The sequence below is a fragment of the Fistularia commersonii genome, chromosome 2 (genome assembly GCF_037954325.1).
Source record: "Fistularia commersonii isolate RoL2024-O1a breed Wild chromosome 2, RoL_Fcom_v1.0, whole genome shotgun sequence".
NCBI classification, from domain to species: Eukaryota; Metazoa; Chordata; class Actinopteri; order Syngnathiformes; family Fistulariidae; genus Fistularia; species Fistularia commersonii.
The window spans coordinates 4,097,024-4,241,202 of NC_141285.1; the positions used below are offsets into that span (position 1 = coordinate 4,097,024).

The 144,179-nt window shown below is 42.5% G+C and overlaps 2 protein-coding genes across 5 annotated transcripts; both read left to right on the plus strand.

Annotated features, from left to right (window-relative positions):
• The first annotated feature begins 3,729 nt into the window (after positions 1 to 3,729).
• On the plus strand, positions 3,730 to 106,646 carry thada (THADA armadillo repeat containing). 3 transcript variants are annotated; one of them, XM_086164790.1, is made up of 38 exons: positions 3,730 to 3,768; positions 4,029 to 4,154; positions 4,246 to 4,355; positions 4,475 to 4,605; positions 5,334 to 5,482; positions 5,616 to 5,648; positions 5,719 to 5,767; positions 6,785 to 6,966; positions 7,198 to 7,292; positions 7,577 to 7,800; positions 7,906 to 8,621; positions 8,926 to 9,080; positions 9,363 to 9,518; positions 10,342 to 10,449; positions 10,550 to 10,673; positions 11,495 to 11,640; positions 11,939 to 12,167; positions 12,255 to 12,390; positions 13,335 to 13,471; positions 15,342 to 15,494; positions 15,949 to 16,109; positions 24,915 to 25,024; positions 27,567 to 27,699; positions 33,418 to 33,540; positions 33,948 to 34,070; positions 34,891 to 34,982; positions 41,031 to 41,120; positions 44,239 to 44,370; positions 54,338 to 54,506; positions 68,117 to 68,220; positions 71,404 to 71,486; positions 80,251 to 80,624; positions 84,788 to 84,912; positions 86,775 to 86,847; positions 87,487 to 87,637; positions 87,742 to 87,864; positions 103,870 to 104,045; positions 106,154 to 106,646. In XM_086164790.1, exons 2-38 carry the CDS (start codon positions 4,082 to 4,084, stop codon positions 106,472 to 106,474), a joined length of 5,769 nt encoding a protein of 1,922 aa, XP_086020916.1. In that variant the 5' UTR covers positions 3,730 to 3,768; positions 4,029 to 4,081; the 3' UTR covers positions 106,475 to 106,646. The 3 variants fall into 3 exon arrangements, with proteins under 3 accessions (XP_086020916.1, XP_086020933.1, XP_086020924.1); XM_086164807.1 differs by having other exon boundaries at positions 15,348 to 15,494; XM_086164798.1 differs by having other exon boundaries at positions 3,745 to 3,768; positions 4,049 to 4,154.
• Positions 106,647 to 108,170: 1,524 nt separating this feature from the next.
• Positions 108,171 to 112,878, plus strand: zfp36l2 (ZFP36 like 2 zinc finger CCCH-type). 2 transcript variants are annotated; one of them, XM_086164828.1, is made up of 2 exons: positions 108,171 to 109,386; positions 109,567 to 112,878. In XM_086164828.1, the coding sequence occupies exons 1-2, from the start codon at positions 109,297 to 109,299 to the stop codon at positions 110,902 to 110,904; spliced, it is 1,428 nt and encodes a 475-aa protein (XP_086020954.1). In that variant the 5' UTR covers positions 108,171 to 109,296; the 3' UTR covers positions 110,905 to 112,878. The 2 variants fall into 2 exon arrangements, with proteins under 2 accessions (XP_086020954.1, XP_086020945.1); XM_086164819.1 differs by having other exon boundaries at positions 109,047 to 109,386; positions 109,570 to 112,878.
• The last annotated feature ends 31,301 nt before the right edge of the window (positions 112,879 to 144,179 follow it).

Consider the following 144,179-nt stretch of genomic DNA (forward strand, 5'->3'; position numbering starts at 1 on the left):
ATGTCTTTTTGTCTTCTAAATTAGTACATGGGAGTAAACACCTGAAGTTTGATTTTTTTTTTTTGTACTTATTGTTGCTGTCATTTGGATCACGTTTAAGTGTAAATGTTCAGAAAACCTCCAGTAACGTTTGACCCAGGTTGTTCCATCAGACCACGAACATTGCTATCTAGTGGTCAAGATTGTAACCTGCAGGAGAGTAGAGTCTGACAGAACTACGGATCACTTGGCTTTATTTTTAATCATAATTGAAATAATTGGGAGTTCAAAAAATATATAAAAATTATTTGCGTGATGATCATTCGCCTTCAGTACACAATAGCCGTATCATTTTTTTCATGTTTTACATTACGAACATAATTTTTGATCAAAAGGACCGACAGCCATTAAATGGCATATGTAGACGAGTGATTTTAAACAAGTAAATCCAGCAAATCCACTCCACAATTTCTATTACTTAAATACTTTTCAAAGCTTCAGACATGTTATCATGCCAAGCATCAGATTTCATCTCATCCAGTATTTTTCCATTGCTACGGTACTGCAAATTGTGATCCATAGTGTATTACTGAAATCTCTGAGCAATAATAACACATTCATTTTGCAGGTGGGCAGACACCTGTCCAAGAGCAATGCTGAGTCAAGGCGACAAACAAAAGACCCCCTCTGCAACTTTTTTTGTATAAATTGGAGAAAAACTAAAATAAAAATACAATACATGCAAACTAATTACTAATTTGAGTTGATAGAATAATGTCAAAGAAAATCAAAGAAGGAAGACAGGAGGATTACACAAAATAACTTAAAGGCACACCTCAAATTAAAGCACACATTAGAAACATTCGACATATAGTACTGTCATTAATGTCCTGAAGTCTACATGTGCAAGGTAAGAGGTAAGGAGTGCTGAAAGGTGCCTGACCCTTTACACTCTGAGCCTGTTCTTAGCCTGGATGAGCCTTTCGCTGCTATCATCTATGGGGTCCTTCCTCCTATGGCTCGATATATAAATATTCTCAATATACAGAGATGCCTCTGTAAACTGAGTAAGGACTGACATGACAGTGCTGCCACCTTTTGAGTAGTCCGTCACTCTCCATCGGTTTATCAGCTGAGAGGCATCCGGCCCATAAACAAGGGAGATGACCCTGGTGAAGATCAAGCCATCAAAGTTCACCATGAGGACAGTGTTCCTGGGGTCTGTCTGCAGCGATTCAACAGTTGCCTTCTCGGGATGAAATGGAGTCAGTATATCTAAATCAGGAGTGCGGGAGTGAGCGAAGGGCTTTGCCAAACCTGGCGGGTCTTTAAGCAGATGAGATGGAGCCTTGTTCTCCACCTGCTCTGGCTCGATTACGCCAAACGGCGAGTAGATCTTTTGGTAAGCAAAGCGTCCCGTGAACGGAATGAAGGGGAACGTCTGGGAACCTGAGCGGAGGTTGTGGTACAGGCCCAGGATGGTTTCTTGCAGGGACAAAATGTTGTCTGGGGTGAGAGGGCGGTTTCTCAAGTTAGTCACAAACATGTACAGGAGCAAACAACGTGGGTACTGGTACTGCAGAAATTCTACGTGGAATAGAGAAAACAGAAATATGAGTTGCTGGCTATAATCAAAATAAAGAATTGAAAGAAATGTGCAATTGTCATAATTAAATCAAAAATGTGCATTTATGATTCTTTATCTCTTCAAATTGTCATGATAAAAAAAAAAATTGTATCTCTCAAATGATGTACTGTCAACATTAATTTAGACAATTAAATAGACTATCTACAGTTGTTTTTTGTTACGTAACATATAAAAAGGTTCCATTTTAAAGTTTAGCCACCAGAATTGCTGGTCCTGTGGTGTTGTAATATTACAGGATGTTTAAACCCGCAAGAAGAAGGAATTGTAGCCTCCATTCAGAGGCAGCCATCGCACGATTGACATTATTATTTTATTTTCAAAGTACACAATACATATCAGCTTTGAATGTTTACTTTAGTTGTGCCTTATTATTGGTGGAAAATAACTAAGCAAGAGCTTTTCTTTAGCTATATCTCTTATATTTGCCGGACATGGCTTTTGCATTGGCGACAGTTTTGATAAAAACACCAATGCGTCATTGAATAGTTTAAATATGCAAGCTTTACACTTGCTTCCCTACATTCACCTGATGTTGCCAAACAGCCTGCATTGGTTTACTCAGCTCTTGCTAATACTTTCTTGTATTTTCTTTGGTTTATTATTGCCTCGGACTGAAATTTAATAATGCATCATCTTTTGAACCTGCAGGCAAACTTGTTGATGCAAGCATGAACACGACTGATGAAAGTATATTAGCTGTTACACAATTACCAGCGTGTGCGATAATTTCAGTCAAATGATGTAGCTAGAAAATAGCTCCTTGGTGGCCTGCAACTTACTATACTGCTCATCTAGCAAACACTCCACTCCTACTCCCAGTAGATATTTCTCACGGCGAAGACAGCCAGCCATCTGGTCTGCACATCAACAGTCTTCAGATGACACAGTTATGATCAGACTTTGCACAGTCTACAGATTGCAATTGAAGACTACAACTCTTCTGATGTGGTGCAATAATAAAAATCACTGATTCTGAGATAAAAGGAGAACTGTTGATTGTTCTTTCGTGTTCACAGTTTATCAACTATAATCTTCAGAATTCTGACTATAATGTCATATTCAGACTATCATCGGCAGATGTGCATTAGAATGAAATGAGTAAAAACAAAGAAGTCAGACTGGAAGCCCTTGTGGTGAAGTTTATACATTATAGGTGGCAGTGGCAGTGGGATGATGCAGTAAAACAGAAACATTTGCATGCTTTTTTGAGCAGTGTAGGAATTATTACAGCATTATCGCAAGTAATCATGAGGAGAATCATGTGTAATCATGTGAGAGAGCACATTTTTCATGAGAGTAATATAATTGACAATCTTTAAACACCGTACTGAGGGATATAATAAATGTCTCATTCTGTTTTCATGCAATATATATGGAAAAGGCACAGCTATGTTGAATATGATGGGTGATGGCAAAAATCGAAAGTACAGCTGAGGGCTTGAAATACATTTTGATTTTTTTACATTTTTATCGTGAATATGAAAAGCTGACCTGAAAAAAAAATTCAGAGCAATGGTTGCTGACTGAGAGTAGGAATTACATTTTGTCAAAATGAAACCGGTTAGACAATTAAGGAATCATATCAGTCCAAGTTAACTGAATAGCTTTTTCAATAAACACAGGTCGCAATATAAGTACGTCACATTAGACCTTTCCTCATCAAGATAATTAGTCTGTCAAAACATTCAGTCATGATTTACAATGAATGATCTGTTAATGTAAAGATTTGAGATCTTTTTGCCTTTTTTCAAATCGAAAATCTCCAGAACTTCTAATCACACAATGCAACTCAGCCATGCCGATTTATACTCGTCAATGTATCAGAATAAAACCGGAACATATGGGTGAATTACTTCAATAGGAAATGACGTCAAAAAATCCCGAACTCACAAACACGTATTCGGTAATTATCAAGAAAACATTTTTTCCCCCACACACACATATCAAACTATATATTTTCTATTCTCCAGAGTGGGCACAAAACAGTTACGGATAATTTTTACTGCCCAATTTACTGCCCTTAATGGCAAAATTTGGATTTTATTGTGAAATGTACTTTACCGGAAGTAAAGGCGTGCTATCACTTAGCTTTACTTTAGCCACTAGCCGAAGAAGAGGAAAACGCCACATGCTGTATTAAGGTGTGTGCCACCACTTTATATCTTTAATATAGACGTTAATCTATTTCGAAATGATACCAGACTGTTTAATATTTTGTCAACACAGTGCGTGTGTCTAATTTTAACGTGGTATACCTGTCAAAGTATTTAGATAATGCTAACAGGACATGCAAGGCTCAATCAAGGCAAGATCGGTTGTGGATAAAACATCTGTCTGTGTGTGGTTTGTTTGTTTTTTTTGTTTTATTTTTTGTTTGTTTGTAATGGCTGGCACACTTTAGGTTTTTGTGTACCGGTCTAGATCTGGGTACTCCCCATGCTGAAGAAGTGAGTCATGGTGGTGAAGAAGAGGACAGCTAAAGTTGAGGCTTTGGTTTTGGAAGAGGAGACACTGAACCGGCTGATCGGTAATTTTTACGTCCTGTTGAACAAATGTGACATATGACGTGTCACTGTATTTAGTTTATCAATATACTTTTGTGTTTCTTTTTTTCACAGCATCTCTGTCTGTGGATGAAGAAGAAGACGGAGTCAAGCAAATTGCACAAACCTTGCAGGCATGTTTAGAACTGACCGAGCCAGTGCAGCAGATCCAGCTGGTTAAAAAGGTTGGTTAGATTTTTTTTTAATTGATGAAGAGCAGTTTGTAAACGGACATTGTCACTTATTTATAAATAGAAAGAACAGGCGTCCTCTCTAAAGTGTCTCCATGTCTCTGTTGCATCAGGTGGGGTCCCAGCTGGAGGTGCTGGGTGAGAATCAGGGTTGTGGATCTCTCTTAGAAGCCTGTCTGCACACACTGGCTCTGGTCTATATTTCCCTGCAGGCCAAAAACCCCTTGCGACGGGCTATTGCCAGGTACACAGCTGAAGCCATCCACACATTTCTAACATTTTACATTATAATGCAAATTCTTTTGCATTTAAAGCTTTGTATTCATATTATCACGGTTGGCGGCATGGTAAACTTACTTTAGCTCTCATTGCTTTCATCCCCTCACAATTTACACAGTTCTTCTTATAATTCATAGGTAAATTTGAAATTCAACAAACCAAATGCTCTCATGCAGCAACAAAGAAATGTGGAAATTATGAACAGCAGTCATCTTTCCAGCAAATTCAACTGCATTAATGTTGGATATGAGTTGTGCAAACAATGCAGATTTAAATAGATAATTACTGGAGGTTGTGTCGTGGTGGTCGCTGCATGAAGAAGTTTGCTTTTCTCATTTCGGCTGCTCCCCTCAAGGGTGACCACGGTGAATCGTCTTCTACCATCTAACCCCATCCTCTGTACCCTCTTCTCGCACACCAACTAGCTTCACGTTCTCTTTCACTCCATCCATAAATCTCCTATTCGCTCTTCCTCTAGGCTTCCTGGCAGTTCAAACCTCAGCCTCCCTCTACTTAAGTATTCACTATATCTCCTCTGTACATGTCTGGAACTGTCTCAGTCTGGCCTATCAGGCTTTATTTCCAGATCATGTAACATGCGCTGTCCCTGTGATGGACTCACTACTGATCCTATCCATCTAGTTTATTGTCAATTCAATTGCATATGCTCTATCAATGTGGCCTCTTCCTCAGCGCCCTGGGTTCAGTACCGGCCTGGCTTCAGGAGCGGTGTGTGTCGTGTTGGTGTGGCTGCATCTCTGAATGTTTGTCCAACTCGACTACGGATCAGTACCCACATGTTGTGAACACCGTCACTGCCTGTCTGGACGGATTCCCTCTAGGTAAGTTCGAACTGCCGCTCACATTGCTGGTTTCCACTACTTTAAAACCTAAGAGATAATAGTATATCTTAACTTGTGCTTTTGGCTCTGTACATATGTCTTTATAATCCCAATCTCTTTATAATGCCTGCAGGGGAGAGATGCATTTACAGTCTTCTGCCAGAAGGTATATTTACAACTATCTTGATTTTAAATCCATCATCAATCCATTACTGACTCCTTTCTCATTAATGTAGTGTTGAAGTTCCTTCACAAGGGACTGAATGAATACCTTCGCCAGAACAGGTTGGGCTGACTATTTGTCTGTATTCTCTTCCTCATATTGATTTTACTTTTTTGATTTTTTTTTTTTTTTGAGGTGCAACAGTCCATTAGGGATGGAAAAAATCATGCATCTCACAATGATCAGAAACCCCCTTTTCAATAAACACATCACAATGTCTGCTTATTAGCAGACGTACCTGAGATATAAACTAAGTCTATCCCCCAAAATGCCACTTCCATGTGAATATTCGAGTTAAAATCAAGAAATCTGATGCAGAATCAATGGTCAGATCAGGGAATATACAGTGGAGTAAAAAATTATTTAGTCAGCCACCAATTGTGCAAGTTCTCCCATTTATTAAGATGAGAGAGGCCTGTAATTTTCATCGTAGGTACATTTCAACTACAAGAGACAAAATGAGAAAAAAAAATCCAGAAAATCACTGTTTTAATGATCTTGACGATCGGGCTGATTTTATAAATAATTTTCTTGTGACCATAGTTTACTGATGGGCAAAGTGTTTAATAACCTATTTATCCCAGCTGTTTAACCCAGCTAAGGATTTACTCACATTTCTCACACAGCAGATGTATCCCTATCTTTGGTTTTTACTAAATAAAAATCCAGAATGGGGTATCAATTTATTCATTTTTAATTAATTGATTTATTTTATTGTATTTTTTTGTTGTTCTATTTATTAATTTAGTATTTATTTGTATTTTTATTATTTACTTTTATTATGAGATGAGATGAGAACAACTTTATTAATCCCGAAGGAAATTGTTGTGCCAGAGTTTCAAGTAAAAAACATTACAGTAATAGATAATAGTAGAAAGGAGGAAGAATAAGAAATATAATGAAATATGAATTGTCTTAGCCTTTAGCAGTAACTACAAAGATTGAAGATTCCCTGCGGCTATTATTATGATTATTATATATTTATTTTATTTTAAGTAACATTGACTAATCACTTTTAACATTTTCACTTTTATTTGGTGTTGAATTCTGTCTCTGTCACCTCCTCCCTGTTGTGTAAGATGCCTTGCAGGTCGTCACATTGCACAGGCCCAGCTGATGCACTCCTGCCTGGCTGCGGTGAAGACGTCAATGTTGGTGATCCAGAGGTCGCAGGAGGTCATCGGTGCTGGCCGGGATCTCTGCGACCTGGAAGACACACTGAGCTGTCTGCTGTGCTGCTACATTCAAATTGTCACTGATGGTACGAAAGAGCCTGAAATGCAGCATCGGGATTGAAAGGGCTTTACCGGCCACATTTGATTTTGATGTGAAGGCTGTGATAGAATGAGACGTGCAAATGTTTATTCTGTCTTGTAGATCCTTTGCAAAGCAGTGTTTGACCCTTAATGGTAATTCTTTCATTTATATAACCCTGTAAAACTTACCCCCTCCCAAAACCTTTTCCCTCTCCTGTCAATTTTCCTGCATGTAGAGGAGTTCATACAGGCCGTCCAGAGTACTGCGGGCATGGCTGTGGTCCTACTAATTCGATCGGTCATGGGGCCCAGAGATGAAGTTGCTTCTGTTGTGAGTGAAAACAAAATAAAACAATCATCTGGTATGTCCTCTATTGTAACTCGCTTTGGATAAAAGCGTCTGCCAAATGCAACGTAATGTAATTTAATGTAATGGTTTACCTTGATAATCATTGGTCCTGTTTGATATTATCTAGTTCTCATCTGGTGTGACTGAGTCACACTGTGCAAGTCAAAAACAAAGAAAATGATCAAAATGAAACAAAAAACTTTAAATGCACCCCTGTAGATTTTCTTCTACTTGCTGACTTATAAATATATTGTTTGTTTTTTCAGGTATGCAGTCTGCTCTGCAAGTCGGTGCAGGGTCTGGTCCCAGCCCCTGAGTGGCTCCGGCAGCAATGCGAGGCACTGTGCTCCAGCAGTTGCCCGCAGGGGGTCTCCCTGTATTTGTGTCATGGGGCTCTGGCTATGCTGAGCTGGAAGGGCGCCCTCCCCGGACCTCAGTGGGAAAAGCTGCTGCTGCTGATCCCACACACACTGCTGGATCTAGATGTCAGGCACGTCCGAAGCTTTGACACCTGCGCTGAAATCAATCATTTTGTAACACGGCGTTTAACATGACATGCATTTTTTAAATCTGACTCTTTCGATCTTCATCTTAGTGTAAAGGAATCCAGCACTGCTATGGTGGTGGCGCGGGTGCTGACCCTGTGGAGTGGTGCGGCCCTGGACTGCCTGCAGGGGGAGCAAAACATCTGCCCACCGGGCCTCCGGCGGTCTCTGAGCGGGGGATCGGAACTACAGCGAAACCTCCTTGAGCATATCTACTCCCACTGGGAGCACCCGCTGGACGGGGTTCGCCACCAGATCCGCTCCTTTTTCCGCAACCTCCTCCTCCTCCACCAGCACATTAACCCTGCTATCTCTGACCCGAGCAAGGACCCCTACATAAAAGAGCTCACACAAAGCCTGCTGCAGCTGGAGTGGCACATGAGGGGGAAGTATGGGGCTCTCGGCTGCATCGTTGAGCTGCATGGGGCGGAGTTCCTGCTGGGTATCCAGCCACAGCTGCCCTCGTGCCTGCTAGCCTTGATGGGTGACCAGACCCTGGCTCCGTATGCCAGCGACCTACTGGAGAGGCTGTTTGTCAACCACAAGGCACAGCTGGCCGCTCGGGCCGATCAGGCCACTTCAGAAGACTGGATGCATTGCTGGCACCTCATGTGGGTGAGCCCCCTACTACGGGTGCTGTGCTGTGCCAGACTGGACCAGACCACATATATTCTAGACTACTTCCTGCCCAAACTGTTCCGCTGCAGCCCGTCCAGTCTTGCGCACATGGTACAGGCATTACAGGACACACCATCCTGTAGCAAAGGTAAAGTCATAAGTGCACATTGACATCCAACACATGCCGTTATTCCCTTCTCGTTGCTCACTCGGACTTCTATAGATACCATATAAGGTCCGTTATGATCTCGATTTCTATTATTCTTTTTCTAGGAGTCTATTTATAGCAGGAGCATTTCTAACGCCATTCCTTTTCATGCTCACCACTTTTTGAGCACACTGGAAATTTATTATTTCTTGTTTTTGTTCACATACTTGACCAATAATAGAGATTTAAAAAACAAAACAAAACTGGAGACAATTTTAACTTTACTTTTTTCCATTTTGATTAGGTCCGCCGGGGAGCAGGGGGGCACTAGGGGCGCTGATGACGTGCTTGCGGGCAGCCAGGGCTCAGGGTGTGACGCTGACCCCGGAGGAGGGTCCTTGGGGTGGAATGGTGCCCCTGTGCCTGCTTAAACAAGCGCTGGTGCACAAACATGATCAAGTTAGTGATCTTGTATTCCTTACCAACAGTAAAATTTGGTTTGTGTGCGATTTTTTTTTTTTTTTTTTTTTTTAATGATTTCTTTCATGTTAGATTTTCTCAGAGTTGCTCGAACTAAAGATTTCCCCTGTTGTCAGTCAGTTCAAGCTGGTGAAACACTTTATTGAGACTCTTCAAACGGACAGCGCTGTCAGCCCTTGTTTGCTTGTTAATCTACCAACACATGGAGAGAGAGATAGATATTGATAAACTGGATCGATGCTGGTGTCTCCTGTCTCACAGGTGAGGATGGACGCTCTGGGCTTTGTGTGTGAGAGCCACCGTAGCACTGAGTCCTTGACCCCACAGGAAATGGAGGCCATCCGCCACTTCCTGCCCCCAAATCTCAATAGTCAGTCACCCGGAGTCCGACAGCAGTCAGTCAGCCTGTTAAAGAAGGTCAGTCACTAACATACACTATATGGCCAAAAGTATTCACTCACCAATCCAAATAGTTGGAATCAGGTGTTTTAATCACTTCCATAGCCACAGGTGTATAGAATCAAGCACCTTGACATGTGGACTCTTTTGTCAGTCTGACTGCATTGTGCCAAGTGTGAAGTTTGGTGAAGGGGGTATTATGGTGTGGGTTTTTTTTTCAGGAGCTGGGTTCGAACCCTTAGTTCCAGTGAAAGGAACTCTGAAAACTTCAGCTTACAAAGATATTTTGGACAATTCCAAGCTCCCATGCTTTGTGGGAACCGTTTGTAGCTGGCCCCTTCCTCTTTCAACATGACTGCGCACCAGTGTGCAAAGCAAGGTCCATAAAGACATGGATGACAGAGTCTGGTATGGATGAACTTGATGGGCATGCACAGAATTCCGACCTCAACCCGATAGAACACCTTCGGGATGAATTAGAGGGGAGACTGAGAGCCAGGCTGTCTTGTCCAATATCAGCGTGTGACCTCACCAATGCACTTCTGGAAGAATTGTCAAAAATTCCCATACACACTCCTGAATCTTGTGGACAGCCTTCCCAGAAGAGTTGAAGCTGTTATAGCTGCAAAGGGTGGACCAATGTCATATTGAACCCAGTGGATTAGGGATGGGATGTCACTTAATTTCATATGTGAGTCAAGGCAGGTGAGCAAATACTTTTGGCCATATAGTGTACATTGCGTTTGGTATTTGGAAAAAGTCTCCATGTCTGATTTGATGTGCATAGAGGGGACATCGAGATGTCAGACTGATGAGCTCGTTTTTAATTTGTTCGGCTCAGTTGCTCTGTAGGGTGAAGGACAGCACTCAGCTGCTGCAGAAGAGGCACACCCAGGAGAGAGACTCTGAGCAGCGAGAGCGAGACCAACATACACTGCATCTGTATCAGGTCATAGACGCATACATGCATACATATGCATCATATTTATACAACCTTTCCCCTTCCACTTTGAAATAAATGTGGGGTTTTATACATCTGTGTGCTGTAGGAGTTCCTGCACTGGCTTTGTGTGCAGTTGTTTGAGGTTTTGGTACCTGGAGCATCCTTCTCCAAGTGCCTAATGGCCCTGCACCTTCTGGGTCTGCTGGGCCAACTCTTCACCTTCAGCACTGGTACGTGAACTACTCCGCCTCGCTGCTGAAACAGATCTCTAATTTGAACACCGTCATAGCTGGTTGACAGAATTCTTTCACTGGGTGAAACCTCATTATTTTTGGAACATCATTGTCATTGTTGAAGTAGTTGAATCTAGTTTAATTACAACCTTGATGGAAGATAAACATCAAAAATATGTCTGTGGTCATCCTGTTCACGGTTAATCCTGGTCCAAAGTCTTTTCTTGGCAACTGGACTTGAATTTCTTCCCTTAAAGATGTTTCACCTCTCTCAACTCAAGTGAAATTCAAGTCTAGTTAACATGAAGACTTTTACAAGGATCAAATATATGCTTTCATTTTGAGAAAAGATCGTATAAATTATAGATATTTATCTTAAATCTTGGCACCACTTATATTTTATTATCTTTATTCATTACACTGGTTATATTAAATGATCTTTATTTTTTTTCTGTTCATCCTGATGAACCCATGGTAGAGTCATCTAGAGCAACTTTTCGTCGCCATGCTGTTAGCAGGAGCCGTGAATTGAACCATCAACCTTCTAACTGAGGGGACGCCGTCCCCCAATTTTTTTTATTTTTTATTTTTTTTTGCATAAAACGCCCTCAAATAGATTTTTTGTTTCATTGACATTTTACTAAGGCATTTTCCTAGGCAGGTAAACAGAAGCACAATCATTTTCAGATTGTTTACGCGTGATCGTTCCCCTGTAAATTTCAGTGCGAGACCTTTTCACTTGAACTGTTACTGATTTCTACTTCCTACTCTGGCTCGTTCCATCTCTGTCTTTCTCACTACTTCTGCTTTTCCCACAGGACCCGAGGGGTTTGCCCTAGGCGAAGTTGTGACCCCTGCCCATGCCCAGAATGTTCTCTACTGTGTGGGCAGCAACTTCCTGGAAGTTAAACATCTGGCCACGGCGTTGCTATGGAAGCTCCCCCCATCAGCGGTGGGACTACAGGTGTGCAGGGGGGGTCTTGAAAGTTTTAGGCCCGCTTTTGAAAATGTTTTTCCTTTTATTTGCCATTTTGGTGTGTCTGCAGCTGTAGGTCTAAATTATGTTAAGTATAATACTTACATTGAATTTATTGTTATGCAATTCGTTTGAGGGTCTGATAGTTGTAGATATTCCAAATAGATCAGGCATTTTGTGACTGAGTCAAACAATATGAAAAGAAACATTTTCCATTTACAGCATACTTGTATATCCTGCTGTTGTGTCTCTGTGTACCATGTGATTTCTGTCTTGATGAGGTCAGAGGCCGGAGAGGATGCGCTGTGTCCTTCAGGTCGCTCTGGATCTCAGCACCAGCACCAAACCCTTTGACAGTGTGACGGCAGCCCACCTCCTCGGCCTGCTGCTCGACCAGCCAGAACTGACGCAGGCCCTGTCCTGTTGTGCCAGCGATCAGGGCTTTGACTTCCAGCCCCCTTGTTCTTCACCCCAGACGTCTGAAGCCCTCACAATAGAAGTCAACACTCTGGCCGGTAAAATTGTTCTATGTGCAACGTGTACTGCCCCCCTACCCCACAGCATTTTTTAACACCATCATGCACTTTACTTTCTGTCCTCAGTGATTCAGTTCTTGTTGCGTTGCCTGCAGTCAGAGGTCTCCAGGGCCGAGTCCTGCCTCCTGCAGGCTGCCGCTTCCTTCCCTCTGTACGGCAGAGCCCACTGCATCACTGCCATCCTGCAGCGTCTCAACACAGAGTGAGAATACTTCTAACACAGCCATACTTACTGTAATTTACAGACTATTGAGCGCACCTGAAAAAAAGCCGCACCGGCTCTAGATAACTAAATAACTATAGTTGTGCATTTATTGGCTGCACTTGTCTATAAGCCGCTGTATTAACACAGACATATTTTTTAAAAACCTTTAATTAAATACTGTACATACTGGGAAAAATGCTTTTCCCTAGCAGTGGCTTTATCACGGCTGATGAAAAAGATTAATAATACATAACACAAGGAGAAATCTGTCCATCCATCCATTTTCTATCCTCGCTTTGTTTTTACTCCAGCTGATCGCTATCTTCGTCTTCCTCCTGTGCACTAAAACCATTGAAATTGTCCTCTTCGGTGTTGGAATTGAATGGTCTAAAAATTTCACGGTAATTTCATTGGTTCGATGTGATGAGGTTAAATGCTTTGATAGCCCGTTAGCCCAAAAAAAAAAAATCCATATATTAGCCGCATCGTTATTTAAGCCCCAGTATTCAAAGCGTGCGGGGAAAAAAGTAGCGGCTTATTGTCCGGAAATTACGGTACTACTTTTAAAGCCACCAAAAACTGCACTTTCCAGCATGTGTCCCCTCGGTTTTGCAGTGCTCTCAAGGTTATTGGATACTGCTGTGATTTGAACTTGTCTATCTTGTGCTTTTGTAGTTCTATTTCTTTATTTTATTTCTGTGCACATTTAACAGATTAATTTAATGGTCTCATTTTGATGGAAAGCAAACACTAAGCCTTATATGAAAGGTATCCAGTCGATGAACTTCACCAAAGCACAAACCCTAAATGTTTCCCTGACACCATGATATGTTGGATGCACAGGGTAATAGTGATGTCCAGGATTTTTTCAAGGTTTTATAGGATGGCATCACTTTTCTCACCCATATGTTCCAATCATGAACCCGCTTTCTGTGTGTCAGGAGTTTGTATCACACCGAGCAGTGGAGGCGCCTGGTGACGGAGCTGATCGCCGTGTGCTGCAGGCTGTCCGATGTAGTTTCCCCCGTCGTCCAGAGCTCCTCCCCAGAAGGACTCATCCCTATGGATGCAGACACTGGTGATTTTATATCACAATTACTATTTATTTATTTATTTTTATTATTACTTGGTGTTATACTTGAAAGTCGAGTGAGTTTGTTCATCGCTGAAAAACACGTCTCAAAAATACACCCCTATACCTGACAAGTTTCACACATTAAACAGCTTAGTTTGAACTGTAAACCAGGTTTTCTTGAATAAAACCTACTCTTAGATTAGTGTTTACCAACCACTGTACCGTGAGAGATCATCAGGTGTGCTGTGGTCAAATAGTCACTTTCACCTGATTGGTCCGAAAACTATCTATTCAACGAAAATAACGTGTCTTCGAATGTTTATCTGTGTTGGGAAGCATGCAGTGACAGGCAGAACAATTAAATGTTCTTCCACTAGATGTCAACAGGTGTAGTGAATGAACCTGAGTATCTACCTGCTGCTGCTCAAACAGCTGAACAATTAGTGATGCTTCGAGTGAGAAGGCGGCAGTGATTCATGATGGCTACATATTTTAAAAGCCTCTTTTCCTGAAGAACATTCTGACCCAGATGAAGGCCCAAGTATGAGTAGTGGTCAGAAGAAAGTAGAAAAGGTGAGCTCCAGACAATACAATGGAAGTTAGATAGCATTTCCTCAGTTCCTGCAAGAATATCAGCTTTGTGTTCAACCGAGCAGGGCCAGATTTCACATTTAGTGATTAAATTGAGATCAAAGTTTCATTCTATTTCATTAGAAAAATGTTTTGGACATTTTTATGTGGTAGGCCCTGTGATTTCTCTGATGTAAAATATGTACCGTGGCTCAAAAAAGGTTGGGAAACACTGTCTTAGACGGTCGTCTATTACTGATTTTCCTAGAACTAGCCATGATTTACTTGACTCAAAAGATTCCGCTTTTATTAGCAAATCAAACAGGTGGAAGATGACGTAAGAGTTCCATGGAGCCGCTTCCCCCAGCTTCGTATTTCTCCACACTAACTTCCTGCCGCACAGCCTTGTGACTCATGTTTGCTAACAAAGTTCGACTGTAATGCATTCACTCAGCATGCATCAGGAAATAATCACACAGGGAGTTATTAATGGAAACGTTCTCCTGCAGCTCATTAACGGGAAAGTCATTGTGTGCCATCAGAGCTGCGTGACTGCCAGGCGACGCGGAGATGAGTTATGTAATTGGCAGAAGTGGGACCAAATAATCAATTTGCAAGCCTGAGGGTCTTTTACACTCAAATCCCCAGTTAAGATGGGCAAGTCCCAGGTCTGAAACCGTCTTTACAAATGTGATGTCGCGACTACCGCATACTACATTGACCAAAATCATAGAATGTGTTCAACTTACATTATTTGGTCACTGTAGTTCATATTGTTTCCAATATAATGCCATAAAAAAGCATCAACACGGCTATATCCTGGCAAAGACAGGGAAAATAACCTTTTAAGAGGATGCAAAGATGTCAGGGACTCTTGAAAAACCTCAGAATGCCTCAACTCACATTCAATCGCTTTCTGTTTCCACCTGAAAAAGAAATCCCTACGCCAAATCCTTCGTCAGCATGGGTCGCCCGCGCTTTTTTCCATTTTGTATCACAGCGTGTGATCACCAGGAAAATGATACAAATGCAGTGTAAATGAAGTGTACTCTTATTTCCAACATGAAAGACAGAATGGAAGGTCTTACAGATCATGGAAATTTCAGGCTACAACGGAACAAAGATTTATTTTAAGACACTGAAATAGAGGAAACTAATTGGATTTTTTGTTGGAGTGTGGTGACTTTGCCAAACAAATGACTTGACTGCTTTATGTTTTGTCATCTCATCACAGTGTTATAGGCTAGAGGCTGGTTGATGCAAGAATCTAATGTTTGTGTGTGTGTGTGTGGTTGTATGCAAGATTCAGAAACCTCGGTGGGACTGCAGAGGATCTTGCAGGAGATCCAGCCCAGGGACACCAATGATTTCTTTACCAGCACCCGGGAGCTGGAAACACATGAGAAGGATGATGGAACTTCCACAGAGTCCGCACACGCGTCATCAATAGTGTCAGGTTTGTCACACATCGCCAATGCCATGGCCCCATTCAGCATCTTGTTCCAAAAATCCTTAGAATTGTTGTTGTAAGTGTACATTTGGTGTACAAGATGCATTTTAATTCATAACAAATATTATTTAATGGTGTTAACCGAGACCGCTGTATCGTCATATCTTGAGGCTGCTATATCATGGATCTCCTGACGAGGGCAGTGTTTGACTTTTTTGTACATTATCCTCGCACAACGAATCACATGATAATGAAAATACATTTTACCTGCTCTGCATGGGAGGGATTATTCATTTAATATCTACTGCATATGTGACTCAATCTAAAGAAATCCTAATTCATGTGAATATAAGGCTATTTTTAATCTCGTTTTAACACAATTACATAATTACACCAAATTATTGAACAAAATTATTTGATTCATTTTTTAAAAATGTTCATATTCTCCTTTTTTGTTCAGGAGGTGAGCGTTACAGGGTGACTGCCCAGATGGTGCTGGTGTGTTGCTGGCGGAGTATGAAGGAAGTGTCCATGCTGCTGGGACAGCTGTGCCAGAGCTTGCCTCTGCACTTCGTCAACAGCAAGACACACACACGTCCTGGACTCATCACAGAAGAACAGGTGAGATCCCGAGGTGACATATGCACCACCCTGCACCGTTCCATCTTTTTTTTTTTGCCGTAGTTCTCGCTCTCACCGAAGTTGGCGAGAATGCCGACGCAAATAAGAAGTGACTAGTTTGCGCTCGCATCAGACCTTAGGCCTGTGGAATATGCCTATGTTGACTCATCGTCAATAGGAATCAGTGACGGAATACCTTATTTTTTTGTCGTTACTTACAACAAAAAATGATTGATTTAGAAACAAGCATCATTTCTCCACCTGAAAATGCTTTTTTTTCTTGTTTGAATGACAATTCTTTTTGAGCCTTATCCAATGCCTCAGCTATTCAAGGACATTTGAAAAGTATAGATACATGCATATGTGTGTGTTTGTGTACGTGTGTGTGAGAGGCTAAAATGGAGAACAAAATGAATGCCTTTATTCAGGGACTCATTTTTGACAGATAAGAACCATAATCTGTTATGGCTGGAGAACCATTTGCAAAATACTTAAATATAAATGGATTAAATGAAGATGTCCCTGTTTTTTATTGGATGTATCTTTTACTAATCTCCCAGTCATGTTTTTGGCAGTTTTTACTTCACTGATCTTGTCAAGGAGACTTATTTGTCTTGTTTATTTAATGATATCTCCCCATGCTTTGTTGGATCAGTATCATCCCTACTGACTCCAGATCTGCTTCTCAGTGTTTCTGGGTTTTAATGCCACAAACAGGTGAAGGAAGTCAGAGGGATGGAAGCTCACATTGTTTTGTTCTTTTCATGGGAATAAAACAATAAATGGGGGGAAAAGAATTCAAGCTGCCTAATCCTCTAAAGACTCCCAAAAGCAGGGATAAATGTTTAATGACTATAACACAGCTGTAAATGCTTAATCTTGGCATCCTCGGTCAGAGAAATATCACTGATTTGTGACTTTGTGCCGAAGCTGCCGTACTGGAGCTTTATTACGCCAGTTAGTCACTGACCAGGAGATAATGATGATGATAAAAAAAGACAAAAAAAATCGCAATGCTCAGCAACCTGTTTATTTGCGTTGGCAAGTAATGACTTGAAATTGACAAGGATTTATCTCTAGATAGGCCAAAAAAAAAGTGAAAAAATGAGTTGTTTTTTGTTTTTCAAATCTGCAAATGTTTATCTAGACATCAGCACACAGTTAAAAGAAAATAACCAGTGAAATAGTAGGGAAACAAAAAAGGGAATGCTGAGTCATTTGTACACATTGCAATAATAGTGAAATTAAACTCCTCTCCATTATGCAGGACACACAGTGTTCCCTGAGAAGTTTCCATACTCAAGTAGAATATACTATTGTGTCATATAGTATCCTTTGTCGATCACAAACGCAGTGTTGGTAGATTGAATGGCAACGAAAAAAGCAAAAAGGAAGCAGGAAAAGCTATCATACATCCAGACTATGATGTTTGTCACTTGATAGATTTGATCAATGTTTTTTATATATTTTTTTATTTAGTAATATTTTTTTGACATGGGCGAGCTAGTGAGTCGCCTTGTAAACCAACAATTCATTCTTACTGAACTTCAAAAAGGATGTAGAAATGAGTGGGTGTCCTGGACCAAGTAAGAAGCCAAAAATCTATCACTTCTATATAGAATGGATTGACGACTTTTGCCTCCTCTGTCAATCCGCCATTGCTGTTCTGAAGAAGGGAAATGTGTAACGACATTTTTGGGCCGTTCATACAAATTATGGCTCATGAAGTTACACAAGTTTAATTCGCCTCAAAACATTATGTTTTTGAGAGAGATGTTATTTCACATAACATGCATCAATATATAGTCATTTTATTGTGCTTTATGATCCTACTCTAAGATGTTTAGGTTTTATTTTATCTGTGTGCCCTTTTAAGCATTTTACAGGCGTACAAAAATGCTTTGTGGCAGCATCTTATAGTCTTTCCTTCTGAGCCTGCTGCAGAAAAAGCAACACAAAGATCACTCAGTGCATTTATTAATAAATATGTCTTGCATTTTTATAGTTGGTAGATCATTTTGACTCAGTCATTTGTAAGTAGCTTCCAAGCTAAAATAAAATGGGCACTCCTGCTGTAATGCATGTTGATTTTTTTTTCTTTTTTGCCCAGTAGGAAAACTCAGTCATATTCATTGTTGATGCAAATAAGTGAGTGAATTTCCCATCAGTCATTTGTGAAACACACCAGATCATTTGCATGGATAATTGACTAATGTTTGCTTTCCCCTTCCAGATTAGCTTATATCTGGCTCTATTGAGCCCAAAGGCGTAAGTCATTTTCTATTTCTTTTTTTTTCTTTCTCTTAGCTCTTACCTGTGTATACATAATGTAGCAGAGAATGATGGGAATTTATGTTTGTGCCACGCTGGGAGGCTCTTCAATTAGCATCCGCCCTCGTTAGAGCCGCGCTTTCATTTGAGGCCCGGTCCTGCTGGTTTAACGGTCCCGTTGTCCCTCCCTTTTCCACTGCATTCTTTCCAAATCACTTCCACCACCAGCAGGAAAACACTGAGCACTGCAAACAACACAAACACACACACGTACACACAAAACACGCACAGACAAACTCACACAGGAATAGTCGTCTGAGTGGTTCAGCATGTTAACGTCCATAATAACAAGGGTACCAGACATAGGCTGTGTTTGTCTGCGTAGGGGGTAAATGGTGTGTGTGTGTGTGTGTGTGTGTGTGTGTGTGTGTGTGTGTGTGTAAAATTACATTCTTCTCAGAGTCAGAGGGAAGTGTGATAGCATGAATGTATGCCTCTGTGCACGATGGACACTTTTACCTTCCGGGGGTTTTCACATGGCCTTTTTTGTTGATCATGTTAAAATTACAATCATCTCGAAAGGCCTCAGTATTTTTGAGGATCTTCCCAGATATAAGGAAATAAAAAAAAATGTAGGTTATAAAAAAGGTTAGCCTTTCCTCCATCCTTTATTTAGGATACCCACGCTCTCAAAAATCAGATCTTCTTAATCTTCTCAATTTATAATGCATATTAGTAAATCAACCTTAAAATGACAGGAAATGGTATACGATCAACAAATGCTACTGACTATACATCTGATTGGATTTATTTAATATTTGTTTGTGTTTCATCATACTGACTTGCGGTATGACTAGAAAATAATGTGGATAGCATAATTCTAATGTATAAACACTTGACATAAAATTGACCTTTTCTAAATGTCATGTGACATCATTCCAAGGTTTTTTTTTTTGTTTATGCTCAAAAATGTGATATATGATTCTTTAGTCTCCAACTATATCACTTTCCCTCTAAGCTTATTCAAAAAGCGTGGTTTTCAACAACATACCCTTTCAAAGATCTGAAAATAAGCCATAAATCACCTTAACTCAATGGACAGATCAATGCAAAGCCACTGAGCTATTACTAAAAAACATGTTCAATACATTTTTTGATCAATATCAGAAATAATTGTCCATATTTCTACATTTTTCCATCCTGCCTGTCTCCAACAAAAATAATAATAATCAAATTATTGTCCATTAATAAATACAATAATACACACACACACACTATAGCAATATCTCAGAAGGTTAAACTGAACGGAGTGTCAGCTGGCATGAAACAGCCGGGACTCTTGCCCACCAAAATGGGCTGACGATGTCACCGCCGCTGCGGCATGAGGTCACTGTCGCCGATGTATTGGATACTGCGCCGTCCACTCTGGTAACTATAGTGTCGGGCCCCGTTACATAACAGATGATTTAACAAACTCATGTTAAGGGAGCACATGGACACGGGAGGAAAATCTGAAACCCGCGTCCGCCTGTGACTGGTCCACTCGCTTGTCATCAGTTCTGTGTTTTGTGTCTGTATGTGAAAAAAAAAAAAAAAGGGACGACAGCGCTCGGAAAGTTAGGGCCCGGCCCGAGAAATCCAACCCGGCCCTACTGTCGCCATGACATGGCACGCGCATCTGCGTGTGGGATCAAAACGTATCCCCATCCAGCCGGTGCCGTGTGTTACATCCCCGTTGGCCCAATGATGTCACTCATGTTTCTTTTACCGCGTGCCACCATGGGCACAACAGCGACATGAAGGCTGTTGTCCTCAATTTTGCTTTTTCTCAACTTTATTTGTTGATATTTATTGGTATCAACGGGCGGATGATGCGCGCCGCTATAGCCGTACAACTGGCCAACAAGGCAGCGGGCAACACTTCTACCAGCGTGTGCATGTGTGCGTGTAAAAGACCACCGAGGTCGTTGGTCAGCTGGATTTTGACAGCTCTGGTGTTTATTTGGCATAGCTGTGCCTGGATCAGTCGGAGCCCTGGTTACATGGGGAGACAGACCATTTGTTTGGTCGTGTCGTAGCTAAGAGAGAAACACACCCACATCCACATATCCACACACACACACACTCACACACAAACACAAGCACACATTGCTATTAACACAGCAGGAGCGCTTCATGCTTCCTACTCAGCACACAGTACACAGTACGTCGTTGTTTTTGTTAGGGCTTGCTAGAGAATTAATTATTACCGAATGAATGAATGAATCATGGAGCGTTTCTGAAGACTCTGAAGTTGGCTGTGTGAAAGTAGATGGTTTGTTTCTAGGTGGCAAAACAGGGACACAGACACCATTTCAGACAGCTCTTTAAACTAATACAAACTGTCTCTGACATCCCACAAACTCTGTAACACCTGCATAAACTCTTGACCACTTTTCCAGAAATGGAAAAAAACAAAATATTTGAGGAGCGTGCAAAGTATTTGGGCATATTTATTTAAACTCTTGTTTTTTAAATTTACAAAAAAAAAATCTGAAAATGACTGAAAATTAACCTATTTATTTGGCGGTCTTGTAAAGTTAGTGAGAAATTGCTTTTGGATTAACTAAAAAAAATTAGATCCAACTAATGATAATTAAAAAAAAAAAAAAAAAAAAAAAATGCAGTTTAGTAATAAATGAGGTGGAAACAATTCAGATAGTATTTTGTTCATGTAAATTGCTTGTCCACGACCGGAAAAACTCACAGAAGTGGTATCTGTAGTAAGTAAGTAAATGCAGAAAAAGATAGGTGAACCAAATCCAGAGCAGGAACCTGACCACATAGTGGGAGGTTCTCGTTTCGCTCAGTTCAGGTCTGCTACACACGCTTTTTAGGAGGCGGAGAATTTTCACAGCAGAAGAGAGCGAGGGAAAAAGACCCCCCCCTCCACACAGTTTTCATACAAACACCGGAGGTAATAATCAGTCTCTCCTTATGTGTCTCCCGCCGTGTTTTTTTGCCCAACACTGCCACTTTTACCCCAACCCTCTGTTCAGTGCATCAGCCTAGAGAGGGAAAAGCACAACCTGCCAGCAGCCTTTCACACCGACAGCAGGTTTCAGCAAGCTGCAGCCTGTACTCGGTTTTAAACCATACATGTCAGTCAGATACTGCTTAATGTGGTAACAAATGCGTTAGTGCATCTGTCCTGTAAAGTTCAATCATGACCCTCTGTATCTGTTATTTTGATGTCCCATCCATCATATCACCCTGTGGTCGTCCTAAAATATGTTTTGTGTCTTGCGACGCTATCCTCCTCTTGCATTTTGTAACATCAGTATAATGTAGGCTGGAAAAAAAACATTTTGACACGCAACTTTTTGAATCCGGATACAAATGGAATTCACAATGCTTTCGTTGCGTTTTCAGGAAATTTCTACTCGTGTCAAAAAGGATTCCTGGTTGATATAGATGTTCTTGTCATATCCAGCACAGACTGCAGGGGTTGGGGGTTTGATAGCCGCTTGTGGTTACATTATACTATTCGACCTCTCGAACACAAATAACCGGGAGAAGAGTACAAAAACCGTTAGTGCCCTCATAGAGGAGTCTAAAATTAGGGTGTATGGCTTTCTAATCTCTGTACTCACTCTAAAAACAGGATTTTATAACTCCGCCTGTTGGTTGCAGTTTGCTCGAGCCGCAGCAACAACAAACATTATCAGAGTGCTGTCTAACCCTCCGCTGTCAAGGGAGAAGTTGGCTATTTGGGTCACTGTCACGGCCCCTGAACCATACGTGTAATTAGACTTGGGAAACTTCTCTCTCCACACATGGAAGTTTTTCAGGGAAACGGGCACGCTCGCGAACAGGAAGTTGATGTCTAAATAAAGCCCCTCCCTCCCCTGCCCCGTGCAGGAAGCTTGCTCGGCCCTTTTAAAACCGTTACACAGACGGGAACCTTCGGGGAGGGAGGCTTTAAATAGGCCCAGCAGCGGCCCCAGGCTTGGCCCGGCTCAGCACCCGCAGTGGTCTAGGCCCCGGCAGCCACGGCCATCTCGTAGTCAGTGCCATTTTTACCCCGGTGAGGTCAGGCCTGTCCTGGGAGTCCGCTCGCTCCGGCCGCCGATGTGATAAGTCATCGGGCTCGGTACCGTTGCGGCTTATGCACTCCATATTTTGGTGTTTATGTTAGTCCGCTTTGGGTCGGCAAGGTCAGCTGGATTACCGAGCGGCCATTGAGCCGGGGTAACAGGCCGCCCTACATTTCCTCTCATTAACCTGAAAATGATCTTTCTTTATTAATACAATGCCTCATTTTTTTCAATTTGGATTTCTGCCCATTCGCTCCCAGTGTTCGTAAAAGTAGTTGCTTCACTCCGTTATATTTTGAGCGGCTATGGTGCCTCTGCAGGTCTGTGTAATTTCAAATGTTGTGTCTAACCCGACAACCCCCGAGGGGGCCCTTGAGATTCTCCCCACCCCCCCATTCCCTGTGTTTTTTTTTTTTTTTTTTTTTTTTGTTTGTTTTTTGTTTTTTTATGCAATGGGATTTTGCCACCCCTCCCTGTGCCCTCCATGCCACCCCTGACTAAGTCGGGGCCTGGCCGCCTCAGTGGTGGCGGTGACACCACAGCTGTAATGACAGGGCGCTGGTGCTCTGCGTCCGCCTCGCCCTGCCGCCTCACCTGCAACACACTCACCAGTTTACACAGTGCCACAGAAATGGCGCTCAGCAGTGTGTGTCTGTGTGTGTGTGTGTATAGTTAGAATAATGTTGCTAACACTATTACTAACTGGATGGTTTTACTTACAGTGGCCATTATGTGGATGTCTCAGCATCCTTATTTGAACACACTTGTCACGCCACCGCCATGCCACTCTCATGCCTGACATGCTGAATGCTAGCTGGCCGAAAAACCAAGTGGTGTCTCTAAAACAAGAGCGCAGCCAGTGTTTGAGGGCCTTTTCTCCTGCCAAATGGAGAAAAGGTTAAAATGGGAGCTTTTTTTTTTTTTTAATTTTTTTTTACACAGCCTGTTGTTTTGCCTTCAGTCAGAATTCAATTGAAAACATGTGCTTTTCTGCACTTCATGCGTAGGATTGGACATTAATTTACAGCCGTGGGTTGTGTGGATTGGAATTTTTTCTTTTTTTTTTTTTTATAAAATGTTTATATTGTGTTTACAGGATACATTTTACTAAAGTCACTTGACCTTGAAAAATGACTCACACAAGAACACAATGGCATATGTTCAAAGAGGTGGGTTGATTCAGAATTTAACAATTTCCTTTACTTAATTGCACCCCTGGAGGATCCGCACCAAAAGTCCAACATAAACACAAACACACACAAACATGCACACACACTCAGTGTTCACTTTTCACCATTCAGATATAAATAGGGCTCATTTTCAGTAAATTATTGTGTATCATGATGCTTTGATATCAATAAATAAATACTTCTTTTCTTAATATGTTAATCAATTTGTCACCCCTTTTCTGCTCCTGCCCCTCACAATCAGAACTTCTCCTTCTCCTCTAACTCACATCCCACCAGTGGGGCATCACACCTTCAATTTCCAGTTTCAGACTCATATATCTATCTGACATTCTTTTCACCTCCAGAACATTCCTAACAAAGTCCTCCTATTTCTCTTCTTCAGTACCATGATAGCAGAATGCTGAGGTTTTTTTTGCATATTCGATTTTGGCAGATGTTTTACGCTGGATGTCCTTCCTGACGCAACCCTTTGCATTTATCTGAGCTTGGGACTGGCTTGTGCCCCCCTGAGGATACATTAGGGATTAATTTCTATCCATCTATCTAAAATGAAGTGTGCTAATTCAAATCATACAAAATGAAAAATACCAGATGAGGCTGGCGACATGCACTGAACACGATTTGAATTTTGAACCAACTTTTAGTTAGTATCCCACATTTCTCATTATTGACCACCATAATAATCTCTGTGTAAAAAGTGATGTTCCATAAGACGCCAAATAGTGCGGCATGTCACCAATCTGTTTATAAAGAGCGACAGGCAGTGTTTTAATGATACTTTTACTGTATCTCTCAATCCAACATCCTCACAGTGATGTTTTACCGCTGACATACACCAGATATGTTTATCCTGTTTCCTTTTATAAGGTTTCAATTTGCAAAATCCACCACTTATGGGGGATTATCTTATCATGCAAACCTATAAGGGACATATGACTCCGATCTCTTTATTTAACCTCAGCACTGAGAGGTCCCTCATTCTTGGTGTTTCTCCCGTCAGCAGGCTTGTCCCCTTGCGCGCATAATGATCAGGTGACGTGTTAAACCCCGCGTGTCACTACGCGAACATAATCCTTTTCACTCCAGTTATGTCATTTTGACCCTTTGTAACGGGTCACATTTATGCTGCTGGAGGCTTAAGTGTAAGACTTTTTTGAAGTCAGACGGTATAACTTTCCTGCCCTCATACACACACTGCAATAGAAAGCTGTATTGTCCTTTAGCCGCAGTTCATGTGCAAATTCGGTGTGTGTGTGTGTGTGTTACAGGTGGAGGGGGTCGGACGCTACTTCCGTCATCAGCTCCTGCAGTCCCGTCATCGTGGCGCTTTTGAACTGGCTTATGTGGGCTTTGTGCGCCTCACTGACATGCTGTGCAGGTGCGTTAGCACTCCGGGCAGAAAGCTGAAAGTTAATACTCGTGAATGGCCGCAGGCATCGGCCTGCAACACGGAGATGAATGTCGGGCTTTGTAAAGTGGCAGACGGGCACCTCTCCACACAGCCACTCGGGTGTGAGACGCTATAAATACATGAGGGTTTCATGGTCACAATGGACAGCTGACGGACGCGCATTCGATAAGACAAACTGACATTTTGATAGATTTGCGAAAATATGGATTTAAACGAACACCATTATCAATACAAGCATACGTACAAGCGTCCTTTTTTTTTTAATTCGAGATTTTAGTAGTTGAATAAGAGAAATCAGGACTGTGTCAACAAGAAAAGTGGCAGGGGTAGATCCAATTAACAGATTTCATGTATGGCCTTTTTTTTTTTTAGCAAAGTCAGATTTTATTTACATAGCAGTAAATCACAACACAGATAACTTCATGAAGAGCAGGTCTGGACCACGCTCTTCAACAGGATTTACAGAAACCTAGAATCCTCCCCTCCCGTGAACAAGCACTTTGTGACAGCAGCATAGAAAAAAAAAACACCTTCAACCAGTGCAGAAACCCTGGACAGATCCCAGCTCAACGCGGGGCAGCCTTCTGTCTCAAACGGTTGGCTTAGAAAAAGAGAGAGGACAGAGAGATAGAAAGCCAGTATGATCGAGACAGCAGGGTGTGTGAGCTCTGGGACTGGCAGGAACAAATTATCCGTCCCTAATAATAATAGGACTGCTGACACATTAATAGTAAATATTTGTGAAGAAAATAGAGTGTTTTGCTAATCATCATATTTTAAGAAATCATGTAATCCAATTCATCCTTTGTGGTTAGTTTTCAATTGCTTAACCTCATAAAGAGAGTAAGAATATATTTTCCCCTATTTTATTTAATGTTTTTTTTTGGAGAATGTCAGTTATCACTTTTGTTTTTAAGCATCTTAATGTGAACAGATCATCCTACTGACTAACAGTGCCAGTATGCAAGACAAATGCGGATAAATTTGAAGCAGCATTGTCTTGCGTATTGAATCCGTATTAAAATATTAATAGTTTGCTCAGAGCCGCGTGATGCAGAATCATCATCATCTACTGATTGGTTATTATGATATGTCAATGAATGCAGATGATGTTGACAGATATTGATTTTAGAAAGCGATATCAAAGTCATACTTCCATGTCAAAGTCCGCACTTAATGCAAAATGAGCCCCAGTGGGTAGGAAACACACTCTCACACACACTCCTTTGCCTCTGTGGACCTTTCGCTACCCCTTTCAAAAGTGAACAGTCGCGCTTTGCTGGAATATCGCTCACTTAGTCGTTTTCATCCACGACGGGCGGCAGACGGCCCCCTCAGACAGGCGACAGGTGACGAACCACAAAATAACACAGCGGCGGAGTTGCCGGCATCGAGTCGTAACTCAATGGTTCACTTCTGGAGACTTGAGTTGTCAGAGGAAGGCGAGTGCGTTGTGTAACGGGAGGGCAAAATTCTCGTGGTCGCGAGGAGGAAAACTCTGTGTGTGTGTGTGTGTGTGCGTCTGCTTGTGTGGACACGAGTGTTTTCAGGAGGGGAAGAGCAGTGTGTGCATGGTATGCAGGCCGTGTGCTATGTTATGGGGTGTTGATTGCAGGGTGCTTAACCACGGCCTTTTGATGCTCTGCTGTGTTCCACTTGTGTTTGCGCTCTTTCTCTCCTCTCCCGCTCTCTTCATTCTATTTCTTTTGCTTTACCCCCAATTTTTTTCATTCTGAAACTGCAATTCATACTCCCCTTTTTCTGTTGTATTTTTAGTATGATACTGCTCACCTCTGCACGTGTGTGTCAGTATGGTGTAAGTATACCCCCTTCCCGGAGTCAATTGTTATTATTTTTTTTTTCATACAATGGTGTGCGTACTGCACCCACAGCTCCTCAAAACCGACCGTTGTCATCCGTCCCCTTCTCTCCGCCGCCGCTTGTAGAAACAGATTTCTTGTGGGCGCGGGCTGGTCATGCTGGCCTCTGATCATAGCCTCTGTGTTTGTTTTGTTTTGTTTTTCTCTTAAACATCCCAGATGCCCCACAGAAGATGACAAATGACTTAGAATGTCCGTTTGTGTGGCCAAAGGAAATGGAGACGCAAAACTCCGCAGATCTCGTCCCACACGTATTCAGTTTCCAGCTGCTCGATGGGGCGATAACGCAGTCGATCCTTCCTTTTTTGCCGGAATCTGACAGTCACTATCTTTAGGACCGCTGGCTCCATGTCTCCGAAAAGTATATTGTGGGAGATCCGTGCGTTATCTGACACCCCATAAGAATTCGACTTCACGGTCTCCTTTGGCAGCCACCTCTTTGGCTGCTGTTCACCAAAGAGCATGAAAGTTGATGTAGTGCATCTGCGTGATCCAAGCTTGTTTTTTTTCCCTGCAGATTATTCGAAGTGTGATATATTGTAAAGAGAAAAGCAATTGAAGGCCGAGGATTCTTCACTATGCTGTGTTTTTTTTTTTTTTTTTTTTTTTTTTTTTTTTTTGTGGGTAAGGAGCGGAAGCCTGACCCTGCAGCAGCTCCCGGCCCGCTGGCTCTCCGAGGTCGTGGAAGAGGTCAAATCAAGCGACCCGGCGTCCAAACTGTGTGCCACTCGCCGCAGTGCCGGAATCCCCTTCTACATCCAGGTGCGTAAGGGGCCGCGGATGGGGTTTGGGGGAGGTGGTGACACGTAAGCTGTGAGGGAGGTGCTTGCGATGTTCTTCGGTTCAGCGGTCGCCACAAAGTTACTGCTGATTCGAGACCACAGTCTCATGTTGTGACATCGCTTTACTCGTTGTGTTCGGGCTCCAGGCTATTACTTACTTTGTCTTCCAGGAATCTTCTCTGTCACAAAGGGTGTAGGGTGTAAAACCGAATCCTTAAAAAAAATTAAAAAAAAACCCAAACTGTGGGAAGCGTCTTAAAAGAAAAAAAAATTACGGAACATTTTTAGGTTTTTACTTTGGTGTATAACCCAGTCATAGATACGTATTTAATATTGAAAAAAAAAAGACAAAATCCAAACATCCGTATATAGGTGAATATTTAGTGTATTCAGTTATTCCCCCAACCTGCTATTAGACTCATGAGTACATGTATTTAAAAGAAATCTCTTTTGTATGATTTGAGGTTAACGATTAGGATTTAAGATCTCAGCAAAAGTTGCTCAACCAATGAATCGCAATCTCAAACAGCGGCAACTTTCAGAGTTAGCTGTGACGGTAACAGATCACCACGTGCGATCGTAGACAAAAAGTCCCTCTAATCTGCTGCAAGAGAGCAGGGTGTAAACTTTGATTGAAACTCTGGTTTTGGTATCCGTAGGCTGACATCAATTGTCGCTGGTTCATTGGGACTGGTTTGTATGATGAAAAACTGAACAGATCCATATTTCATGTCTAAAAAATCCCACTGCTTGTATCTTCATCTCAGGTACAAATGTTTTTCAGACTCTCACACTTGGTTTTAGGTGAGTCGGGACATGAGGGTGAGGACGTGTTAAGACTGAATGTGTGATTTAAAATCTGATTATGTTGATGTGTGAACCCCGATCCCACTTTTTAAAAAGTGGGATCACCAAGCTGGTCTACCAGTTCAGCTGCACTGTCCCCAATGTCCAAACAATGCTGCATAGGGGTGTCCCCCTACAACATCCAGAACCTTGAGGAACCCAGGGCGGACCTCATCCACCCCCCGGGTTCCTGCTGCTGAAGAGCTTTTCGACTGCTTCAGCAACTTCAGCCCCAAATATAGGTGTGTCCGCTCCAGAGTCCCCTGGCTCTGCTTACTCATTGGAAGGTATTTTGACGGGATTGAGGAGGTCTCAGAAGTACCCCTTCCACCAATGTACAATGTCTGGAATTGGGGTCAGCAGCCCCCGACTCCCAGTGTACACAGTGTGCACTGCTTCCCTCTCCTGAGCCGCCAGATGGTAGACCAAAATCTCTTTGAAGCCCATCGGAAGTTCTCCTCCAACTCCACCCATTCCCGGGTTTTTATCTCTGTGACCACCGAAGCTGCCTCTGGAGCCACACAGGCCAAAGAAGGACCAATAGGACTCTTCTTTCAGTTTGACTGCATCCCTCACCGCTGGGGTCCACCAGCGGGTTCAAAGTTTGCCACCCCAATAGGTGCCGCCCCCCTTCCGGCCACAGCTCCACTCTGCTGCTTCGACAATGGAAGCATGGAACATGGCCCATTCTGACTCAATGCCCCCATGCTTCCCTAGGGACATGGTCGTAGCTCTGCTGGAGGTGGGAGTTGAAACTCCTTGGGACTCGGGGACAGGGAACAGACGTTCCCGGCAGACCCTCACGTTGCATTTGGGTCTGCCAGGTCTGACTGGCATCCTCCCCCGCCAACGGAGCCAGCTCACCACCAGGTGGTGATCATTTGACAGCTCCGCCCCTCTCTTCACCCAAGTGTCCAGGACATGTGGCTGCACATTCCATGTCCCAAGAACCAGCTTCCGTAGCCGAGGATCGAACCACCAAGGTTCTCTGCTCAGGCCGCCGCCCGGCTCACGCTGCTCCTGACCCCCTTGGTCCTTTCTATGCGTGGTGCGCCCAGGGGAAGAAGGATCCATGTCATCCTTTCGGGCTGGACCTGGCTAAGCTGCATGGGTGCAGGCCTGGCCACCGGGCGCTTGCCACCGAGCCCTGCCCCTGGGCCTTGTTCCAGCGGGGAGCCCTGGTGACCCGTGTCCGGGCAGGGGAAAACTGGGTCCATTAGTCCTCCTCATCATAGCGGGTCTTCTGAGCTGTGCTTTGTCTGGTCCCCCGGCTGGGACTTGTTTGTCTTGGATGACCCTGACAGCATTGCTTATAGGATCACTGGGACGCGCAAACCCCTCCACCACAATAAGATGGCATTCAAGGAGGGGAGGCAGTCATTCAGTCATTCATTGTCTATATATGGCGCTAATCCTGCACTCAGGGTTGCAGTGGGGCTGCAGCCTTTTCCACTTGTCATTGGGAGAGAGGCAGGGTTCCTCTTGGACCGGTCGCCTGTCGATCACAGGGCCGTAAAGACATACAGCCAAATAGTCACTCGTTCATACATCATATAGTGACATACATATATTCACTCTGTCATTCACATCGAGGTGGTTTTGGGGCTCCAAAACAAACTGCGTGTTTTTGGACTGCGGACAGACAACCATGCAGATGAGGGGAGAACATGCAAACTCCACAAAGAAATGGCCCCCTATCAGAACTGAACCAGAGACGTCACACCAAATGTAAATTAAGCTTTTTGATGTTGATTTTTTTTTCTTATTTATTTTTTTTTCCCCCAGCTTCAGATTTCAATATGATTTCGATTTTGAATTTCGATGATAAAATAGCTGACGTTGAATTCATGGTCAGTGGAGCAGTTCATTACAGACTGACGGAAAGTTTTCTTGGATGAAACAGGTTTTTGATTGAGCAAGATTCAAATGTTATTCTTACCAGAGGTTTTTTCACAGAGTTTGTTCTTGGAGCTTAACAAAAAAAAAAAAAGCAAACCAAAAAAATCCCAGTATTGGTCTGGCTTTTCATCCAACCAGAGGTGCGATACGGAATGTGCTGCGGTGTAGGCTGAGGGAAGGAATGTTGCAGAAGTTGGACAAGGTGTATGTGTGTCTGTGTGTGTGTGTGTGTTTGTGTGTTTATTCCAAAACGTAGTGCAATCAGCAGTTCTTGGCATGCCACTGGAGCACTCATGCTGGAAGAACATTGGGTTTTTTTAATCCAGGCCCTTTTTTTTTCTTTTTTTTTCTTCTTCTCACTGACACATTCACATAAACACATACACACATTGTCCTCTGGTTGACCCCTCTTAGTCATCACCAATCCCACACACCTCTAATAATGTGTTGCAATCGCTGACTAACCTACATTAATGTTTTACTGACTCACATTCTGTTTTTCAGACACTCACCTGTGATTACTGATATGAAACCTAGACACGATAGAGTTCATGTTCTATCATAACAGTAATTGCAGGGTGGGCACGCTCTTTCTTGTGGCCGGGGCTATGAGGCGTGCGGCTGTACCTCTGACATCGCCGAGCTTCTGTGGTGTTTATGGTCGGACGCTGCTTTTTTGTCCAGCCGCACGTGAGATCTGGGCAACACAGGGATGGAATATTGTGATTAGGGGACCAGCTTTCCCGCATCTGCTGTGATACACAAAAACACACAAGAAACATACTGAGTTCACCTCCCGCATAATAAGGTGTTTTGTTCTGAATAACGAAAATAAATGTAATTTTTCCGGAATGTTTGCATTGCCAACTCACTCGTTGTATTTTTCTACAATTATGAAATCAATGAAATAACTGAGGAAAAAAATCAGTTATCTAATTATGTTTGATTTAAAAAAAATGCAATTATCATCCAATAAATCCATCCAATTATCTCCAAATTGGATGGCATTTATCATATGCAAATAACATTGACCAGTTCTAGCACAAATGGTTTCTATTTGAAATAGGTGAAATAGGTTTCTCATTCATCCTGAAGTGGGCAGCTGCAGAATAGATATCACGCATAATCCGAATAATCAGCCAGATAAATGCTGTGAGAAGCGCTGATTTGTCTAGTCATTGTAAAAACAGATGTCCAAGCGCTGTAAGGGGAGAGGGAGAAGTGCATCCAGGATCGAAAAAACGGGGGATGGATGAAGGGACACATCGAGCCAGAGAGGATAAGATAAATAAGAGCCCAGAGGAAGTCTGGGCCGAGGCCGAAGGCGACACCTTGGCAGAGTCTTGGCCTGCATTCCCTCACATAGAAAGGCCAGAGTGGAATCCAAGAAAGGCTGCCTCCAGCTCGTCTGAGCCGACCCTGGCCAGAATTCAGCAGGCTCGCCTCCCTTTTCCTCCTCGCTCACAGAAACCAAACTCGCGTCTCTCACCCCCAACCCCCTATCCCTCCTCCTCCTCCTCCTCCTCCTCCTCGCTGCCTTCATCTCTCCATCCCTCGCAGGCCTAACTCTAAACCATAAAGCAGGCCAGACACGCAGCTGGCTCCCATCAGCTCCCACAGAAAGATATCTCACACACAGCAGCTCCTCGCTCCCGCATTCCTCACTCCCTTTTCGTAGGGAAAGGGTGCGCGCGCACACACACAGACACACGATGTCACTGTGTGAAGCCGTTGCTGCAGACAAACTTATGTAATCATATATCCGATAGGAAGTAAATACGTGATGTACCAAGAGCGGGGTAGAACCGTGTGATGTGGCATAGTAACAATTTAAAAGGGTTATTTGTCCAATTAATCACCTGATTGCTAAATTGTAGCTTTGGTTATTTCTTGTTCAATTAATGTGCAAGATAGTAAGCAACAATTTGTATTAACGATAGAATTGACATAAATGGATCAGCTTTTTGCACATATGTATAGAATGTCAACTCAGGGGTCTGTGACTTGATGGACAAAAGACAAATATATCCAAATTTCCAAGGCGTCCAGGATGCATCTGATTAATTGTGTGGACATCCATGTGGAAAAATGTCAAAGTTGTCAGTGGTTGGACACTTAGCAACGTAACTTAAAAAAAATGATAAGTGGCTTCAATGACTTATATAAAATGACTAGTTTTCTGGACAGTTCATTCTATCACTGAAATCCCCTGTGCTACAGTCCCGTATCGTTCACTTTGGCCTCTCCTATAGGGACAGCTTTAAAGTAAGGATACCTTTTATAGGTTATTAAGTTTGCATAGTAGCTAGAATTCACAGGGACAACACCAGCATAGGCTGATTAAAAAAGATCCTTTGCTGATATTTCAAATGCACTTTGTTTCCAAATATTTCAATTGCATCAGATGTATTTAAGGATTTGCTCATTTGGGAACTAGAAAATAAAAAAAAATGTGTTCTGTCTTGGAGCTTTCCAGGGTGCGTGGATTAGTCTGTTCCAGTGCTCCTGCCAGGCACCCATCGTTGTTATTTATTTTATGAATATGCAAGCTATTATTGTATAATGTCAGTGAAAATTATGAAACTGCTACTATTATTATTATTTGTTTGTGATCATTTATCCCTGTCTGCCCCTCCCCTCCCCCCAATTGATACACAGAAGGCCGCCCCACATTGAGCTCCTATCTGTCTGAGGTTTGTGCACCGGTGAAAGGTGGTGCCAAGTACTTGCTCATGGAGGGAATATTGGGTTTCTGTAAACCATTTTTAAAAAGTGTGGTCCAGAGCTGCTCTACGTGTAAAGTGTTACGAGACAACTGTGTTGCGACAGTCTTAAAAATCTGGAATGGAAAAGGCGCGCCAGCACTTTTTCACTGCTGCCTTACGAACTTCTTCATGTTAACGTCTCAATCACCAGTGTTTTTCTTTTTTTTTTTTTTTTTAAACCTCTGTAGGCTCTCCTGTCCTCCGAACCCAAATCGTCCAGTTGCAGCTTGCTGAAGATGACCATGAGAGAGCTGATTGGCTTGGCCATGCCCTCAGCAGACAGAAACACGGAGAACTCCACGGTGCCTCAGGTTCGTCCAGCCAGTCACCTCAAATCCAAATGTAAACCCAAAAATGTTATCGTGAGTGTATTGTTCATAAAATTTAAATTGGACTTAAATTAAGGAGCGGGTTTGACAACGTGTTGATATGCGATTAATAGACTAAGTTGACCACATTTTCTAGTGCTACCTAAGAAAGCCCAATTGTGCTGTTTCGCTTGTGTGCCGTTATTCAGTTCTGACAGTTTTAAGATCTTATCAGGTAGCACTAACCGCTAGTATGGATGGCAGGATGTAGACGAAACCTCGCGGCTCATGTAAAACCTTCTTGTGACTTTAAGAACCAGGGTAATGTTACGGACAAGTCATGGCTGCTCCGGGTGTTGACTACCCCGTATGGGATTCGGCTCAATTGGTCGCTTCAATCTCCCCACCAGGTCCACGCTTTGAACATCCTGAGGGCTCTTTACAGGGACACCCGTCTTGGCGAGAACATTATTCCGTTTGTCTCTGACGGAATGCAGGCTGCTGTGCTTGGCTTCACCTCTCCCGTCTGGGCAGTGAGTTTCCATGTGTTTTTCACCCACTACCTTTGGGTAAAGAGAGAGCGAGAGAGAGAGAGACCGGCAAATATACGCAATTCTTATCTGACATGCATGATACTGTGTGTCCACCGAGACTGAGCCACTCCCTTGTAATCTTGGTGAAAACCATTTTTAACCCACCCACCATTCATTATTGCAAAGGTAAAAGATTCATAATAATTTAAGGTTTTGCAAGCGGACGTGGCAAAGGTCTTCACCAGTTGGTGACTGGGTTTTACTTAATATTTCAGTAGACAGTATACGTATATTTTCACATATAATCAATTTAATACTAAGCTACCCATTTTGGGATGAGACCACTAACTGGAGGCATCTGGTTTCTACAGCATGGGTAACACACACGAGGAGGTCGCAGTATTGCTTACACTTTTTAATGAATTGCCTCATTATCATCACAGGTGCCAAAATCAAGACGCACACATTATTTCTAGGGACAAATAAATGATGAACTTGTCACAAAGTGGGTCAATCCTCTCCGCAATTAATACAGCAATTGTAAGTGATTGTGATTTCACTCGCCCTGCATTATAAATGGACATTACAAAGAAGCACGGCACATTTACTTTGGCACCTTTGAAGGTAGATGTCAAGTTTCGAAACAGTTTAATCACACTTTAAAAGCTCATGACAGTTTATAGGAGTGCTCTGACTTTCGGTGGGTTGAAACTTGCTATTTTGCTTCGTCGATGACCCCTACAATTCTGAGGTTTGCGCGACTCTCAAGTGACACTTACATATTTTGCCAACCCCTCTTCCCCCCTTCCTGTGACTTCAGGTGAGGAACTCTTCGACTCTTCTCTTCAGCACGCTGATTACGAGGATCTTCGGAGTGAAGAAAGGGAAGGACGAGCACTCGAAAAAGAACAGGTTTTCCCCCTCTGTACTCTGGCTTACTCGTGTTTAGCAGCGCGCAAAACGAAATGTTTGTATTGGCATGTCCTTGATCCAAATCACTGGTTGTGAGTCTGAAGCCACCTCGCTCCGAAGGGCTTTCTCTTGTCATCTTTGAAATCTTTTCGAGGATCAGAATTCTGCCAGTTCATAAGAAAACAAACATTTCAGAACAAGACATTTAAGTGTACACAAACTCAGATAAGAGACATACTTGTTGTCCCTTACCACCGGGGGACACTGTTGTAACACAAGCCCGGGCTGCCTGATGAGATAGTGCTTTCCATCGCTGCCACAGCGGTCACAGGGAAATCACCGCCAGAGTCAAAGGAAGGAAAGGCAGCTTCAGATAAAGAAAATAAATTCAAGCAAAAAAAAACAAAAAAAAAAAACGACCTAGCCACTGTACGTCCCCTGCGAGTGGTGCCTATCAGGCCGTGAACCACATGGGGAAGTCTGTCAAAATTGGAAGCGTCATGCAGTCAGAGTCGCAACTGTCTGCGAATATTACGTTTGCAAATGTTTTCCATCGCTGTCACCACACTGATAGAGTGTGTCCTAGGAAACACTCTTTATTTATTTATTTTTTTTTTCCATCAGGGTTCATCCTGAAGCCAGTAATGTTTCAGGGCCTATTCATTATAACTGATGTCAACTCAAGTCAGATTTTATTTATATTGCGGGGCTTTAGCTCACTCGGTAAAGCCCCATGTGGTTCTGGCTCCGCAGTTGTAAGGTTGCCGGTTCGACCCCATGGTCCTTCTGTCTGCATGGTAAAGTGTCCTTGGGCAAAGACACTAAACCCCCCAATGGTACCGCTCGCACCTTGCATGGCAGATTGGTGTGCAAGTGTGTGCGTGAATGGGTGAATGCAATGTGTAAAGCGCATGGTGATGAACCATGTAGTGCCAAATCACAACAGAGTTGTCTCATGGCACTTTACATGCAAAGCAGGTCTTAAACCACATTTTTTTTTTAATATGATTTTCAGAAAGCTGACATTTTCCCCCACGGGCATTAGGAACTTAGGGAAAACGGTGGGAGAATTTTCAATTTTCCCCACCAGAAGCCTTGGGCGGATCTGAGCTCAATGCGGGCGGCCTTCTGTCTCGACCATTTGGGGTCGAAAGAGAGCGAGACAGAAGTACAGATAGAAAGAAATGGTGTAATATGAGTGTCAGGAGGGCCTGGCACAAGTGATCTCTTACGAATAATAACAGTATATATGTTGCTGGTGACACGATACAGTCATGGCTTCATAGAAGAAATAATCGTGAATGTCTGGAAGGACCACTGGAGTAGATCAAGCCATGGCCCCCGAGGACTTTGCAGAAGACATGAGGTTACTATCAAGCACTGACGAAGGGATGTGAGTGCAGACAGGATAGGAAGAGTGGGAGGAATGAGAGAAGTGCCTCGTGGGATATCCCTCGCCAGAGTAAGCCTATTGCAGCATAACTAAGGGCTAGCCTAGCCTTAACTATAAGCTTTCTCCTAAAGAAAGGTTTTAAGGCTATTCTTAAACAAAGAGAGGGTGGCCGCCTCCCGGATCGAAATTACTAGACAGTCCCACAGAAGAGGAGCTTCTATAGTACTCGTTCCAAAATGCATGGTTTTCTGTCCAGTTCGTCCAAGTTAGCGCTACAGATTGTCATCTGGATGTAAAATCAAGACACGCAGCCTGGGATGGTAACCCTATATCTCGTTTTTTTTTTTTTTTTTGGTTCCAGTCAAGGTGCACATGCTCCACAACTCCAGTTGTTTGTGTTTTCTCTTACTTTTCCATCTCAAAACTTTATTTTTCCCTATATAATGAACAATTCAGTGGGTTTGCCCCCCAGGGAAAAACCCCAGTCCTGTCAAGCGCACGACTACATTTTTTTAACTTCCCAGTTTTGCAGTGTTTCAGGGTCACTGCATTTGCTGGAATGAGGTTACATGGTACACTGGAATGTTCCTAATGACCAAAAGCAGTTAAATGATAAACATCAAATACCTCAGTACAAAACAATGAAGAGACACCTGAAATGCTTCCAAGACTCTGCAACACAGAACGAGCAGCCAAATGTCGGTTTTGCTTCAAACGGCGTCACTCTTTCACCCTTTTCGATGATAAAAACACAGAACGAATGAAGTCTAGTGCGATTCTGCCGGCATCACATAATGTTCGCCGTGCATCTCTCTTATAAGGGCAGTTCGCTTAACCTTGACCGTCAATGGGAGCAATGGGAATCCGCTGCAGCTGCGGAGATAAAAGTCTGACGCTCACAATGATAACCATTCACATTTTTGAATGCTAAATGTTTATGGAGTACGTATGGCTGAATAAATAGCAGGGAAAATAAAAATATTGTGTCCATCACTTTAAGTCCCGGCTCTGGTTGGTCATTGTGGAAAGGCTTTGTGCTGCATTAAGTGACAAATGCAGCACCCCCCATTTTATGGCCAACAGATCCATGGGTGCACCCACAAATGCCAAAAGCTCGGATGCTAGCAATAACTTCTGCATTGCTGATCTCTTTGAAAATATTAACTAAGACAATAGCAACAGCTAAATGTAGGATTCCTGAACATTTTGCAACCAGTGAAGTTGGCCGTTATATAAAAGGACCTCCAGCTGTCTTCTCCCGCGTTCCCGGGGGGCGTGGCTCGATCTACCGCAACAGTCCCACCATTATTCCGTTATTTCTTTCACGAATGTTTAAGGTTATTTTTCTATTATTGTCACTAGAACTGCATATCTATTCGCACTGCTGCTGTCTTTAGTATGACATTACCTGTGTCTGTCCCTCCCAACCCTCATACCGCCCCTGTCTCCATCACACTTGCTCTCCGTCTCTGTCCACTGGTCGAGGCAGAAGGCCACGGCATTGATTAATGGGCAGTTTTTCCACTGTTCTCCATTCAGTGTCATGAGACAACTTTGTTGTGATTTGGTGCGATATAAATAAATAAATCTAACTCCGCAGGACACGGAAAGTTAGGATGGAGTAACAGTTGAAATATGGACCGTTGGTTGATTTGAAATAAACACGAAGAATACAGTGCATTCCACTGTTGATTTTTATTTTTTTTTCCAAATGGGGCCCTGATGGGATTTGTCGAGCCGCTGATATGCCGAGCTAGAGTTTCACAGGTCCTCGCTCCGGGAAGCGTACAGTCTACTGTATTTCTTAATAGCTGAGTCGCTCAACGGCCTCAAGACACTCTTAACCAAGCCAAGGCTGCTCCTGTTTATCTTTCAGTCGTACCCCCCTTGTTCCTACTCTGCCTGTCCCTCCCCACGTCGTAGCTCTCACTTATCATCAGTCTCGATTTTTTTTTTTTTAATTTTTTTATTACTACTCGACGGGCCTGTTTTCTTTCTCATGTGGGGGAGAGGGTGTCATAAAGGAGAATGGAACTTTTTGAACTTGTATTTTCATTTTTTTTTTTTTTTTTTTTTCTCAAATCAGCAGTCCGTGTGTTTAATGTTGCAATAAGCCTCTCGTGTCTCCTTGACGTCTTTCAAAAACTGCGGGTGTGTGAGCAACAGCGAAAGCTGCAACTCATTTATAATTGTGTTCCTTTGGATTTTTCCACAGTCTGTTGTGCGTCTGCATCTCCATTATTACCGTGATTTTACGGTCGTTATCTCGGGCTGCAGAAAACGCATTGTGACAGCTTGTCCACTCCGATATTTGGCCGGCGTGTTGTTTGTGAGCGGCCCCTCGGCCCACCGAGTTCACGCACGATTCCCTCTCGTACGAATCCCATTTATTTACAGCGCCACGTGTGTTTTTGAGAGGCTGCGTTCAGAATCCGGGAATTCATATCTGTGCATTTGACACATTTACCGGGGGCGGGGATCGTCGCTCCATGACATCAGGGCCGATGTTGATCCGATACTGTTGTGAAAATACATGGTAGCGTAAACAAAGCTGACGGAGCGAAGATCACCCCTCCATCCTTCCGCGTTCCAGCTCCAACCTGTGTCCGCCCCTCACTTTTTTTAATTTCACGCGTTCTTCTTCACGCAGGCCGTTCTGTCTTCTCGCAAAACGTATCATTCCAGTGCCATTCGCCTCAAAGGCAACAACATGTACGAGCAGCCGCTCACATCTGGGAGCATGTAAACCTTTCCAGCCGTTTCACTTAGACCCCCCCTTTCCCTGTCTCCCCTCTCCTCCTTTGCCCTTTGCGACCCTTACCCCTTTTACCCCGTCTAATCTGTTCTGACGCGACCTCCGACCTTTTCTTGCAGGCAACAGAGTCTTGTCAGACCGAGACGCTCATTAGAGAGAGATGAGGAGGAAGAGGGTGTGTGTGTGTGTGTGCGCGCGCGCGCGCGCGTCCGCGTGTGTGTGTGTGTTGCGCGCATGCGCACAAACACACAACAGATGGACCACATGCACGCTCGTCGAGTGAGGGGTAAATGTTGACCGATACTGCCAGATTTACTTTCAGAATTCTGATAGAGCGGTCGCTTCCTATTTCAGTGAATATTAGATCCGTCACGAGTTTTACCTTCATTTATGGTAATTGTGTGTGTGTGTGTGTGTGTGTGTGTCAAGTGAAAAGAGGTGATGAGCAGGTCATGTCCAGGTTGATAGTGGATTTCGAAGCGTACACTCGTGACTCACTTCCCCCTCCCCCCTCTATGAAAGTGACCATTGATAGCCCGGGTCCAGCGAGGGTTTGTGGTTGTATTTTTTTTTTTCTTCATTCTACGCGTTACAGTCGTGACTGAAGCCGTGTGCAATTTCTCCCCGGTCTTGTGATCATGTGTTTGGCAAACCAGACTCTTCCCTTTAGGAGTGACTTGATTTAGACGGGCAGAGTTAAATAAAAACTTTATTGGCCCAGAGGCTGAATGGCGGTTGGAGCAACGAGACCGCCAGTGTTAAATATAAAGTTTGGCATTTTATTGACATTTGTGTATGTGTGTAAATGACTATATAGGCACATGGCATTACATATATACAAACACATATGTGTGTGCGTGTATACATACATGTGTATATATATACACACATATTTATGTGGATATGTGTGTGTGTGTATATATATATGTAGATATACATATGTATGTGTGTGTATATATATGTATATACATATATACACACACACACATCTGTGTGTGTCTGTCTGTGTATAGGACTGAATTCAAAGCATTTATTTAGCCATGCAGAATAAGCAAACAAAGCTTCAATTTGTTTTTGTGAGGCGTATTTCGACCAGAGACCTTCTATACTTGTGAAAGGAAAAAGAGGAGGATTTTTTGTTCAATTTTTTTTTTTCTAAATATCCAAGATGTTGAAGGTACAGTTAAATCAAAGTGATGGCTGGTATTTAAAGTTACCATATTACATGGTTATTTATGTACAGCTTTACTGCAAGAAGCCTCTTTGTTCTGGGGCTTGAGAGGCTTCATAGCAACTTGCAATTTGATATTAAGAAAAATAATAATGCTTATATAATGTATGTACTGGTCCTGTTTGTAAAAAAAATCAACTCTTATTTTATCACCGTCACAACACTGCCTGACTCGCTCAGTCACATAGCGTCCAAGAGGCACCGCTTATTTCGTCTTCTATATCCCAACAGACAATCATTTCAACACAGACTGTCCCTTTTGAGACACGCTCATTTTTAGTTTCAGTCATTTTAAGTAAATGTCATGTATTAGTTTAGCTTCCATTCCCGAAAATAGTCGCCCTTATTTTCAACCACAGGATCTGAATACGTGAAAAGCCCCAAACGCCAACCCTAACTGAGTCGGTGCGATTGCCACATAAGTTGCAACATTACATGCGCACGCGTACATTGGCACCGGCTGCAGGTAAACTTTAGCTCAAGGAGATGCCTCACAAGGGGATAAACATAATGTTTCAGACTAAACATAATGTAAAATCAATTAATAATGGCAGATTAATCTGCAATGTAAATACACGTGTCGCAATAGCTTGTCAGCCGGCAATGTGGAAGATGATGTGATTGACCGTGACCTTCTCACCCCGTGTTTTCGCTTTCCTTCTCTCTTAGAATGACGGGCAGGGAGTTTTTCACCCGTTTCCCAGCTCTCTACCCCTTCCTCCTTGATCAGCTCAGGGAAACCGCTGCCACAGTGGAAAGGTAGGTAGGGGGGTTCGCCTTTTTTTTTTTTTTTTTTTTTTTTTAAAGCTTTTTTTTGTCGGACAGTCCGATAGTGATGAAGGTGTTCTGTTGGTTTTCCTAAAGTGACTAAAAAGTGGAAGGAGGAAAGACGTTCTTAACATTATGTTCCAGAAAGCCAAATCTCCTTTGTGAAACTGTTTCGTTCAACCCCCCCCCCCCCCCACCGTCCTCCCGCGTGACTCCCGATCGCAGCTTTTCCCAAAAGTATCGCTTTCAATAAAATTTGGCAGGCCATTTGCTTGGAGATTTTTACAATGAATAAAGTAGATCCCTTGTCAAGATTGTGTTTATTTGAAATGTTCTTTTTTTTTTTTCCAGTGGGGAGTTTTACTCCGTCGAGGTTCATCTGCCATATCTTTGTCAGCTTAGCCCAAACACCCTGTTTTAAAAGCATTTGAGTCATCCGGCCGTCCCACAGGCCCAACTTATCTTAATATGGATCCAATTAATTGAATGAATTTGCAGATAAGATCACCCCCCCCCCCCCCCCCCCGCCTCCTCCATGCTCCCTTTTAAAACAATTGTAGATTTCCCACGGAACCAGATCTCCCTCCGCTGCTGGACTTTCCACATCCTCACCGAAGCTTGAACCGGCTAGACTGTACCAAACTGTTGTGAAACAAGACGAGACAGCCGAGCTCAAGACAAAAAAATATTTTACAGTTGCAAAAAAAAAAAAAAACAAACAAACAAAAAAAGGACAATTTTCTGTTTATTTATGATATATTATTACAGCAAACATCCAGTATTAAAGTGTCTCACCAGTCCATTTTAAACTGCAGTGTCATTTTCTGTTTGATAGCGGTGTAAAAACGCAGAACATAAACAAACAGCAGGTAGCACCAATTAGTATTTTACAGCCATTGATTTAACAAACTATAAATAACTGAAATATTGGAGAGTCATTCATTCTGAAAAAAAACTGTGAAAGTCCAATTAAATTAAAAAGGACTTAAAAAAAACAAACATTCGAACTGATACAACTTCCTGTTTTGCATTTAGCTCCCCGTAACTAAAACCTTCTCTTCCTATATCAACACATTTTCTAGTGATCATTGATATTTCAAAACCCTCCAAAAATGTTCAATACTAAAATATTGCCTTGTTTTGGCTCTAAGTATATATTCATTCCCCGCGATAATGATGTAGTAATTCAGATCCTTTCATTGTGCAACGTGTCCTAAATCTTCAAACATTGCGGTCAGCGGACAACTTTAAACACAACCATTGTAAACTGCAAACCCATCTTTAACTTTAATCCAAAATAATGCGACTTCCTTGCAGTGCCGCAGCAAATGCATGTCGGCCTCCTTTTTTCTCGCATGCGCTTCGTAAATCCAACCCCCCGCCCCGCGACTCGAAAAGTACATGCAAATCAGATAACACCACGTGATATACAGCGATTTCTGCAGATAACAAGCAGATGTTTTGTTCAGGTTGGCCAAAATTTGTGTTCGCCTTCTTCCGACAATCTCAGTGCTTCTATCTTGACTCACTGACTTCCACTTGATGTATAACCTTTTTTTTTTCCACTTTGATTGTTGCCATAGCCTTTTCTCGTTCTGGTTATACGCATGCTGCGGGCAGGCCGTTATGTACCCAAACCAAAAACGCACAATGCTCGAGGCCTAAACAGAAGCTTGGCATGCACACAGGGGAACTGTCTCTACTGGTAACACAGTGTTTTGTGTGTTTTTTTTCAATGGCTTTTTCCTATAGTCGGACCCCTCCGTGTCGCTGACTCGAAGCAGTGCTAGCAGATTCATTCCAGGCTATTTTATGATGATATTAATTTAATCAAGTCCCGAGGTGATCTATCCCAGTTTTCCATCATGACATTTTACCCTTCTGCAGTTTTGTTGGTTTCGTAGCGTGTCTAAATAAGGACTAACAATAACAAAAGCACCCAATGTTTGATACAAAAATATCCCCACCAACAACTCAACTAATGCAGATCATTCAAGGGAAGCACAAAGGGAATTCACCCAAAGACCCTGGTATTGAATTGGAAAAGCACCATCAAGAGTCTCTGCCCCATCCGGTCAAGTGCTCCAGCCTCCAGCTGCATCCTCAGAACCCCCCCTTTACATCACATCCTGCTGCTGTGCTTGTCTAGGCCGCACTAAATACATTAGACCACCTAGTAATTGGTCCATTATTGCATTTCCCATCTTGTCCATCTAGGGCCGTCCCAGCGGGCGGCGGTGCACGCTTTCGGTCGAAAATAGTAATGAAAAGCACAAGTTGTTTTTTTTTTTTTTTTTTGCTCATACTGTAACATTATAAATTGAGTAGCCGGGTGCAGGACTGTGGGTGATGGTATTTCCTTCATGCCCAAAAGAGATCCGGGCACCTGAAAAAAAAAGTACAATCATAGAAACATGCCTTCCAGAAATGGGATGGAGGAAGACTTTGTCCATTAGAGCACAAGTCAAGGTGGACAAAAAGGCCATATTCTGATATTCATTTTATGGCGTGTTCCCTCATCTGCTTCCCCATCCTCCCCTCCCCCTTTTTAAGCATGTCGGAGTGGAACTGTGAAACTGCTGGCAGAAAGAGATGGTTTTCCATTGTGAGTCAGTTGGCAACGGTGGGATTTTGGATGAAGTAAAAAGGGGAGGTGAAGAGCTCGGCTCAAGGACAGATGAGGAGATGACGGGCGGGTTTGCGTGGGTGTTTTTTTTTTTTTTTTTTCTTTTTTGGAAATGCAGTTTGTCTTAACTAGCGAATAAAACATAGCACCGTTACTTCCTGCATGGGAATTATTCACAACCCTCCCACAGCATGTCGACACCGACTTTCATTTTTCTAATATATTTGAAAATTGTTGGATTAAAATGTTAATCTGTTGTTTATTATGAAGTGATACCTGTTGCTAATAAGCCATTTTTCCGTTTTACCAGGACAGCAGATTGAATACATTTTATGAGAAACAGTGTTTTAATCCTCAATAGCCATTTAACATTACAAGGTTTTTCCTCTCCTTTCACCAATGAAATGCTTTATTGTGCGTACGTTACATCTAATGATGTATGTTTGTGTGTGTGTTTGCGCTCGCATATGCGTGCACCCACAGTGACAGCGGTCAGGTGAAGCTTCACCCCAGTCTCTTCTTGTTGCTGCTGGTGCTCAGCCGACTTTACCCGTCTCCGATGGATGGGTCCTCCTCACCTCTGGGACTCGCCCCTTTCATGCCGTTCATCATCAGGTCGGTGTGAAGCGCAAACACATACACACACACACACTCACACACATTCACACGAGGGAGTCCCCTCAGCAACCCTTCTTGTGGAACTGCATGGTTGTTTGCAGATGTCATTAAAAGAGATTTTTGTCCTCACTGGTTAACACAACTTTGATAATGTGTTTTGATGTCAATTCATGTATTTATGTTGTTTGTTCTTTTTTTACATACGTTTTGGGCAATGGTGTCATCCTGAGGCGTTTCCTCCTTTGTGAGGGGACTGCCCCTGTGATTTCAACTGCCTTTAATTAGATTGGACTTGATTAGATAATTTTAGTGCAAGATAAAATAATAATTTATTGATTCCCGTAGGGGAAATTTCGAAGTTGTCGTTACACATATACTAGTACAGGGCAACAAAATGCAATTTAGCATCTAGCCAGAAGTGCAAAACTGCAGCACCTGTAGATATAATAAATAAATATGTACATCGTATTTTCTGTACATAATTACGTAATAAATAGTTAAGTTATTTACAGATTGGGTACTGTGAACATATCATACAGATGGTTATGTACATTTAATGTAGTAGGTCATAAACGAGATAGGAACTATGGACAAGATTTACAAGTATATATGTACAGGTGATAAGGTATGCAATGCAAAAATACAGTTAAAATGGATGGTAAATAGTACATAAGTAAATATGGACAGTAGCTGCAAAGGAAAACTCAACTGCACATTTTCCCCATGTTCACATCTGTATGAATGACAGAGTGAATGGTTGTGTGTCTCTGTGGCCCTATGATTGTCATTTAACTGGTCCAGGTTGCACACTGTGCCTCGCCCAACATCACCTAGTATTACCCTGTGTGATGGAAAAGCCCAATAAGCAAGAACTGAGTTGTGTATGATGGGTTTTCTCCCTACATTTGGGTTAAATTTGAAAAGAATCAATTTTTTTTTTTTTTTTTTTTTCCATTGCCTGTGTGGCTGAGTGCTATCAGGTTTAACAGATCCCCTTGAGACACCTACTTGGAATGTATCCACATATATGTATTCTATCTGCTGACCCTCCATGCCTTCACCAAAGGCGAGAAGTGGCCTGAGCGTTACGGTGGGCCCCCAGGGCACTGCAACCGACTGGGTCTTCATGCTCAAGGAGAATGTGGCTCCAATCAGTTTGCATGCTCATCGGATTGAGGGGGTGTGGGGTGGGGTGTCACACACCTGCTGCGATAAAGCTCTCGAAGATTCCCTGAGCTGCACCTCCAATTCTAAGTATAGAAACATTTAGAAATTGCCAAGACAAAACTACCATAGCCTAAACATGTGTGAGTATGTGTGTGAGTGACTGACTGCACTGATTCATCTTTTAACATCAATTCCCTTCTCTTTGCCATCACGTCCAGTTGCCTTTATGACAAAAATGAACAATGTTCATTCGATGTCAAATATGTAGTCATAATAATTGTCTGCTCTTAGTCTTTCAAAGTGAGTTGTTTTGTTTTGTTTTACGATGTTTGTTCCGTCTTGTGTCCGAGAGGTTGATTAGATTGTGACTGGTTTTATCTGGATTCCGCTCTCTTGTTTACTGGAGTGTTCAGCTCGCAGGCGAATGAGAAACTGCGGTTTCAACCTTCCATTTTTTAGATTCCTGACGTGGTAAAATCTACAAATATTATTGGAACATGTTCATTTGCTGCACCTGCAAATTAGGTCCGAGTTGGAGTTTAACCCAAATCTATGCCACCCCCACCTCATACACAGACAGACAGACAGACACACACACGACACACACATACATATGGAGTTTGAATGTCTTAGAACACCGTCAGCCGTCCACTCCCCCCTCTCCAGCTGTAAAAACATATTTCATCAAATAGATTATCCTTTTGTCAGGATTAATTTTAGATTAGCTATATAGTTACACTCAGCAAAATAAGGAAAAAAGTTCTTTCCAGTGACATAAGTTATTCATCCGGTGAAATGAAATTACCAAATCAAAGCATATCTCAGGAAATTATATGGAGCATTTTATATATCTTGTTTACTTGGAAGGCAGCGAGCAGACATGAAATGAGTCTTGCTCAAGATGTTGTTGATCTCTATGATCACCCAGCACTGAGGCAACAAATTTTACATAAAACATCAGATGAGCAGGGTATCTCATAAGAATTACATGAAAAGAATCTGTGAATTTCAGTACTTTAAGTCACAATTTTCCATTTTTTTTAATCGTAGCTCAATGCATTTGAGCTCACTTCCTTGCATAACATCTCAATTGGGAACCCAAATGAACACAAACAAATGTTCAGTTGTATCAGAACTTGGATGTAGCTTCATTCATCGGTTTCATCCACGCTGTGTTGGCAAATCGTCCATTTGTGTGTGTGTGTGTGTGTGTGTGTGTGTGTGTGTGTGTGTGTGTGTGTGTGTGTGTACACACACTTTTTGTTTGTGATTTCCCTCACTCGAGAATAGTGTTGGCAAAACATCCATTTAGTTTCAGGTGTGTGTGTATGTGTATATATATGTGTGTGTGTGTGTGTATATATATATATGTAGATAGATATGTATATGTGTTCATATCTGTATATGTATATATATATGTTTGTGTGTGTGTATATATATATATAGATATATCTCTATATGTGTTTATATGTATATATGTATATGTATATATATATGTTTGTGTGTTTGTGTGTGTGTATATACGTGTATATACATATACATGTATATATGTGTATATATATGCATATATTTATATATATATGTGTATATATCTATAAATGTATATATATCTATATGTGTTTGTGTGTGTGTGTGTATATGAAAATGTTATTCTTGGTATGTTGCTGCTGTCCTTTTGAACAATAATTTGAAAAAAAAACCCAGTTTCGCGTTTCATGCCATGGCGACACACCGTCACAACAGCGATGTCCTCTCAAGGTCGATAACAGGAAAGACAAAATAAATCAAACAAAACATCCAAGTCGCGTCACAGTGTCACAGTGAGGGTGTTCAGTTCCAAAGTCCTGTATAATCCAACAATAATAGCACAGAAGTAACATTACTTGAAGCACCACTGACTACATCTGCAATGGATTTGTCGCATGCGTATTGGCCTTGGTGGAGGTCTGCGCTTCTGCAAGCCCTTCCAGCCCACATTTTGTTTGTGTGATTTGTTTTACTTGTCTTCAATAAAACATGTTTTTTTTTTTGTTTTTTTTTTTAACACACCAGGAACCCCAACACATTCAATGAGATCCTTGAACACCAGCTGGCCTGTTTAGACATTCACATTTCATGTTTACTCGTTCAAGAATGTTTTGATGACTACCATCTATGGACACCCCCCTGGAAATCCAGGCTTTCCACTTTTCTTTTTTTTTAGCCTCTGGAAAATCAATAGATTATGATCATTTTAATCATGTTTGCCTGAACGAAAGGGCAGCATTCAGTAACAAACCAGAAGACTACGACAGTTTAAGTTGCTACAGCATTCATGTTCTGCATGGGTAGAATAATAATCAAAGACTATCATATGAGTTCAAGTGTTTTTTGTTATCTCCCAGCACTGCTTCACGGTGTGAAAAATCCTGCAATCCTTTTTGGCAAAAATATTTACATTCCTCTGTACGCCCTTGAAAACCTTCTGTGGTGTAGCAGGCCAGCAGAACTCGGTCCATTTCTCGCCGGTCCTGTCCGTTTTGGTCGCAAGAAAACAGCCCACCAGTGACCGCAATAGTTTTTTAAAAATGGCGCGCTGCACTTATGTCACAGTTTCTACAGAACAGTCAAAAAGACCCCTATCTCGGAGCTAAAACGGTTTGGGGAACCGAGGGCCTAGTTCCGAGGATGTCCAAATGCATGAATAAACAGCCTAGTTCCTGAAAGGGTTTGAGGACATGCAATATGTTCCTCCAGTGTGAAAGCGGCTATTGTCACTGAGATGGTCAGATCTGCCTCCCTTCGGCGTGCAAGTCGCCCAACCTGGCGAGGCAGTAACATACGATAGTTAACCATTTGCTTCAGGCCTAAAGAATGCATACAGTTTTTTTTTTTTTTTTTTTTTTTTGGCCATGTCATTTACTGCTGGTTATGGATTAACAAGTTAGTATTTCTTCAGCGATTCCTGAAGGACCCTCTGGGGCGCAGCTGACAGGCAGCTTGGCGAATGCCCGCTCAACTGTCAAAAGGTATGCCGCGCACGCACCCCCACCTCCAATGAAGCCCACATGTTGATGATAAATATAACTCAACCCCAAATTTATTGGCTGCGGCAGTGTTTGTCTGACCGTACCCACCCACCCACTCACCCACCCAACCTCCGCCGCCCCACCACTCATCATCAAGAGGCGTTTGCGAATGTGTCTGCTTGAGGTCTGTTCCCTCCAACACCCCCGCACACACACACACACACAAACACACCTCCCTGAAAATGCACACACTGCCACCGTCAAAGAGCCTTCTCTAGCCAGGCAAAGCAGCGTGCCCATTTGCTCTCCAGTACACCTCCATCGCTTCACTCTGTATTTTATCTTTATATCCTCTGCCTCCCCCCACCACCCCCCCGCATTTTTCACATTCCTTCGCTGTCTGCCCTCTGCGTCACACCTAAGCAGATAACGGCGAAAAGAATGGCAATAATGAAACGCGGGTGACGAGCAGAGGCATTTTTTTTTTATCATAATTAATAGGACTAGGTTCCGGCCCTTCAGTGTCCCGAAGTCTGGCGAACGCTCTGTCTCCTCCATCCTCAAGCTGTCTGGTTCTCGGCTTTTCTGGTTTTTCCTCTCTCCCGTTTCCCTCAAAACCTCAACAGTGCTGTGATGTTGATTTATTGCCCGCGATATCCACTCCAGGCATCTCTTCCTCGCCATCCAAACCTCCCTCCTCGGTTTTCCTCGCCGTCTCATATCAGATTTCTTTCAAAAGGGCACAGCAATGCCCATAAACTAAAACGAGGCTTCAAAAGAGCAGCGGCGGCCGTCTTTGCCTTCCCAACTGTGATCCCAGTAAATTCCAAGCTCACTGCTCATCGCAATGCAAATTTGTAGGCCTGAAGTGACAGTGACAGTAATTACAAAGAGAGGCAAAAGGGAAACCTGGGTTGTCAACAGTGACACAACTTATGTGGCCTGCCTCCCCCTGCAGCATGACTGTTTAAAAAGGTAATCGGATCCCTTACAAAAAGTGCCGAAATGTGCCCATTCTTTACAACGGCCCGCAGTAGTTAATCATAAAAACCCATAAAAAATATATATAAATATGAATATCCATTCTGTGTTGCACAAATGAGATCAGAGTTGGATGCAAATGATAAAAAATCCAATTTGTTTCTTCCGCCTATCCTGTAGTAATGGACAAGATGGGCCTAGAGGCTTTCAATTAACCTACAACGTGTTTTTGGAGTGCGGCAGGAAACCGTAGGACCTGAAGGAAACCCACGCAGACACGGGGAGAGCATAAGAACTCCACCCTCCCATCATGATCGATCCAGGAACCGTCTCGCCGTGTAGTTAGGAAGCGCTAACTACTGTGCCACGGTGATGCCCGAAAAAAAAAATAGTGATATACTTGTCAAAACTGATTCTGAATTGTGCGTCTCATGTGATGGCGGGAAGCTCACATTGTCGTGAAAGCCGCTCCGCTGCATCACCAGATAAATAGACAGTTTTGATTATTATTTTGAGCAGTCTTCTCGACAGTTTTAACTTTCTAAGTCGTCGTTTCCATTAATGATCTCTCACAACTTCGCTTTATCCGTCACGCTTTTTGGCGTTCTCAGGCCATTATCTTGACGTTGACAGTTTTTCTCCTGGCAGTCTTGAAAGGGCAGTTTTTAGGATGATGGGAAGATAGGCGCCGCTTGAAAAAAATAAAAATAAAAAGGTTTGATATACGCTACGTCGTTTATGCTGGCAACAGAATTGCTTGAAGTCTGTGGTTTGTCTCCTCTAGGGGTGGGGCTACAGATGGAACCAAATCACATAGATACGTAAATAACTCTGCAGTTTCTCTTTCTTTCTTTCTTTCTTTCTCCTTTAAAATATTTTTTAAGATGTCTGGTGTTATTGACATCCAGCTAAAACCTTTCAACCCTTAAAAAAGTTCTAGGGGAAATGGGATATTTTAACAAAACAACTTAGAAGCCTATTTGACATTACGCATTTCCTTTCTCTTCTCATATTCACTTCTTTTGGCACAAAACCATCCCTGTCCAAAGAATATCGGAGTCCAGGATTAAGTCCAGAATCAGTGGGTTTTATTAATGCAACAGTAGATACAGAACAGACATGTTATATGCTGGAAAAAAAAAAAAAAAAACATGATGCCTTTCTGTTTGATTTTCTGTTAGTGGTATCACTTTGACAATTAAAACGAGAGTGATTTGTGGTCTGTAATTAATGATTTGTTTTTCAGGATCTAGATCGCATATTGCGCTTCAAAAAAAGGGAAAACAAAATTAATTTATGAAATGTGTCACCGCTTCACTTCCCAACTCGCCTTTCATTCCGCCATGACAGATTTTCATTGCTTGGGCTTGTTTATCCAACATGCCACAGTCTCTGTGGAGGAAACTATTCTACCAGCTCTCTAAAATGAGGCCCAGATGAGCCTCGTCTATGCCAGTCAACAGTCTGCCTCCTGACCCCACAAGGGACGGCCCTGTTTCTAAAATTACACCCTTCCAAACTGTCATTTCCTTTAGCAAAAGAGTTTCATTGGGACAAATTAGCACAGATAGTTAACATATGGGCCCCAAATGGATGGTGGGAGGGGTGGAAAGTTGGGAATGGACGTAGATTTTTGTCATTAGACACGTGTGTGTGTGTGTGTGTGTGCGCAGACAGAGTGGATGTGTATGTAGTAAATGCATGTGTACAGGCATGTAATGCTTAGGAATGCTAACTGTTGTCTGTGTTTGATACTCGGGCTTTGGTTTTCTGTCTGGCCATAGGTCTGTCTGTGCCTGTGTGTGTGTGTGTGTATGTGAGAGAGAGTGTGTGCATTCGTGTGTGTCTTTGTGGTGAGGGGAGGGGGGGCACATATGCAAAGAGCAGGTGGAAAAGCAATTGTTGACAGTTGACCTGTTGGTCTAAACAGCCCCTCTTTGTATTTCACCACTCTTCTATTCCCCCCATCCAGCTTATCAGTCTCTTTCTCACACAGTTTCGACGGGTGTAAATATTTCCAGGCCTCTGTGTTTGTGTTCATATCTCTCTCTCCGTGTCTTTCTTTCCCTCCTGCCACGGCCAAAAAGCAGCTTTCTTTTTATCTTTTTTGTTTGCCGTTATAATGATGGATCGGTGTTCTGCTGAATATTCCACAGCAATGCCAGACCGCTTGTTTTCCCCTCCCAGTGTCAGTCTTTTAATACCATCACGTAACCCATAAACAACCCCTGAATTCACACTCACCTTTTGTCCTCATTTGACTTCTCCGCACATCTTATTTCTGGATTTTACATTAAATGGTGTACAATGTCAATATCCCCGGATGATGATTTTATAATACGAGTTATTTCCGAAAGAACACTTTCTCTGTGACTTCGATTTACATTTTTTTGTGAAGATAAAATGCTAAGTTTAAATTTCTGGAGCCCGGAGGATGTGTTTTTTTTGTTTTTTTTTTAAATGGGACCTGTCTGCATTTTCAATGTAATTCCCGGCTGAATACCCTTTCACAAGGTCATTTTTGTTTATTCTATGCCTAAGATAAGATCTAAATTTTCAACCTCATTTTCATTTCCCACCAAAGTCTTTTTGTCGCTGTATGCAGTGTCTGCAGCAGCTGGTTGCTATTAACCATTCGGTGACCATTCAGTAGTATCGAGTGTTGAAATGAAACCTGACATGATGATGCTCAAGTATGGCTCGAGTTTTACCAAGAATTGATGCTGTCTGAGGTTTTTTTTTTTTTTTTTTTCGAATCCCAAATTTCTGATTCTTGTTTTTTCTGAATTTTTTTTTTTTCTTCTGGTTTTCAAGGTTGAAATCTTGAGGGAATAAGCGAATCAACATGTTCTCTGCATTCCATTCTCTCACACTGACTAACTTCATGTCCTCTTTTTACTCCATCCACAAATGTCTTCTTGGCCTCGTGATTTGTAGTTTCAATCTTAGCGTCCTTCTACCGATATACGCACCGATAAGCTTCGTGACCCTCCCCACACTCTTATTAACGTTTACCACACACTTGTAAACACTTCCTGTATGTCCTTCTTTATGTACCAATCCAAAAGTTCATTTTGCTGTAATTGCGGCGTACAGCAGCGAAGCTTCGCCCTTGCTTTAACATGTCGAAGTTGAACTTTCTCCCTGATGGTGCGGATCTTCCTTCCTCTGCCGCTTAGGTTCAGTGTCAGTTACTATTTGGGCGTAATAGTAAGGTGAAATAAATTAATTCATGGATAATTCATACAAACATTGTATTGCTGAGTAACATTACGAGTAGCGACCGCACGTCGCTGAAATGGACAAGGCGATGGAGAGAATGATGCTACAGTCACTGAATCAGCGCTTAAGATAAAAAAAAAAAACCCATGCTCTGGTTGGCTGCCACCCTACAAAGTGCTTATTTTGCCGTAAAAATAATTGAAATAATAAATAAATAAACATTTATACCCCCAGAACCTGTGTTATCATGAGAAATCTGCAATGCAAAATTTAGAAAAAAGATAAAAATCCACAATACAGTGAGATTCTGAAAGGTGAACCCTGATATGACTAGGGAGTACCATGTACCATTGCATACTAAGAAGTTATATTTATAAAAGTGTCTTTGTGTTAGGTTGTAACGTCAAATGGGAACACACTTCCTCTAAATTTCATGTTGTCATGCAGTGCTAGTGGAAATATTAGCCCCTTGTGATAGGTGATTCATTTCTACTTAAAACAGATTGTGCTTTCTTTCCCTTTTTTTTTTTTTAATGAGCAAAGTTGTCATTAATAGCAAAGGATCTATTTGTAGCAGCGGTGATTCATTGGCGTGACCTTCACCTGAAGCTCTCGCGAGTTTTCAAAAAGAAATGTGCCTGCTCACGACACCTCCCATCTTGTCGTGCATCATTCAACCCCCGCCATCACCTCAGCCAGGTCTTAGTCAAATCCCTCCATCCTGTCAGCGATTGCTGTGTTGTGACACCAGAGGAGGAAAAGACTAGCAGCTAGTAAACAAGGTTAATTTTAGCCTGCCACTCAGGGTGACTGGCCATATCAACGTGCCTCTAGCATTACTGCAAAATGGCTATAAGCGTGAGCGAGAAGAAAAGGGGCGGAGAGACGCATGACACGCTCTCAAATTAAGAAAAAAATAAATAATAAAAAAAAAAAAGGCAGTTTCCTGGCAAGTTGTGGGGAACCGTTTAAGAAATATATTTGATTTGAGGTTTATCAGTCATCTGCTGGCGCTCGGAGCGGGGTTCGGTCAGGATGGAGAGGAAAGATACAGATGTTACATAACAGAAGTGTAAAAATAGCCGCCAACTCTCCGAATGAGAGAAGTCATGTGTCATCTTTCCTTGCTGGAGAATTTATCCATGACATAATGCACCTGCCGTACAAATAATAATGACTGGAAGGGCAAATACCCGCCAAGGCCGAGGCAAGTTTTTCACGATGTTAAACGAATCCGCTTCGGCCTTGAAGCGACCCCCCCCCCCCCAACCATGTGAAAATCAGTCGAGCAAATTTGCGTAATCCTGCTGACAGACGGGCAAAAAAAAAACAAACCAACACATGTGAGCGAAAACACAATAATTGCTTATGATAATATACACGGTCATTATCTTTTCATAGCAAAGTTGCAGCTGTGAAATAAATCACATGGAACAGTTACAATAACAACCAATGACTTGTTATAGCTTCCTCCATTTACTCAGACAAATAATGTTACGTAATGCACAGGATTGCAAGCTCATAACAATGCAGCTAACCATGTTCCATGCCTGTCATAACTTTCCATAATGGTGATGTCACCGCAGATGCGGCCGCTCGGCGGTGTACCGTACCAGGGAGATGGCGGCCCGGGCCCTGGTGCCGTTCGTCCTCATCACCCAGGTCCCGTCCACTGTCCGTGTCCTGCTGCTGGAGCTCCCTCCCAAGCCGGGACCCACAGTCCAACACAATCACATCCATGGAACTCTGCTGCAGGTAAACACATTCACACAGAGACACACACACACACACACAGACCGGGTGTATCAGTCATTACATTACATTACATTGCATTTGGCAGACGCTTTTATCCAAAGCGACTTACAATAGAGGACATAGGGACTGCAAATACACTTGCAAATACACGATGCACAGGAAATATACAGAACAGTAAGCTTGGGTTAGTGAGTTTTTTTTTGTTTTTTTTTTTTGACAAAGACATACACAAACGTACACACACTGCATAGCCTAACTTGCTGCCTAACCTGATCCGGGGCATCAGCGCAGTAAAAAGTCCTGAAAGAGAACAGTTTTTACGTGTTTCTTGAAGGTCGAGATAGATGATGCTAGTCAGTGAAAGGTTTAATCCCAGATGCATTCATATATGCCGGCTACGAAAAAACACGTACCAATGAAGTGTCTTTTCCTATAGCGCCTGTATTTCATATGGCTACATTAACCCCTGAGCTTGGTTTTTGAAATGTATAAAAACGCATTCATCCTTGGTAAAAAAAAAAGAAAGAAATACATTTAAGAAAAAAAAAATCGGAAAATGTGTGTTTTATAGAAAAAAAAGACATCAGGAAAAACAGCCCCAGAAAATGCTTAAATGTGTGATTTAATTTTATGATTTAAGTTACCTGTAGTTTTGAAGACTTTTAAAAGATTTTGAAAAGACTTGTAAAACTATCATTTCACACCCGCTCACATCTCAAGACTAGTTATTTTTGGTTCTAAGTCCCTGCGTAGAGTGAGACTAAGCTAAGACAGATTTCCCCAAGACTGTGACTCTTATAGGGTCAGTAATTTCAAGACTACAACTAGATTCTGTCAGTAATTTTCTCCCCCCATGCAATGTTTTCACCAGGTATTTGCAGAGCCACTGAAATTTCAGTCCACTTTTCCTCCTCTCAGTTGTGATACGATGGAGAGTTGACATCATACAAGCTGGTCTGTTCAGCCCGCAGCTCTATCTCCTCTTGATCGGGGCGTCCTTTGCTATTCCCGTTCATCGATACCTCCAGTGAACACCATCTCCGCTGCCAGTACTCCTGGTAATTGTTTGAATTGGAAAAGAACTGGAAAAAAGGAAAAACTGGTAATCTCCCATTTTTCCTTTTTTCCAGTTCTGTTAGAGTTCATCTATTGGCTGTTGATTGTGTTACGTCACTGTAAAGACTGAAAGACAACAGAAAGAAGCACGTTTGATATTTTTGCAAGCCCAAGAATAGCAGAAGACTGATCTCAAACTGCTCAGATTTCCACCTTACACTTGACGATTGAGATGGCATGAGTGTGCTGCAACTCCAGTAAAAATCCTTATGCCAGGCTTACACCTTAATTTTCCAGTAAATCCAGGAAATCTTAAGAATCGTAGCCAAGTCTTACTGGAGTTGTGGAGCACTTCGGCCATCTCAGTCATCTCACCATTTACAGTCTTTGCCTAGTCGTGGGGCTTACAACAAACATGTTTGATATTATCGCAAGTCTTTGTGTTATGTCATTGTAAAGACTGAATCACCAATCAATAGATGACTTCCAAAAAACAGAAACAGGAAACCTGATAGCGACGAGGGGAAAACATTGCATGACAGGAAAAGAAAGATGTAATTTTCCATGAGTCTTGTAAGATCCATAGTCTTTAGTCTCATGATGATATTTTTGTAGGACTAGGAGGAGGTTATCTTCAAAATCTTTTAAAAAGTCTCAAGGTGTAAGCCGAGCAGTAGAGTTCTTTTCGACTTCTAGTTTTTTAATCCGCGACTGAAAATCATCAGGTGTAAACCCAGTATTAGTTAAAGCAAATACAATGAGATTGGGAAGGCCGGCAGCAGTCGAGTGGTTTATTTTATATTGTCGTTCGGTAGCTTCGTTCATTCCTTATCTTTTTTGGGGGGGAGGGAAACGAAAGGGGTCACTCGCCAGGCTAAATATGAGTTTATATTAGGATATTTTAGGCTTTTTGCCCAAATCACCTGTGGTGTTTCTCACACATCTCAGATGGCTGCATTGTAAGAATTCAGAAAAGAACGGGTCTTCCATCCATCTCGAGTGGTTGTGTGGATCAGGAAGCCACCTGTAACACTCATTAAAAAACACGTTGTTTCGATCAGAGGTGATATCAAGCACCGGTCGCCCTGGTCATGTTAGCCAATTTAAAAAATAAAAAAAAAACACAGCAAAAAAAACATTTATTTGCCGAGTGTTGAATTACTTCTTGATCCCCCTTAGAGCCAGTTTGTGTAGTTTTTTTTTTTTTTCAAAGATAGGGCCATGAACCAGTTCAAGTGACACGAGCAGTGTTGCATGATTTATTTTTCCGTTAAATTTTTTACTTTTTTTTTCTTCTTCCTTACACGGAATCCGCCGGAGCGGGAGAATGGTTGAACATGGACTTCCTGTCCAAGAGCCGAAGGCGCAGTGTATATGTGTTCACGACTGATGCGGTTATTGAAACAATCTGTTAAACATGGAGTTTAGGTGTGCCTGGAAGTCAAAACTAAAACACACAGTTCTCATGGCCTTAATAAGCTTTATAGTACAAAACTTTCAGAACCGGTGGAAAATCAGCAATTTAATCGAGCTTACGGCCCTGTGTGAGGATCGGTTGCCTTAAATCAACAGATTTAATCCAATACAAAGCGTGAAATATTCTCCCGCGGGGGGGTTACAAAAGGTTATCACAACATAATAACAATAATCACCATAATAAAAGTCCAAGGCAGTTGTCATATATTTGTGTATGCGCACGCCCACGGAAAGATTATAGATATTGTGAATGGGGCCCTGAGCAGACAAGGCGGTTATCACTGAGTAAATAGCACTGTTTGGTTCTGTCATCGCACTCCGACAAACACAACCAAACTCAACTGCCGGTAATATCAACACACGTGGAGGAGATGGGGGGGGGTTGAGGGAGTTTCCCAGCCCTTTTATTAAACGCCTCTGATGGGCTCGGCGTGGGAGGGGGGGGGGGGGGGGGGTAGGAAGCGAGCCGAGGGGTCAGCGCGAGGAATGAAAACCGTGCCGTTTCCTCCGATACTTGCTTGCCCCCCCCCCCCCCATGGAGCACTTATGGCTCGATAGGGCCTGCAAGGAGGTCCGCCATGGGATGGAGAAGAGGGGGGGGCACGGGAGGTGGGCCTCTTAAAGGCTTAGAGTAGATTTGAGCAGGAGAGTGGATCTTTTCGGTTCGCTTTCCCGTCATGGTCGCCATGTGTGGAGCTTCCCCAGATGGCTCAGGGTTTGGCTCTCGCCGCTCGCCTCGCCATCCGTCTCCATTCAGACCCCCTCTGTCTCAATCTGTCTTTGTTTTAAACACTGCTCTTTGTTAGTTTTAATCTCTTCTCTCAGCTCCTCCGCTAATACCAGCGCTCCTTCATATCCTCGCTACCTGTCTCCTTATCCCTTTTACCCCCTCGACAAAAAGGCCAGCGCCATATTTTGTTAATCTCTGTAATTCAGCCTTATGTAAGGAACGATATTACATAAGTATGTCTTTGTACCCCCCCCCCCCCCTCCCGGCCCCCTTGTGTCTCCCCGTGCTCCTCCCGTTAAGCACAGTGTGTCTATAAACACTTCATATCGATGCTGTGCTTTAAATGTGACATTGAGAAGCGTTAGATGCCAACAAACAGATGTGGGGAAACTACAAATATTACTTTCCTGTGCAGGAAATTGCGACAATAAGCACCGAAAAAGTTGTCTTGACATTGGCGGGTACAAGTGACACATTCTCACAGACAACCTTACTTTCCTCGAATGGGGGGGGGGGGGGAAAGATGCTAAAACTGACACTATAAGCTGTATTTTTATACATTCTAGTCCGAGAGGAGTTCCATCTGTGACTTGTATCCAAATGGACATTATATTTTGCAAGTTATCAACTGTGAAAGTGCCTGCTTTCTATCACATATAATGGGAGTAGAATCGTTTTTTTTCATTGTGCCAAAAACAGATAATATCACTCAGCAGCAAACTTCTTTCCTGAAAGCCTTGGCTCCGACGCCCGAGTCGAAATAATATTATCATCAGCGGTTTAACCGTTTTTTTCTTTTTTGACTACCCAAAGAGTGTCTACATAAGAGATTTTAGAGTAGACAGGTGTCACCCTGACTGATGTCTTTGAAAAAGAAGGAACTCACGCTGAGCTATCTGGGTGGATAAACAGCCCTCCTGGCGAGGGGAAAAAACCTTATATTGTCATTAATGTCTTTTGAGGTGAACTTTCACTTTTGGAAGGTTTTACGGTTGGATCTCCTGCATCCCGAAGGAATACATTGCTTTCGAGGCCAAGCGGCCGTGGGTTAGATCGCTCCCGTCTCCAGAAGAGTCTATAAAAGCTAGTCGCCTGACAAACACACTGAATTCTTCATCTGATGTGCTACTGAGTTAGCAGGTTTAAGGCCTGTTTTTATGACATAGGTATTGAACAAATATTTTTTTCTTTTTGTTTATAAGTTTTTAATCTTTTTTTATATACTATCTCCAGGGAGATGCAACAGAAACACAGATGAAAAAAAAGGTCTGCCTGGGATACAGCAAAGCTACACCCTAAATTCTCCTTTTTTCCTTTTGATTTTTTTTTTTCTCCCCAAAATATAACTTGTCATTTCAAGGATCATCTTGAGAGGTTTTTATTTATTTTTTTGCTTGTTTGTAGGAAGTAGAAAATTGAATTTCAAACATTTCAGTGCTTAGTCATAAATGTCAATTGTATGTAAGGGGAATGTTCAAGTGATAAACAAAATACTTTATTGATTTATTCATTCTCTTACCGTATTGCGCACACTCGACCCCTTCATCCCTTAATTTCTACTTTTCTCGAATTTCAGATTTCAATGTTTTGATTGGTTCCTGTGCCAAACATGAATATTTTTGTTTGGTATTTTCGGTTCAGGTTCTTTCCTGATATTTCACCGGAGAACCAAACAGCCTAACAGAGTTAAATCACGTACGCAGGGGTGACTCAACATCGGCTTGCAGACACAAACGCTGATAGTGCGAGTCAGACCCAAAACCTCTACGTGGTTATCAGGGCCTGCAGGTAGGAGGCCGGGTTCATCACTGGAGATGATGGAGGCCGATATGGGAGGCGTGTTAAGCTAGGGAGAGCGGGCCCCAGCTTTGTTGCGGTAAAAAAGCAGAGGAACGCGGGTAAAGCGGTTTAAATATAGTCAAACGCGATAGACATCTGCATTGTACCCATGGAGAGTCAGGGTCGAAATGAGCAGTAGCCTCCAATGGGATACGGGTACATTTGTGCAAGAGTGGCTGGTTTTGAGTTTGAGTTTTTTTGTAACTCATCCTCCCAGAGAAAGATGGGGATATTTTCTCCTTGCTTCGAGTAGATTGAAGTTTTTTTTTTTTTTTTTTTTTCCAAACGCCACCAAAAATTTTTAGTTTGATAGGAAAACAGCTTCCTAGTGAAACAAAGTCCCTTACAAATATAAAAATCCACACCGAATGTATGTACACTGCTCATCTGGTGCAAGCTGGGTCCAAGAAAGCCTCGACTTCTGAGAATGACTTGTGCTGATCTCATTGACACAACCTTTGTGCAGAAATGCCCATTTTCGCTGTGCAGCCGGTACAGAGGCGATCTCGTAAACCAAGCAGTTCCCTCGCATATGAGCAGCATGGAAACATTTTAATGTTTTTTTTTTTTTTTTTCCTTGAGCAAAGGGGTGGCGTTAAAAGTGAAAAATCAGTCGCTCTGGGTCAGACGGCTTCCCCTTCAGCCGCACGTCTTAAAGGCCTCCTCGGCTGTGCAAGCGTTTCTGCGGCTGTGAGGCTTGTGGGCAGGGGAGCCCCTGGAGTGTGAAGACTTCAACCCCCACCCACCACTACCACCGTCATGTCACACTGGCTAATTTTCTCACTGTACGTATGTTTGGGGTGTAAAACATGTGTTTTCACTCCAAATACAAAATTGGTGAATGTAATGCCGAAACCATATTTCAAAAGTGCGAATTCCGCTTAGGAGCTTCGAGCTGGAGGCCTCGAGCAAGTCAGTGACACGCAGTGCAAGGCTTGTATCGAGTCGCTCGGTTTTAGACGCAGTTAGTCAAACTTTGGCAAGTAAAGATGAAATGTAGAAGTTAAAATACTCCCCTGCTTCTTTCAACTTCTTTATGTGTCAACATTTCAGTGTTTATTACTGCTTAATACACCATGGGGCCTACCAACATTTTTTTTGGGCGTACCCATACATCCTTAATGTTTGCATGTGGATGAGAGAGAATTTTCAATATTTACGTACGTTCCCCATTTGCCCAAACATACACAGATATACAGCACTGATGTTTTCATTTATCTATTTATTTTCATTTATAAACTGCGATGTTTAGAAACGAGATTTTCGGTAGATGCCGAAAATCCACAGGCCATAATTGGTAGGGGATAGAGAGAAAAAAAAAGTTAATTTCCAGCCCCGACCTGCGTGACCCAAAAATTTCTACACCCGTGTACTAACGTCTGCTGTGTTTACATGCAAAAGTGATCGTGTGTGTGTGTGTGTGTGTGTGTGTGTGCGTGCGCATACGTGCCTGAGTCGGCGTACAGTTTTGTGTGCCTGTACGACGGGACCCTGTTTACACTAAGATGATGAGGACATCGTGTTTAGCCGTCGGAGATGCCTAATGCACGTTTATACACGTCAGTGTGTGTGTATGTGTGTAACAGGTAGCAGATGTTTTGGCTTGAGGGAGAAATGACTTCCTCTGTTATTGTCAAAGAACAACTGTTAGTGGGCCAATTGTGGAGCTGGGAACCATCACGGCTACCGAGGGAGGCTTGTAGTACCACCCTGACGACATTCTCACACACATTTAAGAGGTTACATACCGACACACATGAAGTTTACCCCCACCCCTTCCACTTCCAACTGCAATTTATCTTTATTACAGTATTTCTGTAGGAGGAATCCTGACCCATTGTATATGTTGGATTGGAGGTTATAGAACAGGAGTGGCTTTTTCCTGTTCCTCCTGCCTTCATCTTCACCCACTCCATCTATTTTATCCCTGTGCCATAAATAATAGGTCGACCGGGTATCGGATTTTACGTTTATCGTCGTTCTATTATTCGTAACGATCTGCTTTAATGAAAAGGGTTATGTTTTTTTTTAGATTCATTCTAATGTGAAAGGGCAAAATCTTCTCAGTTGTTTGTGAAAGTAATTTTCCCATTTTTCCAAATTTTATTATAGGTCAATCTCTTCTTTTCCTTTCGACTACAACCTCCACACGTTGCCACGGCGAACCATTGCCCTCCATCTGACCCTCTCCTCTTAATCCTCCTCTCTCACTCCAGCTCACTTCATGTCCTCTTTCAGTACATATGTAAATCTCCTCACCTTTCCTTTCTATCAGTGTCAGCCCTCGAAGTTATTTTCCCCAAATTCTACCTCCTGTCACAAAATACCATAAACTACCTCGCTTTTTACATCAGCTGTGGGAAAATCTTTTTCACTGCTTGTTGAGGCTAAGTGGGTCAGTCACTCTTGTGATGCAGAAGACCTCCAAATATGTATTTAATTTCCCTTAAATACATATATTCCCTAAACATTTCATGAAATATCGGCAAAAAAACTGTAAGAAAATGTAGTTGCATTGGTTCTGGAGGTATTCACTGACCTGAGTCAATGCTCCGTTGCCCCTCCTTCCCCTCCCTCCCCCTCGGCATGCTGCTGGAGGCACATCACGGTTTCCGCAGTTTTGCATGGCAGTTACTCAGCCACTCCTTACACACCGGGGGTCCAAAAAAAATGTCTTTCAGTTTTCTCCGGGGAGTTTGAAGACTCACACTTGCAGAATTCCGATGCCTTGGATCGGCTCTCCCGATTAAACAAACTACCCTGACAAGTTCATGAAAAGCCTTTTGGCATCGTTTTTTTTCCCTTTTTGTCAAATGTGCTACTTACTCTGAGGGATAATATCACCCTTTTAAAAATGTCGAAAACGTGTTATTAATTCGGTTCACTTATTGATTCATTTGGGAGTTTTTGATTTCCACATATTTGACTCCTCAGCCTGCTTCTTCACTTACAAACATGAGCAGAAGTCCGTGTTGCATTAGGGACCTCCACCCCCCCAGAACCGAGACCATGTCATGACCGAAACCAGACTGTATTGAGACACAATTTGGAGACGGCGATGGGAATCGGGATTCAAAAGAAAATAAATGTGGGTGGTTCTGAGATGAGCCAGGCCTTAGAAAACTGGTCCAAGGACTAATCTCCATGACAGCAACTTAGATGAGGCCTGTGGATATTCTACCAACAAGAGTAATCCAATAAGCAAAAACTGAAACCGATGAAACATATGCCTCAGTTTAAACTCTTAACTATTAAAAGCAAACTGTATTAATTTGAAACTATAATAGAAAACATGGGGATTTTCAGCACTGACTGAAGACAGCCACATCCTGTAGGTGGCCCGAGTGAGGTCTTTAAAATCTTTAATACAATCTCAAAACACGCACAAATCGCTTAAGTCACTCCGACCGCCCCAAACCTTTTGTTGGTATAACCTGAACCGAGCCTAACGAGCCCATCAGACAAACCGGCACTAACCCAAGCCGACACTGGACTCCGCTGTCGACATGCGCCAGCAACAGCCCTGGCCCACAGTGCCTGGTATGGGCCAGAAGTATTAAAGATGTGGCCTGTGGCGGTTTGAGTAGGGCCAACTCCTTAGATGTAATCCTTTGTGTATTTCCACAACAGAGGCAAAATGAGACTCTGGAGAAAGGAGGCTCGCGAACATGAGCGTTGTTGTCTTTCCTCCTGTGCGTTGGGATGTTAATGTTGTCCTCCCACCACCAGATTCAGTCTCCCCCATCTATGATCCTCTCTTGGAATCCAGTTCAATTTTGGGTGTATGGAACTGCTCCCTTTGGCCAGTGGTCTGCCTCAGCTGTCAAAAGACCTAACCAGGGAAAGAATGTGTAATCCGAGTGTGTTATATCATAATACAACACAAGTACGTCTTCCAAGGGATTCCCTGTTGTTTGATACCTTGCCTTGCAGTATTTCTCTTAAAGTAGTTGTTGGCCAGGAACGCCCCAAAGGAAAAATGCTTTGTTTAAACGTCCCATTTAACAATACATTATTGTAAAATACAATCTATGAAATGAGCACAGGTTAAAAAAAAAAAAAAAAGGCAATAGCACACAGGCTTGCAAATGTGACATTTTTTTGACATCTATACGTTGACTTTAAAACAAAGTTTGAACATTTTTTCCATCACATTATAAACAGTCCTATGTCCCTTCTTTCAGCTCTTTGAAATTCTTGTGCCGGTGTAGTTTTGACTGCAGGTGGTCGGTTCAAAAAATGATCTACCCCTGTGAACATAATGGAAAAAAATAAACAACTTCCTGTGTGCTTGTGGAGATGCACTGTTTTTAAAAAGAATAAACTGATGCAGTACCAACATGCACTCACAGATACAACCCTAAATTGCCTGCTTATTCTGCCAACGTGCATAAGCCTAACCTGATGCATATAGGGTACATGTATCTTTTTTTTTTTTCTCTCTCTGGAGTCAAAGTATTTAGCAACACACAGGAAAAGAGCGTGTTTATTTCTTCTTAAATTTAGCCTGTCTTTATAGGGACCTTTTTTGCCTAATTGGGCGCGTCCACACTAACCTCTCTCTGGTTTTATGTGAATGGCGATTTATATGCTGCTTTGTGCATGTGTTTTACTAGACTGTGCCATGAATTGACGTGCAATTATTTGCACTTGCACTTGTTTTGTATGTGCGTGCATGCATGCTCGCTGCAGCTTGTGGTCAGTCTGTGGTTGCGGCAGTGGGAGGGACGGCAGGGCAGGCTGATAACAGAGTCTGAAGGGACCTCACATCCACCATCACTATTTTTACCAGGCCAAAAAGAGGAGCTAGGCTCATTGCAACACACACATTCGCATACAAAAATGCACATATTAAAATAGTTCACCGTAACAGCCGATGACACGTCAGATAGGTTCCTAATACTTTCTTTCCTTCGCAACAACTCAAGATTTTTTTTGCCCTTTAGATGTGCTCTAATCATTATGGATCCAAATAAACACATCGAATTTTCGTGTACTTTCACTTGATGAGCCAAATTCAAATTAGCACCAAATGTAGGATTTTAGAAGCAAACAAAACACCTTAGAACACATCCCTATGTGATGGATGTAGACAGTAACAGGTACTTTTTCAAACAAAACAGTGCGTTTAATGGCTAAAATGTTAGTTATGTATCTATAAGAGATGATGAATACTGTTTTAAATGCATCAATTATTACGTTGTGGAGAGGCCTGCTAGTGTTCCCTGAATGTTATGATTGCTAAAATATCTACCATCCTGGCTTTAACTGTCTCTATTAAGTACTGTGTTGACAGCGGGCCTATACAGATGAAATCACTGTTGTCAATTTAAAAAGAAAAATATATATATATACATATATATATAGATAGATATAAAAAACTCAGAAATATTGTAATATGTAATATGTATTGTAATATTCTAATAGTGTTTGAATTCTTCAGTGGTCGTTTCTAATGAACAACAACTATAGAATTAGACCCCTTGGGTTCACATTCCACTTCCTTTGACCTAATTTTAATTGGTCCAAAATACAATTAAACAAAAATTACACTGAGTGATCATCTGTAAATGGGCTGTCGTGGTGCTTTCTTGTCCCCTTTCATTCACTTGAGCTCGATCCAATATCCAGCATCTCCTTCCACATGGGTTGTAGTTCATTGCTCTGTCTCTGGGAGGAGGAACAGGGAGGCCACATTTTCTATAAATATTTCGGTTTTCTCTGAGCTGGGCTGGATTGAGCCGGTTCAGCCTCCCATGCAGGGACTTCCCAGCCTTGGTGGATGAGGTGTAACTGGGAAGTTTGAATAAGAGATGGAGACATGGCTTCCTCTTACAGTGGAACCAGCGCTGGCACTTTTATTCGTAGCCATGGCTCTTTCAGTAGTAAACATAAAGCATACCAAAAAAAAGAAGATCGCTTGAGTTTGCCAGCTCCAAAGTAGCTGTAGCAGACAAATGCGTGAAGCCAGAAAAATTGTTGATTACAATTGATTGCAATAAGATGCCACGCAGAAAGTTGTTTGCCCCTCCTGGTAATGTTAGGAATGGTTTCCAGCTGGCATTGTATGATGACATTATCCTATCATCAGCATGTCATCAATAAAAGTGCAAACATTGCTGACTTATTTTGCTTGTGTAAAGCTTCAGCAACAACTGTATGTAAACTGATAAATTCCTCCCCTTGACATAGGCTTCGGTGTCACAAGCTCGATATGAGGGCCTGAGATGATTATCAATGTTGTGTTTGTTGGACGAACTGACCATTTTTTTTTTTTTTTTAATGAAACCGATTCCTGTTCTGGTCATGTCACAAATCCGCACCTTACCCAAATGAAATATCATCAATCCTGCCATATCTCAGTGATTTGAGGATTTTAGGAGGAGGACAGTAAAAATGTAAGCACAGACCCTGATAAGGCAACCCAACCGGCCCAAGATCAGGAGAATAAGAATAAGAACAACTTTATTTATCCCGAAGGAAATAGTTGTGCCAGAGTTTCAAGTAAAACATAATAATAATAAATAATAGTAGGAAGGCGGGAGAATAAGAAATACAAATAAAACTATAAAGTGTCAAAGTCAAGGCTATAAGTGTTTTAAGGTCTTAAAAAGAACAAAGATTTGAATGTTCCCTTCGGCTGAAGGAAGAGGGGAGTGGAAGAGCGGGATGATTATTATATCTCATTCGTAGGGATAAAAACGCCGCATTTTCCAAACACAGGGGGGTGAAACGTGGACTACTCTAGTCTGAAACTCGAATTGAACTTTCACATATCGGGGTTGTAACATGGACATGAAATCGACATTCAGTGTACACACTCCTAAGCTGTGGAATCACTTGGAAGCGTTCGATATTCACTTCGGGAGGCTGATCCAGCACTACATTATCGTAGGTGGAAAAGCCCTTAGAGAGTGACAGCAAAAAGGAAGAGAGACCCAGGGGTGTACGCTGTTTTTGTGAGCCAGTGGGTGTTGCCTGGGTGTGGAGACTGCAGGAGAACAGAAGGGGGTAGTCCGGGACTCAGTGGCCAGGCTTGGTGCAACGTGGTCAGCCTGGTTTTTCCCCACGTTGCCTTCCCTGTGCAGTGTAATGAATGGCTTCCTACTGGTCTGTGGCCGTGGCCCAGGCTTAAAGAGTATACTTACCGAGGCCCGGAATACACACCCCAGCCAACCACCCAGCCAGCCAGCCAGCCAGCCAGTGTCTTGTCCTTTGAACACTCCCAACCACCAGTCCATCTGCTACATTCTGACTCAGTCACACACTGTCACATAACTTGAGCATTCTTTTTGAAAATGTATTTACAGTTTCTGTCATCTTTTGCACAGTAACTGCAAGTGCTTGTTTATTTACTGTTTTTTTTTTTTTTTTTTTTTTTTTTTTTTTTTAAAAAGACAAACATTTACACCATCTTGGTATGAGGTTGAGTGACAGGCCAAAAGAAATTTGGATCTTTTCCAGAGAAATAGAAACATCAAAAGAGTAGACAGCGTCTTCTTTAAGAGCCAGGAGGTGATGACACTGACAAATCACTGAGCGCTAACTTTTTAATTTATCAGACAGTATGTTTTGACCTGTATGGAAATAGTCGATTCAAATCCGAGTACTGACTTGTAAGCTTTCATCTCGTCACGCTAGAGAAAAGATGAAGCATAAATTGAGCTAATCTTGGGGGGGAAAAAAAGAAAATAAATTACAAGCACAATACATTGTTATGTGAATAAGTGATTGAGACTAATTGCTAATTTTATTGTGAAATTGAATACAGGTGATGACGTAACACCTGCATTTGTGGTTTTGGCTCTGACTTAAAGATTTGTTTTGTACACATTTGACCGACTTGTTCGCGCAAGAAAATTCCCCTTAGTTTCTCTGTTGACATTTGGCATCTTATTTGGACCAGATTATTAATAGTCTCCCTCTCCTCCTCCGCATGTGGTAATTTGATTTCTCTTCCATTTGCTTGTCATTTTCTTTCTTTCTTTTTTTAATGTATGACTATAGCTTCCCAAAACATCCCATAATGGTTTGAGCATCCCAACTGTCCCAGAAGATTTTCTTTTTTTTTTTTGTTTTTCACATTAAAAGTACTACAGCACAGCTTAGCTTGAATCCCACCCACCTGTATTTGTCAAACCTATTAACAATACTTTGGTCCAGATCATCATTCATTGCTTCTGGCATGGTTCAGACCAAACAAGGAAAAGCGTGACCCCGAGCTGCGCACGCTTGCCAATAAGCGTTAATCTATCACATGGCAGTTTAGTGTAACTAGAAGTCATTTAAAAATAAATCATGTTCTGGCATAAACACGGATGATCAAGACTCATCTTTTCTCATGATTCAGTCATTCACTGTGACTTCCATGAACTTTATATTCACTCCGTTAGGTCAAAAAAAGTTATATCGTAAACTGTGATCAGATCCCCTGAATCCGGTTCATGTGTTCATCCAGTCAAGGCTAGTTATGAAATTTGCGTTAAAAATAAAAATGTCGAATTTGCAGGTGCTGTTTCTGCTCCGTTCCTACCAAAGTGACTCACACAGACCCTTTCCAGCAGGAAGTGGCATTGGCGAAGCCCTCCGTCAGCGCATGTGGCTCTCCTCTGGGTAACCTTATACACACATCACACACACACATATAAGCAAGCGCAGATAAGCATCCCTCAGCCTCTTCCAAGTCCCTCGGCCTGAAGAATAGCGCCTTGTCCCTCCGTCCATCCCCTCCCTGGCTGTGGCCACTTCATGTCCTGCCTGGGCTTCCATTTCAAAGAGACCGCCTGCTGTCCCATCCGCAGACCCCCCATCCTCCCCCATCCTCTCCTCTACCTTTGGACCTCTTACCCAAGATCGGGGCCTCAAGATTGGGCACAGATTACCGCGTCAACCTCTACCCCCCCCCCCCCCCTTTCCCCTCCTCCTGACTGGCTGAGGTCAAGCTTAGGTCTCCCGTCTCCCCTGTGCGGAGGCCCGCGCAGATAACGTAGGGTCACCAGGGTTAGCAACACTAGCTCCGCTAGCTCCGCTTGGTTACACCGATGGGCCTTTATTAAGATGACGAGGTGAATTCCTGCTCACCAGAGCGCACCCATCTGCCGTTCGTTTGATCACACACCGCTACGGCGCCCGGTCGCTCAGATCTCGACGCGGCGCAGGCCAGATGATGTTTTTGGAAAAAGAAACCTCTGCTCAGAAAACCATTAATTTGCAGTGGCCTCCCTCCAAAAATGATAGGATGGATTGTTCATCTGGGCTGAGTCAGTGTTGTTCTGGCTCCGCAAGGTTTTTTTTTTTTTTTTATGTTGTGTCACTCCGGACTTTTCCCGGTTCCCAGTGGGTGTCGCTGCTGCAAACAGCCTCAACCTGTCAAGAACACCCTTGTGTGTCACTTGGAGTGGGATCTAATGATTCAACTTCTCAAAATCCATTTTATAGTGCCCGTTACCATGCGTTCATACCGTTTGCCCTCTTCAGAGGATTCATCCCCACAGAAATCTGTTCTTATTTAAGCCCCACACAAATCCACCCCCCTGCACACACACACACACACACACACACTTCCATGGCCCCCTTCCCATGCTCCATCACATGTATTGTGTATATGTGTGTGAAGTGTGCGAAGGATTTGTGTGGGCGTGTGTGTTATTAATATCTTGAGTGATGAAAATGTGACGTCAAGTGCACACACTGTCTCCCTTGTTCTCGCACACACTTGTGGGCTTTCATAGCGCCATGGTCATACCCTTGATTGAGCGCACGCATAAACTGAACACACACATCTCACACAGGCCACACAAGTTGCTTCGCTTATACACAAATAATAGGCAGATATAACACACTTATGTTAATGAATAGGAAGGAAACAGATAGAACTGGTGTTTTTTCACGTCTTTGTGTGTGTGTTTGTGTGTGTGCTTGAGTGAATGTGCGCGCACACGTACGGTAAGTGAATTACACATATCCATAATCAAAACAGCTGCGGGGCATCTCATGTGATGGGCCCACTTTTTTTTTTTCAGGATTCACTACGAAAACATCGACAGACACAAACACAAATCCCATTCAGCATCTCATCTCATCCCGCCTGCTGTCGAGCCGCTTAACAGTGACTTTTTGTTTGAAAGCTCTTCCTTTAAAGAAACCCCGATCACGAAAAACACTCGGCGTTTTGTCAAAATAGTTTATTAACACCAAATAAACAGAGCTACAATTAAGAAAAAAACTCCCTCATTTGCAATTTGAACTGTGAAGTATCTCAAACCGATCATGCAGATGATTTTCCCTTTGGAATTATAAAGAAATTTAAAAGGGAACAACATCTTTGGCTCCTTTGTCTTAAAAATTGAGATTATCTGCATCCGCGTCATATAAAATTACACACAGCACTATTCGGAGGATGCCATCTATGGCTCGGTTGTCGGAATTAAGACGATTTTCCGATATTTTACAGACCAGCTCGCGCGTCCATAATATTAGCTGTAGAGTGTTAGCTGCGAGCATCGTTGCCTTCCCGATGCAAGATATGTGAAATGCAAAGAGGCAGAGTGGACTTTAATGCAGAAATCAGCTTCAAATGAAGCAAATGTCAAGGTCTGGACTTTGTATTACAAAGATGGAGCCTCCCCTGTGGCCTGACCCTTCTTTAGTGAAACAGACAACAATGGCCGCCAATCCAGAAAGCCCAAAGTTCATTGTCCAAAGATTATTCTCAACCAGCATCTCATTCCTCTTTAAGGAAATGCCTGCTGGGAGGAAGCAGAGCCAACATTCTGAACGGATCAAAAGAAATGCTGACTTCAGCTGTCATACTCCTGAAGGATGAATATTTAGTACTCGGGAGTACATTTCGGCTTTTCTTCGCAGTCGTATATGATATGTTTTTCTTTTAGAACACGCATATATTTCCTAGACATATACATAAATTCCACCGCTGCTCAACCGGAGCGATTTCGCTAAACCCCCGGGTAACATGAACATTTTTGTTCACTTGGAATCGTAATTCCTGCAAACCGACCGCTCAGAATTTACCGATCCCTAGTTTGCTCGGCCTGGTTTGTGTTCCACGGCGATCGGCGTTCGTTCCTTCAGCCACTGCTGCACGTCTTTGCTGAGTGAGACCGGCTGACGCGTAACTGACAAGGTATAAAATGGCGATGCTACGCAAAGCTTTGATCCCGTGTTCAACTCACGTCTGTAATTTCAAGTAAAATATGTACCTCGCAAATCCTTTGCATGATGAAGATACAAGGACATTACTTAAGGGAGAGAATGAATACAAAAAATATTTGACCATGTTTGATTTTACATCAGCGAAGCAGTGTTTACACAAAGCATCATTCAAAGGAGGAGTTGCCCAATGACAACATGCTTTTAATTGCCCAGAATCCATAGATGCTCTCAAGAAAAGAGGCCATTGAAGTATAAATATGCAATGACCTAATTCAATCATTTGCGTTGGGCACAGGAGCCAATTTCTAAATAAAATCTGCCGTCTATGATCATCAGGAGTCGGGGGGGGTTAGAGTATAATCACTGACTGGAAGCTGCACTTATCAGTTTAACTTGATAAGTGGTTTGAGCGGTTTTCTCCAACAAAACGATGCCTTCATTGTAAGAAATTTTTTTTAACACAAAATCTGCTTTAGCCATCGAAAAACCCCTCTTCCGGAACGGAATCCAACAAATGGTTGTGAAGATGTGCCACCCCCCTCCAGGTTTTCAAAACCTGGAAAAGTTTTATCCAGGTCACATGATTTGAATGTGAATTAAGTGATACTTTCACTGTCATTTTAGGCAAAATGGCTGTTTGGTGACCAGAGGAGCTTTCCTAGATGTGTTGGTCTGCCTGTGTGGGCCCAAGATCAGCCTCCTGGAGGGTAAGTGCGATAAATACATTTTTGATTTATCATCATTAACTGAGCAGGAACCCCCCCCCCCCCCAAAAAAAAAAAAAAAAAATCTGCATTACCGCTTCAATCCGACTCTGCATTTCATAAGTCACCGGTAGTGAATTTTCTCTTGTTTTCATGGAGACTGATGGCTTCAGCAGCTGCACTGATTCCATATTCCATACTGGCAATTTTTACAGCATCTGAAAGGCATATAAAACATTCTACTTAAGCAGCATAATATTTCAATCTAGACTCACATGTTTACTTAATATTGCCTTTCTTTTATATATATATATATATATAGGTGTGTGTGTCTGGGTGCATATATATTTGCGTGTTTATGTGTGTGTATATATATATATATAAATATATGTGTGTGTGTGTGTGTGTGTGCAAAAATATATGTAAATTTTATAAATTTGTGTATGTGTGTAGGGGTCTGCATGTATAATTTGATTTTTGATGGGGGGCTGTGTTTTGAGGTCAGTTATTCAGCGAGTTATTGTTCGATCAGCACAGTTAGGCTGTCTAGCATCCTATCTGTTATATCCTTGTGTGTGTGTGTGTGTGTGTGTGTGTGTGTGTGTGTGTGTGTGTGTGTGTGTGTGTGTGTGTGTGTGTGTGCGTGTGTCTTATGTCTCAAACAGCCACAACAACGTTTGTTGGCGAGGCTGTCCACGTTGCTCTGTATTTGGACCCACTGTTAACAGAAGTCAGCTTCACGTCTTGTGCAGTTCAGAGTAGCGACCCGTTTGTTTGTATGTGTGTGTGTGTGTGTGTGTGTGTGTGTCTGTTGCAGTGTGTATTTGTGCACGCATGTGTGTGTGGACTGGCGGGGGTCTCCGTGGTGGAGGAATGTGAAACCAAAGGCCAGCGATCTCTGACAGATGGTGGGTTTGTGTCTATGACCCAGTTTATGGAGGAACGCTGTACGGAGAGCGAAGGGGGAAAAAAAAAAAAAAAAAAAAAAAAAGGCGAGGAGGGGGAGGCACTCGTGTTTTCGGCCATGTGCTGAACACATGTTTGCATTTGACAGTGGAAATACCGAGGATTTCTCAAAACAAGCCTGTAGATTCAGGGCCCGGCTTGGCTTAACGTGGCTTGGCCCCTTACATAACAAAATACACACCCTCTCCTCTCGCGTACACCATCCAATGTCTCTATTATTATCATAAGTCACTTTTTGGCTCCGTCTCTTTCCTTCTCTCCTGCGGGTCCGGGTCCGTCTTTAGATTTCTCCTTCCCCTGTATCTCTTGTTTCCAGCGTCCCACCCCCCCCCCCCCTCCCCCCCGGCTCGGTGACAAATCGGATGGCGAATTAAAAAAAGCCACAGGTTTGGCGGGTCGGAATGGAAGCGACGGGGCGCTCGAGTCCTTGGCACCTGAGGTAACGGAGGTGAACAATTGGCTTTTTCAATTTTACTCTTCACCCCCCCCAATCCCCCCTTTTAACAACACATTGCATTAAGCAGGAACTTTGCATTTACCAGCCAATTCCTTCCTCAGCTCCTTTGATCCATGCGCGCTCATAAAAAAAAAAAAAAAAGCCTCCCTCCCTCCCCAGCCGGCCTATTGCTTCATCTCTACCTCAGCCAGTCTTCTGTTTTCTCTGCTTTCCAGCCATGCCAGTAAAATGCGTTTGGCTCTAGATAGTTAGAGGAAAGTACAGGAGGGCAGGGGGGGGCTGGAGGGGGAGCTGAAAGCAGTTCGCCTTGATGTGTTTATGACGGGAAAATATGATTTTATCAAAGTTGTCTGGAATCGGTTTTCATCCCCTTACCCGGGAAATGTTTATTGTTACACAGAAATGTCACATTGTTGCCTTTGTTATTAGCATGTTGTGCTATAGAGGGGTTATTTAAGTTACACAAGTAAGTCCAAGTCTTCCCTACCTTACCCACTGATGCTGTAAGGAATACAGGCCAACATCTTCTGGGTTTGGTTTATAGTCTACAGCAGACGGATGCTTCTACGTACAGGATCCTTTTTTGTGTGTGTACGTAAACCTCAAGCAGACGAATGCATCAGCTCAAAGCACAAGCCGACTTCCAACCGATCCGTTGATCCCCGGAGGAAAGCTCTGAGGTGTTTTCACTTAAAGGAACCCATTACATCACTAATATAGGTCAGGAGATTCTTGCAAACGAAGTGTGGTTCAGGATCGACTAAGCGCGCTGTTATCCGGTCGGGGGAATACTGAGTGTAAATCAAAATTTTCGGTGTGTCAAAAGCTCCAGGAGGCCTTCAGCGGTGCGGGCGAGACAAAGTGGAGTTCATCTAGGATGCCTTAAATAGAAAGATGGCAAGCATTTAGTCTCATGACTACAAAAGTCAGGAGTGTATTTACATACAACTCTGAACGCAACAATCAGCCTCCCATGTAGAACTAGAGCGGGATGTGATGACAGTACCAGAAAGCTGCGGTCAGGGGTAAAAAAAAATAGAAAAAATTAAAAAAAAACAACAGTCATTCAGTCGTGGTTCTTTCTTGACAACTTATCCAGTGATGCCAAAACATATAACTGTAAAATGAAAGATCCATGTTTTCAGTGTTCTCCACAATCTCCGCTGCATCCAAATGATAGCGGGCATTTTGGAGGATCAGCTTATGTTGAACACTGCATGAGGAAGGTCATTTTATTCATGCTAGTAAAAGGCAACAGTGATTAAATCAGCAACTTTAAAATTAAAAACTTCTCAAATTAAAGCGTATGGAATTCTATGTCTCAACACCATCAGTTAGAAATGATCTATTGATGTAAATGTAATGTATGTTATGGTAATTGCGATGTTGGCATGCACATATTTGCTATTAATGATTGGTATTTCCATAAAACTTGCTCAGTAGATCTCCTCGGAAATGTTGGCATAAATCTCGTTAAAACCTATTTTAAGTAATATGTGGTAAATCCATCGAGTTATTTTAGGTGTGGATGGTACCAAATTGCTATTGTTTGTGTAAGCAGCTGGAAAAACTAAGGGGGGGCAACTTAAAATTGTGTATAATGGAATTAGGAGGACCCTTGAGATCCCTAAGTTGCAACGATTCCACAAAGAAACTGTTAGGCAACATCAGATAGACTCAAGTGACACCAGTGTTTGGCTTAAAACATTTGTGAGGCTTGTTTTCCCTCAGATTCATTTAACATTCTTTATTAGAAAGGAGAATCTCCTGTTTTTTTTCGAGCCAGTGATAACAGTCACGTTTTATTTGCAAATGCTCAGCTCTCCGTGCGTCACATTAAAAATGAATAGTCAAATGCGCAGCCTGCACTGCGGAGACATCTTTATTTCAAACCCTTTGAGTTGGCGCTCCGAGGCAAAATGTGTCTTACAAACACTCAAGGGCTTAACCGTACGGGAATGTGACGGCTTAATATAGATGAAAAAGAAAATCTTAACGATAACTATTTTTAAATTTTAGCCCTTCTAACGGTAGCAATGCTTCCCCCCCCCAAAAAAAAAAAAAAAACACGCTACCATAATTATGCTTTAAGTCACTTCAGCATATGGGATTGATGTTTATTGCCGACAGCTCGGTTAGCCATGTTGTTCCATATTTGGCAACTCGCACCCATTCAACTCTCAAGATGTGCTTTTATGTCATAAATCTGGGCCGACCACTACAATCCAACGCAAAGTCTACTTCCGATCTAACCCCCCACCCCCTCCATGAAATACTACAGGATATACATGCGTGCACGTATTACACCCTTAGCAGCGGCTCCCCAGCTGAGGCCAGGGAACCCCAGAGGGACGCCAGGGGAAGTCATTTGCAGGCAGCGATCAGCGAAAAAGCATTGACACGCCAAAGAGGCTGGCAGTCAGTCGGCGTGGAGAATTTGAGACATTAATTAGGTGAAAATAACTCTGTGTTTATGAAATATAGCAGCGGACCGCTCCAGAGGTGCCGTCTGAGGGGGATTATAGTTTGCAGTTTGTTCTCCTTTTGGAGAATAAATTGGTACGCAGTGGAGAATAAACTGCATCATAAATGGTGGAATCCGCGTATGGTCAATAAAGTCATCAATCTTCGGCTTCCTGTTTGACTTTTGAGGCAACTGTTTTACCTTACACACACACACACACACACACACACACATATATATGTAGGGACAGTGCTCAAGATTAATTGGAGGGAGGGATCCAAGCAGATTGTAAAACTCCATCAGCATGAAAAGGAGGTCAGCTCTCTCACACTGTCAGCGTCTGGGGTTTGTTTTTCACAGTTTGTGTAATGACGGTGGAAGCTGATGCGAAATCCAGCTGTGCGCTTGCGTGTGAAAGCACGTGCAAGTGTCTCGCTGAAGTTAGCTTGACACAGCAAAGCATCTTTACTGCCAGCTTTTAACTGGGCCACGGACGGCACTATAGAAAAGCGAGATCGCGCGCACACACACACACACACATGCATAAAGATTTATTGATATCCACATGCTTTCATTGAGCATTTTCATTGCATTACCACAAGTAAAGTTTTTAATATATTGACCCCTCCCAACACACACACACACACGTTCATCGTTGATGTTTGCACAGGTCATACAGGTTTTAATACCCCAACATTGTTACAATTCATGGCCAGACGCCTTTAGAGCGTGAACTTCAAGAACATCTCTGTTATTTTGTTATTTCTCAACAAATGTTAATGTGGGCTTCAAGATAAACCAATCCTTTTTCGATGATCAAAAGGTCAAATCAATCCTGAAACAGTATAAAAATAAGCTAAAAAAAATCTAGCATTGATTGACCTGTAATCACCAAATTGAGTGAAATGACATTTTATATCTAACAGGTCAGAGGTTAATTTCATCATTCCGCATATTCTCACCATATTCATTCAACAAAGGGGTGACAAACTACTAAGTGTTGCCTACATTTATTTAGGTAACCAAAGTTTTTGCTTTAACTCTGTTCACACTTCTCGCTAACGTGCCTCGTGATCGCCGATGCTGAAATAGTGTCCAGGACGGTCCAGCGAACACTGGAAAGATCCTGCGCTCAAACTTCATCCACCCAACCAGCCATTAGTGTTGCTGGAGTTTATTGAAACCAGATGTTATTGCAGCTACATTTATTTTAAATATTTGACCCGTGCTGTAAAACAGGTCATCACCCATGCAGCAGCGGCATTCGTTTCTCGTACTCACATGTAAACCCCTCGCGGGGGGTCAACAATGATTTCCAGGGCATGTGACTCACAGATGATACCAGTCCAGTTTTTTTTTTTTTTTTTTTTTTGTAAAGCACAGATTTTATAGAGTGTTTTGACTTTCCACATTCACCAGTCATCTTTTGTGTGTTTTTAACCATGCCGCAACCTGCCAGCGCGCTGACTGCGGCCTTGTTTTCACCATTTTCACTCCTGCATTTGAGTCCAAACCAGAGAAAGAAGGCAAAGGACTGTTTCTTCGCAGTTTTTGAGTTTCGCAAACAAGACGGGAAATCACCCGTGGACTTCAGTAGTTCTTTTTCTGTTTTGTTTTTTATAAATACATGTATTCAGTTTAAGGGGGCAGGATTGCTCTAACTTCAGACTTTCTCTTTAATGCTCTCACACATAGCCATGTTATGCATGAACACAGAAGAGTTGATGGTTTTTACCGCTGTACTCTTTATTTCCCCTCAGATTCTTTCTAGGCTCATACGTTTTTGGCAAGATCTCTTGATGATTCGCTGATTTTAATCTATCGTTTCTATATTCACTCCCCCACCCAGAAAGAATGCCGATTAAATGACTTAACTTATCAGCCTGTCTGTTCCACCGATGTGCTGAAAGTGAAGTGAAAAATCCAGGTGAAAACCTGTTGTTCTATGTTTGTGTGAATAGTTTGCAGCGAAGAAGCCGTGACGGCTTCCTTAGTCGATAACATTCGACCAATGTTGTCACCATTTGCCCTGTTTAAAAAAAAAAAAAAAAACAGATGAAGGGGTTTCTTGCAACGTTTGACCTCGACTCGGTTACTTTAAATCTCCGCGCACGATGATCATTGTGTTCGTAAATTTTAGTAAATTCCCCTTCAGTGGGAGAGCCTCCTTTTCAACCGGCTCGTCGGAATAACGTCGAGACCCGTCTCGCATTTTAATCAACTAAGCCCGGGTTTTCGTCTCCTGAAGTGTCAACTGGAAATCAGGCTTTTAATGGCGTCTGAACCCGTTCCGGCCGCAAGTTCACGCATGAGCGGCGTCAGGACACGCGAGTGTTTCAGACGCCGGATTAAATAAACACAGCTGTTGGAGAACAATGGCTGTTTATGATGAAGAATCATATTGAAATATGTCTCACAGGAACAAATCATAAAAAACTCCCCACTGTTTTTCTCTTTCTCTCTAGCATCATTTTGTTTCCACACACACACACACACACACACACACACACACACACACACACACACACACGCACTCACACGTTTCTATCTGTTCCACCATGACAGGCAGCCGTTTTCTCTTTGACACGCTCCCTTTCTCCTTCAGTCATCCTCCCCTCTCTCCTCCCTTCATCATTGGTGTCATTACTGTGCTCCTGCCCCCCATTATAACCATTAGGCCATGCCTATTTGGCCATGGACCTGCTTTGAGGATCAGGTTCCATAGTAACCTGGCCTGTCTCCACGGTAACCTGGCCCATCTCTGGAGGAATGCAGCATTTCCCGCTCTTTTGTAAGGCCACATTTTGAGTTGCACTGTGGGCCCAGATTGCGTTGTACTGGGTTTCATAAGCTTCTCTCGCTCTCTTTCTTAAAATGTGTGTGTGTGTGTGTGTGAGTGAGGGAGAGTGTGTGAGAGAGAGAAACTAATTGAGTTGGCTGTCAAAGCAGGATCTGTTTGGAGTCTTGGAGCAATACTGTAGGGAGGAGCACAGCTTTAGAATGGCATTGGGTTACTCTATTACTGCGATGCCTCTGGATTATACTTGCATTTCATAGGAAGTGCTTGTGTGCATTTGTGTGCTTGTGTTTGTGCGTGTGTTTATTTGTGTGTCCATCACTCCCCAAGGGTGGACGTTCACAGGTGGCTGGGTTGGCACAGCCATGTGCATTTCCAAACAGACACTGACGCAGCCTTTCCCATAAAAGTCAAAATAGAAAGGCACAGAGAACACTGGCTTCTTTAGCTGGGTCTGTTGTCTGCATCTGTTGGTTTCACAAAGGGATGGTGTGTGTGTGTGTGTGCGCGTGTGTGTGTGTGTGTGTGTCTTTGGCCTGTAAAGCTGGTGGCCGAAACATCAAGGACATGTGGCGAATATCTTCATAAAGTCACACCCTCAGGTTTTTTTTAAGATACATGGCGTAAAGATACGTTAAGATCCTTGATTAGAAAAACAGGAGCTGATTATTCATTATCTGGAGTGACTATTGAAAGTACTCGGCGGTCTCATAGCTTGAAAGATGTTTTTTTTTTTTTTTTTTTACAGTCAAATGGCTCCAAAAATTAAACATGTATCCTGATATTTCCATAAGTCTGATACATTTCAGTCGTTCCGTGCCATAAAACTGTCCCCGGCAAATACTCGATTTACCCCGTATGAGTGACACGTTCTTAAACTGAGTATGGCAGCTGTTATAAAGCTTAAAAAAGAATTCAGAAATTGATTTGTCTGTGGTAGGAAACTCTTGCGTTGTTGGTTTAAGTCTTTTCTCGAGCGCATCGGATATCCAGACCTGAACCGAAGGACGGGGGGGCGGAGGGATAACACGTGTTATCAACATCAGCCTCGTCTAAGATTCATAAAAGACACACACAATGTGGTAAACGAAACATTGCCTTTATAAGTAATGAAATGCTAATTTTCCCGTATAACTGTCATTATCAGATACTTCCCGTCTCGGACTTCCACACACGCTTGAGAGACCTCGTTTTCAGACCGCTGCCAAATGAAATTCCGCTCCGTGTTTCAAATTTTGGCCCTCTTCATCCGACCCACTCAATAGCATCATGTGCCATTTTAGGGAAACTCCTCCATAAGCATTAAATTTATAAAAAAAAAATATATATATACGATTTTCAAATATTAATATAATCGAATAAAAGCGCTAACAAACAAATAGGAGATGAAGAGAAGATTGCTAGTTTACGGTATTTACTCATCCTGAATAAATTCCCATATTAGCATTTTGACTTCTATTTTGTTGCAATTTGGGGACATTTCATTGTTTTTTTTTTCAAATATTTACCTATTTTTCAGTTTCTTGAACATTTCCATTAGCCGTCTTTGCAAACTTGTTCACAAGTTTTAATTGGCATTGAGGGTGGAAATAGTAACTGTAATTTTATTGAATTCAAATAATTTCACCAGAGGAATTATGCACTTTGCAGTATGGTTTAAAAAATTCTTTTTTTGTTTTGTCCTCGTCTTACATTGAATCTTTCAACGCTATTAGTCCAATATGGTTTAAAAATTCTTTTTTTGTTTTGTCCCGGTTTTACATTGAATCTTTCAACGCTATCAGTCCAATATGGTGCCTAAGATAATGCTGCAAATAGATGTGGATATTTCAAAATGAAATGATGTTATAGAGATGAATGTAAAGAAAGAAAAATAGGGAAAAAAAAATAGGTCAAATGTATCATCCAGCACCACAGTCTTTTAACAATTATATGATGAGATACTATGTTTCTTTGACGTTATCTAAGTATACTGCATATCTTGTTGTTGTTTTGCTATTCCCAATCATCTCAGAGTTCCTTTATTAGCTTTGTCTGCTAGTATTATGTCTCTCGCTTAAGTACACATTTCTGCGTTTCCCAGATTCAGAAGTTAGCCAACTACGTCAAGAAACATATTCCGTCCTGCTGGCCTCCAGTATCGTTACCTCCAACCCCTTATTTGATGTCCGGGGCCCTGGAAGCACCCAGTACCTGCTCAGCCTGGCCCGGGTGGCCCTCAGCGCCAGCGTGGAGATACCTGAGCTTTGGGGCGGCCCCGAGCCCACCGGCCACCTCCTGCAGCGCCTGCTGCGGTGTCCGCAGTATGAGGTGAGGGAGCTGGCGCTCGAGGGGGTCCTGAGGAGGCTGGAGGAGGAGGGAGAGCGGAAGAGGACACCTGCGTGGCTGGACGAGACCACCCTGTCTAGCTTGACTAGCCTGGCTCTTCATGAGACACACACCCAGTGTCTCGCCAAGGTGAGACCACACACAAATCCATTATAGGTGCATTTGTTTTTTGTGTGTGTCTGGTCGGGTTTATAGATGCGTGCGTGCACAATTTGCTCGCGCTCTTCCCTCTGAGACTATAAATTGGGTAAATCCTCCAGTGGTGTCCAAAAATATATTTGCCCGGTAAGTAGATCCCAGTGTTATCTGCTGCACGGTGACCAAACAAGAGTGGCTTGCATGAGATTGTGATCCGCCATAGGATGATGGATACGTCATCAGTGAGCCGGATCCCTCGGTCACAAGAGATTTGTGGCTTCTACCCCTAACAGGTTTCAAGACGAGTCCCCTGGACTCGTCGCCGACGTCAACACGGCTTGACACACCGTCATATGTTTTCGCTTTTTGTGTGTGTGTGTGTGTCCTGTTTGTGCGATTTTTTTTTTTTTTTTTTTTTCTGCCAGGCAATGCTTTACAGCCCAGCCATTAATGTTTAAAGTGTCAGCGCTGTTAAACGCAATCCCCCCCCACCCTCTCAGTGCCAGGGGAGCACTTTCTCAATGGGCCCGTCCCCATAGGTCTGTTGGACAGAGTGAAAACGCTGTGTGACAGAAACAGGAGACAAATTCAATAAGTTACTTCACATGTCACGGATGTTGAAAAATCAACCCTAGAGCAAAAACGCGCAATTGCCTCATTTCTGTGTGTGAGCCTTTTTACACGGAAAAATAAGTGTGTTTTCATGCTTGCAGTAACTAACACTTTTTTTTTTTTTTTTTTTTTTTTTTTTTGCATCGCCAACCATGGAAAATAAGACAAACAAAGGAGCAAATGTTTTAAACTTGCCCCCCTTTCCAAACACCATTTACAGGTGTTTATAGGTTGGGTTTTACACCAGGAACCCGGGCCACGTTCTTACCCCTAATGGATCCTCCCAGCTCTTTTTTTTTTTTTTTTTTTTTTTTTTTGCTAGTGCGGAGTCATGGGTTGGCATGGGGTAGGTTTAAATCGCCAAAACAGCAATGCGAAATAATGAAAAAGGATTGGATGAAAAGCAAAAATGGACAGGAACACAGCTACCATTGTTTCCTCCCTTAACATTTAGTCTCGATAGGTGGAGCAAACGGTTAAACGCCAAAGTAATTGGCGAGAGAAGTTATGACAGCTTTTTTTTTTTTTTTTTGTGAAATGATGGACACGATCACTGGAAAATGTAAAAGTCTACTTGATACTGTATTTAATTGACATAGTCAAAACTTTACATTGTAAAGGAGAAGTTCATTGGAGACAATTTAGGGAAAGTATGAAAGGTACATTTTTGAATTTTCTTCCGTCTGCCTAAGCTATTTTTTGGACTCAAAAAGAGGAAAAACAAATTAAAAAAAGTTTGTAGAAAACCCAGCGAGTCCAATGCGGATGCGGTTCATCTCGATATTGTCCACACATGGCAGTGCAAGGACACGGGTTATGGTTTTACTTCCAACTGCTGATTGTATGTATGTGGATTTAAAAATGGCAGACATGAGAAAAGAAGAGTCATTCAAGCGCACAGAATGCATGCGGTTGATTCATTCTTTTACTCCTTCCAAACACGCATATAACATTTACAGTAATCAACGCAAACAAGTCCAAACGCCGACATCATGACTCTGCCGAGCCCCCCCCGATTGGGCGGTCAAGTGAACGTTTCCCGTGGGTCTGACAAAAACACTGTAGAATCATGCACGCTGTGAAAAGGTATAGTCTTTTTCTCCTTTCCAGTGTACTTCAAGATTAACGGAAGGAGCCGTGCATATTATTTTGACACTGTCTTTTCGCCTCCAAAGGATTTCCTTCTGCTGGAAGTTATCTGAAGCCAAAAAGCAGGCACCCAAGGTTTTATTGAGTTTCCTAGCCCTCATCAGCAGCAGCATTACTTCTGTAGTCTTGTCGTACTAACAGCAACATCAATCTACTGTTTTAGTGTGTAGGACAATGCGAAAAGTGCAAGCTAAGGAATACCAGAATTATAGCGTTAAGCAACGGTCGACCATCTACAGGAAACGTCGGGCAGCCGCAGATTTTTCGTCCCCACAAACCAACATGCCACGGTTAATATATTATGATAAAATGATATTTTCCCTATAAATCAGTAGGTGAAACCACATTGCAGATGACTGAGAAACAAACTCAGGGAAAGCAACATTAATAACACGTTCCGTTGAGTTATAAGGCTGTAAGCGCAAAGAGTTTCTGATCGGATAATTAGTTACATAAAGTAACATCACCAGTGACCTGCGGGTTTTTGCCATAAATGCATAGTGTTTTTACAAAAAGGTTATTTTCATGCTGAAACCAACATAAACCATCTATTATGTTGTGTTTTTTTTTTTTTTTTGTTCCTAGAAGGAGCTTCTATGCACGTTATTACCGATATCCAGGGTAGCGATGTAGTGATGTACTGAAGGGTACACTCAAAAGTTAGAGGAAATCAGATGTGGCTGTGTGTGCCTGGGTGCATTTTTTCATGCAGGGTGGGCATCAGTGTATATTTACGTTACAGCTTAAAGAATCAGCACAAGGAGACACCTGAGTTGGCATGTTTTCCATGTGCACCGTTTATTTGAGCAAGTTGGAAGACGGCAGCTCATTCAAACGCGCGTTGCACAAATCTGCCGAGCGGCGGAGACGGTCTGACCGGCTTGCGTTCGAAAGGAGGCACGGATGGATGGAATGAGCAGCAGGAAAACACAGGCTCCGACGGGAGTTGTCACATTTTTTGGTCTTCACTGTGTCGGGAAAAAATGCTTAAAAACCATTGACTTCGGTTAAAAGTAGTCAGAGAGAAAAACGAAGAGAGCAAATTGGCTTGACTCCCCAAGTGATTCGTTCAAACTTACTGGAATTGAAAAGAGTCTGCGATATTATATCCACCACAACCTGCCATATGAATATATTTTGATGAAAAGTTTTGAATTCCTGCGTAATCACACAATCCCCCCCCTTTTTTAATGAATAAAATGACTTAAAATGTCTCAATATGAGGGGGATTTTTTGTGGGGTGGCTTGTCAGAGGCTTGTCCATTCTCACGGAGTTTAAGATATTTTGATTTACATTTGTTTTTTTCATGCAGTGCTAAATTATCACGTATTTATACATAAAATTTTTTTTTTTTTTATGCTTCTTGAGGTAAAGCTTTTTAAACAACCCCCCCTCTGAATCCAAGCAATGTTATTAGAGGAAACCAAAACAAGAACTTGGAGAGATGCTGAACAGCTTTTGTTGCAGGACAGAACCGCAGCGCAACGGTAATGATAATAATAAATGGGAGTTTTGAAACGAGCGTGGAGTAAATCAGAATTTTATTTTCCGCAATAATTTCATTTCGTTTAGAACTTGAGACCGTCCGGCGTCAGAGGAGGTCCGCCCAGCTAGCCCGTCTCTCCGCCGTTCACACACAAAGATACACTCGCACACAAACATACACACAGATGTTTACACACAGACATCGGCGGCACCCTCTCGCCCCGCTCTCCGCCCACACAGATCCAACAAAGCCAGATTTATTTTAAAGCTCTAATAACTGGTTGGGGCCCTTCAAAGAAATAATAATCATTGAGATGCAGGAGGAATGTCAACATGTGCTCTCAGCTGGATATGTTTTTTTTAATGGGGGTCTCACATGGTGAAAAACAAGTCTTTTCCTCCTCGGACTCAGTCAGCCGCCTCCCTCCACGGAGGAGTGATCCTGGCAAAGAAAACATTATGGAGAGAGCCGGAGGGGGGGGGGCAAGAATTGAGCTTCGGAGGTGAAACTGAATGGATGCTAAAATTAGAAAAGGGGAAGATAGAGATAGAAGGTTGACTGTGGCTGCAAAGTTTGTTGTCTGTGGCCATGTACCCTGTGTGTGTGTGTGTGTGTGTGTGTGTGTGTGTGTGTGTGAGAGAGAGAGAGAGAGAGAGAAGGCAGCTGTGTACCCGTGGTTTGGGTGTGAATTGGGAGGATCTGACCAGTGCGGTAAAAATACCCCCGGGGCAACTCGCCAGCTTCTGCAGAGAGGACACCAAAGCTGTGTTGATGGATTGCACCGAGCAATTTTGCCCTCCATTAGCTCCGGAGTATTTGTGTGTCTAAGTTAAGACAGATGTGAAAATACACAAACTTTTTATCACTAATGTCCACTCTTGACTATTTTTTCCCCTCGACCCCCAGGTCCTCCAGGTGTTGAGCGTGTTCGGTCGTGGCGGGGAGCTCCTCTGGAGGGACGGCGCTCGGAGTTTGTCTCAGGAGCAGGTCCTGCTGCACCTCCTCGCTCTGGCCCAGAATTCCCACCACAGGTCAGACACAAACACGCAACTCCAGCCGGTCAAACAGCGAAAGGTGCCGACGAGCGCGATCATTTCTAAACACAATCGCAAAATCGTTTGAAGGGACAGTCGCCAAAATTGAGCGTGAGTAAACGAACTACAAAATAGGTTAACGTGACCCTAAAATACCTATATATAAACACTGCCCTAATATCAAACTGAACTGTGCAGAAACCCATAATTATATCGATGGGGGCAGATACACGATATCTTTGTCAGCATCTCGTCCTGCGCACACGCCCATATCTGATGAGGAGTTGTCGCTACCACAGAATGCCACTCTCATATTAAATGATACGTGATAGTATTTGTACAAACAAACCTAAAGGCATACGTGTGCTAGTCGTTCTACCAGTAGATCTTTAAATAGGAAGGCTCCCCCGCGATGGTGTCTCGTGAATTTGGAAATAAATAAAGATGTCTTGTATTTGCTGTGTGAGAACTCGGGGAAAAAAAAAGGAAGAGATATTGTTTTCGTTGCGTCGTATAATTCGAGATATTGTCATTGATTTCAGAGACTGCGTCGGAAATAGAATGGCCATTCGCAGTTTTGTGTTTAGTTGAGTTTCCGAGCAACGCCATCAACCCCGATGTGTTCCTGGTACATATTTGTCTTTGTGCCAGTGATGTGCTGCGGGTCAGGTCAGCACCTGCTCTTTTGATTCTTTTCACTGTTTCAAAAAGGAGAAATTGTAAAAAAAAAAAAAAAAAACAATGCCGCAAAAGGAGGAGGCTTTACGGCTTCAGAGCTGCAGGTCCCCTCTGAAAGCGCTGTCAAAACAAGACGGCGGAGGCGACAAAAACGGGCTCCGGGGCTCTGACGGATGGACGGGATGCGAGACAGGATACGACCCCCCCTCCCCTTCCTCTGTTTCTCTTGTTTTTTCTGGCTCCCGCCACTTGCAGGCTGTCAGGGTCTTCATTCAGAGCAAGGCTCCGTGAAGGAGCTTCTCCCAGGTTCACTGGCTGACACCTCAGTGGCGCACCTGGAGAACACCGGCCCTTCCCGCCGGGGGCTCCTTGAATGCTGCATTTGTGATGGAAATCGTCCGGCACCCGCTGTGTTTTTCTTGCAGGACGCGACTCCTACATCCTATCACGCCCCCCCTGTCATTATTTCCACACATCCCATGAGTCAGGCAGAGTCCTCTTCCCGCAAACCGATTGGGCGTGCAACTCCTTCAGACGTTTGCACGTGCACCCATAAAGCCCCTGTCCGTTGACAGCCCGCGCGCCTTCCCCCCCCCGACAAGCCACCGCTGTACTTTTCTCACCTCGAACAGAGAACGCGGGCTCGGCGGAGGATTGGATTACAAAGGGTTTCGGCCCCCTGTAAAACCCCCCACACCCCCCACCAGCCACAATCTCTGGACCCGGGGATCCACTTTCCCTCCCAGCAGCCCAGGGGTTATGATTAGACCCAGGCAGGGACAGGATTGGGTTGCCGGCCACCCTTGTCTCGCCGGTGATTGAATGGCACCCGGGCTTTTGTAATACATAATGTAGTGGTGAGTACCAGCACGCTTCTTTTGTGGACGGTAAGGCAATACAGTGGAGTGATGTGTTCCGCTGTCGACATTGCCGGAGGCGTGCGTAACAGCTCTGCCAGAACAAACCTGAAGGCGCGCATTATCAAAGAGCTTCATCGAGGATAATTAAAGAGTAGCTTCACCTTGATCGCTCAAAATATTCCCTCGCACTCGGCACATCTCAGATAACCTCCATCAGGGGGTGAAAGTCTGCTTTTCAGATGAATAAGAAAAACAAATCCGCAGGAGTAAAAAAAAAAAACAAAAAAAAAAAACCTCCTCTTACAACTTTTTGTGTTTCAGCACGGAGCTGCACTGCGCCACCCTGACGATGCTCTCTCAGCTGGTGGTTGAGGTGGTGACCTCTGACCCTGAGGTAAAGTTGAACACAGATTTACCGATCATTGACTGAACAGGCACCTCGGGTTTAGCGTCGGCTTGAATATTAGGTTTCCAGCGTGAAAGTTGCTCACACCCTCTGTCACTCTCTCACCCATTCTTTTCACACATTGTCACTTCAGTCGTCCCCACTTGTATTATTTCAATGACTAACATAGGAGTGCCATTTTGGGAAAAAAAAAAAAAACAACAAAACAAAACAGAAAAAGGTGTAAAGTCCTGTTTAAAACAGGAGTAAAGGATGGTTTTCATTTTATGGTGCCAATTTTATTTATGATATTGGACATGGTTGGTACTATATATATATATATCTAGGCTATATCAGACAGTAACCATTAAAAAATTCGTCTCTTCTTAATTAGGATTTCTAGGACATTTTGTAGTTTGTTTTATTACTAAATTTATGGTGATTAATAATATCAAATGGTAAAACAGAAGCGGAGGATCAGCCATTATTCGTGTAATTTTGCATTCCTTTTGTCGCAAGTATGAAATTAAAAAGAAAAACATCTCTCCATTTCAAGCCATCTGCGAACATGCCAATTTGTATTCTGAAAGAACGTGAGGTGAAAAGAGGGGGTTAAGTAGATAATGGCCCGGTCGATCCGTCGCTCAGGGTGCTCGTGCAATGGCGTGCTTGCCTCAGTGGGGGGCGCTGGTGTGTTCGTGCTGCGGCGAGGAGCAGTCGGCAGAGACGAAGCTGATGGCCGCCAGGGTGCTGGTGGATGCGACGGGAACGCTGCTGACCGGCCCGGAACTGGCCCTGGGTGAGTCTCAGAGCAATGTGAGGACAAGTAACGCCCAACTGGTTGTAAACATATGGTCACCAATAGCGCGTGTGTGTGTGTGTGTGTGTGTGTGTGTGTCTCAGGTCTGCCCTGCACAATCTCTCTGTGGAGAAGTCTCTTCACGCTGCTGCAGGATGAAGACCAGGATGTCCGAAATCTAGCCTCCGACTTTACGTCCAACGTACCGGCTCACCTGCTAAGCGCAGGTACACGCTTGCTTTCCAGATGAGACGCACACACCCTGGATGAAGTAGCGATACTCACGTTTATGAGTAGCTCCTCATAAACGCATAACAAGTCGCACAAGCAGATGCTGTAGCGGGCGGGTGACATCATTTTGTGTCAAGGGTTTGGGAGCATTCCTGGAATGAAGGGCGTCAATTCTAGTTTGGCAATTTGGATGTGTGTTTATATGTGCATGCGGTTTGTTGTGTGTGTGTGTGTGTGTGTGCGCGCTAGCCCGTGCGTGCATGTGTGTGTGTATATGTGTGGTTATGTGTCATTATTTTGAGAATGTCTGAGGTCGTTCTCCGAAGATTTTTATAATACTCACTTAGCCGCACGGTTTTGCTCACTAATACTTCTTGAATTCGCTCACGCACGCACGCACGTACGCGCGCCGCCCAATCAGACGGAACAGCTGCCTAATCTTAAGTGCCCTCCTCGCAAACAGCCGCGGCGTGACTTCCTGTCCTCACGAAATTCACTTCCTGTATTTTCTCAGCTTTCCTCCAGGAGCCACCCTTATTGTGTCTGTCGCCACCGATCATATCACGTAACATAACACGAGATAACAAAACAGCCCCGCAAAAAAATAAGTCTTTGCACCCCCGCCCCCCCCCGATCTCCGCTCAAGTCACGGGTGACATTGCAACGCAATAGGGGAAGACGCAACTACTCGCTGTGATTTTTTTTTTTTCACCCCCGCCGGGGTTTAAGGCTGATTCCGCGCTGTTGTTTTTTAATTCACAAGCCTCATAAGACGAGCGAGGATAAATCCGGGGAGTGTTCCTTCGCAGCAGGCGATGTGGCGAGGGGGAAGGGGCCCTGGGAAGTGGCGTCGAAATTCCCGAAAATTATGAGATTTTTATCCCGAGGCTGTGTGTGTGTGTGTGTGCGTGCGTGCGTGGGTGCTGCGTGCGTTTGTGTATACAAGGCCAGACGGGGTCAGATAAGCTGTCAGCTCAAAATCAGATAGACGTTTAAAGACATGACTAAGAAGGAGAGTTTCGCTCCGGAGGAGGAAGAGAACACAATGGGCATAATTACAGCTTGTGTATGTGGAGGCCGGGGTATCCCCCTTTTGTCCATCCATATATACTACTCATTCAGAGATGTTTTTCCCAAGTGTGTGTTGTATCATCATAAGATTGTCTTCGGGTTTTTCTGTTAGCCTTCACAAGTATTCATACAGGCTCTCGTGTGATCGTTTTCTCGCAAACTAGGCCCGGGTATTTTAGCCCAACGCACCGAGCACGTGTAGAAGGAGGACAGAAATGGTACGACGCAGAGGGATCAAATGAGCCGTTAAATTGGTAATCGTGTATCAAAAGAATGACCGGGGCCGGGGAAAAGTCGCATTCCTCCGGTAAATGAGAAGCAGCCCATAAAAAAAAAAAAAAAAAAAACGAAATCGCATTCCGCCAACTATAAAAACGAGAAAACCACAGGGATCTTCATCGGGGGAAAATATGCACTTTTTTTTTTTTTTTTTTTTCCCGACACTGGAAAACGAAAACTTGCATGATATTCCTGCAATTAGAACAATAAGCCGGATGGAGATCTGTGCCCACAATAGAACCTAGCGCACAAAAAAAAGGGATACAACTTTTGAAATCACAAATAGCCCCCCCCTAGTTTCCTTGATAATTTGGTTTTCATTAGAGGCCGTCACTGTTGCCACCTCCTAAATGGCAGCCATTATTTCCTCATTCATGCTTTCGCTGCACACACTTGTGTTTTGGCCTCTTCTAGGTGAAAATGACTGATTTTAAGGAACGCTTGATCAAAAATTGCTTCATTCGTTATACACTATTTTATTATTATACCACTCAACCTACACTCAGGGAACGCAGGGATGCCTCCAAGCTGTCACTGGATGAGACGTGAAGCGACATACAACCATTCTCTCATTCATCCACACATCTTGGCAAATCTGGGGTTACCATCGAACCTATAACAGGATTTTGGTTTGTGAGAGTAAACTGGAAAACACGGAAGAGCCCCAGTCAGAGATGGGGAGAGCATGCAAACTCCACACAGAATCAAATTAGGATCTATTCACTGAGCCACCATGACACGATGATCCAAATATCTTAAAAAAATATATATATATGAATGAAATTCCCTTGTGCGCCCTGATGTTATTATATCCAAGCACAACTGAGGAGGAAATCATGAAAGTTCATGGATAAAGGTCATAGTAGGTGTCACCATAATACTAGTTGATTTCCCATTTGAATTTTAGTTATGACAACATGCATGTCTAGTAGCAGTGAGCAGCGCAAAATCCATTAAAAAAAAATCAAGGTGAGCTTTAATATGTCATAAAAATACGTACTCGGCCAGTAACCGGCGCCAGGCCCGGTAATATCTGCTGGGCAAAATGAGAGGATTGGTTTGGCTTGGGTGCCTATTTTACTGTTATGAGTAATGGACAAACATATTTGAATGTAGTTGGTGTATCTGCGGCTCAATCCAAAATCTTTCCAGTGAAATTTGCTATAAAATCAACACAATTTGAATGTGTCCTGACAGGGATGCATCGCCAATCTCCTAAAAGTCGGTGTTAGGTCAGTTTACGGTCGGTGTTTCCAATTGGGGTCCGACCGGTGGTCTGGGAAGGTACTGCCAGATGCTTCACTGATGATAGATTACTAATTTTTAATTTCTAACCTTGCCGTTTGAATATATATGATCACAACGTTTTTTAATAAATATGAAAATGCAGACATGGATGTGTTTTTTTCATCACACGGTTATTACCCAACTGGCATAATTTATTTCCCAGCACACGCTCCGGCTATATCACAGCTTTTTTTTTTTTTTTTTTTCAATTCACGGTTAATCCTGCTTGAGGCCCATATTTCAACCAGAGCATTTATTGAAGTTTAACAAGCCTTTCTAACTAACCGCTAACTGTCTGTTAACAAACTAATTATCTCCGCCACCAAAGGACCAAGGGAAGGGCTTATTAGAAAACCCTTTTTCAGGATTACATCTCCTGGCTTATCACAGTGTTCCAACCACCACCACTTGTCTGTCGAGGAGTTCGCAGTTGCGATGACAATTGACGGCAAAACACGATATCTAATACCTTGCAAGAGCTTCTCACTGGGCTCGCCAGATTCGCACCGTCTTGACAGCCTGATATTGATCAACCGTGGTAATTTGTCCCAGAAATCAATTCATTTACCTCCTCGCTTGTTTAGGTTCACACGTGACAGCCAGTGTAGATTTGATTTTTCATCTCAATTTAGAGATGGAAATCCCTTTACTCGTTACATTCAGTAATATATACAGCACAAAATTGCATGAAATTTGACCATCGCATTCAGTGTCTTGCTTAACAACACTTCCAACGGGCTGGGAGGAGTGCGGGAATCAAACCATCAATCTTCCGTTCCAGCAACAACTTCTCTAACCCCCTGAGTCAAGGCGCCCCCGAAAATACAAATTTTACAGATAACTGTCTCGGTAATTGACCGTCATCCATCCCCCCAACGTCCGATGTTTGGTAAGAGATATGGTCCCGCCAAATGATGCAATGTAATGTAAGACTAAGTCAAGGGGTCGGAACGAAGGTTTGGTCACGGGGTCGGGGGGGGTTGGTGGGTAAGATCTTGGTTAGCGATACTCTAGTTTGACCTGTGCAATATCTGAGTCCAGCAGATAGACTTCCTCGAAATAAGATAACCTGGCATGCTACTCCACGCGCCGGCTGTAATATGTGATGCTGTGCCAGTGGAAAAACAACATTGCCGTGTGTATGCAATGTGTGTGTATTTATGTAGCTTTCCCATCCCCTCTGGGCCAGCCGGTCTTGCAGAAAAGGTGTGGGTGTGTGTGTGTGGGTGAGTGTGTGGGTGTGTTATGACCTCTCGTCGCAGAGTCAAGTACCTGAGGTGTGAGTTTTTTCAGAAGGAGGGCGACGACTCCAGGCCCTTTGATATGGAGGACAGACGATACACACACACACACACACACCCCTCCTGCCACCCCACTCTGAAAGGAGGCATTTAAATGTAAAATTGAATCACTATGAAATTCCAATGACATAGAATTTAAACAAAATACATATGGAACACCTTATAAATACTGCTGTTCTAATACATAAAAAAAAAACAGATAACTCAAAGTAACAGTTCTAGTTTTCCTCTTATTATATTTGGAATTGAAGATATTTATGGCAGAAGTAATATAATGCGTTATTAATGTAATCGTCAATTTGATAATTGTTTGCCTCCCATTCTGGAAAACAAAAGTCAATATTATTTGATTTCAGCTCATCGAATAATCACATTTCCTTGTGACAGGAGGTTAAAAATCTTTGGCTTTTGACGTCGAAGGACGTTACAGGGCTGTGGGGGAGAAAGAACAAACAAAAAAGGAAAAAAACGATCCGCATTCTTTGCCAATCAATCAATAAGTCAATCAAGAAAAATAACCGGCTGATGTCGTATGAATTCATCGCACGCTATGTTTCATCGCCGTTTGACTCCCCCGTCATGCGCTTCAATTTTAGAAAAAGCTTTAATTTAAAAAAAAAAAATCGGTGGGAGAGAAATTTCGGGGCGGAATCACATCGGATACTTGCCAGAGCCGCGGGCCCTACAGTGGGACCATTGTCCACCCCTCGAACAGGAAGAGCAAATCTAATTTAACCCCATCGTGCACACACACACACTCACTCAAACACACACCGTAGCACCTCCACCCTTTACCAGAACCCCCCACCAAATACCTCAGGACTAATTGGGTCTGAAATCAAACTCCGCTCACCCTGGCCGGACCTCCGGCGCTGCTGGTATCAGGGCAGACACAGCGGAATCGCTTTATATATAGACCTGGGGAGAGATCATTGGCAGAGATGATGCCAATGTGACCAGGAACACGCACACAAACACATGAGAAAACTAGGAGCTGCCCTTTAGTTTGTAAATGTTATACTGATTTGGTGCATCAATGGACCTCTGGGGACTTTTTTAACACACTAACAAAATTTCAATCTATTTTTAGCTGAGCTCTGCAAAAAAAAAAAAAAAAAAAAAAAAAAAACGTGGCCGAGTAACCCTCTAAAAATACATCACCTATATGCCCGAGGGCCCCCGTTGACACTCGCTGTATTTTTCTAGGCCGTTCCCAGTGAATCCTTATCAACTGCTCGAGGTAACCTACTTTGCTTACTGTAAAACCAACAAATGCAAAAAAAAAAAAAAAAAAAAAAAAGTGCCACCCCATGTGTGTCCTTTCCCCTAGATAATTCATTTACAGTGGATGACGCAGATGAATGCGAGTGAGCGAGTGCGTCGGGGGGGCGGAAGGACACTCATTAAACAGACCTTGTCCTATTTTAGCGCGGCTCCCGGTCAGCCGTTAAACCGGGCTCACATGTCCCTCGTTTTGGCAGATATTATTAAAATGCACAGAAATTGGGGGGGCAGTTAGATTTGATTTGCAGCTCTGGCTTTTTTTTTTTTTTTTTTTTTTTTTACTAAACTTATGAAGCAACTGGTTATCCCCCCCCCCAAAAAAAAAAAAAAAATAAGCAGCCGGGAAATGAGAATTTAACAATTTGACGAAATCAAATGTACAGTCCGTCTTACGCAGACAAACGCGGCATTCTTTGCAAAAAAACGGGCTCTACTCCTTGATTTGAGGCAGCTAAAGTGCACGAGTCGGCCTCACCCTCACGCTGTCGTGTTATTGTGTGCCCCTTGTGAACCTCGACTCGAAGCATTTCCAGATCTGATAGGGTCATTCTGTCTTTACTTTGCCAAGTTCACATCGTTGGAAAAGAAAGGAAGTTTATTTTATTGTTTGTTTTTTCTTTTATGGGGGGGAGGGATATCTCAAGATTTCGCATGTACGAATGTGATCGCACCATGAGCAAATATTCCTCTGTGGTTCTGAGCCTCCACCCATCGTATAATTCTGGGAAAAGGTCAAAAGAAATCAACTTTTTGGCACCTCTGTTTTATATTCCTTGAGTTTTAGGGGGAAAATAAAGATTTGACAAGGGTTCAGTTCAGTCCCCCTTAACTCTTCACAGCTCCTCCTCCTCGTAGCAATGGCAGCCGGTGAACGATACAATCGAAATTAACATCATGACAAAGTCGTTGTGCTCTCTTCAGAAGCAGTGTTAGGGGTTACAATGAGTTAAAAGGAAAGCCGCGCAGACCCTTTCCAGTTGATGTTTGATTATCGCCATTGTCTATTAACATACACAGCTCGGCTCTCTTTGTTGAAGCTTACAGGTCTGTTACAAAACCGTCATTGACAGTCCGCTTTTTGAAAATACTGTCATTTTACTTCAGTCCTTTTTTTCATTTTTTGGGCATTCATTTATTTTAAGTTTTGTCCCCCCAAAAAATCCAATTCTTTTATACAAACTGATCCGGTAACTTTGAAGAATGGTGAAAGAAAGCCGAATCTAAAACCAAGAATCAAGTACAGACAAGGTCAAGTCAGGTCAGATTTGGTTTATGTAGCCCTATATCACAACATAGATGAGAATAAAAAAGCCTTTTACTGGGCAAAAACCTGCGGGCGGCCTTCTGTCCTGACCGGTGGACGGGGAAGAAAGAGAGAGAGCGCTCTGCGAGAGAGTAGGACAGAGAGATAGAAAACAGGAGTGTGTTAGAGATGGAGGGGGGTGGGCGACAGTTGCAGTGTGGATGTGGCACCAGTTGCTTGTGCCTCTTGTTGACTTTGACTGCCGTGCTTTTAGGGTGTATGATTTTACCCACCGCGATCCCTTGAAGTAGGTTCAAGGGGCGGAGGACCACGATGATACCGGTCGCATAAGTTTGAGCGACAGCTCTCCCCACCCCCACACTCAGACCCCCGTGAGGCTGTATAAGTGTATCACCCCCCCATCCCGGGAATATTTAAAGTCCTTTCATACTCGGTCTAAACTCTTTTGACTGATGTGTCCTGGTCAGAATGCATTCATACTGACATGTTAAGTATTCATAAAAATCGTGCCATAGGTATGGGAGTCAGTCCCCTCTGTGTCAGCCTTCTCACAGCTGATTATACCATTAGATGTCACAGATAGGCCTTTTTTTTTGCACACAGTAAAGTGCAACCTTTTTATTTAGCCGAAGTAAAACCACAACCGCCGACGTGTTTCACGACCGTCACGTTTCATCCGGGGGTTCAAAAACATTTCCCCGTTGATATTTTGAATTCCCTAGGCGCAAACGTGTCCTTCACTCTTTTGCACAAATACGATGAAATACACCACGAAGAACTCCTGATAATTAGCTCGGTAAACATCGACTTCTCAAGGTGTCGAGGGTTAAAAGAGGCCAAAACACAGTTCTGAAATTCTCATACTACCCTGCTGTCAAACGCACCAGCTGCGCGTCTGCTTTTATTCCCGATATCCATTTGCGCCAGCTGCACGGATTCGCTATCTCAAACATGATAAGATTGGTAAGAGAGTAGACATGCGTCCCCTTTGCATGAGTTATTATTTGGGCTTTCAATGGTGAAAAATAATCCTGTAATCCACCTGCGACGCAGTCCATGAAGGAGCATAAAAGCTCCAACTTCTCAATATCAGCACTTTGAACCCCTGTGCCATTTAATAAGCCTGTACCTGTTATGTGAACATTGTGGCTCTTGCCTATAACCTATGAATAGAGCCATGTTTTTGTAATTTTACAGCAATCGTAATCAAAAAAAAAAAAAAAAAGGCAGACGTGACACATATTTGTAACTGAAACATGTTATAAATTAATGCAAAATCAAAGCAGCACAGTCCTGACTTTGTTGATTTTGCCACGGTTTAACTTGAAATAAGGTTTGATGCCGTTCTTTGCAAAAAAAAAAAAAAAAAAAAAAATCAGCGAGCCCCCACTGGGGGCTTGCAGGGTCGTCGGAGCTACAGATGTACGGTAACAGATGAGCCAACAGAGCTCCCTGTTGTTTCAGCCATTGACTTGCATTGGATCCATTGACGAATGCGGTTGCTGACTCGGCTTTATTACAGCTGCTCGCGCCGCTGGGAGCTCTATTGACCACCAGCGCACCCTTAGAGCATTATTTTCATGTTAATGATCACTCCTTCACAGAGTTTTTCTTTTTTGTTCTATTATTTTCATTGTAATGTTTGTTGTTGGTGCCGTCGTCGTTGTTGTTGTCATTGTCGTTCAGGCATTTTGGTTCCCCGCAGTCCCTGTTTCCTCTTTATCAAGCAGCAAAGGAAGTCAGGGCCGTAAAGCGTGTGTTTTTATTTCACACCTCCGAATCTTCACACTTGTGGTTCCTGTCCTCCCGGCTCCACCGTTCTGATCCCCTGTGTATGTGTGTGTGTGTGTGTGTTTGAACAGTAGGGAAGGGAACTGTGTGTTGTCGGCTGAAAATGCTTGTCTTTTTGTTGAGTGTCAGTTCCTGGACTGGCGGGAGTCTTGCACTCGTAACAGCCGTTCATCAGATCAAATCCAGAGAGCTTCTCGGACGAGCAGCCTTTGTCTGGCCTTCGTGGAAGAAAGATCTATGAGATGGATGATGAAGACCCCCCGGGTGGGACCAGTGTCGCTGAAGCAGCAGCACTAGCGGCTTTTAACCTCTGAACCCTTTCGGCCATGTGTGCGTGTGTGTGTGTGTGTGTCGAGCGAGTATGAAGTACAGGGAACAGAAGGATCCAAATTAAGGAAGTGTTTGGGATTTCTCTCTTTTCACTGTCTACCCCCCCACGCACACACACAACTGCCACAAACACACACTCGCTAAAGTCCCGCTCTTGATTAGACATTTGATACCCCCAGCCACAGGCCCTCGGGGGGGATTTACTGAACAGTGAGAGTCACTTCACTCTCCGGTAATTTAATTCGCCGGCTTCTAATGACGTAAATGTTAGTCAAACTCATTGTGTGCAAAACACAAGTGGCTGAAGATTGGCCGAGAAGGCTCACATCATGTTTGCGTAGACGGAAGTGTGTGTCGATGAGCCTTAAAGCGAGTAAAATGTCTTTGAACGCCTTGTGTAACGTATACAGGGGGTCTTCGACCTGCATCAGCCTAGTCTTGCGGTGTTTCGACTTTACAGCAATAATCCTATAAATCATTTAAAAAAAATACGTTTCAGCTTGAAGTAGCGCAACGTAAAATTAAAGCATCACTTGTTTGGGAACACAGCGCAGGAAAACGCCGTTACACGGTGCAGTTTGGGAAAGATACTATCGCTTGGGTCCCAGCGATAGCATCTTTAGGTACCATGTGCTTTGGTTACATCCACTTTCCCATTTTAATGTTTTTTTTTTTAATCAGTTTCACTTTTTCTTTATTTTGTACTGTTCTGTTAAGTTGTAGTTCTGTTTCTAGATACAGTTGCACCTCGAACCACGAATTAATTTTGTTTTTTGACTGGACCGAAAACAAAAAAAAAATTCCCATTAAAATGAATGTGTATCCCATTGATCTATTCTCCAGCTGCAAAAACATACTTTTTAAAAAGCATCTTTAACATAGTCACTTCATAACCGCATCACCAATAGTACAGAAGGTTAACTTCGTTATCTCCTAGTGGTTGGTGAGACCAGTAACATGAACATGCTCTCACGTTTAACGATTATTTTAGGTATTATTCCCTTCTTCAAATCTACTTTAATATGCTTAGGCTTTCTAACAGTACTATCACCATCACTTTTCACTTTCTTTGGAGCCATATTGAGGGCTAATTTAAAATAAAAAGCACAACAATAGTCTACCTAATTTCCAGACTATTGAGCGCACCTCAATATAAGCCGCACCGGCTAGCCGATCGCTATCTCGGGTTTCCTCCTGCGCGCTAAAACCGTCAAAGTCGTCTTCTTCGGTGTCGGAGTTGAACGGACTCAGAATTTCCCGGTCATTTCATCGGTCCGATGTGATGAGGATAGATGTTTTTTAGCGGCGTGAAGCTCGTTAGCGTCCCCCACCCAAAAAAGTCCATATATCAGCGGTATCATTGTTTACGTGAAAAAAGTCGCGGCTTATCGTCCGGAAATTACGGTATTTAGAGGAGAACACAATGATGAATTACGACTGAATTAAGACTGCGGCAACACAACACCGATGGAATGCCCGAAAGTTTGTCCGCTTGTATCCTTGTGTATCGAAGGCTTGTAAGAGGGCCGCCTAAAAAATTTGTTCGAAAACTATGTTCCTGGGCTGATCGGTTCGTGATCAGGGGCATTTCATGGGCCAACATAACACTGTAAATACAATTGACTGCTTTTGGTGAATGAATTGACTCTCCCCTTACCAGAGTCCGTTGGAACAGATATCCAATGTGACTCAATGACCCGCTGTATATAAACATTGACAAACTATCATACCGTTCACCCGCCATCTTTCTATTTCGGGTTGTCGCTGCTGTGCTTCCCGGCTGCAGCGTTGTCATTTTCTCCAGAGACGACACACGTGTTTCTGCCGGGGAAAAAGGTGACGGAGCCAATGTTTAACCCTGCTGAGTTTACTTAAAAACCAACGCAACATATTCGGGCCATCAGATGGCTTCACATCTTTCAAATTCTTTTATTTATTAGAGGCTGTTTCTCCTTTTCCACGCAATACTCGCCTTTTTTTTTTTTTTTTTTTTGCCACTTCCATTTCCTCTATGGCTTTGAGTCACTCCCCCTGAGATGAAAAACAGTGGCTAAAAGGACAGCAAGCTGCAGGGAGCAGCAGAGTCAGTAATAGTTATCTATAGGTTTGTTGCCGTGAGCAAATCCACTGACATTACACTCCGCCATTCAATATGTTCATATTAAAGAAAATATTTCCAAAAGCTATGTAATGAATACCACAAGGACACATAATTGAGGTTCAGGAAGGGAACCAAAATGAAGCGGCCTGACGCTCACTCAGATTGAGAACTTTTCTTCTTCTATTGTTACAAAAATATTTTGATTAGTTCCAGGCAGATTGTGTCACACATTTGAAGTCCACCTTAAAACAACAGAGGGGATGTCAGTCAGTCTGTCAGTGAGTCGGAGAGGCCCCTCCACACTGCGACGTAGCGAGCTTTCAGAAGAGGCTAAATTCAAGTCAGTAAGACAGGACAATGCTGGCACAGGACCGACTGGTGACGTTGACTGGCTACCATAAGCGTGTCTTGAAATGGGCCCGCTAAGGTTCTCGGTCATGCCTCTTGCTGATGATTCTCCTCGTGAATACTGCACTCCCTTCATTTCCTGGAAGGGCTTTGGCTCTCTTTTAATGCAGCTTCCTCGGCACTGAAGTGGACAGCCGGGGGGCGGGCTGGTTTCAACGACAGCCGCAATTCACCCAAGTGTCCCCGAACACTTTTTTCTTAGTGACACGTCCGTGTAGGCACAGTCAAAAACAGCATCTGATGCTGAAGCAAGCCAGTGATAGCATCTGTGTCTTTTTGGAGTGTCCCGAGTATTATGAAAGGTATTCTGCTTGGGTAATATTTTAAATACTCATGTCATTTAGTCATTTAAGATTTATATATCGTGCCAAATCACAACACAGTCGTCTCATGACACTTTCCATGAAGGGCAGGCCTGGACCAAACTCTTAAAAACGATTTACGACAACCCAACATTCCCCCACGAGATAGAAATTTTGGACAGTGGCGAGTCAGGATCCAGTACGGCTGTCTTTCTGCCTCGACCGGTTGGTGTAGAAAGAGACCTAGCAAGTGAAAGACAGAGATGGAAAGCAAAAGTCGAGTTACGCTAACAGTTACATGGTTCTACCTGACATGATAACAGTGGTAGCTTTAATATTCATAAAAGAAATAACTTTGGTGGGCGCCTGGCAAGACTTCTGCAATAGATCAAACTGCACCCCCTGGGAATCTGCAAAATGAAGGAATCCAGGAGTTTTGGAAGAAGACAAGAGGTCACTATCATGCATTGATAAATGGACACGAGTGCATACAAGTCAGGAAGAGTGGGAGGAACGAGAGGTGCATCAGGGGATATCCCATGTGGATGTTAGCGGCAGCGGCAAGACCTAACACTGCCCCGGATGCAAATGGCTCAACCGACAACCAGTTGGTCAATGGGGAGGCATGACATGACACTGAAAGTCATAAAATGCAACGCTAATAAATGCTACAAACTGCTTTTCACGACCAGTCATGAGCGAACTATTGGTGTTTTCTCCGCTCGGCTAAATTCCGTTTGGTTCATCTTCAAAAGTAATTTTATCATTCAGGATATTGAATCAAGAAAATTTCCCTCATCAGTATCCGACAAGCGGTTTATTGGAAGATTTACTTTGTACTTTGGGCCCTGTCAAACGGGAAACAATAATGTATTTGAACAGCTACACAGTCTTTTGAGACAGTTTTGATTTTATTTTTTTTTAATTTACTTTAAATTGGCCGTTTGATTCTGCAGCACGTTCGAATGTCAGCGGCAGTTAGTGAAATGAGCGTCTCTCGGCGCAGTTCAGAAAAGAGTTGCAAAACTGCCCACGTGCCCATTTTAATCTGATTTACATATAAAACTTTGTCACGTTCTAGTTGCCAGCGTCTGGAACAAGGCAACCAAAGATTTTTTTTTTCAGAATTAAAGAAAAAAAAAAGTCCTTTAGAATGGTTCAACTGTTAGACTGTTTCCACAAGTGGCACAAGGTTAAGTTTTCCTTTAGCACTTCGGCCGTGCCCAGCTCTCAAATGTACTTTTAAGAGTGTCAGCGGATGCCAGCAACATATTCACACACTCACACACACACACACACACACACACAGCCTCACCTAACATACTTTTAGACATTCATTCACTAATATCATTTGCAGTGACAGGGATTGTCCAACATTTACTCTCCCAGGCTCTCAAAGCAAATAAAACACATGCGGGACAACTCACATCTCACATGCCACCACACACACACAAAACACACACCCTTCTTCATCCAAACACACATGTAAGCGATGGCGTGAAAGACAATCCCCTTGAGAAACAGAGTATTTTGCGCCTGGACCTCAAGGAGGGAAATCGGGTTAAGCGATGTGTGAAACCGCCGTAGAAAAGTAGATAAATTGAACGCAGCTAAAGTTTCCTATTATTCCCCTTTATGTTCGGGAGGGGGAGGAGGACGGGGGACTGTAAAGGGGTCGACATCAGAGGCCGACCTGTCCCGGAGAGCGGTGGCTTCTTGGTAAAGAAAGGAATTTGTCACTCAAGCTCCTAAACTCCTAAATCTCCTCTAATACAGTACAATCAACAGCCTCTAATGTTCACAGACCAGGTTTCCCTCTCGCTCAGACTTGAGGCTCTGCTCCGATTTTACGCCTCCTCTCTGAAGAGGAAAGTCAATCTGGGTTCCCATCAATGTGTGTGTGTGTGTGTGTGTTATACTGTATGTGCTGATGGGGGCTTGTAAAGCTCCCCCTCCACTCCCCCCTCCTCTTTTCCCATAGTGGTAGTGTTTTGGCTAGTGGCTCTGAAAGCCTTTTGATGTCTGGTGTTATCTGGGTGTCAGCTGCAGCGAGGATGGTCAAGGTGGGAGAACAACTCACACACACAAACACACTGTCAGGTAGTCGCTGCATGGACAACTGGAGTCGTTAAACCTGAGTCTTACACGATGTTTCCCACTCCCCCCTGTTTGAAGTGTCACATCTCCTCCTTTTCCTATAAAACCCACCGTGAAGCTGCAAGCTAAAGAAGGGCCAGATTTTTTTTTTGCGTCGCTATGTGTTCACGACCATATGTGCAAATCAGAAGCCCTGACATTTTCTCCTGAAAGAGAAGTGAACTCAGCATGAGTCATGCATCTGGTGCCGAGGGGCCGCCTGACTTCACGGGCCTTGAGATTCTCTGACTGTTACCCCACTTTATCCTTATTTGTCATTAGCAAAAATAAAATAACTGCAAAAACAGACACAATTTTTTTTTTTTTTTTACATTTCAATTAAATCAATGTGAATCTGAATTAAAAAAAAAAACAAAATCAACTAATCTGATACAGGACCACTGATGTAACCTTTCAACATATTACCAATTATGTTATGGAAATAGTAACTCATTTTAAAATGCTTTCGTTGCTTCTTGCCGGTTCATTTAATATTTATTTTCTGCCAGTGTTTAGATATTTAGGTGTTGTCTCAAAATTCTGGAAAGAATCATCTCACTATCAATCTGTTTTTCTCTGCACTTTTTTATTTTAACCACTAATGAAATTCAGGCCTTTGCTAGAGCTCTTACACATGTACTTCTAAAGTTATTTTGTGGATATTTAAGTAAATCCAAATTTTAGGAGGCATTTCTTTCCATTTTTTGGTAATGGCTTGCAGACTCATTTCTTTTTCATTTTCCAAAAATATTTAAGTAATATCAGAAAAAAATTATAAATTTCTGCTGATATACTCCTGGCATTTTTTTTCTCCCTTTTTTTTGAAATGGTGGTTGGGAGGTTTTGTTTGGGGCTTCAAAAATAATTGTACAAATTCCAGCCCAGAAGGTAAGAATACAGAAACATAATGTTTGTATGCACATCAGTGCATAAGAATAATAGTTTTGTGAAGTCACTGACCAAAGGCTTGATTACATACTTTATGGTTTCACTTCCTAATTTCCTTTCCAAATCCAGTAAGTGCATATGTGTCTCATTGCACAAATCTGCATCACCCAAAGCATCAGTCACCGAACAGAAGGCACTGGAGCGCATGTGAAAATGAAACTGTTCCCTAATTAGATTTCTTCTAGAAAAAAAAACTTTGTCTTTTATAGACTTAAGTTCAAAACACACACATTACACACCTTTGGGGTCCCATACAGAAGTATAACTCATTTCCAGTACAGAGTGACTCAGTCTTGCCCCCCAACCAGTAAACATGATGCTTATTCTTCAGCTGATAGACAGTTACTCACCCGCCAACCAAACCAGACCCATCCTCCATCTGACCATGTTGCAATTTAGAGATTCTTTAAGTACTTTTTAAGGAATTGGAAAACACCTTGTATTTCCCAACATCACGTCGGAGAGCTGAACTGACTCACACCTATATTTATCGTAAGTCAGGTCAATCAAGGATCGAAAACTATGTCAACTATTGGCCTCAAAAAAAAATTTAAATATGGCTCAAGAGTAAGATTTTTTTTAAAGTAATTATGTTTGGAAGGCATCCGTATCTCCTCAAACTACTCAGATTGATGCTATAGAGGTGAGCAAACTATAGCCTGTGGGGTTGTTTACCTCGGCCCACAGGAAGTCACATCAACGATACGCCCACAAGATATTTACATTTACAGGATTCACAGCATTAACAGCATTAACATAAGATAAGATAATACTTTATTGATCCCCATAGGGGGAATTCTTTTGTCACAGCAGCGCAGCAATGACAATACCAATAAATATGGGTATAAATATAAATAAAAGAGACAATTAAAATATAACAAAAGACATCCACAACAAATAGACAGCAAAATGATCAACAACAAGGATAAAAATAGACAACAGAATGGGGAAAAATCATCAAGGGTGAGAGTAGGCAACCAAACTGACAAGTATAAAAACAGAAACAGAGTGATCACGATGACAAAAATAAACATCACTGGCTAGGAAAGCGATGCCATAAAGAAGGAAAACAACATTTTGCATGCTAACTATGCTAGCAGGCGTCACGTGAAGAAAGAGATGCTAACACTGCTAAGGGCTGGCCGCTAACTCACAGACACAGCTATCATGTTTTAATCATCCATCTGCTATTCAAGACATCTTCACAAAAGCTAGTTACTCACTAGATTACGGATAAGTTAATAAGCACCTAATGACAAACAGATCATGGAAGCAACACTGAAGGGAGCCCCCCCAACAAGCGAGGTGACCCGATGCACTTTGGTGCACCGGGGATCAGAAATCCAAACTGGAAACGTCAAGTCAGAATCAGAAATGATTTATGGCCCATCGAGGTGCCATTTTCAGTATGTCTTGAGCCTTAAAAAAAACCTCGGTGCACAATGCTCGGCGTCAAAAAAAAAACAAAAAAAAAACACGGTTTCTGCTCTTGCCGACAGATGAGGGAGGTACGCCCGTTTGCCCGCCTGTGGCGCTGGACTCGGGCGTGAGGCTCCTGTGCAGGCTGCTGGAGCAGTGGGGGCAGGTGCCGGCGGGGGTCCTTGCAATGACAGAATGGCTGCTGGGTGACGAGGACGGCGGCGAGGAGGCCGGTCCAAACGACGAAAACTGCCTGGTGAGAAACCATCCCGCAAGTCATGTCACTGACCTCAATGCTTTTATTTATATGTAATATATATATATGGAGGTTGCATGTGAAACAGTGAAACGTGCAACTTTCATCACACTTTGTACATTTGTATTGACCCGGCAATACAGGGTGCATTAACAGCATGTGAAAAATGGGTCTAGAACAGCCCGCGGGCCACACTCAGCCCCCTTTCTCTTTTTTATCCGTCTTGCAAACTGTTTTCTTTGAATATTTTAATAAGTATTTTCAATCCATATCAAATTAGAAACTCCTTTTTTTTTTTTTTCATTTTGTTTAATTTTGTATGGATGATTCCATACAAAATAATGTCGGTACATTTATATGATCATCAATGATTTTAAAGCTGAAATAAAATGCCAAAATTTAAATATTTCAATTACAGTTTTCATTTGGTAGAATTTACATAACACTTAGTTGGCCCGCGCAGCACATAAAAATTAGATAACAAATAACTGTCCAACCCCGGTCTAGAAGGACTTCTCTGTCGCGCACATCGTCAAAGCAGCTGCTGGCTTTTTAAGATGCGAAGGTGTCCGCCTGCACGACACGTCGCCGGCTTCTCTCCTCTCAGGATTTACAGGCATTCTGTTAAACAGCTGAAAGGCTTAGTGAGGCTCGACCCGGCCGACCCGTCGCACCATCACTGCGAACTCCAGTTCTTCGAGGCGCTCTGCCGAGAGATCCGTCAACTTTTTAGTTAAAAAGCTGCCGGGAGAGCCGCCGATTGTGCTGTCGTCTTAAAAAGAGTTACCATATACATTCAGTTGAGTATACGGATTATTATCGAACAGGTATCAAAATATTAATGTTATAAAAATCATCAGGCAAACATTTGTATTAAAAAATCCCCGGAGTTCATATCAGCAGGCAGATTAAAAAAAAAATTGATAAATCTTGGTGCTTTTTGTGTCGTAAACATTTCGGCCACAAACTCCTCTGACGGGAAATGAAATTTATCAAAGTTCTTTATTTTATTTCTTATGTATCTCCTCCGAATAAAGATTGCATTTTTTCCCAAAAAACACAAGGAGGAGAGCGTTTCCCACGGCAACGATATGTCATCCACGTCCTTCTAATTGGCTTTGCAGGCATTCTGGTGTTTTTTTCAGCTCATGTTTGGGGTTGAACACGATAAATCAATTTCTAACCTTGCGGGGATCAATGCGAATCCGTCCATCCGAAAAGTTTGGTCAGCATCGAAGTTGTTTTTATCAGATGACTATTTTTTTTTTCTTCCTATACCGAACAGCGTCGCAAAAAACAAATTATTTTTCCTCAGGTTGTCATGTGTCAGTGTTGTTCCATATTTGTCGCAGTCATTTAAAGGCAGTTGCTTTCAAAGGCCGCAACAGCTTTGTGGTTTACAACTTGTTTGCCCCTAAATAACCACAAGAAAGTCAAATGACCACCGATTTTAACCCTCGGCCGGACAGAATTGAAAACATTGAACACGCAATATTTAAAGGACCCACCCCACCGCGTATCACAAATCACGTGTCACGTAAAAATCACAAGTGAATGTAGCGCGTCTCCAAGCATGATGAGCAGTGCAGTATACAGCTGCATCCAGAATCCTCTCATAGTTATTTGAGTCTAATAATAAATCTATTAAAGCCTTGCTGATAATTTCATTAGTTAGAATTAAAATATATATATATATATATATATATTTCTGCATAATTTGCTGATCAGTTGTTTTTTTTTATATTTGTGGCATATCTTCGCTTCATTTCTTTGCTAATTTTAAGGCAATGTTTTGCTTATTTTAAGTAGTTTCTCAAGGGTTTTTTGTTTTTGTTTTATTTTTCAGTAATTTCCTAAATGCTCCTGGAATTTTTCTCTTTTTTTTTTCTTAAAGAGAATCAAATAACCTAGCTTGGAAGAAGGAGGGCTTAGAAAGAGCAAAACAATCATTTTGAAAGAAAAATTAGAGTTGAATAAAACAAGATAAAACATCAACAAGAAATCTATTGAGGGAGGAAATCAATAAAAAAAAAAATCCAAAAATCCACTACATTGAATCTCAGGTTACATATTAACTGCCTTTACTTAACTGACTTCAATGTATCCAGGATGAAGAGGACTTCCTGTTTGAGAAGGGTGATCTGAACCTGTGGGCTGAGCCCATCCAGTGGATGAAGCTGCTCCACGGACACCTCAGCTCCCTCATCGTCAACTACGACCAGAACGGGGACCGGGGCCCCGCCGGGCCCAGCCAGGGCCGCCAGACGCTTCAGCTGTCCGCCCATGCCCGATCCCTGAGCTCCAAGCAGGCCCTGGACTCCCTGCCGGCCCTGCCCCAGTTCTCCTGCACGGCAGAGCACAGCCAGCTGGTTCTGCGGCAGCGGAGGGCCGCTCTGGCTCTGGAGCTGCTGGAGGGGTTGCCGTTCTAACGGCACCATTTATTTTAAGTCGGGGCTGCTGATATTTCAATTTAATGACCCCACTTTTGACCGCAACTGGATTTGTGGACAGCCTTTTTTTTTTTTTTTTAATCCTAGAAATCTCCGTCGTTGGTTTTAATTTTCTATCATTGTCATTTTCATTAAAGACATGCGAATACAACACGCTCAGATCGAGCCTTTTTTTCCCCCCCGAAAGAATATACACCCTCATGATTATAACAAGATCGGAGAGAGTATATGAACTTTGTACTCGCGCAACCGCAGCGTGATGAAGTGTGGCCTCTACAAAGCCATAACAATAATTGAGCCCAAGCTAATGCAAAACACTTGATACTCTGTTCCCTTATCGGCGGGAGTGTGTCACACAAACGCGGCGTATAAAAAAAAAAAAAAATCCAGTGCCAACTTCAATAGCCTGATTGTGCTGCCGGGCCCAACTTTTACGACTTTGGAGTTGGGAAAAGCGTTCGCGTGGGTCACAGAAGTCGCGCCTCAGTATATGGCTTCTGCTGTATGTTTATACGAGGTGTTATTTTCCAATGATATTTAATTTACTGCGGTATTCTTCCCATTGGACTGTTTTTTTTTTTTTGTTTTTTTTAACACATCCTACTTTTCCCAGTTATGTAATTAGGACAGCACAATGGACTACTGTCCTGTGTATGTGTGTGTATTCATGTGGCCCTCACATACAGCTGGACCCCTCTCCCTCCTTGGTAGCCATGTTCCTTGTTACAGTAAAGCTGACGTAATGTTTTGGAACAGCTCAACATCCCCCAATAAAAACAAGAGCCATGTGATGGCAGAGCGGTTTCTGCGGACAAGGACATGTTCAAGGGATTTCTCAGGAGCTTCGCCGTGTCTGTCCTTCACATTAAACTATTTATCACAACTGCAAAGCGCAAATAGTACTGGGGCAGCCCTCAGCCTAATTTTAGGGTTGGTAGTAGTAGATTCCAAGGTCTTATGTCACTTGTTTTTTTCGCTCGTTGCCACCCCCTGCCCCCCTCCCTTTCTTTTTTAACGCACACGTCTCCTTCCCTCCTCCTACCAGTCATTCAGCTCTTGGGAGAATATTAAATCATGTCACAGGAGAGGGGAGGAAAAATAATGTTTAAAAAAAAATCATAAGTGATTTTCGTTTCATAACCGCCCGTGCAATTATGCCGCTTTATGGAAAGCACTTAATGGTAACCAGTGTGTCAGAAACCAGCAATTTTCGATGATGCACATTTTTTTTTACACCCTCCAGACCTAAATATCTAACCCTTATAGATTCTCATCCAGCCGCACCTACTCTCTGCAATCTTGTCCACCTTATAAAAGTTGGCATTTTCACACAGTTACCCCCTTGGATAGTTAAGTTTTGTTTGTTTGCGTACACAGGGGGTGGGGTTTATCTTTAAATTTGATTTTAAGATCGGCTGAATGGGATCCTCATGCAGACATACCGCTGCAAGAATGCCATTATTTGACCGCTCCGCACAGCAGGTGGCGCGCCAGTCTTTCTCCTGCAATTCCCATTTTGGCCTCTAGGGGGCAGTATTACCCCGCGCTTCGCTTGCAGGGCGCGCATTCTTGCAGTCTTGAGTGAGCGAGGAGGGGGGGTTAAAAGAGTAAATCTTCTTTACCGGTGGTTATTTTGTTGTCTTTCACAAATCACATATTTTCATCAGTCAGATCGTGTTTTTTTTTTCTTTTTTTTTTTTTTCTTCCTAGGTGGGTGTAGAAGTAGGTCACGGACAGGCAGCGGCGTGGGGCCCCCGGACCGAGAGTTAGGCCGCCGGTCGCGCTGTGGAAGTGGATTATGCAACCGGCGGAGTCTAAAAATGGTTCCCGGGCTCCTCTCCCCGCTCATGCTTGCGGTCTGGGCCCATCGTCCGCGGGCAGACTTTTCCTTCCATTACAAATCCATGTGTCAGCTTCCAAGTGCCCCCCCCTCTCCCCCCAACCCCCGGAGACAGAGGGGGGAGGGGGGGCACTTGGATCCCCGACCCCCGGGGCGCTCGCTGGAAGTCGGTGAGGGTGTTTGAGGAATCATTTCCCCTTATTGTTCAGCTTCGGTCCGGGAGCTTTTGAGCAAGGCAAACACCCCCCCCCCTCCCCAAAACACCACCTCCACCCTGCACACCCACACACGCATCTACCGGTACGCGTTTGCGCGCGTCCCTTATGCGCATTCTTTCTCCCTTAAGAAAACAAAAAAAAAAAAAAAACCTCTTCCATTAAATCGGTTGTGCATTAAAAAAAAAAAAAGTTTGGTGTGTGCGCGTACGCGTGCACAGGGGAGGAGGGAACGGTGGGGGCGCCGGAGTTGGATTTCAAGGCGTGGTGTTGAAGAATAGGCGACCAACCGGTGAATGGAAGTTTTTTTTTTTTTAAACCCAGGAGGAAGGGGGTGGAGGCCGCTGCTCTCGCAAAAAAAAAAAAAGAAAAAAAAAAGTTTGCGCCGACTTGGGTTTGCCCCTCCCCGGCCTCAGCCAGGCATTTATACCCAGGAAAAAGCCCCGGAGCTCACAGTGAAGCACTCTGGCTCAGCGCTTCTCAAGGGGAGGAAAAACTGAACCATCAACTCCACAATACAAACCTACTCCCCCCCCTTTTTTTTATTATTATTATTATTATTAATATTATACCCCCTTTTCCCCCCACTCTCTGTCTTTCTTGGATTTAAGCTACTCCGAAACTCTCAGAAAGAACAACTTTTCGAAACTTTTAATTTTTTTTTCCCACCCCCACACAACCAAAAAAATAACCAGTCGTGGCACAAACTACCACCCGTCGCGGTGAAGGATCCTGCTCGGTCCTCCATGAAAGAAGAAGCGCGGCAGCAAACTTGGGGAAACGAGATGTCTGCGACCGTCTTATCCGCTTTCTACGACATGGACATGCTTTACAAGGTAAGCTGAAAGAAAATGGAAATTAGGAAAAAAAAAAAAAAAAAACAACTCTTCCAGTTTTGCATCTCGGCGTGGGTGCAAGAATCCTGCAACAAGTTGCAGACGGACAAGCCATGTGACACAAAAAAAAGTGCGCTACTTTAACTCGCTCCCTCTCTTTGCGTGTTTTCTCCCCCGCAGCAGGATAAAAACACGAACATGAACGCGCTCCACATCAACAGCATGTTGGACAAGAAAGCGGTCGGTGCTCCGGTCGCTGGCCCGGGCTCCGGCGGCGCCTTCACGCCCGGCTTCTTCCGCCGGAACTCGGCGAGCAACGTGGAGGCGATGAACAACGGCAACAAGTACTCGCTGGGCTCCTACGGAAGCCTGAAGGAGAACACGCCGAGCGGAAGCGGTAACACCACCACCGGCAGCACCAGCAGCACCAGCAGCAGCGCAACGGCTCTCATGAACAAGGAAAACAAGTTCCGCGACCGGGCGTACAGCGAGAACGGAGACCGGGGCGTCCTGCAGCAGAAGCCCGGCTCCCAGATCAACTCCACCCGCTACAAGACGGAGCTGTGCCGGCCCTTCGAGGAGAACGGCTCTTGCAAATACGGGGAGAAATGTCAGTTCGCCCACGGCTACCACGAGTTGAGGAGCTTGTCCCGCCACCCGAAGTACAAAACGGAGCCGTGCCGCACCTTCCACACCATCGGTTTCTGCCCGTACGGCCCGCGGTGTCACTTTATCCACAACGCCGACGAGCGGCGACCCGCTCCGGCCGCCAACGCCAACGTTCAGGAGCCGCGGTCCTCCCGCGAGATGTGCGGCTACGGCCAGAGGGACGCCCTGCCGCCGCTGCAGCAGCACCACCACCACCACCACCAGCAGCAGCTCGGTTACACCCAGAGGGACAGACCAAAGCTCCATCACAGCCTCAGCTTCTCCGGCTTCTCCACCCACCACGGCCTGGAGTCTCCCCTGCTCGACAGCCCCACGTCGCGGACCCCGCCGCCCCCCGCCAGCGCCTCCTGCACCTCCGCCTCCAGTTTCTACGACGAGGTGCTCTCGCCTAACTCCGTGTCCTGCATCAGCGCCTTCTCGTTCGCCGGACAGGACCTGAAGGCCTTGCTGGCCCCGCTGGCCGTGCACACCGCGGGAGGGGGCGGCTACGGCAACAACCACTCCTCCTCATCGTCCTCCTCCTCCGGCGGCGGTAGTAGCTCCGCAGCCGCCGCCGCCGCCGCCGCGGCCGCTGCCGTCGCCGCCGCCCGCTACGCTAACATGCAGGGCGGCGTGTGTCCGCCTTCGCCGCCGACCTACAACATGAGCCACTTGCAGGCGCTGCGCCGCCTCAGCGAGTCGCCGGTGTTCGAGCCTCCTCCAAGCCCGCCGGACTCGCTCTCCGACCGGGAGAGCTACGCGAGCGGGTCCCTCAGCTCTTCCGGGAGCCTCAGCGGCTCCGAGTCCCCGAGTCTGGACGCTGGAAGACGTTTGCCAATCTTCAGCAGGCTGTCGATTTCAGATGACTAAGCATGGTTTGTTTATTTCCAATTTTTTTTTCTTTTTTTTTTCAAATGGACTATGGATGAGTTTGGGGGGTAGGGTGGTGGGTGGCGAAGGCGGAAAGAGATGAGACTGTCCCGGTGTAGGCCCGTCCCCCCCGCCCGCCTCTGCCGAGGTGCCTTTGAGCAACAAGACATTCAATCCCCAGCCGCTCCGGGGTGCTGGCCCCGCTCTGACCTCCCTGGAGGGGGGCAAGAGTGGAGGAGAGTTTCACCCACAGGGATCAAATAAAAGTGTCCTTGACCTGGCATTAGTTTCGTATGTTTTTTTTTTTTTATTATTATTTTCTCCCCCCTTTGTATGTAATATAGTTGTATTAAAACTTTAGATAGCAAACAGAAGGCATTCCATCAGTGCCTTGCCCAAGGGTTCACAGAAGCCCCTTTCCCTTTGTTTTTTTTTTTTGTTTTGTTTTTTGCTCTATCAGGCAAGCCACTCTTTTCCTGGGATTAGATGTGTAACATGACTTGACAAGAAGAGACTGTAAGCGGTTTCAGATTTCCTCCATCCTGCCAAGAATATGCCTTGACTCAAAGTAACATTTGTTGATTGTTTTTTTTTTTTTTTCTTTTTTGCTCTTCTGAAAGCTTAAACTTCCATTCCAGATCTATCTCCTCACAGCGCCACCCAGTGGTTCGTTTGGCTAGTCTAGTTTGTTGCTTGGTTAAAAAGCACTCTTGAGTTGGGTTTGTTTGGGGAAATCACTGCTGATGGTTGAATATATATTTTTTTAGCTGTTTTTGAGTGATTTGCATAGCAGTGCATAACTGGCTATGGACTATTTAACTTATTTATTATCTTGTGAAAAAAGTATAGGCTACATTGGTAATTTGTGTCCATACTGTATTTATCAAGTATGATGAAGCAATAGATCTATATTCTTTTATGTTTAAATTATGATCGCCATTATTAATCTGCATAAAGTGGAGTGTATGTTCTTTTCACAGTAATATATATTTTGTTTTTTTTTCTCCTTTTTGTAACTTCACTTCGTTATTTTTATTGTAAATGAGTAAAAAAAATCTTAATTTAAGAGAACGTATGTGATATTTATTTCATTAATTTTGTTTCCTTGTTTACGTTTATTAAAAAAAAGTTTGCGTGATTGCTGTTTGCTCCTGAGGTTGTGTGTCAATGCTGTAGAAGGCTTTTTTTTTTATGTCGAGGATCCCTATTTAGTTGATTCTGTAGAATGTATAAACAATGTGGTTGTACAGACCGTCCAAACCTTACTTCTTTTGTTTATCTAGATCAGACTTAAGCGACAAAGAACCCAAGTCAATAAATTAACCAAAAAGTATTTTTTTTTAATTTTTTTATTTTGTTTTCACTCTGTTTTGCACGAGGTCACACTGTGATTCCAGCCACGTGCTAAAGAATGTAGCAATCCCTTGTGCCCCAGTATTATTGTGTAGTGCCTATGGGGTTCACCAACATGACATGCCTTAAAATTAACCAAATAAAGTATTTTTCCTACATGGCATCTTTTATACACAGGTTCAAATGAATGTAGTATTGGATTTTTCTCTTTTTTTCAATTTTTTTTTTAATTTTTGAAAGGTTGTTACCACTCAGACACTCTGAAAAAAACAACAACAACCGTAATCTCTCTACGCCCCCCCCCAGCCCCCGATTCCTCTTTTTTAGTTATTTGATATAAAAAGAAAATTCTAGTCTGAGTCTTGAGTTTGCTGGAGAGGGAAGTGGTTGAACACGTTTGGTTTGTACATAGTAGGTACAGGGGGATGCGCACTATGTACTTTTGACTACTTTATCAGAAGTAAAGCTTTTTGAATGTAACAAAAACGGACAAAAAGACAACGTGAGTTGTTAATATTTTTTTGGGGGAGTCAGTTCACTACAAATTGAGTGTGAGACTGTTAACTTTGTACTGTACATTTTTTTGTAGTTCTCCCAATAAAAATCATTTTTGGAAAGAAATCTGTTGGGCTGTGATTTCCTACACGTGCGACCGGTGACGGAGCCGCCCAGGAGGCGTGACATCGCCGTTCACCCCTCATGTAAACAAACATCAGATTTTAGTCCTGGAAAAGAGAGGAAAATAAAAAGTGGATTCTGGGTACTGAATCCTCATCCGGGACGCTGCCTGGCCCGAAGGCTTCTTCTTCCTCCCTGCCTTCAGAACACGGTACAAGTAATATGAGAAAGACATTACTCTTCCATGTCCCGCGTCCAACAGGGGAAGAGCTGAAATGCAGGTGCTGCAACTCGAGGGGGGGAAAAAAGAAAAACAAAAGAAAAAGCAACATTCTGAATGACAGGCAGCGTCACCGTGGCAACTAATGGATCCAAGAAAAAAAAAACCAAAAAAAAACTGCGTGTCACATTATATAACGTGTAATATTGTGCTATAAACAGACAGTGGATGAGCGATTGCGTCTGCAGCATCTGAGGAATGGGGTCTGGAATTTTAAAATAGAAAATGTGTAAGGGCCAAGAGCCACACAGGGGGGGGTGTGGACGGTGGGAGTGGGGTTTTTTTTTACGCCGGGTCAGAGATTTGAAGTATGCGACATAACCCAATGCGCCGGCAGGTGAAATCTATATAACAGGGCGGTATCGAACACTAATCCCTCGTGAATGATCGCGTGAAGTTTATTGTACGCCGAGAGCAGACGCTGACGGGAAGTCTTCGCCAGCCATCGAGCCGTAACTGATTAACGCCGCGGCTGTAAATGTGTTTCCGCCATCAGCCGCCGTAGCAGGTAAATCTAGGACAGTAGTCCAAGGCGGCGAGTCGGGCCTCTGGCCCCGGGATCTCTCCGACGGGCGCGGGTCGTTCGAACCGGACCTCTGTCGCGTCCGTAGGTTTTCCAAGAGCCTCTCAAAGAAGAAGTGAAGTTATCAGTGCCGGCAAAGGCATTAAGAAAATAAAGGGTTCGGGAGTCATGCGGTGCCTGGAGTTCACGCCAAGATAAGGTAGACTGATAAGAGCCGCTGGCAAATATTTACTGTGTCCTCAGTATTTCATAATGAAGTGTTTATCAGAGCTGAGCCAAGGGGCTGCACAATGCGGCGGGCCTTGCCAAGTAGGATCTACGTACCTGTGATTCAGTATGTGTGTGTGTGTGTGTTTGTCCCGGGAGTGCGCGTGTTTGTGTGAGGCTAAATCAACAAGCCTACATGTAACTTTTGATTGTGTGTAATCGTTCATATATGTTTTGTCTGTGGAACGTTTTCCCCACAAGTATGTGTGTTTAACTGCAATGTGTGTGTGTGTGTGTGCACGCGGGGGTCTTGCTGGTTAATGGGTCTGGAGCTCCTACAATGAAAGGAAATACTCTGACTTGTGATTAGGGCAGGAAGAGCGCCGGTTCCTGACCGCCACCCATTTCCACCTCTTCTCTATCCTGCTGTTTTTCCTCCCCCCTCTGCTTCCCCTCTCCCCTCTGTAGTGGCGGCTGACGGCTTCTAGAAGTTGCTATTTGTGTTCCACCGCCGCGCTGGGAAACTCTGCTTGTCCTGGTATTGTTTTGGGCATGCTCAGCGCGGACCCGGGGTCAAACAGTGATTGCTCATACTTTGGAGATTTTACTTTGAGACTCTATGGATGCCAGATGGGGCGGAGGTTTGCCAAAAGTGGAAAGATTATTAATCATTTAACCGTCAAAAAAAAAAAAACAACGACTTCCAACCTCGCATTTGATCGGCCTCCATGAGGTTTTGTTTTCGTTAATTAACTAATGCACCAAATTACAGCGGTAGAAGTTCAATTTTACGCCTGCTTTTAACGAGGTTTAATTTCCAATCATTATCAAAGTGAAAGTAAATAATTCTCATTTTGGCAGCGACGCCCACTTCCTGGTGTCATTAATCCCCCTTCTGTACCTCACTTGTCACTTTACTGGCTTCACCATCCAACAATACTCTTTATGCGCACATGTGCGTGCTTATCAAACCCGCCCCGAAATCTCCACCCGGACGGAGCTGTCAAAGCTCAAATTAAACACCAGCCTTAATGAAAAAGAAAGTGAAAAATCACCTTTTTTTTTTTTTTTTTTTTTTTTTTGTCGGTCGATTTAGCATCTCTAAACTCCGGTGACATCAGAAGTTTTTCCTCAGAGGCGATTGGAAAAACAGCCAGCGGAGACAACAGGGACAGTTACAGTCTAACTGGATTACTTCCCGCAACAATCTGGCGCTGGCAGCAGCAAACGCAGTCCTGTGAGGCCTGTGACTGAAAGTGCTGCCGTCTCAAGTTTTGATACAAAGAATGCGGTCCTGGCTGAAATAAAGGTTGATAAACTAGAGTTTTTTTTCGCGGGGAATAAGAGGTTGACAATTTTTCGAGGCCTGCGCGACACGCGGTTCGCTCCGGTGGCTGATCCGAGTAAACGCCGCCTCCTATAAGACCGGGTAAAGCCGCACCCGTGGCGAGGTTATGTATTATCTTTAGCAGAACAAAAGTGGATTAGATATAAGCGATGCTAAAATCTCCTCGCGCCGACGATCCCACGTTCATTTTCACGAACCCCGAGAGCAACAAAGTAATAAAATAAGGAAAAAAATGAAACCCGCAATTGAAATTCTAACAAAGAAAGCATGACGAGAAAGGCAAAACAAAAATTCAGAGCGGCAGTCAAATTTATGTCAGCGGTCCCCAATTATCTGCTGCCCGACACAAGAACTGCATGAAGTAAAGCGTCTTATTAAACCATTAACATTAAATGAAATAATGCTGTTTTTTTTTTTTCCCCCTCTATTGTGCAAAGTAATCTCAAAGCAACATCAAATTCCTGACTCAGGCCCTTCGCAGTGCTTGTTCTCAGCAAAAAGCAGGATGTTTTTCCAGCGCTCCCTCCACGCTCGCCTCCACGAGAAAAGGTGAAATGTGCTCCCGAAAAAAAAAAAAAAAAAAAAATGAACATCCTCCAACAAATCATTGCAACGAACTGCAACCACCACAATCAAAAGAGTACAGATGAGAGAAGGTAAAAATGAAGGAAATGTACCTTTAAGATACTTTACTGTTTGGTGTTTCTACAAATCCCATTGATTTGAATGCATATTGTAATCAGGGAGTCTCGTTGCCTAAACACATTCTAACCAAAGGGGACGTGGACAATGAAATTAAAACATAAAAGTTGAATGTTGTTTCTAAAAGGCCTCATCTGGGAATCAAACAACTGGTTCCTGAGTGGAACTCGTGCACACTCCCCATTGTATCTCCTGCCTTTGTTATTTATAGGTTGTCACTTGAGTGTTTTCCTAAAGGTCAGACAAGTCACAGATGTGCAGTAGTTTCTTCAGGGTGTGTCGGTCCAGTAAAAGAAGTGAGGTCTGTATAAGTGCATACGATTGAGAAACATCTCTAAAACCAATATTTGAAATGCTACTATCTTTATTGATTTAGCAGACATCAATGCAAATAGACCATAATTGACTGTCGTAAAATAAATAGAAAAATAAATCACAACATGCCTCTGACCCAATCCTTAATGATTCACAATAAATGAAAAAAATAATAAAAACAATAAAATAAAATAAAATAAAATAAAATAAAATAAAATAAAATAAAATAAAATAAAATAAAATAAAATGGTTAGCATTTTGGCAAGGGGGACTTTTCCGTGTGGAGTTTGCATGTTCTCCCCGTGTTTCCGTTTTTCTCCCACAGTCCAAAAACATGCAGCAGGTTAATTGGACAAAAACGTTTGTCCTGAATGAGTGATAAAATTTGTTTGTCTGTACGCCGTCTCTCGCCCGATGACAACTAGGATAGGCTACAGCATCCGCCACGACCCTGCGTGCAGGATGGAAGATAGATGGAAAATGGATGGAAAATAAAATAAAGGACATGCAATCATCTATGTAAATATTGAGAGTAGCATTTATGCATTTATCTCTACAATTTAGTGTCCTCATTTGCTTTTCGCTTCCGCTGCATTTGTGACATCGGACTTTCCCTTCGGTGAGGAATAAATGCTAATCTTGTCAAATATAAATGTAATTTTGTCCATCCCCTTAACCCTCATATTATGTTAAGGGTCAATTTAACCCATTGGGTCAATGGGTGAAATGGGTCAAATTGACCCTTAACATAATATGAGGGTTAAAGTCTCAGCGCGTGCGCAATGTCGGCGCACGTTCAGTCGCCCTACCTCGCTTGTTTCGACGAAGCGACCTCACACTCGGCGGAGAAGAATAAACGCTGCGAGGTAAGTCGAGGTGAGCCGCAGCGCGCAGATGCCGAAGCAGCTAATGTTGTTTGCCCAGTCCAGGCGATGGAGGTGACGGCGGGGATGCAGGGGCGGGGCGGGGGTTTGACGGGCGCTGCTTCGACCCGCCGTATCCCTCTTCCTTCAACGCCTGCCGAGCGGTAAATATTTACCTAGCATCTTGTGAGAGGCCCGAGTGTTTACCGCCAATGCTTGTGGCTCCTCAGTGAGCATGTGTGTGTTTCTGTGCGCGCGATACAGATGAGGCGCTTCTCTTTACCCTGAGAGTGTGTGTGTGTGTCGGATCAGGTACTTCCCTCGGTCTCTCCACGGTTTACCAACACCGTCCCCCCCCCCCCGGCTCTTGTTCAGGCTTGACAGTAAGAGGTAGCGGTTCCCTGCGAATGCCAGGACGGGAGAGTGTTTGTTTGCGTCGTCCCGCTCCGTCTACAAGGCCAAGGCACTGATTCACGTGTCAACCTTTTTTTTTTTTTATTCCCATCAACAAATTCCATGAAGAGACATTTTTATGCACGCGGTTGTACGGAGGGATCTTTCAGGGTTATGAGGGTGGAGGCTTCATCACGGCGGCGGCTGTTAATTAGACACCAGGCTCAGTATCAGAGGTCGCCGTAGTCTTGGCTGCCCTTTAATCCAACGAGGAGGATCGTGATGAACTTCCAAAGCGAGATAAAGCTCCGTGACTCCCCGCTGGTCAGAGAACCTCCCAAATGAATGCAGATAAATATAGTGTATCAAAAAAAAAAAACACACACACACATGGATATCTGAATTTACTGAAAAATAGATTTGCAGAAGCAAATAAAATAAGATTTTTTTCTTTCAAATACTTGTAAAAAAAAAAAAAAAAAAAAAAAACATACATCTGCCTCACTTCCCTTGGTACTTTCTTCGCTTGTTAATTGCGGAGAGGAAAAACTGAAACCGAGTGGAATAAAAGAGGGGAAAGGGAAGACACGCACCGGCGAAGCGCTTCATCCCTCAACCCTCAAATCTGCACATAGAATAATGCATACCTCAATTAGTTATCTTTATAAATTCATCCATCTATCATCCGATGCTTATCCTGCACTCCCTGGATCCCAGCTGAGCCCCAAATTGATCGATTCATTCATTCATTCATTTTGCGTTCAGGTGTCCGGGCAATTTAGGGTCTTACAAAAATGTCCTGCATATTTTTGGACTCCGTACAGAAACGTCTGAATCGAACCTGCGTGCGTATAATACAAACCTACTAGCAGTACCTTTTGCTCGCTCTGAGCGATCGCAGGCAAAACTGTTCTCAGTTCTACTACCTCAGTGGTGGAACAAACTTCCAGAAGCAACAAGACTAGCATCCTCTATCTCAACCTTCAAGAAACAGGTAAAAACTGTTCTCTTTCAGGACTTTTTACTGCGCTGATGCCCCAGATCAGGTTAGGCAGCAAGATAGGCTAGGCAGTGTATGTGTGTGTGTGTGTGTGTGTGTACGTCTGTGTTTGTCTTTGTCCAAAAAACAAACAAACAAACAAACAAAAAAAAAAACTCACTAACCCAAGCTTACTGTTCTGTATATTTCCTGTGCATCGTGTATTTGCAAGTGTATTTGCAGTCCCTATGTCCTCTATTGTAAGTCGCTTTGGATAAAAGCGTATGCCAAATGCAATGTAATGTAATGTATAAGCTAATAAAATAAAATGTAAATCATCAATAACGTCACTAATATACTATTGACATGAGTTTTCACTCAACAGTCCCCGCTACAGTGCTTATGCTTCGGACTGTTTGTTTGCCGACATCTGAAATTAAAAAGTGAAGGTAAAATATGAATTCCTGCTTCGTAAATGTTTTCATTTTTAGGTATAAACACGAGGACGACAGTAAACATGAAGCTGCCGCGTATTGTCATCCGGCCACTTGCAAAGCTTGGCAGTTCGAGGGATCGCGCAAGAAAGCGAGACGGAAAACAACGATCGACCGTCTCCCGCGATTAATCGCGCCTCCCCTCGAGCGTCCGGAGCGAGGAAGGGGCCGGAGTTGGAGATGGAAGCGGCTGTAAAATATAACATATCCTGAAGAGCTCAGTGACCGGGTGGGCTTTACTTAGACTTGGGCGAAGTCTCCAAAAAAACGCGGGATTGGAGGCCGAGCTCGAGAGGGCGACGAGGGAGGTGTGGGGGGGGGGGAGCGCGTGTTGACATTGCGTGCGTCGCGTCGACTCGCCCTCGCCGACCAATGGCGTTGGAGACGGAAAGAGCCACACATGAGATCCGGGCGGCGATGAATGGAGCCTCACGGTCAGCGCTGTGGTTCGCCAAAGCGCAGAGGGAAAGAGTCAAATTATGGAGTACGGCAATAAGCAGGGAGATTGACATGAACATATTTAATGTTGGTGTTTATTTGGAGAGAATTTTGGCAGCAACTTCTTTCATTTGCTTTATTACTCGGTAAACATGGAAGAGAATCCCTGAGGTCGCTGTGTGCAGGTCTGTGTGAGTCAATATGCACCAGTCCAGTACAGAGTAATTATATATAATCATCCAAAATGTTTATATTGTACAAAGTTCATAACTATGCTGAGTGAGTGGCTGTGTGAGAGGCCGGATGCCGCCTGATTCACCGGACCGTTTGCAAATCACTCTTTGTGTCTGCGCGACGCGACACAAAGTACCGACGCGTATTTTGCGGTTGAAAAATCTGTAATTCTGATGTAACTTTGAAAACACACTTTTCCCAGATATAGGATTTTGGGAAAAACGACACCTCAGGGTCAGGTTGCAACGCCCAAGAGAAGGACGCCGGTGTTTAGTTTACATCTTCATGAACAGCTAGCTAGAGGTTAAATTTATTAACCTCGTTTATACACAGCCGTGCTGCGAAATATCATCTGAGACAGAAAATTGGCCGATTTTCGTCAGCGTCCCGCAGCCAGGTGATGATGTTTTTTTTCAGATTTGCATGGAATTTCACAAATTTTCATCAAATCCTGGCTTGTTCGAGTTGATGCAAATCAGACGTCCCTATGTCAACTGCAATGGACGGAAATTTTTCCATGATTTCGATCGCGCTAAACGTGCAGAAGAGTATTATAAAGTTTTTTTTTTTTTTTTTTAATTATGTATCCGGTTGCTACACTCTTTAGCTGGCTGGGAGGAAAATGATGGCGATTTTCCTCTGGACCACCAGGATTGTTTTTTTCTTCCTTTCTTTTTCAGCATTGAGAACATATCCCGACCGTCTCACAGGACGGGGGTTGAGATAATGACCGAATTCCCATTTCTGGGGGAACTATTAGTTTAAAGTAGAGCCATTCATAAACATGAATGGCTCTCGGCACTGATGATTATCACTTTTGTTTCTTCAGTCGACGCAGAAAGTGGTATGATTACATTTTAAAGGCTCTTTGCTAATGTAAAATAATAAAAACAATGTATATGGAGACCCCTCCCGTGCACCAAAGAGCCCTTGAGGTGTGACCCGCATTCGGCGAAAAAGCAACAGGTCGCCTTGTCCTGGATGTGGAGATTATGAAGCCAGATGTATCAGTGTGTGTGTGTGTGTGTGTGTGTGTGTGTGCTTGAGTAGGGGTGGAGGGAGTCCTGCTCCCCCTTCCAGGTCCAGTTGCTCACGTCCATATTCCATATCTGTGGTTTTCAAACAAAAGCCGTATGTTGATCTAATCTGTTGGCCAGCCAGAGGAAACGAGTGTTTGTGTGTGTTTGCTAATGATGTTTCTATTTCTCTTTCTAATGCAATTTTTTTTTCCACTGAGCTCATTAAAGCTCTGTTTTCCGTTCTTCAACCATGCATCTTTTTTTTTTTCTGTTCTTTCTCCTTTTTTTTTTTTTTTTTTTCCTCCGAGGAGGATTTGTATTGGTCGTACCCGCGATGATGTCCTGTGATTCAGCATGAGTATTGCATTTGTTATTGGGAACAGGTGATGCGGTCTCTTGTTCCGAGCGACTTCAGTAGGCTGTGATGTGATTTATTCGTTCCCTATAAGACAATAAAAAAAAAAAAATTAAAAAGAAACTTTTAAAAGGATCTGAACGAGAAGCACATGTACATGAGGTTAGTGGAAAAGTGAGAGTGGACGCAAACTTGAGCGATGTGGAAGCATTTCTTCATGAGCTGAAAATGATGAAAAAAAGCAAAAAATGATGAAAAAAACATCCCTGAAATAAAAACATTTTTTTTAGGCTTTCAAGATCACTTTATGTTGTTATACAACTAGCTACAGTTGTCAGTTTATGAAAAATCAAGTCAAGCCAATTTAGATTTTTAATTTTTATGGCGCCGAATCACAACAAAGCTGTCTCGTGCCCCTTTTAAATTATTTACAAAAACCCTACGTTCCTGGATGAACAACCGCTTGCCGATATCAGGGAGAAAAAAATTGTTAAGGTCAATGTGGGCGACCTTCTGTCTTGACCGATTGGGTAGAAAGAGAGTGAGCGAGAAAGAAAAGGGCAAAAATGATAGAAAACAATAGTGTATAAAGAGGGATATAAGTGTTTGGGGGGGACGGGCAAAAATGTCTGCTTATTAATAATAACAGCAGCGCTGATGGTGATATCTGAAATAATTGCTTTATTAATCATGAAAGAAATAACAACGATGTTTGCTGAAGTAGATTAAGACAGTGAAATGAAAAAGCCAAAGGCGGGGTTTCTATTTTGTTAAATATTTATTGTTTTGTTTTTTATTTTGTTTGTTTTGTTACCTATCTTACTTCACTGTGGACGTCACAAAAAAAAAAAAAAAAACATGTTTCTAGACATTTTTGGATTATTGATATGACTATATTGAGGGAACCAGGAGTTTCAGGACTGTGTTATTCTAGCTGCTGATATGAGATACTCATATATTGATATGATACTCAAATAAAATCCCTTTCCTTTTTTCTGGTGCAACAGGTCAGTTGATCACGTTCTCGTGATCCAGTTTTTTTTTTCGAAACGAAACTGAACCATTTCCAACAACCTGTTTTTACTGTTACCCAATGAGATGGGTGGCACCACGGTTTAAAAAACTAAAATAAAGTGACCTACATCAGTTCATTGGTGAAATTGGAGTCTGGAGTTGGAAACCCGAACCTTGGAGGAAGAGGAAAAACTCATATATTGACAATCACCAATGTCATTTGTATGTACAGTATGTGTACCATTTTACAGTTTATTTACAAAAACAGCAACAAAAGTACAAGTTTAGCTCTGATGAGATCTTCCAGAACATATCCACAGTACCTCATCCCAAACGGTGTCTTTTTGCGAATACGTCAGACTTGCTTTAATGAAATCAACTTGCCTTTCTAATGTCATATAGTATTTACTTTATATTTGAGAGTGACATGTCATCATACTGTTGACTCCGTATGCATCCCATGATAAACTTTACCCCATCATGCTACAGTCCTGCGATGAATCAAGAGGATTATTTTTTACTAAATGTGTTTGACAAACGTGTTGAGTTATGCTAATGGTCATTATGTCGCATTTGATCCGTTCATGGGCCGGATAGAGATTACATGTGAACAGAGAGAGTAGAAACGCCGCAAAATGCATTTTCTCGATGCAGATAGTTAGAATAACATGTGGTCTAAGAGTATTTATTGTATGCGGATGATGCGGATATGGATCTTTTACCAGTGTTAATGCATACCTCCTGCTCAGCCGTAAACGATAATGGGAAAAAGTTGAACAGCTTTTCTTCTATCTTGTATTTTCTAGATAGTCATGATGTGAAACTGTGAAGCATTTCATATTCATTGTTTACACAGCTCATTATTCCCTCTTTTTCGAACTCAAAAATCACAGGCGTGACAAAAATCCACCTATAAATGTTGATTTCCATCTAGATCTTTTTATCCCACATTCCATTGATGTAGTTTGGAAGAAAAAAAAATGTTGTTTATCTTATTATGGTCCCGATGCCCTGGAGTTCATCCTCCATCTAATGTTAGAGTTCCAGCCCTCTTTAAAAGCCCCCTTTCATTTGGCTGCTTCTCTCCCAGAGCCTGCAGAGATATATTTTTTTTTTTTTTTTAACTGTAAGGATCTGTTGAGACTGGAAAAGATCACGTAAAGGCACGTATTAAATAATGGCGGCGCCTCAAAGTGACGGCAACAACGAAAACACTTGTGAATCCAACCTGTAAACATCACGTGTATCAGGACTGCCCAAAGCCGGGGGGGACGATGACCAAATAATGTTTAGAAAATGCATTTAAAAATTCACACAACTGGAATTTGACCTTTAGAATGCCAGTTATGAGAAAGAAATGAATTTGCTAATTAATAAGTCGTTGGCTTGTATGACTGAATAAAAGAAAAAAAAAGGAAATTACAGTTGGGATTTGCAGCATCGACCGCTTGCAGTTTAAAAGTGCCTTGATAACTATGTAAATAACTCACACCGCCACTTCCTGTTTGCCTTGCATGGCAGCTGAACATCGGCGGAGTAATATTAATATCTGTGTTTGATATTAAAAATCTGGTGCAGAACTTTGGTGCAACCGTGTGTGTGTGTGTGCGGGATGAGCTTGCGGTGGCCTCGAGCGCCGGAGGTCTTGGCCCCGTCGGTGCACCGAAACATCGGATATTTACCAGCCTCGGCCTTGTTCACAAACTCGCTGTTTTCCTGTATACAACTCAGAATCGCTCCCACCCCGTATCTCCGGTGTGTGTGTGTGTGTGTGTGTGTGTGTGTGTGCAGCAGGCGGGCCTGGACCCCGCTGCAGCCGACTAGTCCTCTCCATCAATGGCTCCTTTAAGGGTAGGTGGAGCAGAGGTGCAGCACAGACCACCTTTATCCAGCACTCTCAGGACGTTCATTCATACGGCAGAGAGCGAGCTATCTCCAGCGACACACACACACACACACACACACATACATTCACTGAGGAAAGGTTGTGTGTGTGTGTGTGTGTAGTTGCTTACTCAAACACTGTTGGGGAGTGAGAAAAAAAAAAAAAGAAAACACCCCCTGCTCTCCGTATGTGCATCCGTGTCTGTTTTGCATCTTGGGGTAACATACACACACTTCTGTTTACTGTAAATAAAAATTTCATTTTACAAACAAACCCGTGTTTATTTGAATGATCAATCGAACCCGTGATGCTTTTCGGACATTTTTTTTTTCTTTCCTTCTTCCCTCGCCGGGCGCCATGTGGCTGTTACTCCCAGATGGACCAAAAGGCGCCGTGGGCATGGAACTATTGCATCCATCGGTGCATTTTATTTTAATAATACAGAAATGAGCATTTATCGGTATTCAAAAATGACATATTCTTCGGTTGGTTTGTTTTCCTTGGACGCGCAAACGCAGACCGATGATTGTAGTTGCAGTTGTAAGAAAGACGGGATAAAATGATGGCCTAACCTAAATAATCTGTCATTCAAAAAGGCTGAGTCACCATTTACTCACACAACCCAAACGGCCTCGTTCCAAATAAAACAGGAAAGTGGATGTTACTAATCAGGAAGAAATGTGTTCTTAAAAGGGTATTCAGTTGTTTTTTTTTTTTACTTCTTTTCCTTGTAATCACATTCTTTCATTTCTAAATTGTGTGTCATTAGTCAGTTCGGATGTAATCTTGTTTTTTTTTTTTTTTTTTTTTTTTTTTATATATTTTGATGTAATGATGATGAATTGCAGTTCAAGAAAATGTGTTTCATCCCACTCACAGAATGGTTCGGCTCTAAAGAAAACAATGTTCCAAGACTGGATACAGCTTTAAATCAAAACAAGCGCTATCTAATTTGCAGTAAGGCAACAAATCATGACATCACCATGACAAATGGTGAGTCATTAGGCCTGCAGCGTTTATACTGCTTAACCTGAATCACATTCTGCCTCTCTCATTCCTGTCTGTGTGTCACGGCAATACAATACATCATCTATTTGCCCGGACCTTATGCAACATTCATTTCCAAGAGAAATACTTTGAAACTCCTTTAACCCGATTTCTTGAAAGTGAGGCCTGCAGAAAGTCACAAGTGCCTCATCAGAGCGACCGGAGAAGAGCGGAACAATGTGTCGGCTGTTCTCCTCGCGATGTTATGTGATCGGGATTTATAGAAAGATTTACTCCCTCTTCTTCCACACACATATCTGATCCACGAGCCTCCAGACATGCACTCGCTGCCTTTATAAACAGCGCATTACATAGACATATATAGACCTAGACCTAGATGAACATGCACATATGAATATAAATATATATATATGTGTGTGTGTACATATGGACGTATGTATGTGTGTGTAAAAACAGTGACTCTGGAGATTCCCTGGGGAATTTATACATTCCCAATCTAGTCTGGGAATCTGTAAATAAATAAGTGACTAGGGTTAATGATACGGCCTGGTGGTAAATACGCTGATGAGGCTTTTATACCCAACTGCTCGGTTGGGTTTGACAATGAATGTTATGTAGCTATGTCACGATTTGGGCTGAAATGACTGAAGGAATAAATAAATACATAAATGCTCCATGTCAAGGGAGAACTGCTTAAGACCAGAATACATATTTAAACTGAAAAAACAAAGCGTATACTGAATACTCAGGCCCAGTATGCTTTATAACGGATGTGTTTTCCATAGTTCTTAAACATCTGCTATCATTCGTTCATAGATTCATCATTTATTATCTATACCAGGCCTGGCCAACCTGTGGCTCCTGAGCCGCATGGGGCTCTTACGTTCCTGTCGACTTTTGCGTTTGTGTGTTTTTTACTTGTGCAATCACGTGCCGCTCCAGTGTTCTCCGCGCACAGCAAAAAAAAACCCACACAAATACAAGAATCGACATGAATGTAAGAGCCGCATGTGGCTCAGGAGCCACAGGTTGGCCAGGCCTGATCTATACCATGGGTGTCAAACTCTGGCCCGCGGGCCAAATTTGGCCCGCATTTTAATTATATTTGGCCCATAAGGGCCAAATGACTATTAGAGGTGGCCAAACGCGATAGTCCAAAGTGCATGTACCGCTAATTCTACAAATCCCTGACTTTTCTGTTGGTGTTTTGGTACGAAAATCGCAACACGACCCATAAATGCCCTCTCCTCTGTGTACAGCACTCATAGCAACCTTATGCTAATAGTGGCACCCTGCTAATTAAATGGTTATATTTATTCAGTGATTTTTACTATAAAGTTATTTTCCCTGTAGCTTCACCATTTTTAGTTTTGTTTTCAAAAACGCTAAAAGAATTTCACATTTACCGTTCAAATATGAAGAAGAGATGTATGGTGATGAGGCCTCACCAGTCATGAACCTCACCGCACGTCGTTGAGTTATATAGAGGACTGTCTAAGAAAATTAGAATATTGTGATAAAGTTCTTTATCTTCTGTAATGCAATTCAAAAAACAAAAATTACTTTTTCATTATATTCTAATATTTTGAGATAGGCTTTTTGAGTTTTCTTAAAACGTAAGCCATCATCGGCAATATTAAAATAATAAGAGGCTTTCAATATTTCAGTTGATTTTATAATGAATCCAGAATGTATGACGTTTTTGTTTTTGTAATTGCATTACAGAAGATAAAGAACTTTATCACAATATTCTAATTTTCTGAGACAGTCCTGTATTGTGTAGTATTGAGCTATGCTTGTTCCATATTTTGTTTTTAAGCAAAACTTGTTTTGGTTCATTGTTATATCTGGTGGAAGGTTTTTTTCAATAAATATCAATGTTGGCCTGCGACTTTATCCCAGTTTTGAATTTTTGCCCACTGTGTATTTGAGTTTGACACCCCTGATGTGAACCTTGTGTCAAAATAGCACTTTTAGATAAAGCAGCTCAATAATTACCAGGGTTTGAGGACATAAGGACTATCTGTGGACAGATTTTTGGAGGGTGCGTGATTTCTAAGTGGCTAAACCTCTGTTTAGCTGACATGAATGAGAAAATACAGTTAATAACCAACCAACCAATGTGTCCTTTGTCAGAAAATGAACTGACTGCATGCAAACTAGAGAGCACGTGCACGCAAACCCCTCTTTGTTGAGTTGAGTGAGATTTTATTTAATTAGCTATCCAGCGCCGAATCACAGCTCTCATGACACTTTTCTTGTCTTGCAGAATGCATGGATGGAAACCATGGCTGGCTCATGGTTCATCCATGGAATTTCCCGCAAGGAATTGATAAAATTTATATAAAAATCAAAAAATAACACTTAAAAAATGATTCCCAGACACCCGACATAACCCTGTAAGCAATCATTTGATGATAGCGGCGAGGAAAACGCTGGACGGCCTTCTGTCTTGAAAAAAAGGAAGCGAGTGAGAGACGGACAGAGAATTAAAAAGAAAGTGATGTAGAAACATGACACATTCTTTGTCTAACAGAATGGTTGAGAGGTATCAAAAAAAATAATGCATAAAAAAAAAAAAACAATCGTGGTTGCCTAGCGACAAGCCACGCCCACATTTGTACTTGCAAAATAAGAAAGCCCAGAGACTCAGGAGAAGATATGAGGTCACGCATTGATGAAGGGAAATAAACGCAAACAGGATGGGAAGAGACGTGTACCGCAGGATTTCCCCTCAGCCGAGTGAAGCTAGAACGATAAGTTTTCTCAAAACTTAAGTTTTTAAGGTTATTCTTAAACAGCGAGGGGGATTTGGATTGAAGGATTGTTCCACAAATGTAGGCCGAGGTCGATTGTTTACCGTCTATCGGGTTCCTAAAGACCCAACACAATCACGGAAGCAGAAAAGTGTCAATATGAATCTCCTGTCGCACGAATACACACTTGGTTTGTTTCTCCTTATAAAACTGTTCGATATGGAATTTTGCAGACGTTGAAGTGATCGAAAAATAATGTGGGAAATAAGTCAGCGAGCCGCTGGTGTTTGAACGCCGCAAACTCAGTCTCGGTTCAAGTTATTAAGCTGTGAACATCTTCGGGGCATATTTTATTCACATGCACATGCAAAAATTTCTGAAAGTTTGACTTGGAAAAGCTGCTTCTCTAAATCCGAAGTGGAACTTAACCGTTTGGCCGTTGAGTGTTTCCACAACTAATAAATGCGCTTTTTGCGTTTAAAGGATGAGCTAATGTTTAATCCTTGTTGACATCCGCTCTTGTTTTAAGTGCTCGGAAGAGACAACACCCCTCTTAATTATCAAAAGGCAGACTCCATTACAGTTAAACTTTAATCGGCACAAACACTTAAAGACGTTAAAGGAGTTAAAGGATATATATGTATATATATTAACTCCTGTCAAAAGTGTAAATCAACCAGTTTATATTAACACAGCAGCACACCTTTGTTGCCTGTTGATCATTCCAGAACCCTGGATTCAAATCATCCTCCTCCGTCGGTGTTTATTAGGTGGATGTAAGATAAACTGTGTATTAAAGAAAAAAAAAATAAAAACAGTTTTCTCTCTTTTCATTCCTGGGGAACTGTGTGAAGTCATTCATTCCCGGGTCCAAGTGTTACAGCCTCTCTCGGGGCTCCGCAAACATCTCGACACGTGAATTCATATTCCGAAAGTGAGGTTGAATTTTCCCGATGTTTTTTCAAGCCGGTCTTGTAAAAAGTCTCTCCTGGAGGAGGTGCGCTTGTGAAGATACTGAGGCAACTCTTTGCCAGTTGGAATATGGAGATGTTCAAGTGGAAGTGACCGCCGTCGGGTTACAAAAGAGGAGCACAATCCCGAGAAGGAGTATAAATCTCTTCTTAAAGGGACGAGAAAGATATAAATGACGGTGTTGACCGCAAGATCTCGACACCTACAATAAAAAGTGTCATGTGATCTGATCTGAAGCAAGCAAAAAAAAAAAAAAAGTCCAAAGATCAAGTACCTCTGACGATAGTGGCCCCTTAAACGGCCCCTTATCGATGCCGTTAACACGGCAACTGATTTGTGTCATAATGGCCCTATTCTATCTCCTTATTGCAGAGTTTAAGACAAGGAAATAATTTGCACCACAAGTGAGTCACGGAGATCTGGAGAGATCCATTCCATGACAGTGATTTCTTTGTTTTCTTTATTTCTGATCATTCTTAGTTTATGAACCCAGATTATATGATCAATTGATTGGAAACGTCTCAAATTAAAACATTCGGAATACATTAAAAATTTTCATTCCTGTATCGAATGTTAATATAAATGTTGATATTCAATCCTGACATATTGTTCCAATTTAATAATTGATCATTGCTAGGGAAAATCCGCTTTGGGTGTCTCACAAGCAATTCTTTTTTGATAACTCCATTTTATTTCCCCATGTTGGATAAATCCGAGGATTCATTGATTTTTTGTTGTTGTTCTATTCAAATATGAGAATAGAATTTTTTTTTTTTTTCATCAGGCCCAGTAGACAGCCATTAACAGCAAAACAAAATAAGAATAAAACTGATACCCAAATGAAACACGGGTACTATACAAACAAAATGTACAAAAATAAGCGTAAGCATGAGTATGATGAGGCAAGATGTACGTTCATATTGGTGGAGGTGGTGGCTTCCGATCGTAAGGCCCGTCACTTTGTCGCCGACGTCCCGCTGATTTACATTTAAAAAGTCCCCTGTTGATTGTCTGATATCTCTGAAAACCTCAGGAGGTGGGGTGACAAAGTGCTACAAAGAGTGACAAAACTGTGATGGGCCAATTGGCCAAGCCATCAGAGAAAGACTGTTTATCATCCGAATCTCAGCTGTAAATGCTGGAATATCCGAGCGTCACTCCGGTTGAGCTCCTTTTCAAACTCGCAGCTGAATTCTATGTTCCGGATGTGTGAAAGCAAAGGTGAGAAAAGGGTAAGATGGGCCGTTGGATGGTCTTTAACAAATCAGCTTCTTTGTCCAAATGTAATTGTTGTCATCGATGGAGACTTTCCTGGGATTTCTCAATGAGATCGTGTCTAGATGTTGGATGAAGACAGATTCCAGGAAAAACAGTGAACTGGAAAAACAACCATCTGCATGATTTTCAGGTGATGTCCTACCTTCTTTTTGTGTGTTTGCTCAGTTTTCCAACAATATATCAAACCTTACACTGTATATGAAAGAATATTAAGCTCTATGTAATCCACTTCTTGATGGTGGGTTGTTTTTCATTTTTCTTTGGTTTTTAATCTTTTTATCTCACCTACGGGCATTTTCTTGTAACACATCCAAAGCCTGCATTTACACTTGCTGACATCCGAAACAACCCACATGTGTAAATAGAGTCCCGGCTCCACGTCTGGGAAAGGAAGTTGAACACTGGCTAAAGATGCTGAATCCAACAAATCATAGACCATGCAAAAATAATAATTATAATTATAGCAGTAATGGTAATAATGGTAATACTAATAATAGTAATCATCATCATCCAAACAATGGCAATACTAAATCCAACAACAATAACAGCAGCAACAGCATCATCAACAACAACAACAAATAGCAGCTATTATTAAAGCTATACTAATACTGATACTAACACTAATACTAATACTAACACTTATAATAGTAATGGTAGTCATCATCCAAACAATGCCAATAATAAAACCAACAACAATAACAGCAACAACAATAACAATAACAACAATAATAATAATAATAATGGCAGCTATCATTAAAGCTATACTAATACTAATACTAATACAAGTAATCATCATCATCCAAACAATGCCAATAATAAAACCAACAACAATAACAACAACAACAGCATCAACAACAACAACAATAATAATAATGGCAGCTGTTATTAAAGCTATTTCTTTATATCTTAAAAGAGCGTGCAGAGTTTTGTTGCCATTTCAGGGACTAGTCATGTTGTGCAATGGATGGGATTTATTTCCTTTTTATAAATGGTAATAATAAAAGACCAGGACTTCTGTGAGAGATGGTAGTTTGCCCCGGTGAATCATTGAAAGGGGATAGATAGCAGGTGATAATGGGGTTTATAACCGGAGCAAATACAACAGCTAGCATCGAAAAACTCACGTTGACCAATTCTGAACCCGGCCTCAGGGCGACATTATGAAATCAACTCCGATTTCTGCATATGAGATCTCTGTATCTGTTATGTTGCTGTTTTTTTTTTTTTTTTTTTAAGGCAGCTCGCGACAAAGGAGTCGCGATTGTTTTTCTCACAATGGTGAGGAAAAGGGATAGATCACGTTGTTTCTCAACAAAGCCTCAACTTTCAGCAGTTCCTGACACAGCCTGTGCTTTCCAGGAAGACGGCTTGAACAAAACACCACTGAGCGAAAATAGAAGCTATTCAAGGACAAACTTGAAGCTACAGGTGGGAAAATGTCAATTAGAACATCTGAACAAAATCTGGTAACCATTGGCAACTGTCACCTGGTTACAAAACTGGAACTATTCACTCCTCCGATTGCAGAATCCGATTGCTGCCCGGCCGCGACACTGACCTAGATTCCCATTTGGAGATTACCCCCCTGGCGTGCGCACCTCTCCGCCTGTGCTCGTGCGCGTTTGTAACCTGATAAGCGATTGCAGGTGGACACGTCGCCGCTCGCCGTCGTGTTCAGTGGGTGTTTGTCTCAGAACCGCACTATATAACAGAACCTCGAGGACTTAAACAAACACACTGTACATAGTTATTGATTCACTAATACCATAAGCCCTTACTGTGTAAACTGAAACTGTGGACATGATGAAATGTACTCAGGATGTGCTCGTGACCTGGAAACCGCTGATATTTATCAGCGAACGACGATCTTGTATGAAGCATGACATCGACGCGTCAAAGATTTGCAGTATTGCAATAATTGTTTCACTATGAGTCCTATCATGTCCAAATCCTGGCTTAATTCAATTTACTGTATGCAGGTTGCGAAAAATAACACATGTCATGAGATGTATTTTTCTATTCATTCATTTTCATTTGATTTGTGAACATATGTTTCTCCGGGCACAAGTAAGATGTTTCGGAGATCAAGTAAACTGGCCAGGCTAAGAGGAGGGATAGTGAATATATTGGGAGGAGGATGTTGAGGTTGGAAATACTGAGCAAGAAGGTTAGAGGACGACTGGAGACGAAGTTTATGGGTGGAGTGACAGAGAACATGAAGTTAGTTGTGTCCGAATGACGGGTTGGATGTCCACGCCTGAATGAGAGTGAATGGTTGTAATGTTTCTGTATCACACGTGTCAAACTCAAGGCCTGCGGGCCAAAAGCGGCCCGCCACGTCACTTTTACGTGGCCCTCGAGAACGTCACGAAATATCCGATTGTCTAAAACAGGGGACTCAGACTACAATATTTTGTAGCCCCCTGCCTGAAAACAAATCTTTGTGTTAGTGCGGCCCGCGGGATTTTTACGGTGGGCTTTGGAAAAAAAGGGGCAGGGAAAAAATGACTTTGCAATGTATTTTTTGCCTCAAAATTTGAAAACGAAATGATTTTTTGATGAAAAAATGTCTGGTGACATTGTTAAAATGATCTTTTCTTTTCTTATTTCTATAAAAACCACAAAAACGATAGCAAAAAAAAACAAAACAAGCAAAGTCAAAAAGATTGATTTAATCATAAGAATAAGCCATTAGCTTTGCAAACATTATACATCCTCTTATACATGCTTCCAATGAATTTTCTAATAAATTCTAGTAGCAAATTTTCCTACAGTGACAAGATTTTCTCTTTTAACTCAACAATATTTTTAGGGTGTAATTTAATCAATTTTTGTTTTAATATTCATTTTTAATATCAATTTGTCATGTATTTTTTTTGAGGAACAGTTCATTACATATAAAGATATTTATGATTTTTGTAATAATTTTTTGTAATAATTTTTTACACTAAAACAAAGGAAAAATTTGGACTTAGTGTTACTTCTAGGTAATGATTGTGCTGGTCTGACCCCTTTGGCCTCAATTTAGGCCGTATGTGGCCCTTGGACCAAAATGTTTTTGACATCAATGGTCTAAAAATAGATAAGTCCAACATGTGCATTGAGGATTAACTACATTTCCCAAAATCCATGCTGATGTTACTCGCTAAGTGACGGCATCCCGCCACAGATTGCAATGCAATTTTCAAAGAGCGGAATTGAGAAATATAAAAGATCCCTAAATGTCGAGGAAGAGAAAAGTTGATGCAGATTGAAGGCTGTTTCAAGACAGATGGGAATACATTTGTACAATTTTGGATTTGAATGAGTAATAAATTCAGAGTTCTTTAACATGAAGGAGTTTTACATTACATTTGGTTACATTTATACTGTTATCGTTACATGAGGCCCTTTGTGGGCAACCATTATGCTGATGTGGCCCTCTGTGAAAATGGTCGTTATGGTGTGTGAATGACAAAGCGAACACTGGTGTGTCTCAATACAACGCGCGAATGAGGGAGTTGATGGTCGGATGTATCTGTATGACGTGTGAATGAAAGTATGCAAGCTTTTATGTCTCTATAAATGAGACAGTGAATATTTTATGTTGCAGTTGAATGGCAGGATGAAATGTTGTATGTCTCTACGGGACTGTCTCAGAAAATTAGAATATTAGGTCTTATAGGTCTTATAAATTTCACAAATACTGTAGCGTTCATGTGTGTGTGCATCCATTAATATGTTTCAAATTTCCTTTCATAATCACACAGGCCAGCAGAGAGTATTTTAGGCCAGCAGAGAAGGCCTTGCAGGCCCTGACGGCCCACTACTGGTCAGTTGTCACCGATTGTTTCAAATAAAACTAGAGCAGACTAACTTTACTCTTCTGAGAACATGCATTGATTTCTTCCCCCTCGCTTCCCCAATTTAAAAGTCCATTTTCAGGACAAACACAGACAAAACTACATATTAGCGTGCACTTTCCGCACACATTCAAACACATAAACGCACATACATTGCTCCATCCCCCAACGGTGAGGCAGCATGTAAAAGTGTTTAAATTCCTCGTTCATGCCCTCGGGCAAACACACCTCACACACATTTCAGGTCCATCCTATAAAACAGAGTGTGTTTGTACGACCTGACCACTGAAGGCTACTTTTCACATTACCAAATACTGTACATTCCTGCAAATGGTAAACACATCCCAGTCCCACACACATACACACACACACACATGCATGCACCGAGGTACTGCAGTGTGTGCCTACACGATGCCTAACTGTGTTGTGTTAGAGAGAGCTGATGTGATAGCTATGGTAGGGAGTGTGTGAATGAGTGTGTTATTATCACCTGAGCAGCAGGTAGGGAACAGCTGGAAGCGGTCTGCAACATCTGTCAGTCGCGTCAAACACACCCACTGTCTCTATCCTGTGTGTGTCTATGTCTGTGTGTGTGTGTGTGTGTGTCGCTGGAGGGGGGCTTGACTGTTTGTGCACCGGTCAGTATGACCCAAGTGTTAACCCCCCCCACCTGTGTATCCTGGGTGCATCAAGGTTAAAAAGCGCAGCTTCCTTCATAGCCTATTGTCAATCGGTGTGTGTTTGTTTGCGTGTTTAGCCGCGGAGAAGTTAATGCACTCCTGACACTGGAGACCCAGATACAAAAGACGTGTTCTCCTTGAAATATAGCAAAATTTCGCAAAATGTCGCATTTTAAGCGGTCCTCCCACAAGTCATGTATTGCACACGGTTCAGTCAAGGACAATAAACACATCTCGGCGACACCCTTTGAATAACGAGAGCTGTTTTCGGACAAACCGTATCCTACGGCAAACATATTTTACCGACAACCACCAGTTCTCCCACCAACCACATTTATCACCTCTTTAGCGTCCATAAAAAACTTACGGTTAATAAAATTCAAAGAAAAAAAGTGTTTCTAAGGGAAAATTAAGGCGGGAAAAAGACACAGGGAAAAATAGAAGACAAGAAAATCGGCAGAACCTTTTCATTCATGCAGAACCAATAAAATGAGATTTGTATCAAACGGATGGTGTGTGCCTGCAGCGGCAGAAGAAATAACCATGTAAAGTCTCACAGGGAAAATCAATGCTTTGAGTCAAATTATAGCTCTTAATCCACGAGGACAAATCTGATTTACTGAGGCGACAACTCATGACACAAGTCGCGCTTGCGCCAACTTCTAAGTGGCTCAGAGGTTCGGATCAGAGGAGGAGCTTGAAGTCTAAACAGAAGTGAAATCATAGTGTTTAGTGCAGAAAAGAATGTAGCATTTTATGTTCTCGGTCAAAAGGTTAGTTTTTCGTTTCTCAATTTGGATCTTTATTTTATCTTTCTAGTTTTCCCCATGTATTGATTGTGGAGATTTTGTTGTTGACCTTTTTAACATGTGTTTACAACTTAAAAAAAATATGTACAATTCACTTTTTTTTTTTCTTTCTAATTTTTAGTCCTTTTTTTTAAAAAAAAAAATCAAATAGTTTTTGTGCTGATTTCTGCTTTTTTTCTTATACATTTAATCATCTGATTTTATGTTATTTTCAGGTAATTTCAGGTAATTTTTTTTCTATTGGAAATTCGGTTTTGGCTTATTTTTGCACATCAATAGAAATATAGAAAGAGTGTATTCTCAGGTTTAAAAAAAAGAATTTTGTATGTTGCTCTATTTGAAAGGGATTTCCCGGAGTTCGGCGGAATTCTGGGAAACACATGACAGGGCGTCCGTTCGGCCTTCCATCGGAGGCAAGTGAACGGACGGCTTCCTCTCGGCGCCCCGTCCTCTTTCCGTTTCTTCTTCTCCGCCGTTGCATCTGGAAAACCGCGGCGTTAAATATGATCGACAACCCAATAAACCGCGGCCTATCTTTGTGGATCATCGTGTTGCTGCAGGAGTCGACAGGAGAGAGGTTGCACAAGTTATGCGGGGGGTCATCACACCTCCCCCGTAACGCTCATAAAACCAAATGCACCGCCACGGGACAGTCTGCGTTCAGCTTCTGGTTTGACTTGTTTCTTGGAAGCGGAGAACGTCCGATTTTCACACAGTTGAGGAGCCGCGGGTCCGTGGTGGATGCCGTTCTATTCGCGGGACATCACTTATTATTTTTGACCGGAGTTTGCATGTTCTTTTCGGGTCGCGAGTCTAATGACTATTTTTGTTGGTTTATGTGTGTGTGTGTGTGTGAGTGTGTGTGTGTGTGTGATGGTGATGGTTTGCTTTGTGCGGTTTCCTCCGGGTTGCGGAGGGCTGCTGTCAGCCTCCTTCTCTGGGCAGCAGGAGAGACGTCGGTTCGGCGAAGCAGCCAGTGTGTCTGGAGAGGAAGGACGCCGTGTTGATTTATTTTTCAATCATCATGTCTGAACAACATCATAAATGTGTTTCAAGTCACACATGTCAAACGTCTTGCACTGGGATTTTTGCGATCATATTCTACCAAATGTATCGTGTGACAATAGGATGATGGGCTGCGATGAAATATCTTGTCGTATAGACACATCAGCCATTCACACGTCATATAGAGGGATATAACCATTTAATAAGCCATTCATATAGCATATAGAGCTATACAACTCTATAACAAATGGAAAAACAATTTCGTGAAAAAAAAGTGCTTTGTGCTTTTTTGATCGGAGACCATTGTCATATTTGAATGATCAACTGATCAAAAATCGACTATTTGATTAGAGTGACTTATTATATAATTTCTGTGTAACACTCATGAATCCTTTCGGAGAGACCCTCCAGCAAATACCCGCTTAATTTTAAAAATCAATTTTATGTGTGCCGCGTCTCCAAATAGTTCATTTACTGCCAAGGTTGCTCCCTTCTGAGTGAAAAGGGGAAATATGTTGAATTTTAGAAAATATGTAAATCAGTCTATTGAAGTGTCTCCGAATGTTGTGACACATTCTATATCGACTAAAAAAAAAAAAAAAATTGACAAAGAATTGCAATTTCAGACATGAAACAGAGGATAGCTTATAGGTGTGACCTCAAAAGAGAGCAGATTTCACTTGAATCTTCTGCAGCGAGGAGAGTTTCTAAAGTGACAAACAGTCCGTCTTGGCAGGTGGGAAAAAGGCTCGGTGTGTTTACATGCCTGTGTGTGTGGGAGCGCGTGTGTATTCCAGCGCGATGGAGGTTGAGGAGGTCAATGGGTGGGTGCTCGGATTCCTTTTTGCTAGTATTTAGGCGAGCCACTGCAGATCCTGTGTTTTAGCCATGACAGCTGCTAATGTCATGGTCTTCAGACAGCCCTGTTGACTGGAAATAGCGCTCTGTGTGTGTGTGTGTGTGTGTCTGTGTACGCGCATGTGTGTGTGTGTGTGTGCGTGTGCTCACACGTGAAGCGATGTCCTTCGCGTGCTCGAACTTGAACCAAATGTGCGATGACACAGCAAAGTCCCGTTTCTTAGTGCAGGGATATATTTGCATTTTCCTAGAATAGCTTTGGATAAAACACAAGATCCGCGTCAACTAATATCATCAGCTGGATAAACACAAGTCACGGACCCAACCATCTTACATCACGTCAAGACCCAGACAGGCCTGTCGACACGTCGCCGCGCAGACAGGTGACACATTGGATTAAGTATCCGGAGACAGCATTCTTCCAGGAGATATTCCCGCTTTTCCTGTGACTTCTGTCTGACACACAGGATCAGGGTTCTGTCTGACCCAGTAGCACTTGGCTACACTGCTAGGAAAACCTTCGAAAAAAAAAAAAAATTGGCATAATGGATTTTAAAAAGAGCAATTAGAATATATAGAATATCTAATTTAAGGTCAAATAAGTCAAGGATGCTATATTTGAAAAAGAGCTCCTTTATTTTTTGTTTTTTGTTCGTTCATTCATTCATCATCTACACCAGGGGTGGGCAAATTTTTTGGCTCGTGGGCTGCATTGACTTTTACCACAAGATACGATACATAAAAAAAAAATAAATAAAAAAATAGCATTTGTTAGCAGTACATATCAGACTCGTCCAACATTTCTTTTCAAAATAAAACCAGCTTGGTTTTTAAGGCTCTGACGTTTGCTCGCATTTCATGCACAAACCATTTTTTTTTCTCTTGTAGCTTCACGTCCAGCTCATTCACGGGTGTCAGTATGCCCACGGTAAAGGCTGAATCACAAAGCCGATCCGTGCGATTCGGCTCAGGGAAACTCTCAAGTAGCTCCAAAAATTAAAAATAATCTCCTGTTTGAACTCCCACATCCATTGACCCAATCACTCGCATCAAGTATGAATTCTGTACCAATCTTTGGCGGGCCGGATTTAAAAAGACCAATGGGCCGGATGTGGCCCGCGGGCCGTAGTTTGCCCACCCTGATCTATACCAATTAACCCATAATCCCGGTCGAAAACTCGGGCATATAAACATTCACTCATTCATCCATGCATCTGCTGCAATTTGGGGTCTCCCTCTGCATGTTTCTGGACTGTGGGAGGAAACCGGAGAACACGCAAACTCCACATGGAAAGCCCCCCCGTGTTGGAATCGAACCAGGGACCTCCTTGCCGAGAGGGCTAACCACCACGTCCTCCATTCGTTTTTAATCATGAGAAAAAAACAAAAAGTTATACGTTTTTGGGCTGCGGCCTCAACTTGCTCAATGGCGGCTCCGGTATTCCTGCAACCTTGTGGGCAGGGAAGGGTATTAAATCCCATATATCGTATTTTTACCGAAGAGCCATTGGCTTTTTGTGAAAACAATGTGGGTTCAAAGTAAAAAGTGAATCTGAGCTATTTTGCACAAACTCTTAGACTTTAGTGTCAAAAAAAAGGTGTTTATAGTTCATTTATCATTCAAGCAACAAATGAAATGGCTCAATTTGACCAGGCGATGGGTTAAAATGGTTTCTTATTTAAACAAAGAATAAGATAAGAATAAGAACAACTTTATTTATCTTGAAGGAAATTGTTGTGCCAGAGAAAAATATAACAATAATAAATAATAGTAGAAAATTGTATAAACAGTAAAAAAAAAAAAAAAGGGGGAGAATAAGAAATACAAATAAACAATAAAGTGTCTTAAGTAACAAGTGAAAACTATATAGTGTCTTAAGGACCTAAGTAACTAGTGAAAGATAAGGAGTGCACAAGAGTATGAAAAAATGTTGTACATGTAGCTGTTATCAAATATAATATAAGCTAATATAATATAAACTAATTTTCAATTCTTACACAATTAGCTGACCTTACATGTCGCTCTCACTCCGCAACCATTTCGATGACTCTTAATGCTTGTTCTGCGCCGGGCACTTAACAACATTTAAGTACAAGCGCGTAGTTCTGCCCTGCAGTCCCTGTGTTTCTGGGCCTTGACATGATGTGCTTGAGTGAGTGGCATGAGTGAGGTGACCGAGTTCAGTGTGTGTGTGTGTTTGTGTGTGTGTGTGTGTGTGTGTGTGTGTGTGTATAAGAGAGAGACAATAAGGGAGGGAAGGAGGTAGAGATAGACGGGACAACTAGGGTCGGATGACCGCAGAGGAATTCTCCCTGCAGGCCTCGGGCTCCACAGATGATCACAGCACATGGTAATTAGTTTACCTCAATGTACACACACAGACGCTCATATTTTAAACACACACACAGACAGCATTTCGAGCCCTAATGGCACAAAACGCTGTCCCGACGTGCACAACTGGTTTCCCTCAGGCGACGGATGTCCTTGGGGGACTCAAGTCAAATGACACATGGTTTCGTCACACACATGACACTGCATGGAGGAAGTGGGTCAAACGTATTTGCGAAGCACAATGTTTGCCTTCACATGTGGGGAAACCTGATGGGCGGCGGCGGCGGTGGCGGCGGCGGCCAAACCAGGACGGTCCAGGAGCGTTCATGTCAAATGCTGTCAAATTTAGAAAAAGTACACAAAGCTGATGTAAATAAGATATATTGTTTTTTTTTTAGGAATGTTGTTTTTATCCCGACAAGGGTGGGAAAGTATCCCCCGATACTTTGATGCTTTGTGGCCCTTGCGGTATCGTATTAGAATGACTTCACATTAAACAAACACAATTCTGTTTGTATAGATGAGGACATAAAATGAAATAATAAACGGATTTATTTTAGCTGACAGATGGGTATCTTCTGCACAGCTCACAGGCGCATTGCTGCGTATTTACTGACCACAAACACACAGACAAATAACTCAGAGAACAAATGCGCTCATTTGCCTCATTAGTCACGGTGCATTATATCAGAAAAATCAAATCCTCGGTGAATGATTAACGTGCGCTGTTTCAGGTGCCACTGATGATGATTAACTCATACTTTGTAATGACTATTGTGAATACATGGTATATTGAAAGTTAAGAAGTGCTTATTCGATTGCTATTTTATTGCGCAGACATTTATTCAATCAGATTTTGTATTTTCCGTTATCTATGTATGTCATTATCATATGCATTATCTACATATGATAAACAATGCCGCCGTTTATTTTACTGCTTGCACAACACAGAAGATAAATAATAGAGATAATGGAAAGGGATAATGGAAATTAAGCTTTTATCTTTAAATGATATGTCCGTTCTTTCTCTGGACCTGTTTATTAATTGACTATAAGACTTGACTATTTATTGTCTATAATCACAGACAGACATCATTAAATGGTATTTGCAAAACATCTAATATTACATAGTGCAGAACTTTATTGAAATATATCTATTGCCTATGTAGCTTCTGTATTGTGCATTTTGGAAATTTTGAAAATTTATACTCGTTTATGTGCTTCTTGTAAGAATTTTTTTTACAATATATTAACCCTGAACAACCAACGACAAATGAAATGAAATGAAATGATCGGTAACTATATTTACTGTCTTTTTCAATTATGTGTTTTGAATTAAAATTTAAATTACAGCTCAACAACTTGTAGAATGACACTTTTATAAAGCACCTTATGCAATAAGCCAAAGAAACTCATTCAAGATAGTGCAGCTAGTAAATACTGATTAAGAGCATTGCAGAACAGATGAGTTTGTTAGAATTTTACAAATTGAAATGATTTAATTTTTTTGTAAGTATTATAATTTTTTTGTTTCGTTATTCTATGAAGCAGTCTATATATTGAATTTATCTTTATATCTATATAGAGCTCTTTGCTCCAGGTAATGTGTGACATTAAGGTGTTGACCGTCATATGACCGGATCACTGCACTATTGCCCTGTAAAAGCAGAACAAAAGCACACACACACACACACACACACACACACACACACACGCACACACACACGCACACACACGTACACACACACAAAGTATTCAATGAGAGAGAGCTCACACCGCCTCTCTTTCTCATGACATTTCATGCCGCACCCGTTGTCGCCATGGCAACCCTCTGACGTTATGGCCACCTTGGCCCCACCCGTCCATCGTCTGACTGTGCTAATTGATCATGAGACTATGGAAACCCATAAGAGCGAGGATAAGAGGTGAAGAAAGACCCGATGTAAACAGAACAGGGAGGGGGAAAGTCCACCACTTAGGGTTAATTTACATTTATTGAATCACTCATTATGTCAATTTTACAATTACAATGCAAACGTCAGGAAATTAGGGAAAAAAACAAGTTCAGTGGGTCCTTGCTGAGATTTTCCTCCAGATCCTTCCTAAACTGCAGTTTTCTCTAATAACTTAACTTGCCTGAAAAAAGAGGAAAAGACCGTTTTGTGTTTCTACACTTGCTTGGAATGAATAAGTAACCAAATTACCAATTAATAAAATAAAATTGAATAGATGCTTTTTGACAACTGACCTGGAAATAGATGTTATCCTTCTGCTGTTAAAACTGACTTCTATTGATTTGAAATTGTTAAAAACGTGAGAATAGGAAGTGGTAATGCTTTCAAAAATGCATAGTTATATCTTAAAGAGAAAAAAAAAACAGTTTGAAGCCTGACTTTGCACTAACATCATATTATAAAACCTTGTGTTTTTCGGTGTCATGTGACCCACGGTGTCATTTCATTTCGACTTTCTGCTTAGAGACAGACACATTGTCAGGTATCTGACTCATATCAGATTGATTTTCTCATACGAGGTCCTGAAAGGAGCTTAAAGTATCTAATTCCTCGTGCTTGCGATACATTTCCAATCTATGTTGCATCCGAGGAAAGCGTGACAATCGGATCACTTAAACGCCACGGAGGATTTTTCCACAAGTTTAGGTCGTTAAATTGGATTTAGAGGTAATATAGAAAATCAATGCGCTACATATAGAGGTTTAAGAACATCCCTTTTCGCTCCGTCCATTGTGCGGCAAATCTAAGAGCTTAAGGTCATCGGTCTCCCATGTGACCCGTCATGCAAGGGTCCTCGGATTACACCTGTCATTCCGATCGGACGGATGAATCACATCCTGGCAAAGCGATTATATTTCACCACAAATATGAAAAACGTCCAAAAGCTTTTGACGTAGTATTTTTTTTTTTTTTTTTTTGCGGTCGCAGCAGAGCCATCCTGTTATTATTTTTTTTTTCAGCTCTGTAATTGTTTCCACGAAAGTGGCAGAGTAGTTTGCCACACCTTTAAAAACTTTAACTGGACTCTGAGAAAAAAAACAAAAAAAAACCAAAAAAATAGAGTGGTAAACTATTTCTTGAAAAACTACTGGACACAACATGTCTCATTGTAAAATTATTTTTCAGTGTGTGTTACCTGCTGGATTTAGTTTGAAACATTCAACTGAAGGAACATAAAATATAGAGTTATGATTTCTGCTTTCGCCATAAAACATCACGACGCAGACGGAAGGAATTTCCTCATGAGTCACGTCGTTTTTTTGTTTTTTTTTTGTGTTTTTTTCTGGAGTGTTTTTGCAGGAAGCATGTTAAAGTCGGACTGGCTGCAGAGCCGAGAGCCAGTGATCTGACTTTAGATAGGACGCAACGTCTGAATTAACCCGACATAATGTGTTTGTCCGTTCTCACTGTCTGTTAATACTTATTCCTACAATCATCTTGTTGCTATGTACCTTTTTGTCGGTTAGACGAATCCCTTGTGCAATTTACCGGGTGTGTATCACACGCAGATATGCAGGTCTGCTGTTCGGACCCTGACCTTTGACCCTTCCCCCCTTTGCCCTCTAAACTTAGTTAACCTAAGTTATGACCTCCAGTCGTGTCGATTGGAGTCATGCACTGCTGTCCTGCTCATCTGACCTGTGAGTGTGTGTGTGTCTGTGTGTGTGTGTGTGTGTGTGTCTGTGTGTGTGTGCCTGTGCTGTAGCTGCAGATAATTAACACTCTATGACCTCTGGAAGCACCAGGGGGAAATGAAAGAAAAGTGTGTGAAATATGAAAAGAATTATTTAATCTCAGGGGTCAGTTGGTGTTTATGTGTGTGTGTGTGTGTGTATTTGTAAGTGTCACATGATGACAATTGCTCAGTTAATAGCTTTCAGTATTTTAGAGCTTCTGCACCTGTCTTAATGTATTAGTAAGAATCCTTGCAATTCCCATTCATGACATTTAGCGGTTTGTGTATCCATGATTTTGAAACTCGGTTATTTGGTTTGTCAATGTGATCTGTTTTCTCAACCCTTCATCGTTTGCTTGCCAAGTCTTTTTTTTTTTTTTTTTAAATGACCTATTTAAAAGAGGCCAGTATTTCCTCTCAGGTACGTGTACCTACCATGATGTATTTGCATGCTTATAATTTCCACATGCAAAACCCATATTTTGGGGATTGATGCTATACAATGTTATTTCAGAGCTACGTGATGCTTCAAACTCACTTGCATGTCCCTGAAAAAAAAAAAAGAAAAAAGAAAAAACATATTGGGTTTCCAGCTTGTGTCAAAACTGGTTTTGAACTTGGCCAAGAGGAAGAAGCATCACGGAAAAGAAAAAATACAATTTGTAAGGTACATATGCAATTTTCTGCTTGAGGTTTGCTGTAGAAAAAAAAAGTCAATGATTTCTGATCCGCTTTTTCTTTTTCTTCGGTCTGTGGAGTGGCTTTTTCAACTTTGTTGAGGAAACCCGGTTTAATTGAAACTGAAACTGAAATGGAATGCTAAATCTCATGCAGAAAAAAAAAATCAAACCTTTGTTTCTTGATGGCTTAAAGGTTGATCCAATCCAGAACCAACTCAGGGCTTACACTGATAAAATAGATGACACTCGGGTCAAAACCGGAATACGTCATGGTGGAGGTCAAAGGTCGGAATGGTACTATAAGTAAAGTTACATCCAGGCTTCTGCGGACAAAGAAACCTTTAA

Bases quoted from the DNA above. Each gene is read 5' to 3' on its own strand.
- thada (XM_086164790.1), top strand. From the start codon at position 4,082: ATGGTGGTGAAGAAGAGGACAGCTAAAGTTGAGGCTTTGGTTTTGGAA. The intron at 6,967-7,197 runs GTACGAAAGAGC...TCCTGCATGTAG, and splicing joins CATTCAAATTGTCACTGATG to AGGAGTTCATACAGGCCGTC. The intron at 10,450-10,549 runs GTCATAGACGCA...TGTGTGCTGTAG, and splicing joins ATACACTGCATCTGTATCAG to GAGTTCCTGCACTGGCTTTG.
- zfp36l2 (XM_086164828.1), top strand. From the start codon at position 109,297: ATGAAAGAAGAAGCGCGGCAGCAAACTTGGGGAAACGAGATGTCTGCG. The intron at 109,387-109,566 runs GTAAGCTGAAAG...TCTCCCCCGCAG, and splicing joins ACATGGACATGCTTTACAAG to CAGGATAAAAACACGAACAT.